Here is a 141,592-nt window from a genome sequence, read left to right on the forward strand (position 1 = left end):
TAACTTTGGGGCACCTGGCTGGCTCAGTCAGAAGAGTACGTGACCCTCGATCTTGGGGTAGTGAGTTCGAGCCCCCCATTGGATGTAGAGATTACTAAAAATAAATAAATAAACTTAAACAAGAAAGAATTGTTCCTTAAAAAAAAAAAACAAGCATTCCAATTTGGGAAGCTCTAGGCTATCCCAAGCTAAAACAGGTGTCATGGTGGGACATCTCAAAAGCTTTGACACTCTGAGGTCATAGCAGATTTTTAAGAAGGAACTACGGTTTGCTACCGTTGCTAAACTGATTTGGCATCACAACCCTTTCCCCACCTCCGCCTCTGCAGCGTTTCTTGACATACTGCGTTTGACAAAATAACTTTAGGGAGAAGTTGGCCTAACCTACTCACTTGAGTAGATAACCATCTTTTCCCAAGTGAAAGACATCTGTCAGTCTGCTCCGGTTGCCATAACAAAAGTACCACCCGCTGGGGCGGCTTACACGGCAGAAATTTATGTTCTCACAGTTCTGGAGGCTGGAGGTCTGAGATCCAGGTGTGGGCAGAGTTGGCTTCTCCTGAGGCCTCTCTCCTTAGCGTGTAGATGGCCGTCTTCTCTGTGTGTCTTGACATGGCCTTCCTTCTGTGTCCTAATCTCCTCTTCTTATAGGGACACCAGTCCTATTGAGAGAGGGTCTACCTTCGTAAGCTCATTTTAACCTAATTGCTTTCTTTAAAGATCCTATCTCCAAATGCAGTCACATTCGGAGGTATTGGGGTTAGGTCTCCGTCATATGAATTTTGAGGGGGGACACAATTCAACTCAGGATAGCCTCTTATTATTTTTTTTTAAGTGTTGGAGAAAATGTGTGCCTCAGTGCAGAATTATTCATTCTTTAGAGCAGAGCCAGAAAAGTATTGCTAGGGGCCAGATAGGGACTGCCCCGTGTGTCTGTACATAAAGTTTGATTGGCAGAAAGCTATGCCCATTCCTTCAGGGATGTCTATGGTTACTTTCACGTTCAAATACTGCGTGGCTTGCAAGCACCTAAAACATTTATTATCTGGCCCTTTATAGAAAACACTTGCCAAATTCCTGGTCTAGAGCACACCCCTCAAGGTTATCTAATTCTGATTCCAGAGGGGCTCTGCCGCTTTCAGTGCCTTTGAGCTATTTTACAACTCAGCAAGTTGTAGATAATAGATAGCCCGGCAAAATAATCCTTGCTCATGGACACAGACAAGCCAGTTCTGCCTCCGTGTGTTCATTCCTTTCAACATTCCTCACCTGTACATGTGATGGCTCTTTGGATCCTCTTTTGAACTGATGGTGACGTCTTCCAGGGCCCCCATTAACCAGGAGTTAAATAAAAATCTTTAACACGGGGTCATTTTATATATGGACGAGAGTCAAAATTTTACCTTTCTGAAAATTTCCCTTTGACATGTCAATGCTGTTATTCTTGGGTGTGATAATAGCGCTGGGATTATGAAGGCAGATGTTTTTGTTCTTAGAGGATGCGTGTTGAAGCGTCTAAGGAGGAGCGTCATGATGTCTACAATTTCCTTTCAAACGGTTTGGCATGTGTGTATATACACGTGTGTGTGTGTGTGTGTGTGTGCACTTACGCATATATCATGTGTATATAGGGGAATAGAGAGAGAAAGAGGAAGCATAGATGATAAACCATTAACAACAAGTATATCTGGATGAAAGCCACGCGACGAACCTGAATGGTATTACCCATTCCACTTTTCCACAGATTTGACAATTTGCAAACTAAAAAATTGGAGGCATAAGGTTATGTCATATTCCAAGCTCCGCATGTAGCCAGCTCCGTGTCCTATATCTGTGGGTGTTGCTGCGATACTTCTGAGAGCAGCCAATTATGGACATTTGTTAGCTTTCTGAGTCTTCGCAGCTGGGGCCACGAAGAATAAGTAAATGAAACACTGGTGTCTCTCTTGTCATGTGGCTCCATTTCTTTAGAGACCTTAATGGTACTAAGTGACCGAGATGTTAAGGTAAAATGTTTCATTAACCAGATTTCTCATCTTCCCGAAGAATTCTTTTAAAATAAATATTTTCAGGGGCGCCAGGCAGGGGCTCAGTCAGTTGAGTGTCCGACTTCGGCTCAGGTCATGATCTCTCGGTTCGTGAGTTCGAGCCCCGCGTCGGGCTCTGTGCTGACAGCTTCGGAGCCTGGAGCCTGCTTCAGATTCTGTGTCTCCCTCTCTCTCTGCCCTTCCCCTGCTGGTGCTCTGTCTCTGTCTCTCTCTCTCTCAAAAATAAATATTTAATAAAAATTAAAATAAATAAATATTTTCAAATGAGCCCAGGATCTGAGAACCCACTTGGAGGATTTCATGTTCAAGCTTAGGGTGCTACTTTTGGGGATGGGCGTTGAGGTTTGTATCTCTCAATTATGTACAGATACTGTATTAACCAGCTCCCCACCCCCACCCCAGAATGATATCACGATGTTGACACAGTTAGGGACCTCATTAATTGTCATTTGTCTGCTGCTTGAGTTGGGACTAGAAAACTCGGGGCGTTCAGCGTCCGTAGAGGTATGAATGGCAAGGTAACAATGAGGGAAGAAAGTCGGCTAAATTCTCAAACATCGTGTCACTTAGCGTGAAGGTTTGGGATTGAAATTTTCTGCCTGAGGGAAGCAGAAAAAATGAGTTTTTACAGAATGCTGCCTGTTTCTAAATCTAAAAGGCAAACTAAAAATAGCTAATGGGACCGAGCTGCCCAGAGGCTCCTTGAGTTGCCCAGTGGGAGTTCCTGCTCGGGGAATCTGTCCTTCAAAGCCGATGCTCCAAAGAGCTCCCAGTCGGTGTGAGCTGTGGGGGTTTTCCTGGGCTGTCTTTCATCTGGTCACAGGGAAGCAGGGGTTGGGGTGGGCAGAGATGCTCCTTAATTGAAGGAGGCCCTGGAGGAGGAGACAGAGGCTGATGGTCCTGAGGGGAGAGGCACAATGTGGGCTCAGACACTGACCATCCTGAAATCAACCAAGAGCAAATGGCCTTTGGCCATGACTTACACTAACTCAAGAAAACTGCTTTTCTCTCCATCCCCATTGATGCCACGATATATATATATATATATATTTAATGTTCATTTATTTTTGAGAGAGAGAGAGAGAGAGAGAGCGAGAATGAGTGGGGAAGGGGCAGAGATCAAGGGAGACACAGAATCTGAAGCAGGCTCCAGGCTCTGAGCTGTCAGCACAGAGCCCGAAGTGGGGCTCAAACTCAAGAACCGTGAGATTGTGACCTGAGCTGAAGTTGGACACTTAATCGACTGAGTCACCCAGGCACCCCGATGTCACGATATTTAAGATGCTGATTTTTCTTATCTGGGTTGTCACCGTAGCCTCTCATCTGGGTTCTCTGTCTCCAGTGGTGCCCACTGTGGTGCACCTTCCTTATGGACTCCCAAATCATTTATCGGTAGCCCAGTTCAGTGAAGATTGCTCTGTTTTTAAAGTTTCCTGTCTCCATTGGGATGGCAGAGACTGGGCGATACTCATTTGTCTAAACCTCCCTAGAGTTCGGTGTAGTGTCATTCCTGGAAAGGAAGTCCAAGAAATAGATTTTGAGAGTATATACTCAAAAGAATATTTGAGGGTATATAGTCCCTCAAAAGCAGGGACTTAAAGAAATATTTGCATTTTTGTGTTCATGGCCTCATTATTCACAATAGCCAAGGGGTGGAAGCAATCTAAGTGTCCATTGACAGATGAGTGGATACATAAATGGTCTATCCACACAGTGGAATATTATTCAGCCTTAAAAAGGAAGAAAAAAATTTTTTTAAGTTTATTTATTCTGTGACAGAGAGAGAGAATCCTAAGCAGGGTCTTCACTGTCAGCACAGAGCCGGATATGGGGTTCAAACTCATGAACCATGAGATCATGACCTGAACCAAAACCAGGAGTCGCATGCTTAACTGACTGAGCCACCCAGGCGCCCCATAAAAGGAAATTCTGGCACAGGCTACCACCTGGATAAACTTTGAGGATCTTACACTGAGAGAAATAAGCCAGTCACAGAGGGACAAATACTGTACGATTTCACTGACGTGAGGTTCCGCGAGGAGTCAAATTCATAGAGACAGAAAGGAAAATGGTGGCTTCCAGGGGCTGGGGAGGGGACAGGGAGTTATTGTTTCATGGGTACAGAGTTTCCATTTTGCAAGATGGAAAGAGTTCTTGGCAGTAATTGTTGGATAACAACAGAATATTGCCAATGCCAGTGAAATACACCCTGAAAAAATGGTGCATTTCATGTTTGTGTCTTTTGCCACAATTAAAACAAAAACAGGACACAGTCTTTGAATGTTAAATGCTGAATCAGGGAGCTGGTGAGTGATTTCTGCCGCAACTGTGCAGTCCTCAACACAAGCACACTTTTGAAACCTGCAAATCGCTTCATCCAACATTCCCCCCTTCCCCCAAAACCCCCACGGTCGCTTCCCACCTAGAGCTGAGTCTGAAATTCTCAGCTCATCTCACACACACACGCGTCCTTCATTTTTTTGTCTTTTCTTCTGCTCTCTCCTGTCTCAGGGTGTCCACGTAGTTTCCCCCAGGGGGGAAGCGTCCACCAGGACTTATCTGCCTAATTCCCTTCATTCTTTCCCTATCGGTTAACACACACCCTTTATCAGGGAAGCCAGTCCTACCACACAGACCAGTTGGGGCCTCTGGTTGTGGGCTCTCCGCACGCTCTTTGCCTGTCTTGCAGAGTATGTACTGAACCAGTTATTAATTATTCACAAAATCATTCAGACAAGACGCATCAGGAGGACAGAGACGCTGACTGCCCCCGACACGGTACCTGGCATGTTGCAGGCACTCGGACATTGGCCAGAGGAACAAGCCTGAAGTCACGTTGTCCCTTTGTGATGTGGACTCTTTCTGCCAGCCCCATCGTCAGGGCTATGACACATGCTAAGACCCCAGGCAAAGAAAATTCACTTCACGTGTAGCCATCGGTCATCCCCTAATGCAAACAAGGTCAAAGTGGCAGCCATAACGAGTTCTGCCATCATTCTTAACCAAGGGGAATCAATATTCGCAGAGAACTGTGGTCAGGCGCTCAACTCATGGTCCTGCTTATTCACACGGACGTTAATATTCTTCACGATGTCAGCTCTAGTTATAAAAGAAATCGCCCAAATACTAGCTTTGAGGCTAGGTTACCGATAGCTAGATTTTCAAATTGAATGCCAACAGGATGAAAAACTGTTTCTTTCACCTCCTGTACGGGCACCCCCAGCATCCAGCTCCTCTTTGCAAAAGGAATTGGATATTGGTGATGGGGTGGTACATCCGATGACAACTTACTTTTGTTTTTCTCTCGCTGTTTCTTTGTCCTTTTTAACACTTTTGCTTCCTCCTCTCCTCCCCCCCCCCCCCACTCCACCTGCTCCCAAAGTCTTCTTGCTCTGGGATCAGGCCTCCTAAAGTCAGGACATTCAGTCTTTTTCTGTTCTCACCATCTGCTGCTGGACAAGGGGTGGAATGCTGTGTGTGTGTGTGTGTGTGTGTGTGTGTGTGTAGGGTAGGTGGTCTTCAATTTTTTACTTATTTTGATTGATTTAAAAAAATGTTTCATGTTTATTTTTGAGAGAGAGAGTGTGTGTGAGTAGAGTTGGGGCAGAAAGAGGGAGACATAGAATCCTAAGCAGGCTCCAGGCTCTGAACTGCACAGAGCCCAGCGCAGGGCTCGAACCCACGAAACTGTGAAATCATGACCTGAGCCAAAACCGAGTCTGATGCTTAACTGACTGAGCCACCCAGGCACTCCCACGCACTGGCTTTTAGAAACCATTTAGGTAGTATATGGTGGATGGATGCTAAACGAATTTATCTCAATTGGTTGGTTGATTGAGAGAAGTTAAACAGTTAAATAGCACCTGTTTCTTACAAACTCAGAAACACTGTAGTATTTATTAGCCAATGAGAGCAATGCTGAACTTAACAATTAAAACTGCCTATCGTTAGAAACGTGAGAGATCATCGACTTAAAAGCACGATAGTCTGTAAAATGAACTTCTAACATTCAGCAAAAAAAAATTTTTTTTTTGTTGTTTTTACTTAGCATTGCATTTAGTAAGCAATGTTTTCAGAAGTAGTTAAGCATTTGGGAGCTCTTGTGTATTAGCCAGGGTTCTCCAGAGAAACAGAAGCCATAGGATATATGTATGATATAGGTGTATATATATATGTATATATATACATATATATATACATATATATATACACACACATATGGAGAAAGAGATTTATTGTAAGTTCATTCACATGATTATGGAAGCCGGCAACTCCCAGTTTACAGTGTAGGTCAGGAGGCTGGAGACCCAAGAGAGCCGGTAGTGCAGATGTATTCTGAAGGCCATCTGCTGCCATGTTTCCTCGTGCTCGGGGAGGCCGGTTTTTCTTGTTCTGTTCAGGCCGTCAACTCATTGGATGAGGCCCACCACAATCTGCTTTACTTCAAAGTTCATCCACGTAATATTGATCTCAAGCAAAAGCACTCTCCAAATGGACACGTGAAATTAGCCATCATAAGTTGTTTGTGCACGCTGACAAAGAAACACCCAGGAGAGGACATATTTCCGTGAGGAAAAACACAGGGGCCACACTGCACGAGACCTAGAACCGAGCCTTGCAGAGGGGAGTGTCACCCATGGCACCCGCTTCGTGGGGCGGAAACCACGTCTGCCCTCACTACGCAGGAAAAAGAATGAGCCACACGATACCTTTGTGTGAATTCTTGAAAACTGTCTCAAGAGCTCACCTTAAAAGCCTTGTCACACCCCCCAGCGAGGAATCAGCAATATCGACTTAATGCCCTCTGGCTCTGAGCTCAGACACAAAAATGTAAATCCGTACTTATCTATCAGGGGAAGGAAATTCCCAGTATTTCAGGAAAAGCTACTTGGGGAGCATCTATTATTGGCGAGAGTTTGATGGGCCTGGTATGTCCAAGTCTGGCTGGACGCAGCCTCGCGATGGCTTATCAGTGGGCTAGGAAAATAAAGACAGTTGGTAATGGATTTCACCTCCTTCTTTATTGCAAATGCCGCCATTAAAGGCTCCTCCAGAGCTCTCACCCTGGCCGTGGGCAAGAACTCCCTCGGCTTCAAATTCTCCCTGCAGTGACTCGCGGCCTTCCCTGGTATCACAATTCATCATTTAACAGTAATCCTTGTGTGACTGTGCACTGCCTTCCTCTCCCCGGGGCGGAAACAGCAGAGGGAGAGACACTGACAGTGACAGCAAAGCTCGAGAATTCGGATTTTGCTTCAGAAACAGGATGGTTTAGGGGCGCCTGGGTGGCGCAGTCGGTTAAGCGTCCGACTTCAGCCAGGTCACGATCTCGCGGTCCGGGAGTTCGAGCCCCGCGTCAGGCTCTGGGCTGATGGCTCGGAGCCTGGAGCCTGTTTCCGATTCTGTGTCTCCCTCTCTCTCTGCCCCTCCCCCGTTCATGCTCTGTCTCTCTCTGTCCCAAAAATAAAATAAAAATGTTAAAAAAAAAAAAAAAAAGAAACAGGATGGTTTGCTTCAGAAGCGGGATTGAGCCTGCTCTCTCTTGCTGCCAAACTCCTAGGGATCTGGGCCCAGGGATTAGAGCAGCCTCAGTGGGTCGTCCTGCCCTCACCAGAATGGAGAGGCACGGTGATGCAGAACCCCCGTCTGTCTGCAGAAAACCAGAAAAGGATAGGAAAGGACCTAGCGGTAGGAGCAAGGACAATTTTTTGTTTGTTTGTTTTAAAAGCTCTTAGATTGTGTTTGAGAGATGAACTGATCGAAAATTTCACAACCCCCACAGCATCGTTTCATTGCACTCTCAGGGGAGACAACACTGCGAACGGACGTGTCCCCCTGTGAGCATGGTCACACCTCCTTCCCTCCCCTTAGTTAGGCCAGTGACTCGCTGGGCTCTTCACGCCTTTCTTTCTAAGCATCTTCCGATGAGCAAGGCAGTCCCGGACAGAAGTGGGACAGTATCTGTCTCTAGTAGACTGATTGGCGGACTGTCGAAAGGATGGCTTGTTCCCAAATATTTCACTTTTCTTTTTCTCCCTTCCTCCCCCAATTTGCTGTGAATGTCTACCATGAGGGTGGAAAGTGCATGACAGAAGCCAACAGGTTTCACCCAGCTTGTGGAGCTCTCAAAAAAAAAAAAAAAATATATATATATATATATATGGATGCCTGTACCCCGTGCTCTGAGTTTCTGGTTTAATTGGTCCAGAGTGAGGCCAGGTGCTCTCTATGAGCAGAGCTGCTCCGGGGATGAAGGATCCCTGGTGATTCTGATCGGCACCCAGGTGAAAACCAACACGATTCTGGCTTCGGCCAACACAAGCGAAGATCTTACATACTAGAAAGGCAGAACTCGAAGGTACGTATTCATCGGAGGCCAATGACTGTCTCTCCCAAACTTCCCCTTGATCAGCTACTTGAGTACAAGTTGAGAAACAGAGACGGAAGGAATGGATGCCCAGCCAGGATCCATTGTGTTGCCTCCTTCTGTATTGGGCCACGAGTCGCAAGGCTTAGCAACGGTGAATGTGAGGTTCAAGGCAGGAATGATGGTGGCAACTGGTCAGAAAGAGGCCCCTCAGCCCAGAAAGAGGGAGATGTCAGAGCTAAGTGAGCCAATAATTCTAAATAATGTGAGGCTGGGCAGGAGTCCTGTATCCGGTAGGAATACTTGATGATAAGTATGAAATATTCAACAAGAGACGCTCCAGCAAACAAGGGGCTTATTTTTCTCATATAACATTAAGTCCCGAAATGGATACTTTCTAGCCCTGGCCGCGCAGCTCCAAGGAGGCCAGACTGTTCCCGCGGTTTCTTCCCTCTAATGCAGAGTTCTCTGACGGGCTTGTGATGGCTGCCGTTGGTCCGGGGAGGACACTGTGTTCAGAGAAGAAGGAGGAGAGGTGAGCTGGGGCAGTGTCGGTCCCATTCCTTCTATCAGAAAGCAAAAGCTTTCCCAGCCACATCCCTAGCAGAGTTCAGCTCAAGTCTCTTTGTCAAAGACGGGACACACAGCCAGCCCCTGTGCCCTAACTCTCAGGAAAGGAGAGTAGGGGACACGGTTGTCCCGCTGGCTGCCTAAGGGTGAGCCATTGCCCTGGGAAGAGGGGGAGGGTGTGTAACATAATCAGGGTTCTGTGAGCAATGGAGGAGGGAGGTAAGATACTGGGTTAACAACTAATGGTGTCTGCCCCAGTCACCCTTCACACGAACCTACGCCTCGTACCGATGCAGCAACTTTCTCCACGGAGATTCTCTCGGGGCATGGGAGACATCACAAGGCACAAGTCGCAGACGGAACCTCTCAGACAGCTCTCTCTCCTTCTTAGACCCTCAGAGGTAAACAGCCGAAGACTCCAGCTAAAATCTGGCTAGTAATTGCTATGCTTTTTTTCTCTACGTGACCTCCACTTTGCAACTGTGAACACAGAGGATGGAAAAGCACACTGCACTGACAACAGCACCGTCTCCTATCCCGGGAAGTGTCAGCTTCTAACCAGATCCGTCTTTTTTTCTTTTTTTTTAAGTTTATTTATTTTTGAGAAAGAGAAAGGGCGCTCGTGGGGGAGGGGCAGAGAGGGAGAAGGAGAGGGAGACCCAGAATCCGAAGCAGGCTCCAGGCTCTGAGCTGTCAGCACAGAGCCCGACGCACTCACCAGCCGTGAGATCATGATCTGAGCCAAAGTTGGACGCTTAACCCACCGAGCCACCCAGGTGCCCCTAACCAGATCCATTTTGGTGACATATCTGTGCATTCATTCCAGAGCCTGTGTGCATGCAAACAAGATTCAGGCATTTATTTTTTTTTTAATTTTTTTTTCAACGTTTATTTATTTTTGGGACAGAGAGTGACAGAGCATGAAGGGGGGAGGGGCAGAGAGAGAGGGAGACACAGAATCGGAAACAGGCTCCAGGCTCTGAGCCATCAGCCCAGAGCCCGACGCGGGGCTCGAACTCCCGGACCGTGAGATCGTGACCTGGCTGAAGTCGGACGCTTAACCGACTGCGCCACCCAGGCGCCCCAAGATTCAGGCATTTAAAGAGGACTTTTTCAGTGGGTTTTGAGCCCTGGATACCTGTCTCTGGATGGATGTTCATCATGCACTATTTTCTATGGATATCTATTAGCCACAGCATCATGAAAGATCCGGGTAAGTACCAGCAAGGTGCCTCAGCAGCAGCAAACAGGGAATTCACGCAAACAGTCCTATAAGACCCATCTGAGAAAACGTTTACCTGGATGGCTTTCCCTAACTTACCCTTCTTCTTCCCCATTCACTACTCTCCATTACCCTTGCTAAGAAGGAAGCAGTATTCATTTTAAGTTGGAAACATGAGAAGAGCTGGGATTAAAAGTCAGAGGCACTGCCCAACAGTCATATTTATTTTATTTTATTTTTCTAATTTGAAGACAAGTATATCGAATTTTTAAAAAGTGTTTATTTAGTTTTCAAAGAGAGACAGAGCATGAACAGGGGAGGAGCAGACAGAGGGGGAGACACAGAATCCGAAGCAGGCTCCAGGCTCCGGGCTGTCAGCACAGAGCCTGATGTGGGGCTCGACCTCACAAACTGTGAGATCATGACCCGAGCTGAAGTCGGACACCTAACTGACTGAGCCACTCAGGAGCCCCGAAGACAAGTATATTAGATTTTGTTTATTTTTCCTTTACATTTTGCAGCCACTTTCTTTTTATTTATTTTTTAGTTTATATCCACGTTGGTTAGCATATAGTACAATAATGATTTCAGTAGATTCCAGTGATTCATCCCCTACCTATAATGCCCAGTGCTCATCCCGACCAGTGTCCTCCTTAATGCCCCTTGCCCACTTAGCCCATCCCTCCTCCCCACAACCCCTCCGGTGACCCTCAGTTTGTTCTCTATATTTAAGAGTCTCTTATGTTTTGCCCCTCTCTCTGTTTTTATATTATTTTTGCTTCCCTTCCCTTATCAAACAATCACATTTCCAAGTGCACTATTTCAGCCTCGAAAGGAATCTGGGATACCCATCTTTAGAGGTCTCATGGGAAGATTTAGAATATACGGTGCAGGCAACGAATGCCCCAAAATTTGAATTATTTGCATGTTGCAACTTGCGTGGCGAGAGCCCTCGCACGGTGATCATTCAGCCGTGAGAGCCAGAGGTGGAGCGGAGGGGGTCACATCCTAGGGAGTAGCTCCTCAGGGGACCACTGCCAGATATTTGCACGCACCAGGCGGGCAGGGTTTCTTTCTCAGAAGCATGCACATTTGTTGTTGGAGGAAACAGCACGTGGCAGGCTTTGGGTGTAAGGGAAGCAAGAGAGAATGTTGAATACATGAATACTTGAGCTAAAGTCGCTAAACAGAAGGCAGGGGAGACCAACGCTCGTCTCTCCTGGCACCTGTTTTTGCCGTTAAAATAACCGCCATAAACTCTTACTCATTTGTGGGTGACGCAGGACAATTGCAGGGATCGGGGGCAGCAAACCTCTCTCCACACCACTCTATCACTGGCAGTTGCAAGGGTGAGGAGGGGTGGCTGGAGGGTCTGAGTCTCCTCTATCAAAGCAACACGCTTATTACATGCTGGTCCAGGCGACAAGGATTTCAGCTTTCAGATTCCTCGTGTTTCTAAATTTTTTTTTTTTCAACGTTTATTTATTTTTGGGACAGAGAGAGACAGAGCATGAACGGGGGAGGGGCAGAGAGAGAGGGAGACACAGAATCGGAAACAGGCTCCAGGCTCCGAGCCATCAGCCCAGAGCCCGACGCGGGGCTCGAACTCACGGACCGCGAGATCGTGACCTGGCTGAAGTCGGACGCTTAACCGACTGCGCCACCCAGGCGCCCCAAATTCCTCGTGTTTCAAGAGGAATTGTGTCCCTGCAAATTTTCTGGCTGAAGAACTTATCACACCTACCACTACAAAATACTGAATTCTTTTTTTTTTTAATGTCTATTAATTTTGAGACAGAGAGAAAGAGAGAGAGCGCGAGTGGAGGAGGGGCAGTGAGAGAGGGAGAGAGAGAAAGAATCCCAAGCAGGCTCCATGCTGACAGCGCAGAGCCTGATGCGGGGCTCAGTCTCACGAACCGTGAGATCATGACCGGAGCCAAGGTCAAGAGTTGGCCGCTTAACCGACTGAGCCACCCGGGGGCCCCTGAATTCTTGTTTATCCAGTTTCAAACATTTACTGGAGAGCTACCATATTTCTGGTACTGTGTTTGCTGTGTAGGATACAAAATGAACTGAAGCAAAATCCTAATTCTTAAGGGGCTCGTAAACCGTGGTGGAAACATACATATTCATCCATTCGTATGACAGTAAATTTACCGAGTGGCTACTCTCTGCTAGACACGGGGAGTGCAGAGATTATGAGGCAGTAAACCTCACATACTAATCGTAGACTTTCTTGATGTTTTAGAGGTAACGTAGCAGAGGGCACGGGTTCGAGTCCCCTCTGCTGCTTTTTTGTTGCGTGACATTGGGCAAGTCACGTAACCTCGCCCATTCTTGGTTACCTTTTCTGTAAAGTGAGAAAAATAATAGCGCTTCAGTTAGGAGCTGTTTTGAGAGTTAAATGCAACGACGCATATATAAAAATGTTACTGTGTGTTCTTCGTCGTAAGGATAATGGGCAAATTATTATTACTAAATGGAAGATTTGGATAGTACAGAACTGGGCATTGGGAACAGCTTTCCGGAGATGCCTTGGAATTCGGGTCCTCGTGGAGGAGTTGGAGATGGCTAGTCACTCAGTGAGCATTCCTGGAGCACGTTACAGCGAAAGATGCAAGAGGCCAGATTAATGTGATTAAAGACGTAACTCCATTCCTCCTCCCCACCAATTGCTCATGGTGGGGAAGTGGGCAGAAAAGTGAGCCTGCGATGATATCACTGCATGACAAATGCTGTGGATATGCCAGGGTGTTTTGGGAATTTGGAAGAGCGTCACCTACTTAGGTGGGGTGGGTGTTGTTGGTGGGAGTGAGGTATTAAGAAATGACTTTCTGGAGAGATGACGTTTGAACTGTATCTCAAAAGGGCTATAGGCACCCGATGGTTTGATTTTAGGAAGATCATCATGGTAGCAACATCGAGTATGTACCGGAGTGGAGGGTGATGCGGGTAGGAGGCTGTCGCTGTTATCTTAGTAAGAAATGACATCAGTCAAAAACTCAGGTATTAGTCGGGGACAGAGAGGCGGGGACACTAGAGATTTAGAAAGATCCACGGATAGATTTGAAGAGTGATCATGCGTGGCAGTCAAGGAAAGGAGTGAGAAGTCTGGGGCGCCTGGGTGGCGCAGTCGGTTAAGCGTCTGACTTCAGCCAGGTCACGATCTCACGGTCCGTGAGTTCGAGCCCCGCGTCGGGCTCTGGGCTGGTGGCTCAGAGCCTGGAGCCTGTTTCCGATTCTGTGTCTCCCTCTCTCTCTGCCCCTCCCCCGTTCTTGCTCTGTCTCTCTCTGTCCCAAAAATAAATAAACGTTGAAAAAAAAAATTAAAAAAAAAAAAAAAAAAAAAAAGAAGTCTACAGGGTCCCGGGATTTTTGACTTGGGCGGCTGACTGAAAATGGCCATTCCCCTAAATGGGAAATACCTGGTGAGAAGTAAGGATGCTGGGGAATGAGGATAATAGGCTGAAGTCTGAAAAAGTGGAAACTGAGACTGATGCCCTGGTGGTAAGCCGAAGGAGATGTCTGGTAGGCAGTGGATAGACAGGTTTGGAGCTCAGGAGCGAGATCTGGGTGGGAGATCTAGATGTTTTCCCCCCCGCATTGTTAGCATGTAAATAGCGTTTTAGTGACGCTATTCAGGGAAAATTTATAAAGTGAGAAGAACAGAGGCCTGAAGATGTAACCCTGGAAGCAGGCCAGGAAGAGAAAGAGGAGTCTTCCCCCAAAGAGGTGGAGAAGAAACAGCTGGAAAAGTCGAGAAAAGCCAAGAGGAGGAAGAAGTGAGGTCATGAGAACCGGAGAAAAACAGTGTTTCAGGAAAAGGAAGTCCTCAACCGTGAAGTACCACAAGGACAGAAGAAGAGGTGGCTTTTGTGATGAGGAGACCCCTGCCCTCCTTGGTGAGCCAGGGAAGCGGTGACTGGGGGAGATAATTTGGGCAGAGAGAATAAGTAGTACAAACATGTGGCAACAGAGGAGTTCCATGTGTCTGGAACCATGGGCAGAGTAGGGAAAATTAGGTTATGAGACTGGTTGGCTTTCACTGGATGCCCAAGAAGCCACCAGCGCGCTCTAAAGTTGGGCGTTATTCTGTAGGTAATAGGGAATGAATACATAGGCCAACTTATGAGTGTATTTTTTTTTATGAAATTTATTGACAAATTGGTTTCCATACAACACCCAGTGCTCATCCTAAAAGGTGCCCTCCTCAATACCCATCACCCACCCTCTCCTCCCTCCCACCCCCCATCAACCCTCAGTTTGTTCTCAGTTTTTAACAGTCTCTTATGCTTTGGCTCTCTCCCATTCTAACCGCTTTTTTTTTTTTTCCTTCCCCTCCCCCATGGGTTCCTGTTAAGTTTCTCAGGATCCACATAAGAGTGAAACCATATGGTATCTGTCTTTCTCTGTATGGCTTATTTCACTTAGCATCACACTCTCCAGTTCCATCCACGTTGCTACAAAAGGCCATATTTCATTTTTTCTCATTGCCACGTAATATTCCATTGTGTATATAAACCACAATTTCTTTATCCATTCATCAGTTGATGGACATTTAGGCTCTTTCCATAATTTGGCTATTGTTGAGAGTGCTGCTGTGAACATTGGGGTACAAGTGCCCCTATGCATCAGTACTCCTGTATCCCTTGGATAAATTCCTAGCAGTGCTATTGCTGGGTCATAGGGTAGGTCTATTTTTAATTTTCTGAGGAACCTCCACACTGCTTTCCAGAGTGGCTGCACCAATTTGCATTCCCACCAACAGTGCAAGAGGGTTCCCGTTTCTCCACATCCTCTCCAGCATCTATAGTCTCCTGATTTGTTCATTTTGGCCACTCTGACTGGCGTGAGGTGATACCTGAGTGTGGTTTTCATTTGTATTTCCCTGATAAGGAGCGACGCTGAACATCTTTTCATGTGCCTGTTGGCCATCCGGATGTCTTCTTGAGAGAAGTGTCTATTCATGTTTTCTGCCCATTTCTTCACTGGGTTATTTGTTTTTCGGGTGTGGAGTTTGGTGAGCTCTTTATAGATTTTGGATACTAGCCCTTTGTCCGATGTGTCATTTGCGAATATCTTTTCCCATTCCGTTGGTTGCCTTTTAGTTTTGTTGGTTGTTTCCTTTGCTGTGCAGAAGCTTTTTATCTTCATGAGGTCCCAGTAATTCACTTTTGCTTTTAATTCCCTTGCCTTTGGGGATGTGTCGAGTAAGAGATTGCTACGGCTGAGGTCAGAGAGGTCTTTTCCTGCTTTCTCCTCTAAGGTTTTGATGGTTTCCTGTCTCACATTTAGGTCCTTTATCCATTTTGAGTTTATTTTTGTGAATGGTGTGAGAAAGTGGTCTAGTTTCAACCTTCTGCATGTTGCTGTCCAGTTCTCCCAGCACCATTTGTTAAAGAGGCTGTCTTTGTACCATTGGATGTTCTTTCCTGCTTTGTCAAAGATGAGTTGGCCATACGTTTGTGGGTCTAGTTCTGGGGTTTCTATTCTATTCCATTGGTCTATGTGTCTGTTTTTGTGCCATATGAGTGTATTTTTAATAAGTCATGTTTTTAAAGGTTGTTTTTAAAATTTATTTATTTTGAGAGAGAGAGAGAGCGCTCAAGTGGGAAAGGGCCAGAGAGAAAAGAGAGAGAGACAGAATCCCAAGCAAGCTCCATGCCGTCAGTGCTAAGCCGGAATGGGGGCTCGATCTCATGACCCACAGACTGTGAGATCGTGACCTGAGCCGAAACCAAGAGTCTGTTGCTTAACCGACTGAGGCACCCAGGCGCCCCAGTAAGTCATTTTTAAAAACAGAGGTAGGGGTACCTGGGTGGCTCAGTCGGTTAAGCGACGTCGACTCTTGATCTCGGCTCAGGTCATGATCTCACTAGTTTGTGGGTTCGAGCCCCTACACAGGGCTCTGACAGCACAGAGCCTGCTTGGAATTCTCTCTCATCCCCTCTCTCTCTCTCTCTCTGTCTCTCCCCTGCTCTTGCGTGTGCTCTCTCTCAAAATAACTAAATAAACTCTCAAAATAACTAAATAAACTTAAAAAAAAAAAACCCTGAGGTAAAACTTACATGCAGTGAAATGCATAGATCTTGGGGATTCAATTCAAGGAGCTTTGACAAGTGTGAAACCTGGTGTAACCAGCACCCTAATCAAGATAAAATACTTCCACCACCTTAGAAAGTTCCCTTGTGTCCTGTTTTAATCTCCCTCCCTACAGGTAACCACCATTCTCATTTCTACCCAAAAGATTACTTTTGTCTATTCTTGAATTTCATATACCTGGAATCAGACCGTATGTCAACTTTATTCTCTGGCTTCTTTTGTTCAGAATGAGGGTTTTGAGATTTATCCATGCTGTTGCACGGATTCGTAATTCATTCTGTATTGCTGAATAGCATTATTATATGAGTAGGTCACAGTTTGCTCATCTGTTCTTCCATCGATGGACATTTAGGTTGTAATAAACTTTTGGTAACGACTAAGGTTGGCAAAAACGTTCATGCACAAGCATTTTTGTTGGGGTATGTTTTCATTGACTTCAGGCAAATAGCTAGGGGTGCAATGGCCGAGTCATCAAGGAGGTACATTTTAACTTCATTAGAAACAGCTTTCCAAAGTGATTGTCCCATTTACACGCCCACCAGTAATGTATGGGAGTTCCAATTGTTCCACGTCCTTGGCTCTTTTCCGCCTTTAAAATTTAGCCATCCTGATGGGTATGAAGTGGTATCTCTTTGGTGGTCTAATTTGAATTTCTTTAGCAGCCAACATTGAACACCTTTTCAGAGGTCTACATTTGCGGTTAAGTGTCTGCTCAAGAGTTTTGCTCATTTTTGTTTGCTAGGTATATGAAAAATGTAGATTGAGGGAAATTGATATTTACTGGCATGTGATATGTTGAAGGCAATTGATATTTACTGACACATTCTTAGTGGGTTTACAACAGAACCATTTATGCATTCTATTAACGGAAAACTGAATGAGTCTGAAATACAGAAAAAAATCTTGCATATAGGATATCCGGTAACTTCAAATCAGAAATGTAAAAATAACTTAAAATTATATACAAAAAACCTAACTTCAAATAACTTGATACCTCATCAGTTATGTTGTTTTTTTTTTTAATTTTTTTTTTCAACGTTTATTTATTTTTGGGACAGAGAGAGACAGAGCGTGAACGGGGGAGGGGCAGAGAGAGAGGGAGACACAGAATCGGAAACAGGCTCCAGGCTCTGAGCCATCAGCCCAGAGCCCGACGCGGGGCTCGAACTGACGGACCGCGAGATCGTGACCTGGCTGAAGTCGGACGCTTAACCGACTGTGCCACCCAGGCGCCCCACATCAGTTATGTTTAATACACGTCAAGCTCTTTGAAGATGGGCTTGTGTCCTCCCCCATTGACTGCCAGAGAGATCTTTATGGTTAGAAGGCAAAGAAAATCCATGTGATAGATCGTTTGCCTAGGATTAAGCCAGGAACCAAACCAGGAAGGTACATGCTAAGGTGCGGTTTTCTGTTTTTGCGGGTAGCTCTAGATGCACAGAAAATACACAGATGGGCAATTTTTGAGATCGCTCGTTGGAGCGCAAGCACTATGTGGAAACATCTGCATGTTACATCAGCTTGGGCATTTACCGCAAAGGCTGGCGTTGGCATCGTTTTCTGCCCTGTCCCTAACACATAGCTGTAGTACTTTTCAGGGCCTCTGAATCATTCTGTTTTCATTGTATGGCTTTTTGGTTTGGTTTGTTTTTTTGCAGGTGTCCGGAACCCATTTCGGACCCACTGAGACCCAGTCTCTTTGTGAGCGGTGTCAACCTGCGCCTTTTTGCAAACAACCTTCTAGGAGACTGAAGTACACCGAGGTGTGCTTCTGGCCCATTGTCGCAGGCACGCCTGCTTGATTTAGGGCTCTGGGGCAGGCCCATCTCCAGTTAGGAATTGATGGAGTTGATGCCCTGATGACAGTAACGTTTAACGAGGACTTTCTTTCCACTACAAAATAGTAAGGGAGGGGCGAGAGGGATCGGGTTGCAGGCGGTGCTGCAGGGGGGAGCCCCAGAGCGCGCAGGGCCGGACCTGCGCGGGCTGAGGGCCCCCTCCGGGCAGGCGTGAGCCCGGGCCAGCCGCGCACGCGCACGCACTCGCGCACGCCGGCCCCTCATTTGGGCGCCGGGTGTCGGCGGCGCGCGCGGGGGCAAATGGAGTGGGTGCTCGCGGAAGCGTTGCTGTCGCAGAGCCGGGACCCCCGGGTCCTGCTCGGAGCGCTGTGCCGCGGGGAGGCGTCCGCGGAGCGCGTGGAGACGCTGTGCTTTCTGCTGCAGCGACTCGAAGACGAGGAGGCGCGCGGCGGCGGCAGGGGCGCGGGCGCGCTCCCGGAGGCGGCGCGCGAGGTCGCCGCGGGGTACCTGGTGCCGCTGCTGCGGGGCCTGCGCGGGCGCCCGGCGGGCGGCTCGGACCCCGGCCCGCCGACCCGCCACCGCCGGCGCGTGCTGAGGGCGGCGGGCGCCGCCTTGCGTTCGTGCGCCCGCCTCGCCGGGGGCTCGCAGCTGGCGGCCGCCCTGGCCGAGGAGGCGCTGCGCGACCTGCTCGCCGGGGGGCCCGCGCCCGGCGCCGAGGCGGCCGTGGAGGTGCTGGCGGCCGTCGGGCCTTGCCTGCGGCCCCGCGAGGACGGGCCGCTGCTGGAGCGGGTGGCGCAGGCGGCCCTCGCCCTGGCGCTGGCCGCCGACGGGGACGGGGGCGAGGCCGGGCCCGCGGAGGACGCGGCGGCGCTGGCGGCCGGGCGGCTGCTGCCGGCGCTGGGCCAGTGCGGCGGGGCGGCGCTGCGGGCCGTGTGGGACGGGCTGGGCGCGGCCGGGGCGCCCCCGGGGCCGGGCCGCGTCGGGCCGCAGCTGCTGGTGCTGAGCGCCCTGGCCGAGAGGCTGCTGCCGGAGCCCGGCGCCGACCGCGACCCGCGCACGCGCGAGGAGGGCCCGGACGCGCGGCGCTGCTGGCGCTTCTGGAGGACGGTGCAGGCGGGGCTGGCCCAGGCCCAGGACGCCCTGACGCGCAAGCGAGCGCGCTACCTGCTGCAGAGGGCGGTGGAGGTGTCGGCGGAGCTGGGGGCCCGCTGCGCCTGCGGCCCACAGGAAGGAAACGGTACTTGCCTCTTTGCCCCCGGCCCCACCCCGCTTGGCCTTCCGCTGGGGAGGCCCCCCGCTTCTGAAACCCAGCTCTCCACCCTCGGTGCCTGATGTGCCTTCCCTTGACCTTAAAGCCCGGACACCTTGGGAGCCTCACCTCGAGAGGATGTGCTCCAAGTGTCACCAATCACAAGCAGCTGAGAACAGTCAGCGTTTCTTAACCTTTCTGACCCAGAGCGGGGCGGAACCCTGCGTCCGTGGAATAATTAGGAACAGGACTGAGCCCATTCAGGATTTTACAGACCACATTTGCGCGATCTCGTGGTAGGTCCATCCTAACAGAAAGGAAGGGTTCGCTTCCATCAGACTGAAAGAAAAATTATTTCCCTGTCCTGACCAGTGCATTGAGGTTTGAGTGTTAGAATTCTGAACCCGAAATCGTCACACTCTTTGAAAGTTTCTCTTGGCAATTCTCTGGGAGTTACTGAAGTTTGTTAAATGTGTAGTCCTTAAGTCGACCTTTTGAGGGTATTTTTGCTGTTGATTTTAAGTAATTTTTTTTTTAAACCTTTTGAGCCTGGGCTTCCTACAAGAGTAGTTGAAATAACCAGGACTCGCTTCTATTTGGTACTTAACTGTTAATTGGTTTGTTCACTGAAATGTGTGGACATGCCCTTCGGTCATCTTTTTGAGCTCTCCAAGACCGAAAATAGGTTGATTCAACATTGTCTCAGTAGACAGAAAATTTCTACTTTGTCAGCCATAGCTGCCTATTACTGGTAAAGGATTTTTGTTTGGTTGAAGTTGTGAGTAGATTTTCCTGTTTGTCTAAAACATTAGATAGTAAATATTTTGACAGTCCACGAATTGGTGATCATCTAATTAGAGTTTTCACTGGAGAGGACTTTTTTAAAAAAATATTTTGTTTTTGAGAGAGAGCTCAAGGAGGGGCAGGGCAGAGAGAGAGGGAGACAGGAGCTGAAGCAGGATCCAAAGCAGGCTCTGCGCTGACAGCGAGCTCAATGTGGGGCTCAAAGTCACAAATGGTGAGATCGTAACCTGAGCTAAGTCAGATGCTCAACCAACTGAGCCACTCAGATGCCCCTGGAGAAGACTTTAAAAATACCAAAATTAAAGCCATTTATTTTAAAGAATCATTCTGCAGAGTTTTAAAGATAAGCAATAGTTTTTCTGTGCTCTCCCACTTCTAGTTTCCATTTCAGAAAACAACGTCTTGTACCCTTTTAATGGATTATTTTGGTACTTACCTCTGTGTCTTCCAATGATCTGGGTAAAGCAACATCCATTGTCATAGTTACCCTTTGGTTAAATGTGAATTCAACATTATAAAGGTATGACTGAAATTACTGTTCACAGGTGATCTATGTAGTAAGCTACGATTTTTTTTTTCCTTCTTGCAAGTTTTTCCTGGAATTACGTCATTTAAAAATCTGGTTCTCCCTGTATCACTAATTCAGCCTCAGATTTTTAGCTAGTTGTCTCAGTTTTTCTTGTACAAAATTTTCCTGGTTTTTCTCTTAGATTTCTTTGACACTTTTTTTTTTTTAAATGTTTATTCATTTTTGAGAGAGACAGAGACAGCGTGAGCAGGGCAGGGGTAGAGAGTGAGAGAGGGAGACAGCAACCAAAGCAGGCTCCAGGCTCTGAGCCATCAGCACAGAGCCCGATACTAGGCTTGAAGCCACGAACTGCAAGACCACGCTTAACCGACTGAGCCCCCCCCCCCCAGGCGCCCCTTGGATTTCTTGATCATTTCTTGATCATTTCTGTTAGATGCCTGTAGAAGTTCAGCCTGGTGCCCAGTTGCCATTCTTAATCTGCCTTCACCTGAGTCCTGTCTTGGAACTCTTGTTTCCTGGGGTTCTTACCTTCCCCTTTTTTGACTTACTTGTTTTGATGTACAGCATTTTCCAGAGATCGAAATTTTTAAGAGCATATCTGATGAATCCATCAAAGAACCCGTTGTGTCTGATATGTTTTTATTTCCAGCATTTCTATCTGACACTTCCGTTCACTGAGAATCCCCATCTGTTCATACATGCTCTCTGCCTTCTCCCCTAGGTCCTTTAACATCTTCAACATACTCATCCTAGTCATGTGTGTATGCATGGGCCATTTCTAAGTTTGGTTTGGGTTTTTGTTTTATTTCTTGGCGGTGGGGTCACTCTCTTCAGTAGAGACTGAAGCAAATATTTATGCATAGAGAAGGCCGCTCTTCTGTTAGGCCATTAGTGCTGGGGGTTGAGTCACACTAGTGTGTATTTGGATCTTGTTGCTGTGGTTGTGGATTATTGCTGGCTTATGTTCAGTGGGAAGTCGGGAGTACCCAGGGGTTCGGTCAGTGTACTTGTTTTTCTGAGGCCCTTGATGCTAACACCACAGCTGGGGTCCTTCCCTCAGGGGTAGACCGCTGATGTTTGTCCCTCGGTGCAAGGCTGGAGGTGGAGGGTGAAGGGGGGTGGGACTTTTCATATCTTCTGCACCAGCCTCTTCTTAGGCCCCATGTGCCTGAACCTCAGGGTTCCAGCTTTCTATGCCATCTCTGCCCCCACCCCCGTGGCCAATAACCTCTGTCTCCTACCCTTTTTAGTCTGTGTGCTGCCGAAGCTAGCACATCTCTGCCTCCCGCTTAGTGGAGAGTTTAGAGTTCCCTTACCCTGTCCTTTGGTGGCTTCGTTCTGCTTGTATCTGCGGGAGGTCTTGGCTGCTGGTTTCCTGCCCTCTCCCAGCAGCGGACCTGCTGCCAGTCCCAGTGCAGGACTCTGGGCATGAGACGGTCTCCTCCTGTCGGTGCAGGTTTCTGTCCATCCTTCAGGGCGGCCAGCTTTTGCCTGGTATCAGGACTGCGGCAGGCATGGGGACGTGCGAAGCTTTCCCCCAGGGGCGGACAGGTGTGGCCTCTGGTGTGAGGGGGGGTCCAGGGTGCAGACAGGCTTAAGCAGCTGACCACCATCTTGTACCCTTGGAGGGCTAGGATGGGCTTCTCCAGTTAGTCTTGCTGCCCCTTCGAACCTGGGTGGGGCCTGCATGCTTGTGCTGCAAAGTCTCTTGCCTTTCCCACAGTCTTTCTCAGAACAGCTGGAGGAGGCCTAAGGGAACTGAGCTGGTGAATGGTTGTGGATTCCCTTTGCGGTTCTCCAGGTGCTAGGCTGTTAAACTAGCCCACACCTGGCCTTGAGAAACTCCCCAAACGTTCGTTGTTTCTTTGCCTCTCTATTTTTCAAGTTTCTTTATTTATTTTGAGAGAGAGAGAGAGAGAGAGAGAGAGAGAGAGAGAGAGAGAATCCCAAGCAGGCTCCGTGATGTCAGCGCAGAGTGGACGTGGGGCTTGATCCCACGAGCAGCGAGATCATGACCTGACCCGAACTCAAGAGTTGGATCCTTAACTGACTGAGCCACTCAGGTGCCCCTCGTTTTTTTTAAACTACTTTTTGGTGACCACCTCTTCCTGCACTTGGCCAGAGGTAGGTCAGTTTGCGTGTCCTGTCTGTTCTTGGAGAGACTTTCTGCCCTTTAGAGTCCAGATCACCGGGTTGCTCGACAGCCTTAGGTTTCAGGAGTTCAAGATTTTGTGTGTTGTCCCGCTTTTCCCTTTGTCAGTGTGGCAGGAATGTTCTTCTGTGGCTTTCTATATCCTAAGTGAAAGCTAAGACCAAGCGTGTCTAAATGCCTTTGTTTTCCCATCACATTTGATTTATGGTTTGACCGGGGGCAGGATTCTAGCCTGGAAAACGTTTCCATTCAAAATTTTGAAGGCATTGATCTATTGTCTTCGAAGCTGGAGCTTTCGTTGTTGCTCTTGTGCAGTCTGAAACCATCCTGAATCATGTTTATTTATATGTGCTGTGTTTCTTCTCCGTGGAAGTAGGGACTGTGCCCCCATCATTCTGAAATTTCACAGTTTTGGCTTGGGTCAGTTTTCATCCCTGTGCTGGCCACTGGTGGACCTAGTCAATCTGGAAATCATGTTCTTCAGTTCTGAGAACTTCTCCTGAATTACTTTATTTCCTTCCTTCCTTCCTTCCTTCCTTCCTTCCTTATTTCTGTTCTCATGTTGGATATTGAAGCTCCTGGACTGGTTAGCAAAGCGTCTTCTCTCCTGTTTCCTATGATTTTGTCTCTTTGTTCTATTTCTTGGGTGACTCTCTCAGCATTATTTCCGGTCCTTTCTCTGCAGCTTCTTGTTTGTTGCTATCGAATTTTTATTCTCACGCGATCTTTCTTGTTCTTACAATGCGCCCTTATTAATCGTATCCTTTTCTTACGGCAGCCTGAGGTTTATCTTGTTCCCCCTAGTTGTGTTTTCTCCAAATCTCCTCTGTTTGTTTGGTCTTGATCTTTAATGTGCACGTTCCCTCAGACATCTGGTGATCCTTAGATACCTGTTTCTATTTAAGAATGAGGAGCCAAAAACCAAGTTTAAGTCTCTAAGCACATGAGCAGAGCCTGCATGAACTTCACTGCAAGGTGAGCTCCCATGACAGGTCTTTCCTCTTGGGCTGGCCAGATTCCACGGAGACCTTCTAGTCTGCTGCTGCATAGTGAAGTCCTGGTCAGCATTCTGGGACCTGAGGGGCTCATGTGGTAGAAGGGGCAGGTAGAGGGGGATCTCAGCACCCGGCTGCTTCCATGGTCACTTAATTCCAGGCTTCATACGGCACTCATTCCTGACCTCAGCAGAGTCCAATGCCTCTCCCTCCAGAGACCCACAGTTTTACCTTCTCCAGAGAATCACTTCCAGGCTTTTTCTGGCTCAGAGCACAGGAAGGGGCACCAAGGCTCTGTTACTTAAACACACCGAACACATCCTCTTTTAGTTTATCCTCGGTTTTTGCTTCTACTTACAGAGTTCGCTTTTGCCGGCAATTCCTTAGGTCTGGGGAAATTTTTAAAGTAGAAATCAATTTTTTTCTTGGCTTTCCCCGTGGGTACTTAATACTCACTTTTCTTGAGTCTGTTTAGTTTTTCTCTAATTTTTCAAGCTAAACTTCACTGCTGTTGTCTGCTTCCCTGTTTTCTCCATGCTTCTGGGCTTTTGCCTCTGAAAAATCTTTGGCTGTTACAGCGAGGTTCTTAGGGAGAGAAAGCAGGGTTTATGACTCTTACCCAGAACTCCAAAACAGTAATCTTATTTAAAAGCAAAGGAAAGAAAAAAAAAACAACAAAAAACACAACTCCTTTTGAGATTCTTGTTAGCCCGAGCTTCCTCTCTGGGCTTTGATACAGTGGTACCTTGCATTATTAGAGGATACGGTATCTGGTAACAGTGGCCTGATTTTAAAAATGACTGTCATTAAGAAACCTAAGAAATACGCAAAAGGAGGAACTAATTTTCCTTTTTAAACCACATCAGGCCCGAGTCTGTTTTGGTGGTCTGAGAAGAAAAAGGATGAACTTCTCAAGTTTTGGGAAAACTATATTTTAATTATGGAAACTCTAGAAGGAAATCAGGTGGGTGTTTTCATATATTAACAAATCCTATGTAGATGCAGTTTTAATTTTTTTTTCAAATGTTTTGTAAAAGCAGTGCAAAAAAGACGAATTTGGATAAAGCATAATGGGATACAAGTGCCCTTTGTTCTCTGGCATAAATGCAATTTAAAACTGTTAACTCAGGAAATTAAAGCGTATTTTTAATCGACTTAAATTGTGACTCAGAGACTTTTAGCCTTGTTTATTCTTCCCTTGACATTTCCTTCTAAAGTGTTAGTTTTTACTTTCTCAGTGTTCTGAATAATCTCCAAAGAAATACACACTTAGGAAAATGTTACTTAAGGTGATTCTGAGATGAATTGTTGTTAAATAAATAATTGCCCTTTAATTTTGTAGGCCGGTCTCCCTTCCTTTCTTCCTTCCTTCCTTCTTTCTTGTTTTAGTTCTTATATCTGTGTGTACCTAGTCATGCAAGTGGAAACTTGAAAAGTCATTTTCAGTTAACTTTGAGTTAGTTTTTGTAGAATCATGAAATTTTTAAGGTGAGAGGAATCTCTCAGAGAGGGAGAGATTGTGCATGTGTGTGGGAGGGGCAGAGAGAGAGAGAGAAAATCCCAAACTGGCTCCGGGCTATCGGCATGGAGCCCCATGGGCCAGTCCTGAACTGTGAGATCATGACCTGAGCCAAGATCAAGAGTTGGATACTTAACTGACTAAGCCACCCAGGCACCACTAAATTTCTAAATTCGGGGCATCTGGGTGGATCAGTTGTTCGAGCATCCAGTTTCGGCTCAGGTCATCATCTCCTGGTTTGTGAGTTCGAGCCCCGCCTCAGGCTCGCTGCTCTTCATGTGGAGCCTGCTTTGATTCAGATCCTCTGTCTCCCCCTCTCTCTGCTCGTCTCGCATTTGCTCGCACTTTCTCCCTCTCAAAAAAGAAATAAACGTTAAAAAAAAACATTTCCAAATTCAAATAAACTTTTATGGTTTTCCTTAATCAGTATATACATAAGATCCCTATAGTTTGTTTAGAAACTCTGATTTACCTACCGTAGTCTAAGTAGTTGAACACTGAACTCTGAACTGGCCCTACTTCTAAATAAATGTATGGCCTTGAACAACTTGAGCGACTAGAGAGAATATTTTTTCCCTGTTTTGTGATCTGTTGGTATTACCAGCTCTGCCTGTTTCCCAGCACAGCTGAGGATTACATGACGTGGTTTATGATTCTCACTGTACAAATGTGACGGTCCTGTTCCTCTATCCTAGGCTGTCTGTGGTCATTAGCTTTGCCGCACTCGGTCTCCTACACCAGAATTCATATGATTTAACAACTGGAAGAATCTGGCACCTTCTGCATAGTTTTTCTATGGGGAAAAAAACCAGAAGGGCTACTGTTCTATAAACGGATGAAAAGCAGATTCATTTTCTTTTTTCAAGTTCACCTCGAAGTTTTCGAAGGTGAATTTTTATTTCATATGCTGTTTTGTTTTTGTTTTCAGATCCATGTTATAAAGCCAGTTTTACCAAAGCTCAACAGTCTGTTTGAATATGCGGTGTCCGAGGAAAATGGTAATGATTACGTTTATTTTGATTCTTGTGACATTTAGAGTTTCTTTTTTCCTCCTCGTTTGTATACCTGCCTCTTACTCATTACAGAGAGTTGGGGAAAACTTTAAAAGTGTAAGGAGGATGATGTGAATCTGCTGCCACCAAGAGAACGGCTGTTAACGTTCCAGACCCACGCCTCTGGACTGATGGATCATAACGTTTGTCTCACTTAGGCTTGTGTCCAGATGCATTTACCTATATTCGTAAATAGTTTTTGAGAACATAATTTTAAATGACTGCAGAGTTTTCTGTGAGCCGGAGGTATGGTTAACTCTGTAAACTTTTGGTGACGGCACACTTCAACCCTCACAGAAGGAGGAGAATAGCGTGTAAAATGAACCCCCTCGCCCAGCTTCGGACAGTGATCAACACGTGGCCAACGGGTGCCTCGTATCCTCTCTCAACCTGTCCTGCTGCTTCCCCACCAGGGACTGCGAAGCCACCCCAAGACAGCGTATCATGTTGTCTATAATTACTTCAGCGTATATCCTTAAAAGATAAGGGCTCTTCAGTAATGTTTTGATGTCGGTGTGGTCTACGTTTTTAATAATAGCTCCTTGGTATTCTGCATTTTAACTGCTCTCCGTTCTTATTCTCCAGATCCGTTTCATTGTTTGTTGGTTCCTTTTTGGGGGGTTCAATTACTACTCTGTCACTTGGACTTCTTAGGAAGATTCCAAGACAGAATTTGGAAAACGGTTTTTTAAGCCCTTCCCTAGTACTGTATTTTGAGAGCCTTTTAGGAGACATAGAAGGAAGCGGAGCTTCCTGAAATTATTTTATGAAATGAAGTTTGAGTCAACAAAACTGCTAAATGCAGGCTGACAGTGGTTAGTATGCATATGAATGATAAACTGTTACATTATCATGTTTACTCGTGAGAATTAACCTAGGTAAATGGGTTTTAGTGCCTTCTCTAGATAATTACAACTTTAATAGTTTGACCCCTTAGGAGTTGAGCTTTTATTCAGCCAAGCGCTGTAGTTGTTTTTGGATACACTGGGATTTTTCACAGAGCGAAAGAATCTGTAGTCACCTGGGGCTAGAATTTAATTGAATCCTGTTGTGACTTCCCTTATGCATTTACTATTAAAATGATTCTCTTATTACCATGTTTTGCCCACAGCTCTTGGCAAGCCAAATCAAATAGCAGTGACAGATTTTGAAAAATTACCATTGCCAAAGCATTGAACAAGCATCTTGGCGTAAATTACAAATAATGGACCAATTTATTTCTAGAATGCCATGAGTTAAAAATGCTGAATAATTTTTTTCCTAGAAGAATTAAAGAATATTTCAAAAGAGTTTAAAAAAAAATCTCTAAGGTACATATTTATTCCATGTTTTGTGTGTTTTTGCCCTCACTCATTTATATATTTAACAGAAATTCCTTAGTGTCCAGTGTATGCTAAGTGCTAGGAAAAAAGCGGTGAGACAGATGTACTATTTTTGATTCAACTTTTGTCTCGTTTCCTTGAAAAAAAAGTCGCATGATAAGTTCTGTAAAGGTACCAAACAAAGGACTGAAATGGAGTATATAGTGAGCGGGGCAGGGAAGGCCTACCTGAGAAAGGACGTCCAACTTCAGAGTTGAGGCGACACTGTGTACAGAGGTCCTGAGATGGGAACAGGAGAGAGCAGCAGAGAGAGAGAGAGAGAGAGAGAGAGAGAGAGAGAGAGAGAGACCTAAGCAGGCTGCACACTCAGCACAGAGCCCGACACGGGCCTCGATCTCACCAACCGAGAGATAATGACCTGAGCCAAAATCAAGAGTCGACTGAGTCACCCAGGTGCCCCGTTAAGATTTTATTCCACGTATGAGAAGCCACTCAAGGGTTTTAAGTGGAGGAGGGACAGTTTCAGGTTTCTGTGTGAAAAATGGACTGAAGTAGGGTGACAGGGATTGTCTGAAATGGCCCCAAATCTAAAGTCCCAACCCTGTGCGCCGTAGAGGTGGTAAAGTTGCCTGTGGTCTCTCTAAGTGAAACTGTCTGATCATGGAACACTGAAGACTGAAGTCCTTTTGGTCACTCGGTGAGCACCCTTGGATATGATTTAAAAACTCAGTGCTGTAGTGTCCTAATGAAGTTAACGTATCTGTGTGTAAATGTGTTTATTTATGAATCTATAGTCTGTGTGGCACGACACAGTGTGAGAATCAGCTGTCAACAACATCAGGTGTTTATTTCCACAGGAAATTGGCTCTTTCACCCATCCTGGCATATGTGTATTTATAAAAGAATGTTTGAAAGCGAAAATAAAATCCTGACCAAAGAAGGTGTTCTCCATTTTTTGGAGCTATATGAGACAAAGGTTCTTCCGTTTTCGCCAGAATTTTCTGAGGTACTGACAGCTTCTCCCCACCACCCCGCCACCCCCCCCCCCCCCGCCCCCGTTCCCTTTGTCAAGAGATGAGCGGAAAAGGCATTTGTTGCATCGTAAGTGATCTTCAAAAAATCTGTATATTGGGGCTCTCACATAGCAAGTAACACTTTATAGATTTGCATAACGATGCTGCTTCCACAGTTCTGAATCCCTGAATTAGTGTTAGCTGTTGTATTAAGCAGAGATCGCCTTTTGAGCTGTATTTATTAGTGTCTATACGTCCATTGATCAGAAATCACACAAAGCGGAGACTGAGAATTATAGCCGTGATTTAAGTCTTACGGTGCCGGTGAGTCACGTGATCACTGGGTGCACAGTGATTTACCCCTTATTTAGAGACACCCTAGTAAACTTTCCTAACTGAGGACCTGCTGTCATGTTTTGAGATGTCTCATTTTCCACATTCTCCTGTCCTCCCTGCGCTTCCTGGACTCTTGCTTTTTTGGCCCTATGTCGGGTAATATTTTTGAAAATATAATTTTCCCCCCATTTTATTTTCCAGGCATAGGAGCCTACATTTTCTCTTGAGTATCTTTTTTGTTTTTTTCCTCTGTAACTGTGCTTATTTTCCATCGTGTATTTCTTCTTGGGGTTTGTTTCTTCCTTCCTGGCCCCATATGAACGCTCTTCCTAAGTTTTTATCGGGTGGGAAAATTCTGTATTTGTTGTGGCAGTGGACTTAAGGGACCCTCCAAGGTCAGCATGGAATTAGCCTGCAGGGTAAGAGATGAGCTTTGCATAGACCAGCTCGTCTGCATCGCTACTGGGATATGCAGTTAGGGCAAAGCTGACTTTTCAAAGTTGCAGCTGTAGCTTAACATTAATTACTTTTTTTCTTTTTTTTTAGTTTATTATTGGACCATTAATGGATGCACTTTCAGAGAGCTCTCTATACAGCAGGTAAACAGGCAGTATGTAACCCAGCAGCAATGTAGGAATATGTACTTGATGTATAAATTTAACATGTTTGTGAAATAGGACCAGGCAGTTTAATGCATTTGGTACATCTTACGTGTTGCTGAAGAGACATGAAACTTTTTCTTGTTACAACGTCCCTCTGTGTTTGTGGTTCTTCTTGCTCTCTTTCTATTAGCGTATCAAGTGTTCCTTCTTTTTCTCTTATTTCTTACCTTGAACCCTTCCACTCTTGGGCTTCTGGAAAGTATAGGTCACAGAGTTTATTTACTTTCTTCCCCTTGCTCTGTTTTCTGCCCTTTTGCAAATTATAGTGACTTTGGCTAACCAGCAGCTCTGTCTGCTGGGCAGACTTACCCATCTGTGTTCTTTTCAGGGTCGGTCTGTCAGTCTGTCTGTCCATTTGCCTCTCCATCCACGTGAAAAGCCAGGAGTTCACAGCAGCACCTCCGATGCCAATCTGATACCACAGGGCTCACTAACCTTGCTGTTTCCAAATCTGACAGTGGCTGCCATTGTCTAGAATATATCACTTCCTGCCCCCTCTCCACTTTGAAAAGTCAGACAGCGAAAAGTTTGTCATTGTGCGATGGCCTCAGTTTTTCAGCGTTATCTGTACTCTTGAATGATACCTTCAGAATTTCCCCTTGCTTTTGAACTTACGTTGTCTTTCCAACATCGATGAAGTAAATTTATACTTGCAGGTCTTCTGTTCGGTGTACCTCTAAACAGAAAAACAAACACACACCCACTGCCAGTCTCTTTGAGATGTTTAAGTTAGTTTGTGCTGCTGTTAATATTTAATCCTATTTAATAAATATTGAAAGAACATAGCAATGCTTGATCTGCCAATTAAGTTTTCAGATAACTCATTACTATTGAATAGTTCTGTGAAGCAATTAGACAGCTGGAGAGCAGTAAAACCTACTTGGTGCCTCTAAAGGAGCCGGCAGACACATTTATTATGAAATGCCTTCAGTTTTCGCCCACTCTAATGTGTTCAGTTAACAGATAATGTCCCTGGCGGAAGCATATGGCAGAAAAAAACCACGACTTTAGTAGACAGACGCGAATAGTTAAATGCTCTTGCAGAAGTAATTAATTACCCATATATGTTTTTCTGGGAATGTTATTTCTTTTATTTAATACTTAAAGATTTGAAATCATTGGATTATACGTTGGAAACAATGAAGTATAATTGAAAATGATCATTTTTAGATTTTTTAAAAACTGACGCTGTTTAGCAAGAGTCCTATATGCGTGTCAGGGAAATTACCGCAAAAAGGAAATTCGCGGCTACTTAGTATGTTACGTTATTAACCCATGTCCGTTTTCCTAGAAGACCCTGATGTTTCTGTAATCAGAAGGAGCTTCAAAATTTCACTGAAAAATAAAATGCAGGTTCAGAAAAAGATGTTTGTTGTTGAAAGACTTTTGAGCCATAGTTCATCTAGTTTCAGTATCCTTATTTGTAAATTTTAAATATTTGTTTCTTTCCCTCATTTGTCTATAGGTCCCCAGGCCAGCTGATAGGAAGTGGTTCTCCATTGGGACTGAAATTACAGAAGTTTTTAGTCACTTATATTTCTCTTCTTCCAGAAGAAATAAAGAGTATGTGTTGGCAAAGAGTTTTTTAATTTATTAGCTTTAAGGCTTAAAAAATTTTTTTAGTATATTGGTGATAAGCACTATCCTATAACTATTATAATCAATATTATCAAAGTAATTTCCTTGTTTTGGAATTTACCTATTTTGTCAGAATTATACAGGTGTTTATTGTAATTGAGTGCACACTTTTGCCTTTATATATAATACGTAATTACTAGTATTGGCACGAGTAAAGTGGAAGTAATTAAAACAATTTTTTTTTGTTTATATTTGAGAGAGGGAGAGAGAGCAAGCACGAGTGGGGGAGGGGCAGACAGAGGGGGAAACAATCCGAAGCAGGCTCCAGGCTGTCAGCACAGAACTCAACACAGGTCCCACACCTATGAACCTGTGAGATCATGACCTGAGCCAAAGCTGGACGCTTAACCGACTGAGCCACCCCAGGCGCCCCAACATAGAAGTAATTTTAGAATGGGTGCTGCAGTTGGCTGTCTTTTCTAGTTTTCTCTATTCGTTTTCTAAAAATCAGTAAAATTGTTTGAAGAAAGTGAAGCCTGGGTTTAGGAAAAAGTTGTAAACAGAATATCCGTTGTGGCAAAACTGCCCGTCTATAGATATGAACTTAAAAGGTCACAGAAATGTACAGTTGTTTCATGTAAGACCTTCTATCTTAGAAATACCCGTTCACATTGGGGGTTTATTTTCCTTTCTGAGGAGTTAAGTTGATAAGCAAAGAACAAAACCAGTGTTCTTTTGTTTGCTGAGCAGAAAGACTTAACTCTACTTCCTGGGTCCTTTTCACTCGTGGCTTTGTGGCTTGTAAAGTGAACCTGGGTATGAAATATATGCATGTTTCCTTTTGTATTTCATCTGCAAGTATAGCGAAACAAGTGACCGATGGTAATATCTACTTAAAAGTCAGGAGAAAAGGGAAAAGATGATCTGTATATCTCAACTTCAGATTTATGGAAAATTGATTACTTTGATTGCTTTTGTAAAAAATCCGCTCCTGGAGAAGGTAACTCTCAGACGCTCTGTAGTTTGCCCGAAGTCAGCCATACGGAGATTACTGTGCCGACCACATTGGCACATCCCAGATCAGCGCCAAGCGAGGGAGCGGGTGGGGGTCAGCGCCCCTGGGGTTTCAGTGCCTGCTGTCTGTGGCCATAGACAGCATGCAGAGGATACCTGTAAGCATGTCGAATGAATGTGAAATGGAAGCGTGGCCATCGCCATCTTCTGTGCTGTGAGTGAGGTGTTAGGCAAAAGGGGGAACTTAATTAGTCCCACAAGAGGGCAAGTAAAGTGTTTGTTTACTCAGGTTTTACTTGGTAGTTTTTTAGTCAACAATTTCCAGTGAGTATCTTAAATGTATCTAGTTTTGTGCTAGATACTTTGGAAGATACAAAATGCATGATATTTTATAAATAAGTAGTATAAAGTATTATTTTAGAAGTAAAACATGAAACACAAGTTCCTTTCAGCAGCTTCCAAGGATTTCTTAAGTCATTCTATAGGGATGATCAGAGGAAGCAGACATTTACGCTAATTGCATGACGTAAGGGTCCTTTAAGAAATCACATATTAGCAGAGAAGGCAGGACAGAGCACCTGAGGTTTGTATCTCAAAATAGAAAAATAAACAGTGATTAGATCCATTCTTTTTTGTTTTGAAAGCTATGAAATGTCTTTTTTTTTTAATTTTTTTCTAATGTTTATTTATTTTTAAGAGGCAGACTGTGAGCAGAGGAGGGGCAGAGAGAGAGGGAGACACAGAATCCAAAGCAGGCTCCAGACCCTGAGCTGTCAGCACAGAGCCTGATGTGGGGCTCGAACCCACAAACTGGGATGATGACCTGAGCCGAAGTCAGATGCTTAACCGACTGAGCCACCCAGGCGCCCTGATTAGACCCATTCTTACCCTGTTTTTCTTTAATATCTCCAACAGAAGAATGGCTTTTACCAGTAAAAAGTTGATCTTTTACCTTAAGCTTTTTTTTTTTTTTTTTTTTTTTTTTACTATAGCTGCATGGTTATCAGAATCTTTACAATAGAGTAGAATACTTATAGGAATGCAATTTGAAATAACATTGATTTTTTCCAACAGGTTTGTTGAGCTAAAATTCACATACCATAAAACCCTTTTAAAGTGTTCAATTCATTTATTTTTTAGTACATTCACAAAGTTGTACAACCATTACTTCTAATTCCAGAATATTTTCATCACCCCCCGAAAGAAACTCTATGCCCATCATCAATCAGTTTCCACTAACCTCCTTTCAGTTCCTGTCAGCCACTAATCTTTCTCTACAGGTTTGCCGACTCTAGACATTTCATGTACATGGAATCATACAGTATGTGGCCTTTTATTTTATGTCTGGCTTCTTTCATTTAGCATAATGTTTTTAGATTAACCCATGATGGGTCATCCAATAATGACCCATGTATCAATATTTCATTCTTTTTTGTGACTGAATAATACTGTACTGTATAGATATCTCACATTTTATTTATCCTTTTATCAGTTGGTAGACATCTGGATTGGTCCCACTTTTGTTTTTTAAGTTTACTTATTTATTTTTGAGAAGGCGAGTGAGCACAAGCAGGGCAGGGGCACAGAGGGAGGGAGAAAGAGAATCCCAGGCAGGCTCCACGCTGTCAGCACAGAGGCCCCACTCAGTATCGAACTCATGAACCCTGAGATCATGAGCTGAGCCGAGATCGAGAGTCAGATGCTTAACGAACTAAGTCACCCGGGTGCCCTGGTTCCACTTTTGAATATTATGAATAACTCTCCTGTGCATATTCACATACACATTCTTGTATGAACATATGCCTTCAGTTCTTTTGAGTATATGCCCAGGAGAGGAATTGTTGGCTCCTCTGGTAATTCTCCGTTTAACTCATGGAAGAGCTACCTAACTTTTCCATACTGGCTGCACCGTTGTGCACTCCCACCAGCAGTGTGGGAGGGTTCCAATTTCTCTGTGTCTGTGTCAGCACTTGTTACTGTTTATGATTGTAGCCCTCCTCGTGGGTGTGAAGTTCTGTCTCATGGTTTTTGATGTGCATTTTCATACCTAATGACTGCTGACGTTGAGAAGCTTTCCAGGTGCTTATTGGCAACGGTGATATTTTACAACTTTTTCTTTCAGGCAGTTTCCTATTAAAGTGTATTCAGAAGATGTCAAGTAGACATTGGTGTGCCATTCCCATTTTGTTTCTGTCAAAGGCTTTGGCAAATGTCCCACGATGTAAGGCCCTGGGTATCGAAGCTCTTCTTGCTCTCAGGTAATTTACTTCCTGCTCACATACGTTTGTGTGTTCACATATGGTTATCTGCCATAACTTTCCGTCAGTAAATTTTGTTTTCCCCTCTGCTTTCATCTATCGTGAGCGGTTTTGGTTAATACTGGCCTTGGGACTTCTGAGCCCTTAATTTTTATATTAAGTAGTAAAAAAAAAATCTGTGTATGTGGTTGAGCTTACTTTGTTTTTATGAATTACTGATGTAAGTTTGTGCCATGATACATGCTATTGGATTTTGATGATTTTGAAACAAGGCCAGTAAGGTTCTCTTAAATTACATTGATAATGTAGGAAACTAGAACTAAAATACCAGACGGTAATATTGATTGTAAAGTATTTCAAAAACCATAAACTTCTTATTTTAAAAGTGTCATTTATAGTCTTTGAAAGAGGTATGTTTCATAGTAAATTGAGTTCTAGTAGAGACCTCATGGAAAATAATAGCCTTGAAGTTGCACTGACAGTGACTTTCTGCAATGGGAATCGTAGATACTAGAAATCAGCTTGTCAGTATTTACGAGTTATCAGAATTGTCTTTGAGAACATGGAAATGCATTGTTTTTGTTTTTTGACGTCAGGGATGTTCTTCAGTGTACTATGATCACCCATCAGATTCTATTGAGAGGGGCGGCTCAGTGCTACCTTCTTCAGACAGCCATGAATTTGGTAGACGTGGTAAGTTTGTCTTCTTTACTCATGATACTTCAATTTACAAGTCTTTCTCCATGAGCAGGTGTGCAGAAAAGTGTCAACATAGCAGGCCTGTGGTGCTGTCATTAGAAAGCCCTGCTCATAAGGTCAGCCCAGCCCTTGCTCGTGGCTGGGAACTTGGATTTCAGGTTTCCCCCTATCCTCACTGGTAAGAGCGATGTACTGTGCCTCAGGTGTTTACACACACAGTCGTCTATACTGAACACCTCCTCCTTCTCGGAGTCTGGGACTTTGGTAGGTGCTCTGGCGAGATGGCTGTGTGATCAGCTCCCAGTAAAAACCCAGGGCCATAAGTCTCTTCCTTGGTAGACAACATTTCGCATGTTGTTACAGCTTGTTGCTGGAGGGATTAAACCTGTTTCGGGTGATTTCACTGGGGGGAGAGGGGTTTCCTCTTCACATCTTCCTGTAAATCCACCTTCAAGGAATTTAGGGTATCTTTGTTTTTTACAGAGCCACACCACTACGATTGCTAAAAATAGGGGTTAGCAAACTTTTCCCGTGAAGGGCCAGAAAAAGTCCCATTTTTTAAGGTTCTGTGTGTATCTGTTACAACTTAAAAGCAGCCATAGACAGTTTATAAATAAAGGGACTCTGTACCACTAAAACTTTATTTACAAAACAGCTGCGAGTGGTTTTGCTGACTCCTGGCCTAGAGCAAGGTATTTTAATTCAAGATGTACAGTCTTAAGAGAATGAAAAGACTTAGGTGGTTTTCATGAGGCAGGGTGTCGTTTCATAAAGCAGGGCTTAGAAAAGGAAGCATCACTTTTCGACTTAAGTAATTTCTTATAGAATGTTTTTGTTTTGCTTTTAGACTGTGACCATCTTGTCTTTAAGGTAGTAGCCTTGACTGTAAGGAAAATAGGTGTATAAAATAATCATTGACTTTATATAATGATGTAACGTTTGTAGTCAGTATCTTCATTTCTAAGGTTGAGTATTTTCTTTTTAAAAAAATAGCTTTCTTTTGATTTAGCTAGTAATATTCTACTTTAAATAGTATGCTTTGCTTTTACAGTGATTTCATTTTATTTGCTTAAAAATTTTTAAATGAGTGATTTTTTTTTAACTGCCCTGACACCTTCTCCCCGACCCCCCCGCCATCTTATAGGAGAAGGTGTCACTCTCTGATATTTCAACTTTTCTCATGTGTCTGAGACAAGAGGAGTCCTTAGGACGAGGAACCTCATTGTGGACAGAGGTGAGATTGAAAATAATTTAATGATAAGGTCTTTGAAATGTTATAAAAATTTTATTCTAATTCACTAGTCTCTTATGTAACATACAGTGATGGCTTTGTTATCTACCAATAGAGGTTTTCTTTTTCTTTTTTTTAACGTTTTTTTTGAGAGAGAGAGAGTCTGAGTGGGGCAGGGTAGAGAGAGAGGGAGACACAGAATCTGAAGCAGGTTCCAGGCTCTGAGCTATCAGCACAGAGCCTGACGCGGGGCCCGAACCCACAGACTGTGAGATCATGACCTGAGCTGAAGTCGGTTGCTTAATTGACTGAGCCACCCAGGCGCCCCTACCAACAGAGCTTTTAAAATATTGGATATTTGCTTTGAATGGACCTAACAGTGCAGCTAGGATTCTTATGGGGAGATAGGAGAATGTTGGGGATAGAGACAGACTTACTTAGAAGAGAAGGTAGGGCTCGTGGGCAGATCTTGAGTCCGGATGAGATGTATTAGGAGTCACGATAACTCAAAAACAGGAACACAGACCTCCTCTTTTGCTTTTTGTTCTGTTCGTTAATGGCAGTTCCATCTACCCATTTGCCCAAGTCTCACATTTTGGTAATTCCTGATTCTTCCTGACTTTATGCATCGAACCCACCATGAAATCCTCAGTGCCTTTCCTTTTCTGCCACCCTTGCTCTTAAGGAGCTCTTAAGGAGTTAAGGGTCTTAAGGAGACCCTTAACTAGTACTGCCTCACCTGCGACAGCCTTGGCAGCCTCGGGGTGCCACTGTGGCCTCACGGTGCTCCTTTTGTCCGTGCGGTCTTCATTGGTCTGCTTCCTCCTCTTTGTTTTGTCTGAAACCATGGGACTCCATCCACACTACTCACATCAGCTCATATGATGGGTCTAGCTGGTTGAATTCTAATCTTATACAGTTCTACAGTTTTTGAGGACAGGGAGCTTTTTAAAAAAAGATTTATATTTCTCCCAGTTACTGGTTACTGAGATTACCGAGGGCAGGGATGTGATTAATTTATTTTAGAAAGCAAGTTTGTCTATGTATGCTCAGAAACAAGAGAAATCAACTTGAGCCATGCTAAAATAATTTAGGTGTGAAATCATGAGGGCATAGAGTAGGGTAATGGAATGAAGAAGGAGGAGAAAATCGGGGCCTTTAAAAATTAGAATTTCATCGTATTTTCTTGATAACACTGCATCTCATTAGGTGGAATCTGAAAAATACAGAAGCATATAAAGAAAATAAAAATAACCTGTAATGCCTGCAACCAAATTAAATCCATAATTTTTGCCTTAATTATTAATGTTTTCAGTATATGTATTCTCAGTCTTGCTTTCTCACCTCATATACATATAATAACATAGTAGGGGCGCCTGGGTGGTTCAGTCGGTTAAGCGTCCGTCTTGATCCCAGTGTTGTGAGTTCAAGCCCTCGCGCTGGGTCCCATGCTGGGCATGGAGCCTACTTAAAAATAAAATAAGATAAAATAAATATTAATATGTGTGATTTTCTAAACAAAGTTACAATTATGCTGTTCCGAATTTTATTTTTCATCTTCACGTACATTTGAGCATTTTAACATGTTGCTAAATAATCTTCCACCAAGTGATATTTAAAATTTCAGGTGATTAAATCTTTTAGAATTTATTGAATCAGTTCTTTTTGTTGGACTTCTGTGTCAGATCTTATCATTTCATCTAGAAGTATGTGCTGCTAAAAGACAAAGACTTTAAAAGGGGCTAAATAGGGGCACCTCGATGGCTCAGTCGGTTAAGCGTCCGACTGTGGCTCAGGTCATGATGTCGTGGTTCATGGGTTCGAGCCCCGTGTCAGGCTCTGTGCTGACAGCTCAGAACCTGGATCCTGCTTTGGATTCTGTGTTTCCCTCTCTCTCTGTCCCTACTTGACTCACACCCTGTTTCTCTCTCTCTCTCTCTCTCTCAAAAAATCAATAAATCATTAAAAAAATTTTTTTAAAAAGGGCTGAAATAGGCTCTTATCATACCTAAAAATGTTCATGATAATTTCTTGATTTCAAATATTCAGTGTTTAAATTTCTCCAGATGCTCAGTAAGTGTGTTCGTACTTTGCTTTTTGTTTGTTCAAATATTCAGCTTTGTTCAAGTATTCAAATGAGGTCACTTCATGGCATTGATGTGTACAGTTTGTAAATTGTGGTGGATCCATCTGAAATTTATCTTGGGACACGGTATGAATGGTAAGGTTTCAGTGAGAAAAGGCGTGTGAAAATGCTTCAGACTATGCTTGATCCACACTAAGTTTGACACACTCTACCATTTTTGTCCTTTCCCCTCTGACCAGCCGGATGCTTGTTTTATTTGTCAGCAAGGAGCCCCCCTTAGATTTCTTAATTAGTTCCGCTTATTTTCTCCATTCGCTGAGTCATTCCTATGTCTTCATCTTTTTCCTTCTTTTTAACTTTCTTTTGGTCTGTTTGCTTATCCCTTAATATCTTGGTTTACTGAAGACTGTCGTGTGCACACTTTGCACACAGTGGACTCCTTGATAAGTTTTGGAAATTCGTGGTCAGCAAGATACACATGGCCGCTGTCCTCACAAAGCTTACAGGCTGGTGGTTTATCTGAACCCAAACTTTAATTCTTTCTGTTTAAAAATAGAAGCAAATATGTATATATGTACCTTAGCTTAGTTCTGGCTATAGTGCATATGGAGTAGTGTCCTCATTGCAGTAACAATCTCTATTATGTTGAATCATGTAAAATCATTGATATTCGGTCAGTTTTAACCTGTGGAAATGGCATTTTCCTATAGCTCAACCTAAGTAATTTTTAAAATTCAAGGGCAGTATTAGGTTCACAGAGAAACTGAACAGAAGGTGTAGAGAGGTCCCTACACCTCCTCACCAGTCCCCTCCTCCTCCCTCTCTATTATTAACATCTTGCGTTAATGGGATATATTTGTTATGATTGATGAGCCAGTATTGATACATGACTATTAACTAATGTCCATAGTTTACATTGGGGTTCACTCTTTGTTTTTGTATATTTCATGGACTTTGGTAAGTGTGTAATGACACAAATACCATTACCCTATCACACCGATGAGTCTCACTGCCCTAAAAATCCCCTGTGCTCCACCTACTTGTCCCTTTCTTCTCTCCCCCCAGCCCCAAACCCTGGGCAACCACTGATACTTTCTCTGCATCCATCGTTCTGCCTTTTCCGGAGTGTCCTCTAACTGGAATCCTATGCTGTGAAGCCTTTTCCGATTAGCATCTTTCACTAAGAAATATGCATGTCTTTTCATGGCTTGATAGCTCACATCTTCCTATCACTGAGTAACATTCCATTGTCTGATATACCACTGCTCATTCATTCATTCACCTCCCGAAAGACACCTCGGTTGTTTTTAAATTCTGGCAATTATGAATAAAGCTGCTCTAAACATTAACATACAGGTTTTTACATGGACATAACGTTTTAACTCATTTGAGTGCATACCAAAAGGCACAGTTGCTGTGGATTATGTTAAGAGAATGTTCAGTTTTTTAAGGCGAGCCCAAATTGTCTTCCAAAGTGGCTGTACCATTTTGCATTCCCACGAGCGGCGAAGGAGACTTCTGTTGCCCCACATCCTTATCGGTGTTTGGTGTTGTCAGTGGTTTGAACGTTAGCCATTCTGTGAGGCGTCTGGTGGTATCTTGTTTTTTAATTTGCAGTTCTCTAATGATGTGATGCTGAACGTCTTTTCATATGCTGTTTGCTCTTTGTGTATCTTCTTTGATGAGGCGTTTGTTCAGATCTCTGCCTATTTGTAAAAATCGGGTTATTTGTTTTCGTAACGGTAAGTTCTTTGTATATTTTGAATACCAATCCTTTACCAGAAATGTGTCTCTTGCAAATAGTTTCCTCCCAGTCTGTGGCATCTTCTCGTTTCCTTGACAGTATCCAAATCAACGTTTGAGACTTGTATTTTAATGGGAAATCAAGGGAACCTGTCTCCCAGAGACTGCTAGGTAGATGCCATTTTAAATCATAATTCTGACATGAAAACTCTTTGAAGAAGACAACATTCTGAGTCTTGTGACAGATTTGATGGAAGGAAGAAGCAGATATGAATTTGAGTTTACTTGTCTGTCGGTTATTTTGTCATAGTAGGATGCCACTTGTGGGAAATGCAAGATTTGGAAAACCTCACACGTTTTACAGCAGTAATTAAGAAATGTAGCCTGACCAGTGTGAGAGGAATATAAAGAAAAAGTATATTCTGTTGAGAGATCAGTATCTTCGCTGGCCTCCCTGTGAGATTTTACAGTTCTCTGACTTGATAATAAAGACCTACACATTGGTGTTTCTGAACTGCTCATTCATTGGCACCTATGGGATGTTGGTTTTAGTCTTGACTGATTCATTCATTCATGAAGTTTGTCTTTGGTCAGGTGATGCATCACAGTCTCCTTGCATGTAATTTTGGATGACCTTAATACCGAGAAAATTCTTATTTTTTAGAAAGACTTATTTCATAATGATTGACGTCGTATTTCAATTCGTATGTTGTGGGGCACCTGGTTGGCTCAGTCGGTTAAGCGTCCGACTTCGGCTCAGGTCACGATCTCACGGTCCCTGAGTTTGAGTCCCGCATCGGGCTCTGTGCTGACAGCTCAGAGCCTGGAGCCCGTTTCAGATTCTGTGTCTCCGTCTCTCTCTGCCCCTCCCCTGTTCATGCTCTGTCTCTCTCTGTCTCAAAAATAAATAAACGTTAAAAAAAAAATTAAAAAAAAATTCGTATGTTGAATGTGTACAGTAAGAGATGTGCTGTAAAAGGAAAACCTAGAACATAATTAGATTTCAAAACAGAATTCACAATTATGCGTGATCAAAGTTGAATTCTGTGACTTGTAGTTTTGTACATCTTCCAAAAGATGTAATGGGAAAGGACTAGTATTTCTCTTTTTAATTCATACATTTCAAAAGGTACGTATGATAGAAAGTAGCCTTGTCAGGAAGGTGGGAACTTTAATTACAACTTAATACATTCTGCATTCTCTCAAACATATCTTTATTTTTGTACGTGAAGTTGGAATGAATTTTAAGTTGTAATTTGTTTTACGTAATGTGTCACTTTTCACAGAGATGTTCTTTAGAAGACCCTATCAAAATGTGTACTATATATTAGGTACTTAAAAAAAATTTTTTTTAAGTTTGTTTGTTTTGGGAGAGAGTGTGGGCGTGCCTGTTGGCCTGTGAGCGTGGGAGGGGCAGAGGGAGGGAGAGAGAGAGAGAGAGAGAGAGAGAGAGAGAAAATGAGAATGAATCCCAAGTAAGCTCCATGGTGTCAGTGTAGAGCCCTATGCGAGGCTCGATCTTACAAGCCGTGAGATCATGACCCGAGCCAAGATCAAGAGTTGCACGCTTAATGCACCGAGCCACCCAGGTGCTGCCGTTCTTTAAAAATTCTTGCCTGTTAATGAAGTTTACGCACTCTCTGAGGGAGGTTGGAACACCCACATGTGTATATACACAGATACCTACATATATATACATATACACATTTTTTTTCTATCTGCACTATTATCTGTAGAACTCCATCATGACTAAATATTTTATTACTTTGTTGTGTTCAGTTATTTAAATTCAGTTTATTGTGGAAGAAAGAAAATTGGCTTAGGGCAATTAGAAACCCTTTGTTCAGGTAGGTTTTTAAAATAAAATAATAACTATTTCTTCTTCCTAGCTCTGTGATTGGTTGCGTGTTAATGAAAACTGTTTTAGGAGAGCCTCAGATTGTAGTTGCGTTGGACTTCCTGAGCCGTCCTCTCTAAATGCTTACGTGAAGAACCTAGTTCAAGAGTATATGAAGTCACCTGCTTTGGAAAGTAAGTCTGAAATCATTTATATGGATTGGTATCACCAAATTGTCTTCAAAGGACTTTTAACTAGTTTTTCAGATCAAGATACACGCTTAACAAAGAAATGCGTGATTTACTGGTATCTAACTCCTATTTTCAGCCAGATGTGAATAATGGAATGTAAAAATACATTTCCTATTTTATCTGTTCTAGGACTTGAGGTTTTCAAACTATTTTTGTATATTTTAAGAAACTAGTAGGTTGCCAAAGTAGGAATTGGGCACAAGTTCATTCTATAATTACTGAATCTTCACAGGCTCCATACCGCCTATGTGTTTTTAGAGCCTCTGTAAGTGGAAATATTTGTAGATAAATATGGGTAGCTTTTATGTGTTTGTTTTCAAAACATCACATGTAATATGAACTGATTCTGAAAAGTAGTTTTAGAGAAAAGTTATGTTTGAAAGGGTGGTTTTGTTAGTTTTTTTCTTTTTACCAGATACTTAGCCGATATCAATTTTCCAACTTCTTTGGGGAAATGTGTAAGACTACATAAGGGAAGAACTATTAGCAGATTCATTAATTAGGATTCTTCTTACATTTCTAATGCTTCTTCATTAAAGTCGTTAGGGATAATTTGGGTAAATTACATCTTTGAATTTAACGTGTCTTAAATTTCCTAGCGTTGTCTCAGACTAAGTTGTGTTCATGTACTGATTTCTCTGATCATGGAATAGGTTTTAAACGATCAGATAATTATCCTTCCAAAATATGTGAGTTCATCTCTTCTTCCTTCATAGAATATTTCCCTTTTGTATTTTATTCTATGTCTAATAATTCTGTGCTGTTACTTGGAGGATTCTTTTGTTAGGCCTACAAAAGTAAATAAATTTTAGTTCCTACTAGAGTAAACACATGTTAAGCTCCCTGAAATATCTATAGAACTTGTTTTATAATTTAGAGTATATAACAGTGTCAGATCTGATTAGATACTCAAAATCGGATGAAACGATATTTTTAGAATTTCTTTAATATTTCTAGAACTTAAAATATACTATTTAATATATAACATGCTATTTTAAGTTTTTAAAAAAACTAAAACTTGATTTCAAGTACAAAGGAAGCATTTGTGTTTGTTTTAATATTTTTGTTTGCTTGATTTTTAATGCCCTTGGCTAAGTGCCTTTATGAAGTTTAATTGACAGCTACTGGGCAATTCTGAGACCAAATGAATAAATTCCAAAGCAAACGATATTTATCTTGAGTTTCTGAACGTAAGATACATATAATATTCACATTCATTTTTATATAAAAACTCATTGGCCAAAACACTATTTTCAGTCAGGTTCTACATCTAAAGTAGCTTTTTCTTTGGCTTTTGGTATACAGTTAGTACAGGTAGCTTTCATACTATTGATTCAGCAAGCACATATCACGTGTTTTCTAAGTGCCAGGCATCGGAATTACAGAGACAAAAGCTGTATCCCTTGCCCTCAGAAGGAGCATCATCTAGCAAGGAAGTTGATAAGTAGGCAGATAATCCTAGCACAGTGCCTTGAAAGCCATAAGCACTGGGATGGGGAGCCTGTACGAGCAGTTGTCTGTTTAGAGGTAGCGGGACGTCACCAGGTGGGTGACGTCTGACGTGTGAATAGAAATTAAGGTGAAAAGAGGGAAGGAGCATCCCACAAGGCTTGGATGAACTTGCATCCGGGGAGCAGAAAGTAGGCAGGCAGCTATCCATCTGTGTATTTGTATATCTGTGTATCTTTCATCAGTGTATTTATGACACGGAGCTCAAGAAAGAATGGTAAGAGGTAAGGATGGATATGAGGTACACACACACACACACACACACACACACACACGCTGTGTTGTTCACACGATACCTAAGACAATAGGACAGAGCAACAACAAAAACCACACAGAACCAGCATCACCTACAAACAAACAGAAATGTTAAAGATCAGAAATTACAGAAAGTGCAACAGTTTGGAAATAGCACCAAAGGCTTGTCAGAACTTGGATGTGCTAAGATTAACCAGAATGTGAAATACATTTGAAGAAATTTATACTGAAATCAAGCGGTCCTCAGAAAGGATATTTGATAGGTGAAGATTTTGAGGTTAATGTGCCTACTTGAAATGTAACTAAGAAATGTAGGGCTATGGAATAACCCCAAAGTAGTATATTGCAGTTGTACAACAAATGATAAAAACAGCTTTGAGGTATAGTTGATGTATGTTAAACTGCTCATACGTAAGCTGTATGGTGTGATGGGTTTTGACCTATGTATATATGAAACCACGAGCATAGCAAGGTGTGACGAACATAACTGTCAGGCTCAAAAGTGTTTTCGCACCCCTTTATAATTCTTACCTCCTGCTTCTACCTCTTTCTCCTCCAAGCACAGACGAGCCCTGATGTGCTCTCAGGACATTGGATTAGTTTGCATTTTCTAGAATTGCACTCCGTTTTTAAAATTCACGGTGGCAAGGTTTGACCGGCGATTCAGGGCTAAGTTGCATTAAGGTGATTAATAATAGCCAGTGATTCTTTTGTTTCCTTAAAACCACTGTTGCCTCCACTTTTCTACCTCCAGGGAGAGAAAACGGAGCATAAATAGGAATTCTCTGCTAGTTGTTTGCAGAGTACGGTTTCCAGATCAGCCATGCCAACATCACCTGGAAACTGTTTCGAAATACAAATTCTCCAGCTCTATCCCAAACCTGTTGAATCAACCTCTGGGTAGGAGCTCACCCTCTGTATTAATAAAGTCTCCAGTTATTTTGAAGTTTGAGACCCACTGCACTGAAGCATGGATTTGCTTAGTATGGTGACAAAGTACTCAGGAAGCAACCTGCCGCAAAATTCCCTGCAAAGGTGTGCCTTCCTCTGGAGGAGTAAGGCGCCCAGTTATTACTGGCCTCGTACTGTGGCGTTCCTTGACAGCGGAAGGCATTAAATATCCACTAAACTTCTCATTTACAACCTTCCCTTTCGGTATCCAAGGTGAAAAATTGCTCAAGATTTCAGACAGGATCTGTGCTTCTAGAACTGTGCTCTTGGTATTTTGCCGGAGGAAGTGAGAACTGTCAGGGTAGCCACTTTGAGGACCCAGCATGTGCTGTTCATACCAAAACGTGTAGTATTTGCATCCAAAGGCTTCCTGCTCACATGCTATGTAAGTGGAGAAGATGCTTAAGGGCCACTGCGATTTGGAAAGGTTTCCTTCTTAAATAGCACCCCCACCCCTTCCACCTCCTGTGAGGTCAAGGGTATCTGATTATATAAATGCTCTTCAAAATAGAGGGAACTAAAAAAAAAAAAAAAAAAAAAAGCATAGAGGGAACTGAAGAGCATATTGGCATTTGATTTCATTTTAGTCTGTGTTTATAAATGAATTTTCAGTGTAAATGTGGGATGTAAAGCATTAATGAGAAAAAATGTTGCAGAGAATAAGTTTGAATAACTCATCTTTACACTGATAAATGTGGCTTACTTAATTTTTCTAGATAGCACCAACGTTGGGATTTTTTTTAATAAAAATGACCAGATTTTTTATTGACGGCAACTAAGTGCCATTTATAAGATTTTTTAAAATGTCTAACAAAGTTTTTCCTTTTGTTGTGTTTTTTAACTGAGTTCTCCTACATGCAAGCATGTTTTTACCGTTGTCCATCTTCTGTACCATTCCAATAAATTTGTATCAAAATAAATTATCCCCAAAATATATTAGAGTGTTTAAGAAAATGGTTTAAGTATTTAAACTCCTGGGCTGGAAAACTAGACCTCTTGCCGAAAATTTTCTTGGGAATTGAGGTGAAAAGTGTGACCTCACTATAGTAATACACCACGAATAAAGAAGAAATCTTCTCTTCATGCCTTATTTTAATTTAACTGGCTTTCAGAGATGGGAAATACTCATTTTATCTGTTAACCATGTTCTCTCTTCCAAAACTTATTCTAGAAACTTTGCATGTATTTTTATAATAAACCCAAGGAAAGTCTTATTTGTTAGCTTGATTTCATAGAAAGTGATCTAAACTTTTTTTTTTTTTAAGTGTAGTTGACACACAGTGTTAGGTTAGTTTCAGCATAGACCTAAGTTTTCTGAGAGGATAAGCAGTTAGTTATTCCGGGTCCCACAGCTAACGAGCACAGGACTCGGGTTCAGACGCACGTCTGAAGCTCCGGAACCTTTGTGTCCATACCTATTCCATCCTCCTCCTGGTTGCATTTTAGGGAATTTTCTTCTCTCAACTGAAATACTAGAATTGTCTCTTAACCCATCCGCTTGAATCTCCTCTTGCTTCCCCTACAGTCTGTCTCCCACATTGTGCCTGGAGAATTCTGTTCAAACTACTAATTTGGATCTACAGATGTTTCCTCCCTTTGTTTTATATGCCTTCACTTTAACCTCCAGTGGCTTCCCTTGCCTTTAGGGTCAAGACAGGAATTCTTTGCATGGCCTGCTCAGTCTTCTGGTCTCTTCCCCGGCTGTTTCTGCAACCTCATCTTTGGCACTCCTCGCACTTGTGAGTCCCTGCTACATGGGCGCCCCTCTATCTCCTGGAGCACGGCTTGCTTCAGAGGACCCTTGATGTGCTCTTCCTAACTTGGGAAGGCCTTGCATCCCTTCAACTACTGTACTCTTTCGCAGCCTTTGTGCTCAGCCTACTCCTTCTTCAGGGCACTTTCTCTTTACTGCCCAGAAAGAGGAGAGCATAGCCTCCTAGTGTGCACTTCCCTCGTGACATTTTATACCAGTCACTACAGTTGTCATTGTACATTTCATTGTTCTTTGACGAATGTTTTTCTCCTCTACTGCAACGTAAATTCCGTTAGCACAGGAGCCATTGTGTCTTCAGCACCTAGGTCAGCTCCTTTATCTGTGTCCTGCAGAAGGCATTGGTTTTGTTTTATTTATTTTTTAATGTTTATTTTTGAGAGAGAGAGAGAGAGCATGAGCAGGAGAGGGGCAGAGAGAGAGAGAGGGAGACACAGAATCTGAAGCAGGCTCCAGGCTCTAAGCTGTCAGCACAGAGCCCGATGCAGGGCTCGAACACACGAACTGTGAGATCGTGACCTGAGCTGAAGTGGGATGCTTAGCTCACTGAGCCACTCAGGTGCCCCGTTTGTTTGTATTTAAACACGTATAACGATGAGCTATACTGTAAGGTGTTGTCCTGCATTTCATCTCAGCTCTTATAATCTGATATTGATAAGACATAATCATTTGGCTGTTTTGTTTTGAAACCTCATCTTTGAAGGATTTTGTTAACACTTTGCAAACCTTGACTATTATTATTCAAGCAGGAGAAAACTGCTTTATGCCTGACTGGTTTGAAGCCAAGCTTGTTGCAATGATGGTCTTGTTGGCTGTAGATGTGGAAGGAATGAAGTCTCAATACAGGTAAGTGTTTCCAAGCTAAAAAAAAAAAAAAAAGGCTAATCAAATTTATGGTACTTGTTCTGACTTTTCCATGATTATTTGTATGGAGTTGATCACAGGGTATTAAAAGAAGAAACTAGAGCATTGTCAGTACACTAAAGAAATGCCTAAAATTAACAATAAATTAATATGAATAGGGCCTTACTAGCTTTTAGGTTAGTAAGTTCAGCTGTTCGAGAAGGTCAGAAACACTACATACAGTAATCACTGGTTTTATATAAGAATATTAGAACAGATTTTAAGATTCTCGCATACGATTGGGTAAAGAAATTTACTGGGTTGGTCAAACCCAACACATTTGTAAAATGTGTACTTTTTAGTAACGTAATAAAGATAAAGCGATCTCATTTATATTTTGAAAATGTGCACAGATCAGTTCTCACCAGATTATGATTGTTGCAGAAAGCAACTTCCACTTGCTAGTGTATTTGCATGATATGCAGTTAATTCGATTAACATCAAATCTCTTTTCTAGACAAAGCTTTAGTACTAAAGTTGGTTATGATGTTTTTTTTTATAAATCCTTAATTCTTTGTATTTTTTGTTAACATCTCATTTCCTTGGCTAGCATATGTTTGTTTTGTTTTGTTTTTAAATTATTGTAGCAGGGTCTCAGCGTGTTAATTTCCGAATGAATTGGGTATAGGATTCCCTTTATACTTGTGCTTAACGTTGAGTGTGGAACGTTCTTCCCTGTGCTTTCTTTGTGAGTGCAATGCTGTACTCCCTGAGAAAGCACAGACTGGAGAGGTCAGCGAAGAGGCCGGAGGGAGAGATCAGCCCAACAGGTGCTACGTGTCTGCATCATCTAGAAGACTAATTCTGTCTAACTGAATCCATTAGTTATGTAACCAGTTCCACAAGTTATAGATGGAAACGAATTTCTTCATGGTTTTGAAATGCTTGATTTGGGCATGTCTTTTAATATCTAGTGAAAAGCGGAGAACACAGAATGTATTAAGGATATTCTTAGATCCTCTTCTGGAATCCCTTATGAAGTTGGGCACAAATGCCTACATGCCCTTGCTGAAAACTGACAGATGCCTGCAGTTGCTGGTGAAGTTATTGCACACTTGCATGTTGAAAGGTTCCAGTACCCAAGATGGTGAGGACAAATGGTTTCTGTTGGTGTCTTGCTTGGTATATTGTTGGTGTTTGGAATGAGAGGACATTCCTGACTCTTTGAAATAAGAGGATTCCTTTATGCATTCAGCAGATATCGACTATTTCCCGGTGGTACTGGGGATCCAGCAGTGAAGGTACAAGCCCCCTGCCCTCATGGAGCTGACAACAAAGCCTTTACAGATGTGCCAGTTACTGTTGATTTTACAACTTGATCTTCTTTGCTTGTCTTTTTTTTTTCCATTTATGCTCAGTCATTGATTTCCAGACCATGAAAATGATCCCTATTTCATATATGTTACAACAAGATCCCCTTCTCATGGCCACTATGATAGATGTTGCAGAAATTAAGCTAAAGCGTGAGAATGGTAGTCATTTTATAAAGAGTTGTTTGCAAATACATTGGTCTCTAAGTACCTTTTTTTTTTTTTAATCTTTATTTTTCAGAGAGAGAGAGAGAGCACGAGCAGGGACAGGGGGCAGAGAGAGAGGGAGACACAGAATCTGAAGCAGGCTCCAGGCTCTGAGCTGTCAGCACAGAGCCAAATGCAGGGCTTGAACCCATGAACCATGAAATCATGACCTGAGCCGAAGTCAGATGCTGAACTGACTGAGCCACCCAGGTGCCCCTCTAAGTACCTTTTTTTTTTTAATTTTTTTTTTTTTTTTAACATTTATTTTTGAGACAGAGAGAGACAGAGCATGAATGGGGGAGGGTCAGAGAGAGGGAGACACAGAATCCGAAGAGGCTCCAGGCTCTGAGCTGTCAGCACAGAGCCCGATGCGGGGCTTGAACTCACGGATGGCGAGATCATGACCTGAGCTGAAGTCGGCCGCTTAACCGACTGAGCCACCCAGGCGCCCCTCTAAGTACCTTTTAAGTAGAAAATAATTCATACAGAAAGTGTAGTGGTAATGGAAACGTTGAGTTCGTCTCTCCTTAAACAAAGATACATGCAGAACAGTAGCTGGAAACCACAGACACTAGAGACAAGAATATTCATGGATGAGCCTTGATTCCCAATCCGTTCTCACCAGTTTCACTTGGCATTTTAGAAATTTGCTGTGTGAAAATCCTAGAGAAGCGCTGCTGTGAGGCTAAGCCTGAGGAAAACACTGATGGGATTATATTTTAACGTGTGGCCTGTGAACTTTTAAAGCCAGTTTCCAAATTCTGATATTTTTGATACTGGCAGCAGAATCAGGTGCTGGACGCATGTAATGGTAACTTTTTATAAGCTTTTCAACTCGCTAAGGCCGTAAATTTGGGTTCCTTTGGCATGTGTTGACTGTTTGTACTAAGCTCAGTGCTTTCAAGTGCAGGACTGGGTCATAGGCACCATTTGGAAAACTGTGGTATTTGACACACACACGAGTGTGTGATGTTATATGTAAGTTACGATGCCCGATAATCAAACACCTGTGAACTTACTACCCAAGCTAAGAACGATGTTACCTGTTACCCCCCAGTCCCCTCTGTTTGCCTCCTAATTTTGACTTTTGTCTTTATCACTTCCGTGCACTTTAAAAAATGGGTTTATTTCATCTGTAGGTATTCCTCAACAACGTACTGTCCAGTTTTCCTGCTTTTGAGCTTTACAGAAATGTCGCTTCACCGTAGCAAGTCTTCTGTAACTTCTCCCACTTCACGTGTTTCTAAGCTTCCTCCACATGCTTTGTTAGACGTCGTTACTTTCCCCGTTGTGTAATCTTTCGTATGATGGCACCGCTATTTATGCGCTTTCCTAGTGCTGGATGTTGGAGTGTGGCTATGACTGTCACATGTGTGCTGCCACCAACACGTGTCTCCATGTCTTGTGGGCCTGTGTGTGTCTCTCTCCAGCGTTGTGTACTGGTTCCTAGGGTACGTGCACATTCAGCTTTATAAGGTCGTGAAAAGTGTCTTTCTTTCCAGCTTCGCGTCCCTAAATGTGTACACGCTTTATATTCTTTCCCGCAGAATGTCAGTGTTCCTGTTGTACCTCAGGCATATCTCTCTTTACGTCACCAAGGAAGAGCCAGGGAAATACTGTCTGATTTTGATAGCCGTTGGCTTCCATTTGACTGGTAAACCATATCAAGCTTCGCTAACTGTAACTAGACCTTAATCCTGAAAGATTTCTTTTATGAAGGAAGAGGAAAATAGAAAAGAGCTATTTCCATTTTATAAATGAGGAAACAGTCTTGGAATTAATTACCAGTACCAGGGGCAGTGAAGAAATAAGGGTAAAGTCAGAAATACCCAGGTAGACTTACTGTGAGCTGCTGGGATTGAGGCTTGGCAGTATGCTCTTTGGGGCAACTTTGACTGAATTGTGTTTTAAATCATTTATTTAAAGTTTGTTTATTTGTTTTGGAGAGAGAGAGCGAGCGCAAGTGGGGGAAGGGCAGAGAGAGAGGGAGAGAGAATCCCAAGCAGGCTCCTCAATGTCAGTGTAGAGCCCAATGCGGGGCTCAATCTCATGACCCTGGGATCATGACCTGAGCTGAAATCAAGAATTGGATACCCAACTGACTGAGCACTGAGGTGCCCTGTGTTTAAAATTTTTTAAATTTGGGGCCCATGGGTGGCTCAGTCAGTTAAGCATCAAGTGGAAGCAAGTGGGAGAGGGGCAGAGAGAGAAGGAGACAGAATCCCACGCAGGCTCCACGCTATCAGCACAGAGCCCGACGTGGGGCTCCAACTCAAAAACTGTGAGATCATGACCTGAGCCAAAATCCAAGAGTTGGACGCTTAACTAGCTGAGCCACCCAGACGCCCCTGTTGATTTTTTTTTTTCCAATTTCCTTCCTGTTTTTTGTTTGCTTCTGTCTGCTTGCTTTTAGTTTATTTTGCCTATTTAAAAAAAAATTAAGGTGGAAGTTTAGGTTGTAGATTTTAGATCTTTTTGAAAATGACCTCTCATGCTGTAATTTTTTTTTTTTTTAAGTTTTGTTTTAACTGCATCCCAAAACTTTTGGTGTGTTGTATTTCAGTGCAAAGTATTTTCTAACTTTTCTTGAGAATCTCTCTTTTACTCGTGAATCACTTAGAAATGTGTTTGGAGATTTTCTTATTATCTTTCTGTTATTTTTACTCTATTCTAGGCAGAGAGCATACTTTGTACACTTTTCAGTTTTTACAACTTCATTAAGGTTTGTTTTATGATCTAGGGTATGGTCTGTCTTAGCTACTGTTCCATGCGCACCTGGAAAAAAGGTGTATTCTGCCGTTGGTGGGTGGAGTGTCCTATAAATGTCAGATCCAAGACTTATGTGGTGCATCTCAATTTTATATACTTGATGTGTCTGTTTCCTCTGTTACTGAGAGGGGAGTGCTGGAGTCCCCAGGTCTGAGTTTGAGTTTGCCTCTTTTCCTTTCTAGTTCTGTGGGTTTGGCGTCCTGTATTTTGCACTTCTGTTGTTAGATGCTATGTGTTCATGTTTAGAAGAGTGTGTTTTCTTGGTGAGTTGACTCTTTCCTCAATATGTAATATCCCTTTTTATCCCTGGTTATTTCCTCTACTCTGAAGTCTAGTTTGCCTGGTAGTGATATAACCACTCCTACTTCCTTCGGATTAGAATTTGCATTGTATTATTCCCTGGCTTTTTAACTTTTATTCTATTCACATCCTTAGATTTGAAGTGAATTTCTTACAGACAGCATATGTCATGATTTTTTGGCCATTCTGACACTGTCTTTTAGTTGGTGTAGACTATTTGCATTTAATGTAATTACATATATGTTTGGGGTTAGGTCTGTCATTTTATTTTTTGTGTTCTGTTTATTCCCATTTTTCATTTCCGTCTTTCCCTCTTTTGGCTTGTTTTGGGCAGTTTGAACATTACTTCATATTCCATTTTAATTTACCCATTGTGTTTTTTACTAAACATCTAAAGTTTTGTGTGTGTGTTTGTGTGTGATTGCTGTAGGGATTACAGTGTGCATACCTAACAGTCTGTTTAGAATTAATGTTTTAGTGCTTGAAATGAATGTAGAAACTTGACCACCTTCTGGACTCCCTTTGCCCCTTTCTCCCCCACGTATTATAGTTGTCTTCTATCTGCATTTACTGAAAACTACCAGACAATGTTAGAATTTTTGCTTTTAACCATCAAAGAGATTTTAAAGATTTCAAGAGAGTAGCCTATTGTATTTACCTAGATGTTTGTGGTTTCTTTTGCTTTTCTTTCATCCCTGATGCCCCGTGTTTTCCTGGGGCATCATATACTTTGTGTTTGAAAAACAGCTTTTAGCATTTCTTTTGGAACAGGTTTGCTGCCAGTGAATTCTTAGTTTTTTTTCATCTGAGAGTGTCTTTATTTCACCTTTTGAGGAATATTTTGCTGGATATAAAATTCTGGTTTGATGGGTCTTTTCTTTCAGCAATTTAAAAATACTGCATTTGCTTCTGGATGCCATTAGAATTCTCTGGTAATTCCAAGTGTTCTTTGTGTAGGTAATAACACTGTTTTTCTCTGCTTTCAAGGTTGTTTCTTTGTCTTTAGTTTTCAGCAGTTTGGTTATACTCTATCATATTGCATATGATTTATTTTGTTTTGTTGGTCTGTTTTCAAGTTCACAAACTCTTTTTTCCTGCATCTCCTTTCTGTTATTGTTCCCATCCAGTGAGTTTTTAAAATTACAGTAATTGTACTTTTCAACTACAAAATTCCTATTTGGTTTTTGTGTATATCTTATATTTCTTTGCTGAGACTTGCTATTTTCCCATGTTTCCAGAGGGTGTATTGATTGATTGTTGAAGCGTTTTATCATTAGCTGCTTGGGAGTCTTTGTCAGATTATTCTAGAGTCTGCATCATCTTGTTGGCTTTTGTAGGTTGTCTTTTCCCTCGTGGGGTAGGAACTTCCTGATGCTTCATGTGCCCTCTTGTTTTGGATCGTATCCTAGAGATTTTGAATATCGTGTTATGAGACTCTGGGTCTTGTTTACATCCTGTGGAGAACGTTGATATTCTTGTGTCAATGACAATCAGCTTCAGGTTCAGCCCCAATTCTGATGTCCCATCTTCTGTGCACGTTCGTTCTGCTGTCACTTTTGTTTTCCGATCCTTTGTGGTGTGGTCTTGACCTTGACATGTGATCCTCCCAGTGGCCAGTCTGGGACGTGGGCAGCTATCTCTCTGTTAGTTGAGTTCCAAAAGTCTTTGGGATGCTGCTTAGTAGCCAGTCCATGCAGGGCAGCTCGGGGGGAGCCCAGCAGTTCACAGACCACTTTCTGGGGCCATTTTCCTGAGTACCTCTCTCTCAGGAATCTCCTAAGGACTCATTGTCTGCTCCTCTGGGGTTCCCCCCTTTTCATTCTCTGATGAGAAAGTTGGGGCCCATCAGGCTGCCTGCTTTCTTGACTGCTCCTGCACGTGGTTCCAGTCTGCAGGAAGACCAAGGTCACTGTGTTTGGTGTTACTGCTTTCTGAATCCTCCCACTACTTTCTACCTTGTAGAGTCTCCACATAGCTGCTTGGTTATTCGGTCTGGGTTTTATAGTGAGAGAGGCTGGTGTGTCCCTGTTCCATCTTATCCAGAACTAAAACTCCTAAATGAGTTTTAAGGTGAATTATAGATTTCCCCATAATACTAATGACTGTTGTTTTATTGGAATTCAGTTTTGGTTAGTGATTCACTCACGTGCTTAACATAGATGTACTTTTACTAGAAAATCTGGCGGTTTTTTTGTACCGAGGAACTTACATCTGTCATTCAGTTGCACGCTTTTTTTCCTGTACAGATGAGGTGTTTACTCTTCTTCAGAACTTTGTCATGTCTACTACAGAGAGCATTTCTGAATTTATTCTCCGACGGCTTACCATGAATGAACTGAGCAGTGTAAGTATTCCTAGGAGTCACTTTTCATTCTTTTCGTCAATATTTGAGTGATTACTTACTGGCAGGCACTGTATTAAATTGAGAAAATTAATGTGATAGTTTCTGGAGAAGACACCTTAGGAAGCAGAAAAAAACACAAGCTTCGGAGTCTCCTCCTTACTTTCATTCCATCTGAGTCATAACCAAGTCCTTGGGAAAGTTATGTAGCTTTTCTGAGCCTTAGTTTCCTCATCTGCAAGATGGAGATAATACATCTACTTCCCAGGGGCTAGGGAGTTTTGCATGGTGTAATGTATCTGGAATATTTAGCATATTCGATGTGTATTTGGTCGTAGGATCCAGAGATTCTGATTTGGGATGTTTGGGGTGGGACCAGGTAATAGTACATGTATGTTTCCAAAGCTCTGCAAGTGATTCTGAAACACAGGGTAGAAAGCAGTCAGTTCTGAGGTAAGTGTCCTCCTTACCTGCTCTGTCTCTATTCTCCACAGACTGTTCCTTCTAGGACAGCTGAGAAAAATAACACCTGAAACTAATATAACACTGTATGTTAACTATGCTGGAATTTAAAAAAAAGAAAGTAATTTCCCTTTTTCTTCAAGAATATTTTGAAAATGCCAATTCATGTAGGAATGCTTATTCTTAATTTTTTTTTTTTTTGGTTGAAATCTCTAGGGACAAATGTCAAAGGTTTAGAATCAATAGATTGTGAACAAAGTGTGAAAATATGCTTATTTCACTTTTTTTAGAACACTCACTTAAGTACATTTGAAAGCCTCATGAGCAAGTGTGAAAATACAAAAAAGGCAAGTTTTATGCTGCAAGACCTGAACTGTTACGACAGGAAGGCAAAAATATATGGAGAAAAAGCCCGTTGGAGTGGGGTGGGGGGGGGGGTGTTTAGCTTTCTTCTTATTAAGCAGTTGCTCATAGTGGCATTGCTACACATATGTTCCCAAGAAGGTGGTTCATAAAGAAGTAACTCTTTGGGTTTGTTTTGCGTCAATATCACTTTATTACCACCAGTATTACATTATCTTTCCATTAGGGAAATTTTCAGACATACAGAAAAGAAGTATAATGAGCCTCCATGTACCTGTTACAGAACATAACTGTTTTGGTTTGTTTGGAATTTAAAGCTAAAAATAGCTTTAAAAGGGGAAGGACTAGGGGCGCCCGGGTGGCTCAGTTGGTTAAGCATCAGACTCTTGATTTCCACTCAGGTCATGATCTTGTGGTTTCATGAGTTCAAGCCCTAAGTCGGGCTCTGGGCTGTCAGCACAAAGCCCACTTGGGATTCTCAGTCTCTCTCTCTCTCTCTCGCTCTCGCTCTCGCGGTCTCTCTTGCTCTCTCTGCCCCTCCCCCCTTGCATTGTCTCTGTCTCTCAGAATAAACAAACTTTTTTTTTTTTCAACGTTTATTTATTTTTTGGGACAGAGAGAGACAGAGCATGAACGGGAGAGGGGCAGAGAGAGAGGGAGACACAGAATCGGAAACAGGCTCCAGGCTCCGAGCCATCAGCCCAGAGCCCAACGCGGGGCTCGAACTCCCGGACCACGAGATCGTGACCTGGCTGAAGTCGGACGCTTAACCAACTGCGCCACCCAGGCGCCCCAGAATAAACAAACTTTTAAAAGAAAAAGGGGGAAGGATTAATGTGATTTTATTTAACAACCAGCTTTCAGGGAAAAAAAAAGACAGGTTCGTAGTATCATATCAGTTTCCATGGCTGATTTCAAGTTGCCTACGTGAGGCTGTGGAATCAGAGCGAGGGAGGACCCTCGCTCGGCTGCAGGCTGCTCCGGCACACTGCCCCCCCCTTAGGCACACTGCACCCCCCCGGGGAACACTGCATCCCCCCAACATGGGACCAGCAGCTGCCACACCTGAACCCATCTCCCGCCTTCCCGGGTTCCTGTAGAGCACAGCAGTCTGCACCGTTCCATCCGTTCAAGAACCTTACGGTTGTCCATCCCCTCTCTCCCTCCCTCTCCCCCCTCCCTCCCTCCCTCTCCCCCCCCTCCCTCCCTCCCTCCCCCCCCTCCCCCCCTCCCCCCCTCTCCCCCCCCTCCCTCTCTCTCCCTCTCTCTCTCCCTCTCTCTCCCTCTCTCTCCCTCTCTCTCTCTCTCTCTCTCTCTCTCTCTCTCTCTCTCGTGTTTTCAGCCTCTCCTTGTCTCTTGGATTTTTTTTTCATGAGCATTGAAACAACTTAAGAGCCCCTCATCTTAAAGACCCTCTCAATTCCATGGTCCCTTCAGTTTTCCTCTCTTCGTCAGCTTGTTTATAAACACGCCCTGCCACTCTGTTCTCTGGTTTCTGCCTCTTCTGTCACGTGGAAACAGCTGTCTCTAAAGTTGTCATAAACCAAATGGGTGCTTTTCAAGTCCTAGTTTCCTTGACTCCTCAGCCCCGCTGGACACATCAACCACTCCCCCCTGGAAACACCAGTCGTCCTCAGCGTCTGTGACACCTTCCTGTCCTGGTTGTGGCCCCTTCGCTCTGCCGTCACCCCCACTTCTGTTTGAACGTCCGTTCTCTGCTACATAGACTTGAACGTCAGCACTTTTAGTGTTTTTTGTTTTGTTCTGTTTTGAGAGAGAGAGAGAGAGAGAGAGAGAGAGAGAGAGAGCACGAGTGGGGGAGGGGCAGAGAGAGAGAGAGACATACACACACAGAATCCGAAGCAGGTTCCAGGCTCTGAGCTGTCAGCACAGAGCCCGACACAGGGCTTGAACCTGTGAACCATGAGATCATGACCTGAGCTGAAGTCGGACGCTCAACCCACTGAGCCACCCCGGGACCCCAAACGTCGGTGCTTTTGTAAGGGTGGCCCTGGCCCTTATTTTCTCACGCTCCTCTGTTGAGGGAGGTGCTCTAGGCTGCACCCCCAGCTTTGGTGGTGCCAGGGACCCTACCTCTCCGTCTTCACCGCCGGCTGCTTTCCCCAGCCTACCGCCCCGTCAGCCTAGCGCTCTTTGATGGCCCAGTTGCATCTGTCACACTTCAGCCATTCAGAACTGAAGCCCTCACCATTCCCTCCTCAGTGAATGTACCACCATCCGGCCAGTTTCTGTAGCCTCTCACTTAAGAATCCTCCCTGGCACTCTGTCAGTCTCACCCCAGTGTCCGGTCTCCACCAGCTCCTGCAGCTGCTCCTTCCTTTCTGCCCGGGGGCCCGGCCCTTGGAGTGCCTCACATGTGGTGGCTGCTCAGTAAAAACTGATTAAATGGATGAATTCTGTGCTTCCTGGTGTGGTGGAAGGCCTCTGAGGATATCATCCGTAATGAGCACGGTAGTAATCATCAGGGCCACCATTCGGGGCTCGTCCACTTAGCATACTTTCAGTTCTTTCAGAACCCCTGTGACGGGTGGACGTTACCCTCCGCATTGTGTGGATGAGGGATCAGGCCTGCGGAGGTTAGGTCACGGGGCCGGTGGGTGGTAGAGCTGGACTGAAGCACGTGTCCACAAGTCTCAGGTACAAGGCGTTCAGTTCCGCCTCTCCTACACACCAGCCCTGAGATGCTGGGGGAGCCGTGTGTCCTCTCTGAAACTCAGTCATCGTCTTAGGGAGGTGGGACCGCAGCCTTCCTAGTAAGAACAGAGTGTCGCAATCTGCCTGAAACAAAGGCAGTTTCCTTGTTCTGATTGTTATTATTTATGACGTGTTGGCCCTGGGACGCAAGAGTTGGCAGGACATAGTCTCTGCCTTCCAGGGTCTCGTGATCAGAGCGCCAGCAAGAGGAGTAAATGGTGGCGTGTGCTGCAGTTGCGTGAAGTGTGGTCGCTGTGTCAGCACAGGGAAGGAAGTCTTCAGCTCTGCACGGGGAGATTATGGAGGGCCTCTTGGAGGAGATGGCTTGTTTTCTCTTATTAGTATCTTGTTTTACTGCGTTTAAATAAGGTAATTTATTTTCTGTCTGAACTCTCACAGGTTGATGAAAACCACGAGCCCTGCGTGTTAACGTGTTTTGTTGTCTGTCTTAGGTTTCCGATCTGGATCGTTGCCATTTATACCTGATGGTATTAACTGAGCTTATAAATCTCCATTTGAAGGTTGGGTGGAAACGAGGCAACCCCATTTGGAGAGTTATTTCTCCTTTGAAAAATGCATCCATTCGGCATCTTCAAGAGATGGACCATGGACAGGTAATCCTTGATTCAGGGTGTATAGTTCGGTTGAATGAGGCGTACGTAGAATACGTATTTGATTATCATACAATATTCTGACATGAAAAGTGTCCGCTGAAATTTAACTTTAACATAGTATCCTTTGTTCATAATATTTGATGAAGACTGGGACTCCTATCCTAATATTAGGTATATAACAAAGGCGTGGTGACTTCAGTCTTAAGACCATTTAGATACAGATTGTGGATTTGCACTGAGTCTTTGCCTCCATACCAGCCAGTAAGGGACACGTTAATGTGTCTAAATGTATACGATGGATGGTATGTGACATATAACATACATAATATCTGATATATGACATATAACATGTACTAACACATCAGCATCCCCCATCCTTGCCTCTCGACCTCATTGTCTGCCCTGGTCTTACACTGTTTCCTCTCTACTCCTCCCCCAACCAGTACCATTTTGCTGTAGTCACGCTAGGCCACCTCGTAGAGCTTCACGGACGACAAGCACATGCCACATCCTTCCCCATCTAGGCTTTCTGTCTGCTCCTTCCACTGACAATGCTTGTCAGTAATCTGCTCGGTCCTTACAGGGCCCAACTTGGGTCAGTGACTCATTTATTTACCTATTCTTTATGCCTCCATTGTAGTATTTGTCTTTCTTGTTTTGGGAATAACTTATGTGTATGTGTATTTTCCTCTAGATTTTAGTACCTATAAGCTTTTCTTAAACATGGCATAAAACTGATTCAATTTCTTCACTGGTTATGGGTCTGTTCAAGCTTTCTATTTCTTCCTGTTTGAGTTTTGGAAGTGTGTGGGTGTTTAGGAATTTGGCCATTTCTTCCAGGTTGTCCAGTTTGTTGGCATATAATTTTTCATAGTATCCCCTGATAATTGCTTGTGTTTCTGAGGGATTGGTTGTAATAATCCCATTTTCGTTCATGATTTTATCTATTTGGGTCATCTCCCTTTTTGAGAAGCCTGGCTAGAGGCTTATCAATTTTGTTTATTTTTTCAAAAAACCAACGCTTGGTTTCATTGATCTGCTGTACAGTTTTTTAGATTCTATATTGTTTATTTCTGCTCTGATCTTTATTATTTCTCTTCTGCTGCTGGGTTTGGGGTGTCTTTGCTGTCCTGCTTCTGTTTCCTTTAGGTGTGCTGTTAGATTTTGTATTTGGGATTTTTCTTGTATCTTGAGATAAGCCTGGATTGCAATGTATTTTCCTCTCAGGACTGCCTTCGCTGCATCCCAAAGCATTTGGATTGTTGTATTTTCATTTTCATTTGTTTCCATATATTTTTTAATTTCTTCTCTAATTGCCTGGTTGACCCATTCATTCTTCAGTAGGGTGTTCTTTAACCTCCATGCTTTTGGAGGTTTTCCAGACTTTTTCTTGTGGTTGATTTCAAGCTTCATCGCATTGTGGTCTGAAAGTATGCATGGTATGATCTCAATTCTTGTATACTTATGAAGGGCTGTTTTGTGACCCAGTATGTGATCTATCTTGGAGAAGGTTCCATGTGCACTCGAGAAGAAAGTATATTCTGTTGCTTTAGGATGCAGAGTTCTGAATATATCAAGTCCATCTGATCCAGTGTATCATTCAGGGCCCTTGTTTCTTTATTGATCCTGTGTCTAGATGACCTATCCAATGTTGTAAGTGGAGTATTAAAGTCCCCTGCAATTACCATATTCTTATCAGTCCAGGACCAGATGGCTTCCCAGGGGAATTCTACCAGACATTTAAAGCAGAGATAATACCTATCCTTCTCAAGCTATTCCAAAAAATAGAAAGGGAAGGAAAACTTCCAGACTTATTCTATGAAGCCAAAATTACTTTGATTCCTAAACCAGAGACCCAGTAAAAAAAAAGAGAATATCCCTGGCCAATATCCCTGATGAGTATGGATGCAAAAATTCTCAATAAGATACCAGCAAGTCGAATTCAAAAGCGTATAAAAAGAATCATTCACCATGATCAAGTGGGATTCATTCCTGGGCTGCAGGGCTGGTTCAACATTCGCAAATCAATCAATGTGATACATCACATTAATAAAAGAAAAGATAAGAACCATATGATCCTGTCAATCGATGCAGAAAAAGCATTTGACAAAATTCAGCATCCTTTCTTAATAAAAACCCTCGAGAAAGTCGGGATAGAAGGAACATACTTAAACATCATAAGTAGGCATTATGAAAATCCCACAGCTAACATCATCCTCAACGGGGAAAAACTGAGAGCTTGCTCCCTGCGATCAGAACACGACAGGGATGTCCACTCTCACCGCTGTTGTTTAACATAGTTTTGAAGGTTCTAGCATCAGCAATCAGACAACAAAAGGAAATCAAAGGCATCAAAATTGGCCAAGATGAAGTTAAGCTTTCACTTTTTGCAGATGACATGATATTATACATGGAAAACCCGATAGACTCCACCAAAAGTCTGCTAGAACTGATACATGAGTTCAGCAAAGTCGCACGATACAAAATCAATGTACAGAAATCAGTTGCATTCTTATACACTAATAATGAAGCAATAGAAAGACAAAGAAACTGATCCCATTCACAATTGCACCAAGAATCATAAGATACGTAGGAATAAACCTGACCAAAGATGTAAAAGATCTGTATGCTGAAAACTATAGAAAGCTTATGAGGGAAATTGAAGAAGATACAAAGAAATGCAAAAACATTCCATGCTCATGGATTGGAAGAATAAATATTGTTAAAATGTCAATACTACCCAAAGCTATCTACACATTCAGTGCAATCCCAATCAAAATTCCACCAGCATTCTTCTCGAAGCTAGAACAAGCAATCCTAAAATTCATATGGAACCACAAAAGGCCCCGAATAGCCAAAGTAATTTTGAAGAAGAAGACCAAAGCAGGAGGCATCACAATCCCAGACTTTAGCCTCTACTACAAAGCTGTAACCATCAAGACAGCATGGTATTGGCACAAAAACAGACACATAGACCAATGGAATAGAATAGAAACCCCAGAACTAGACCCACAAAAGTATGGCCAACTAATCTTTGACAAAGCAGGAAAGAATATCCAATGGAAAAAAGACAATCTCTTTAACAAATGGTGCTGGGAGAACTGGACAGCAACATGCAGAAGGATGAAACTAGACCACTTTCTTACATCATTCACAAAAATAAACTCAAAATGGATAAAGGACCTAAATGTGAGACAGGAAACCATTAAAACCCTAGAGGAGAAAGCAGAGAAAAACCTCTCTGACCTCAGCCGCAGCAATTTCTTACTTGACACATCCCCAGAGGCAAGGGAATTAAAAGCCAAAATGAACTATTGGGACCTCATGAAGATAAAAAGCTTCTGCACAGCAAAGGAAACAATCAACAAAACTAAAAGGCAACCGATGGAATGGGAAACGATATTTGCAAATGACATATTGGACAAAGGGCTAGTATCCAAAATCTATAAAGAGCTCACCAAACTCCACACCTGAAAAACAAATAATCCAGTGAAGAAATGGGCAGAAAACATGAATAGACACTTCTCTAAAGAGGACATCCGGATGGCCAACAGGCACATGAGAAGATGATGCTCAATGTCACTCCTCATCAGGGAAATGCAAATCGAAACCACACTCAGATATCCCCTCACGCCAGTCAGAGTGGCTAAAATGAACAAAACAGGAGACTATAGATGCTGGAGAGGCTGTGGAGAAACGGGAACCCTCTTGCACTGTTGGTGGGAATGCAAACTGGTACAGCCGCTCTGGAAAACAGTGTGGAGATTCCTCAAAAAATTAAAAATAGACCTACCCTATGACCCAGCAGTAGCACTGCTAGGAATTTACCCAAGGGATATGGGAGTGCTGATGCATAGGGGCACTTGTACCCCAATGTTTATAGCAGCATTTTCAACAACAGCCAAATGATGGAAAGAGCCTAAATGTCCATCAACGGATGAATACAGAAATTGTGGTTTATATACACAATGGAGTACTACGTGGCAATGAGAAAGAATGAAATATGGCCCTTTGTAGCAACGTGGATGGAACTGGAGAGTGTGATGCTAAGTGAAATAAGCCATACAGAGAAAGACAGATACCATATGGTTTCATTCCTATGTGGATCCTGAGAAACTTAACAGAAGACCATGGGGGAGGGGAAGAAAAAAAAATGGTTAGAGAGGGAGGGAGCCAAACCATAAGAGACTCCTAAAAACTGAGAACAAACTGAGGGTTGATGGGAGATGGGAGGGAGGGGTGGGTGGGTGATGGGTTTGAGGGCACCTGTTGGGATGAGCACTGGGTGTTGTATGGAAACCATTTTGACAATAAATTTCATAAAAACAAACAAACAAACAAACAAAAAACATGGCATAAAAAGGCCTAGTGGTTATGAGCACAGGCTTTGGGGTTAGACTTCCTAGGTGTGGATCCTGTGTTTAACCTTGCTAGCTGTGTGACCTTGAGGAAGTTACTTAACATCTCTGTGCCTCATTTACCACCACTGCAAAATGAGGGTTACAGAGTTGATCATGAGAGTTAAAGTGAGCTCATACATGCTAAGACTTTTGAACAGCGTCTGGCACACGGAAAGTCCAGGCTGCTAATTAAAACAGAGAATGTACATGATTGCTTTAATAATGTAGCTTTTTTTTTAAATTTTTTTTTCAACGTTTATTTATTTTTGGGACAGAGAGAGACAGAGCATGAACGGGGGAGGGGCAGAGAGAGAGGGAGACACAGAATCGGAAACAGGCTCCGGGCTCTCAGCCATCCAGAGCCTGACGAGGGGCTCGAACTCAATGGAGATCGTGACCTGGCTGAAGCCGGACGCTTAACCGACTGCACCACCCAGGCGCCCAATAATGTAGTTTTTAAAGTTGTTTTTAGGAACTGTCCCGAAAGAAAATGAAAAGGAAGCCTGATTAGTACTTCAGCATCCTGTCCAGTATGTATTAATGCATTCGCGCCATGAGAGGACTTTGTGAGCTTTGAATGTAGACCAAAATCATGAACCCTATCACAGTGATTCTTAAAAGATGGCTTGTTTTAGTAATTCACTGAATTATGTTAAGGTTAACAGGGACCATACAGACTACAAGTAACACTGAATTTTACTTCTTGTGGTGACAGTGTCGCTACGCACAATTTATCCGTAGAGATAGTGGATTTATTTTACGGGGGGTTGGGGGGGAGGAACGGAATGAGTAGCAGAGAGGTCCTCTCGGGCTGGTAGTATTGGGGAGCCCTCTTTCAGACTCTGAATGCAGCTGTTTTCCGTGTGTTGGATTCTGGCCTGCGCTCCTGGCTTCGGTGGTGGTGGTAGTGGGTTTCCCGTCTCAGTGCGACGCCAGGCTGTGTTGGTTTCCTTCCTTTGCGCTCCTGCCCGTAGAGCATCAAGCGCTACCCGTGAAATCCTCGCATCTGTTTAACCGTCACAGTAACACTGAAGGGTGGATTCTATTATTTCCCCATTTTACAGGTGAGAAAGCTAAGGTGCGCCGTGTCCACAGGCAAACCGGTATCGAGTTCAGAGCCGGGATTCAGACCTCTTCCCGGTGGTTCATGAGTAGCTCCTGGTCGCAGTGCTGTGTCCCCTCTCCCGAGGCAGCTAACAGCTGAGCGGAGGAATTATTTGCATGTACGCCTGGAGCCTTGTCTCCCTTCACACACTCCAGCCAGACAGTGAAAGCGAGACTCCCCCGTAGAAATGTGTCCGAATGCGTGCGTGGGTAGGAAAAAGATGGAGAAGTGCTGCTTCACGTATACTCGCGGGCTCTGTGTGCGGCTCATCCGTCACGGGACTGCTTCCAGGGACCCACCCCCCAAATCGAAGCGATCCAGTTGTCTTCTTAGTCGGAACTGCTGAATTTTTATTGCCACCTTACATTTGTTCACCGCCCATCTGTACGGAAGTGGCGAAGCGAACGAACCTGACGTGCGGTGTCGGGTTCCCTCTTGTTCTCGCTGATGGGCGGTCGCTGGGAGGGGGACGGGAGGGTGTGAGGCGTCCGTAGGCTGGGCTCTCGGGTCCTGCCTGGGTGGGAGTGGCCCACGTGAAATAAGATTGTTCCGTTTCCCCCTCAGGAGCCCACGCTGGGCGCGCAGGTCCAGAGGGTCATTAGCATGGCTGCCTTGGCCACGGTGTGTGAGGCCACCGACCGGACGCCGGAACTGCAGCTCGGCTCTCTGGAGGCTGGGCCCACGGAGAGGTTCCTCTCCGCTCTCCCGCTCAATCACACGCTGCAGAAGCCCCACGCAGAGGAGGAGAGCAGGTAGGCGTGTGCACCCTGGAGGACAGCTTCTACACGAAGGGCGTCTTTCTGCTCACGTTTACAGTTTCAGTTTTGCTTTTAGTCATTGAGATAATGAGCGATGGCCCAACCTTGTTTATCGGGGATGGGAATTTGGAGATGAGGCTGCGTTCAGGATGAGCCCATGTTCTCGCGTTACTCGTCTCTGTTACCGGAAACCCACTGACCCGACTGCACGCGGTTCTCGGTGAATCCCCTTAAAGTGAATGAAAACACCTACCTTCAGAGTTAGAAAACTGAGGTTTCTGTGGTTCCCTTGCTTTTCGGTAGACGGGCTATTTAATAATGACTGTTGAATTTCTCCCCCCGTGAGGATAGTGCACTACATGCAGAAGAAGCCGACACAGACTGGCGGAGGCCTGGGGCAGTGACTTCATCTTTTGTTTCAGTCTTTGCGAAGAATCCTCGTCTTCCCAAGGATGGGGGAAAATAGTTGCACAATATATCCATGATCAGTGGGTCTGCCTCTCTTTCTTGCTGAAGAAATATCACACCCTGATACCAACCTCAGAGGGTGAAATTCTGGAACCCATCCTACCTGCCGTCCAAATGCCAGTAAGGACCCTGCAGGCCGCTCTCGAAGCCCTCACAGTCCTGCCCTCGGATCAGGTCCTGCCTGTGTTCCACTGCATGAAAATTTTGGTTCCCAAGGTGAGAGAAAGTGAGACCTGAAGTGAAGAATAACTACAGAACAGAGATCAGTTTCTGAAATTAAGAGATAATTATGTATTTCTTTTTTTTATTTCTTTCTTTTTTTTTTTTTTTTCCTACCAGCTTTTGACCTCCTCTGAATCACTCTGTGTGGAGTCCTTTGACATGGCTTGGAAAATTATATCTGCTTTAAGCAACACTCAGCTGGTATTCTGGTCTAATTTAAAAGCTTTCGTTCAATTTGTTTTTGATACCAAAGTTCTTAGCACTGCTGCAAAAATCAAGGGCCAGGCATACTTCAAAATAAAAGAGGTAACTTTTTTTACATTGGGGTAAAAATGCATAATGTAAAATGTACCATCTTAAATTTTTCAAGTTCAGTAGAGTTAAGTATGGTCATGTTGTAACAGGTCTCCAGAACTTTTTGAACTTGAACTGGAACTCTGTACTCATGAAACAGCTCCCCTTCTCTCCCTCCCCCGGCAACCACCGTTCCACTTTCTGTTTTTATGAATTTGACTACTTTAGGTTAAAAGGAGGTAACTTTTTGTTTTTTTAATTTGTGTGACCTGTAGCACGTGAGGAAGAAGAGAGTTCTATTTGTGATTACGTATTAGATTTGCTGTTATGTATTCAGTCAGTCAGTATGTATTTTGAACCTTCTTCAGTGTCATGAGTAAGAACAGAACCTGTTAAATGGAAGAGCTGTGCAAAAGGGTAGCCTGTGAACCACACGTGCCACAGAAACTTACTTTGATTCATATAATGCTTAAGAAGTTTTTTTAATTAGTTGCCAACTTTTAAGAATTAGGCAATTTGCATGAAAGTCTGTGTTTCCCTTCTCTTGGAATGCTGGAGAATTGGATGACCTGGCCACTCCTAGGAGCTGCCCTAGGAGCTACTCCAGATAGGGCACGCCCCTTGCATTTCTCCACAACCAGTCCTTGACCATCCTGGAGATCAATGGCAGACGGCAGGTGCCCTCTGTCACCACATTTATGCTGTTGCTTTTCTTTAAAAATTTTTTTTTTTCAACGTTTATTTTATTTTTGGGACAGAGAGAGACAAAGCATGAACGGGGGAGGGACAGAGAGAGAGGGAGACACAGAATCGGAAACAGGCTCCAGGCTCTGAGCCATCAGCCCAGAGCCTGACGCGGGTGCTGTTGCTTTTCTTGTATAAAGGAACAATTCTCTGAATATAACCGTAATCAAAAGGTCTTCCTGGTTCCTGAAGGCATTGGCGTTTGCAACCACTGATACACGGTAGGGGACGTATCGTGGTGGAAGGACGTCATGTCTAGGAACTCGTGTAGACCTTGTTATCCAGAGGGGGAAATGGAAAATGAAGTCCTTTTATGATGCTGCGGTCCCTGCACTGCCTCTCTGTCCTTGCCTGTCCCACAGTACACACCTAGAGACCAGGGTATTTGCTGCCTCAGAGAAGGGAGGGAGGCGGTGACAAAATGCAAAGGAAACTGAAAATATAAAGGGTGAGAGATTTTTCTCCCTTCCATTCTATTACTTTGGACAGTTTTTTCTGTTGGAGAGTCTGGGGAGAATATCACTGTCAGTGAAATTGCATTTAGTTTTATTACCGAGGAATGAAAAATAAGCATTCTGTGATTATCAGTCATCTTGGAAAACTTTTAACGATAAAGAATTTTTAACTTTTTATCCTCTATGGTTAGGTTGAAACTGTCATTGGAAGGCATCAAACAAGTTGTTTTAGCAACACTTTTTTTTTTTTAACCTAAATGGATCAAAGAATAAAATGACCATTGTATTTCATTCCAGATTATGTACAAGATAATTGAAATGTCTGCTATAAAAACTGGAGTCTTCAATACACTGATAAGTTATTGCTGCAAATCTTGGATAGTTTCTGCTTCAAATGTGTCCCAAGTGTCTTTATCAACTGCTAAAAATTACAGCGAACTTGTCCTTGAGGCCTGTATATTTGGAACTGTGTTCAGGCGTGATCAAAGGTAAAAGATACCATTTTCAACCTGTCTTCATTTCTATTAAGTACCTACTTGAGTAGGATTATGTCTTTATTTTGAGGCTTTCAAATTTTTATTTTATTTATTTTTTAAGTTTATTTTCAGAGAGTGAGAGAGTGGGGGAGGGGCAGAGAGAGAGAGAGAGAGAGAGAGAGAGAGAGAGAGAGAGAGAATCTCAAGCAGGCTCCACACTGTCAACATGGAGCCTGATGTGGGACTCGAACTCATGAACCGTGAGATCATGACCTGAGCTAAAGTCAAGAGTCAGACGCTCAACTGACGGAGCCACCCAGGTGCCCCTACTTTGAGGCTTTCAATTAGACAGATATAAAGTATTAGTTAACTTTAAATTTGGGGTTTTAATATTTTCCTGTCTAAAACCTGTTCTTTGTCAAATATTTTTTATGGGAAGACTTATTCAGGATGTGCAGACCTACATAGAAAATCTTGGCCATGATTGTGCAGCCAACACTGTTATAGAAAAGTAAGTATGGTGGATTTTCCGTGTCTTGATATAAATGGAATATTCAAAATTTAACATCAGATGAGAGACATCCTGTGTTTGTTACATTTAATAAGTGTTTCCCAGTGATATCTATAAGATAGTGAAAGAGCCTTCAAAAGCATGTTAGAAATTACATTCCCTGGCTAATATATTTTCTCTAGATGTAAAACTTTTTACTAAAATTTGATAAGCTCAAAAAATGTTTTGAAGATGAAGAAAAAGTGAGAAGAAATCATAGCAAATGACATTGGAAGACATCTTTTTACAATGTTATCACATTCTTTTTTTTTAATTTTTTTTTTTTTTTTTAATGTTTATTTTTGAGAGAGACAGCATGAGCGGGGGTGGGACAAACAGAAGGAGACACAGAATCTGAAGCAGGCTCCAGGCTCTGAGTTGCCAGCACAGAGCCCGATGCGGGGCTTGAACCCACAAACCATGAGATCATGACCTGAGCCGAAGTCGGATGCTTAACTGACTGAACCACCCACGTGCCCCAATATCACATTCTTGATGGGAATAAATGAGAATTTTCTTGGAGAAAAACACATTTTACTGCAAAATCCAGTATAAATAAGAAAGTGACTACGGGGATCTCAAAACCCCAATCCCTTTTCTTTTTTAGGTGGAGGGGTGGTCATCAACATACACATAGTATTCTCTTAGTTTTGGTCACAACTTACCATTTAACAAGTCAACATACTACACATAAAAATAAAATTACTTCTGGAATAGGCCCTAAAGTTTTGATTTCTGGGGTAAGACCGTTCTTATCTAACCTCTGAATTAATTTTTTTAAAGCTTGTCAAGTAGCCTTTTAAAAATTTTTTTTTCACATAATTTTCAAAAATGTGTGTTTAGATGTTCATAAAAAATGCACAAATGATAATTGCATATAGGTATCACAGTGTTAATTATTCCAAAAGTTATAGCTGTTTTTTAAATCACTTGCCACTCTTATATTTAATACATTTTTCATTGTTAATTGTTTAACTGATTTTTTGTTTTCTTGGCTGGTTGAAAGTAGCAATAAAAGTGAAATTTTTTATTTGATGGTTTCAAAATACTTTGGTCTCTACTAGACGAATGTTTTGTTGTTAAAGTGACATTTGCCGACGTTATAACAGCTCTAATGAGCTTTGGAAACATGTATTAACAATGTCACTTAACTGATCTTCCCACATGTGGATACTGAACATACAGGTTGCTCAGAGCGTGCACTGCTCCTGAGTTTGCCCAGCACTCGGAGAACGTGCATACACTGTGTGCACAGTAAAGACGAGTGATCGGGTGTTTGATGTGCGTTCATGCCCCCCAGCAAACAGGTGTCCGTGGTCGTCTTTAAGGAACCATTTCATGAGCTGTGTGATCTGTTCTGTCCACAGAGATCTTACTGACCCAGGATGGGTGGTGTGTGTGCACTGTTTTACCAGAAGTCTGGGTGAATTTGTGCTCATTCGGACCTTCAGTACAGGCTCTCTTTTTGATATATCCATTTGTCATCTTGCGTTATCCTAAACTATGAAAAAGCATAGTCATCAAGTACGGAGCTCCTTAATTTTAGAAATCTTTGGAAGGTTTTGATATTTTGAAACGAATACGTGACCTATTTTTCTGTTTTGAAAATGTATTAACATAGTTTGTCATTTTACGTTTTTTTAGTACTAAAAGAGAAGACCATTATGTGAGAATTTGTGCTGTCAAATTCCTGTGTTTATTAGATGGCTCAAATATGTCTCATAAGTTGTTTGTGGAAGATCTTGCAATCAAGCTATTAGATAAAGTAAATATGCCTTATTTTATACTTTAAATCTTTGTTCTTGATAGCTAACTATGTCAACACGGTAGTATTCTGAATATTTTTTATCAAGAAACAAACACGTTTTTAGTTAAACATTAGCGATTGTCCAATTGTTTGGTTTTAGAGAAGAAGAATATTTTCCCTGTACTTTCTAAACTTTGCTCAGTGTATTTCCTAGTACCAGTCAAAAGCGGTTATGTTTAGAGTCATATATCCATACATTGCTTTATATAAGAAATGGAATAAAAAGGTAAAAAATTTAGGAAGTGGCGTGATTTGAAGAACTGATTTTGGGGCGCCTGGGTAGCGCAGTCGGTTAAAGCGTCCGACTTCAGCCAGGTCACGATCTCGCGGTCCGTGAGTTCGAGCCCCGCGTCAGGCTCTGGGCTGATGGCTCGGAGCCTAGAGCCTGTTTCCGATTCTGTGTCTCCCTCTCTCTCTGCCCCTCCCCCGTTCATGCTCTGTCTCTCTCTGTCCCAAAAATAAATAAACGTTGAAAAAAAAAATTAAAAAAAAAAAAAAACTGATTTTTTTTTTTTGTTTGCAAAACCATTTATAAATCTAGGAGGAAGGTAAAAGGAGCAAAGTTAAATCTAATGCTCTCTTCTGAATTTGAGGCTGAGATAGATGGAGTCCCGGTCTGTTTTGTCACCTCTGGGCCAAGCTGGGTTATAACTGATGGCCATAGCACCCACTTAAGCCACTTGTACTGAAATAACAGTGTTCATCATGCATTTATGTTCTGCAGATAGCAGATCAGCGTCAGGTACAATCTAGGAAGTGGGTTTTTTTTAATGTAAAAATTCCCTTCTTTGCAGTGTTGGAGTCGGTGGGCAGGTCTCTGAAGAAATAGTGTTTTACTGGTTTCCTGAAGGATGAGTAGACTTTAGAGTTGCAGGATACTCCATCAGATAGAACACACAGATGTATCCTAGTGAACACTGATACGTGATATGAGATATAAGAGTGTTTCAAAGAAAAGCAGAATAAGGACAAGGGACAGCTATTTGGAGCGTCAGAGAGGGCCTCTCTGATAGGTGACATTGGACAGAACTCTGGGTGCATTGTCAGTGAGGCTGGAGGACGCCGGGAGAGGCTGGTGTCCCCAGGCCACATGAGGGAAGTGCTGGCTGGAGGTGTGGAGGGACACGAGGATGCCCATCGTCCGTGGGATTCGGCAAGAAGGCTGTCGTTGGCCACCTCTACAAAGACCTTTGACTGGGATGGTGAGAATAAGCCTCGATGGAAGGGCTGAGAAGAAAATGGTTGTGGAGCCAGTGGAGATGAGCAGAGGCACTCTTGAGTTCGCTCTGATGAGAGGGGGTAACGGGATGGTGTCTGGAGGAGGGCGTGGGTCAGGGGCTTGTTTGTATGTTGAAGGAAATGATCGGGGTGGGGGGCGGATGACAGTAGTGGAGAGGCCAGGGTGGTCACACAGGCGAAATCCTCTAGTAGCCGCTTCGCATCCACCAGGCTGGCTCTTAGAACAGACAGACTGAAAGTAGCCACGTTGGTGAACCTTGAAGTCGTTGCCCTAGGTGAAAAGAAGCCCATCATAAAGGGCCACATACTGTGCGATTCCATTTATATGAAGTGTCCAGGATAGGGAAAACTGTAGGGACAGAATAGATTAGTGGCTGCAGGGTCAGGGTGAGAGATCGGGAAGCAAATGCTAATGGGCACAGGACTTCTCTTCAGAGTGATGAGAATGTTCTGGAATAAACAGTGGTGATGGTTGCACAGCTTTGTGAATACACACAAACCCACTGAATTGGACACTTTAAAATGGTGATTTTTATGGCACACGAACTATATTTTTTAAGAAAATCCTTGAATAGTCTAGATTGGCCCTAACGTCCAACAGAAGGATTAGCTTTATTTAAGAGCTGGAAAAGCAAAGACCAAAAAGTTATGTTAGCCACTTGCTCAGGCCCGGGAGTTGTTTTTCGAAGATGAAGAAAACTGAGCAGAGCACATAATACATGAAAAAGGTAATTTGAAAATAAAAAATGAAAGAATAATCCTAGAGAAAGTGAAAAAGGATCGTACTCAGACCGGGGTGGGCTGGGTAGCTGTAGTCCGGAGGGACACCGCGTCCTCCGAGCTGGGGAACAGAGCAGGGGGGCGGCACTGAGTCTGTGTGAAAGGAGGGAACGCCTGACGCCCTTGTGTTCTGGGCCAGGAGGCAGGATCATTTCTAGAGGGAAGACGCAGAAACACGGTTGGCGTTTGAAAACCGAGGTGAAGGTTGAAGTTGTAGCAAAGATCTCGGTTAGAATTAATACACGGTCGTGGTTAAAGTGCCGGAGCCACAGAGGGTGGAATTCCACACCACCGTGTCACTGCTTAGACAACCGTGTGTCTAACGTGTCATCGTAGGTGACACGCACGTGTGTAGACACGCACATCGTTTCGAGTGCATGGACGGATAGAGGGAACCGGAGCAAGAGGATGTGGTGGCCGCCTGGGCAGATCTTCAAGGGCCGCCTGGTGCCACGGAAGACCTGCTTTGGAAAGAGGCGCCGTGAGTGCATCGGGCCCCCACTGCCTGGCTCCAGGCTCACGGTGGCCTGGCCACCCCGTGGGAAAGCAGCTACTGAGCACCTGGCCTTTGCAGCCCGCTCGCTCTTCTTCTAGTTCTTTAGGCTTTACTGAGGCCTGTGTAGGTAGCTCTCTGCTTACCTTTTACTGGGAACTTGCAAAGATTTAGTCGAAGTAGCTTCCAAAGTGAGCCGTTCCTGGCCCAGTTATCAGCGATGGACAGTCTTGTCGGGTCTGACATTCCCCCCAGCACACATCATTTTGAAGCCAATCCCAGACATGAGTTTTATTTCTAAACGTTTCAGTATGTATCTCAAAAAGATGAGAATTCTTTTTTTAGCCACACCCACAATACCATTTTCACACCTGAATTCATAATGCCTTAGTATTATCAAATAATCCAGTCAGTGTTTAAATCTACCTGATTGCTTTACATTTTTGTCAGTTTGTTTGAAACATGGCCCCATATAAGGTCCATTCCTTCAGTTGGTTGAGATGTCTCTAATGTCCTTTAATCTACAGATACCCCTCCTCATTCTTTTTAAACTTGAATGTATTTTTTGCAGAAAGCGGATTGTTTTCATTGTAGAGACTTCCACAAACTGGATTTTGCTGTTTGAATTTCTGTGGTGCCATTTACAATGTTTTTCTGACCCCTTCATACAAGATGGTATTGAGATCTAGAGCCTTGATCAGATTTAGGTTTGATTTTCCTTTTGGGGGTAGAGGTGGAGCAAGAGTGTACATCCATCAGGAAGCTTAGAGTATTTGGCTGTCTCTTCTTTTGGGATGTTAGTCATTGATGAATTGTCTCATTCCATTAATTCTTTCAAAATGGTGATACTCTAATTGTTTTATTCCTTTTTCATCTATTGGCTGAAGTTCCTGTGTACCCAAAATGAGGTATTTAGATACCCTGAGATATGTTTCCTATAGGAAAGGCAGGATAAATGCTTGCTTTTTTCCTGTTACTTACCAGTTTTCAAAATAATGAACTAAATTAGCTTCCTAGTGTATTCTAGTTTCTTCTAATGGTGATCAGTGATGTATTTTATTTTATTTTATTTTATTTTTTAACTTAAACATATTGGTGTGTTTCAGTCCCTTATCCCAATTTCGGTCAGGTAAAAGAGAAAATCTGAGAATATAACTTAGTGTTGGGTATATTACATTTGAGTTGCGTTGGGGCCTCCATGTGAAATTACCCAGTAACAGACAGGAGTATGATATTTGGGAAAGAAATGGAAGCCATCCTACCTGGTGATAGCTGAAACTTTGAAGACAAGAACGTCTAGGAGGAGGCTAAAAATGGGAATTTAGAAAACACTGACATTTGAAGTATGTTGATAGGAAAAAGAACCAGAGAAAGATCATGAAAAAGAGGTCTGAGAAAGGAGAATAGAAGCAGAATTAGATGGTGCTGGCCTGGTGTTGCTAGTGTTCTTGACTGATCTCATTTAAAACTCTTGTCTACAGGGGGCGTCTGGGTGGGTCAGTTGGTTAAACATTGACTTCAGCTCAGGTCATGATCTCATGGTTCGTGAGTTTAAGCCCTGCACCATGCTCACTGCTGTCAGCTCAGAGCCCGCTTCAGATCCTTGTCCCCCTCTCTCGGTACCCCTCCCCCTCATGCTTTGTCTCTCTCTCTCTCTCTCTCAAAAATAAACATTAAAAAAAGAAAAAAGAAAAACCTCATCTGTAGAAAATTTGGCATAGAAACCTCTGAATTTGTCCATGATTATAACCTTTAATCTCAGAGCACAAGTTCAAACTCAGAGCCTCTTCTTTTCCACCACAAGCTGTGTCTAGGGGCTGTTACCAGTGGCATCCACTGTAGCTGAGAGCAGGTGGGGCGCCGAGGAGAGAAGCTGGGAGGCATTTCTGAGATTTTGGAAGCCCACTGGGTAGGGCCGGATTGCAGTGGAGTGAAGGGGTAGCGGACACGCACGAAACGCAAGAATAGTACTTTAAAAAAACTGATTTGATGAATCTCTGAAGGAAACCCAAGGACCTTTCTTCCTCGGATACGAGAAGATGAAGGCCGGAGACAGAAAGCGGAGTGAGGAAGGTTGAAGGATTGTTGAAGTGGGAAAGATCACATGGTCAGAGTGAAAAAACTGGACCGGGTTAAAGGCTTTGGGAAAGTAGGAAAGATTTTAACTTGTTTTTGTGGAAATAGGAATGGGACGAGACTTGAGAAAAGCAAAATGATGGTCGAACACAGTAATTCTTTCTTAATTGGGTGTAGTTGGCACGATGTTAGATTAGCGTCAGGTGTACAACTTAGCGATTGGATAGGTTTCTACGTTATGCTGTGTTCACCACAAGTGTAGCTGTGACCTGTCCTGCTCCATCACTCTTACCATGTCATTGGCTGTTCTTATGCTCTGCTTCTTATTCCCACAACTTACTCATGCCATAACTGGAAGCCTGTATTTCCCTCTCCCCTTCACCCGTTTCACCGAGCCCCCCACCCCCGTCCCCTCTGGGAGCCATCAGTTCTCTGTATTTGGAGTTCCCATTCTGCTGTTTGTTTGTTTGTTTTGGTGTGGTTTTTTTAGATTCCATTTATGAGTGGAATCATTCTGAAAGTGTGTTCTCTGGACTGGCAGCTTTAATCACCAGGGAACATGTTAGAAATGCAGATTCCAGGGCCCCATCTGCCTTCTGCCGAATCAGAAGCTCTGGGGGTGGGCCAGCAGTCTGTTTGAAGGAGCCCTCAAGGTGATCCTGAAACTCTATAGACTTGGAGACCACCGGTCTAGTGGCGGTCAGGGCCCAGAATACATGCTTTCGATGAAGTCGGTTGGAGCAGATGATTTTTCTTTTCTTCAGCAGTGCCTGGCAACTTGAAAGTAGGATCAGATTACATAAGACCACTGGGTTGTTTCAAAAGTAGGGAATTTGCAAATGGGTTGGAGGGTATAGTGAAAGAAATTGAATGTGCTCTTGAAGATAGCGTAGAGATTGTTCTTGGGCCCAGGGTGGGTCAGGAGGTGCAAGAAACTAGAGAGATTGATGGACTGGCAGAGAAAAGAAAAATGTTTCTGAATAAAAGAGTTCATTGAGTGGAACAAGTGAAAGGACAGGAAATTTTGAGCCGAAGAGGGAATGTTAGCATTTCCAAGTGAGGACGGTGACTCCAGTGAGGCCCGTGGCAAGTGTACTGGGCCAGTGATGCTCCAGCGTGCTGTGTGATCGCCCTAGTGATGGTTCCATGCTTAGCTGCATCCAGGCTGAGTAGGACATGAAACCTGAATCACCTCTTTCAGAAGAAAATGTCCCCAAAGAAATCATGGCAAGAGAGGAGGCTGTGAGATCTTAATCGTCGTCAGGAGGCATTAAAATCTACATTAACTTAGCTATTGTCATGAAATTGTATACATATTGACATGCATAGGATGGGATCAGTGAAGAAAGATCACAGAATTTATCAAGTAGATGAGGATTGTCTACATTCGGTGACTGGGTTTGGAGATAGCGGATGACCTACTTTTTCATTGCTAGGACATTTGAAAATGTTATCACACTTTTTTTTTTAAATTTTTTAATGTTTATTCTTGAGAGAGAGTGTGAGCAGGAAAGGGGCAGAGAGAGAGGGGGCTCTGAGCCGGCAGCACAGAGCCCTACACGGGGCTCAAACCCACAGACTGTGAGATTATGACCTGAGCTGAAGTCAGACGCTTAACTGACTGAGCCACCCAGGTGCCCCATGAAAATGTTAGCACGCTCTTTATTGCAACCATAACTCAGCAGCTAAGCACTAGTAGTTATAGAACAAAAGTCAGCCTGGCAGTTGGCTGAATTTAGACAGCACGGACCATCACAAGCAAGAAATGGAAGAGTCCCCCTGCTGCCATTCTCTGGTGTCTCCCTTAATGGTGTTCACACCAAACTGCAGATACCATTACCGCCAACTTCCACAGGACACAGAGGCAGCAGCTGAGAAGCGCGTATATTGGTGCATCGTAAACCGTGTCAACTGTCTCCGTCTCTCCTCACTCCCGTGACCCCGTATCTCCACATTAAAGTGGCCACAAAGGCACAGACAGATATTTCCAAATACTTTTTGTGCCCACTACAGTTTTATGATCCCTTTTCTAACTTGAAAGGCAGATAAATGAACACAAGCAACTAAATTCATGGTGTTTAAGGGAAATCAAGTGTTCATAAGAAAGCGTCTTTACTTACCTTCCTCTCTGCCTTCGGGGAGGGGTCGTGAGTGCCTCTGCACTGTTGACACCTTTTAAATTTGAAGTTGTCATTGGTTTTGTTCTCACCGATCACAAATTCAGTGGGTAATGTGATCCTTGTCCTCTCCCCACCCCAGGATGAGTTGGTGTCCAAGTCCAGAACCCGATACTATGTGAATTCTCAACAGCACAGAGTGAAGAACCGAATATGGCAGGCGCTACTGGTGATTTTCCCCAGGTTTGATCAGGTATAATTTGTATTCCATCGGTACCTTTAAGCATGATGTTTTGATACGGAACAAAAAATAGTAAAAACTGTCATGTGCTGTTTTAATAGTGAGAAAGTAATCTTAAAACTTATTCTTCAGTTCTTAAAATTGAAGTTACTCATTTGTTTTGTTATTCTGTTTTTGTTTAGTGGAAAGAATCCTAAGGCAATTAGCATCGTAGAAATAAATTGGAAACTAGTTTACGTGGCACTACTTAATATTTTTTCTCCTTTTTTTCTTACCTAATGTAAATAACATCATAACTGTTTAATGTCTGGTGTGCCATTTGATTAGAAAATATAGGTCCGTTCACTTCTCATTTCCCACAGCTAAGTTACTTTGGAGTGCTGCTGTTTTGGATGAGATAGTCATTTCCCATGGCTGATTCCCCCCCCCCCCCTTAATTTCATGAATTCTGTGATCATATAAACCAGCTAAGCCAAGGCCAAGATCTTAATCTATTACAACAGTCTTTGTCCAGTTACTTTTCTCTTCCCTGAGGAAGAGTGAATGGAATCTGTCTGATTTCTCTGATCATCTTTGCTTAGGATTCCTGTTAAGAAAATAGATCATTGGGGCGCCTGGGTGGCTCAGTCGGTTAAGCGGCCGACTTCGGCTCAGGTCATGATCTCGCGGCCCGTGAGTTCAAGCCCCGCGTCAGGCTCTGTGGTGACCGCTCAGAGCCTGAAGCCTGTTTCGGATTCTGTGTCTCCCTCTCTCTCTGACCCTCCCCCGTTCATGCTTGCTCTCTCTCTGTCTCAAAAATAAATAAACGTTAAAAAAAATTTTTTTTTAATTAAAAAAAAGAAAATAGATCATTATTGGAAAGTTAGGTATATCTCACACAATTTTAAAAAGCATTTTTGAATGCAAAATGTTCAGAGTTTCCTGTTCTTCCCTCCTAAGGTCTTTTTTTTTTTTTTATGTTTATTTATTTTTGAGTGAGTGAGAGAGAGACAGAATGCAAGCAGGGGAGGGGCAGAGAGAGAGGGAGACACAGAATCCGAAGCAGGTTCCAGGCTCTGAGCTGTCAACACAGAGCCCGATAATGGGGCTCAAACCCACGGACCACGAGATCATGACCTGAGCCGAAGTTGGATGCTTAACCCACTGAGCCACCCAGATACCCTGTCTTCCCTCCTAAAGTCTTTTAAATGTTTCGGAGAGTTTTAAAAACATAGCAAACTTATGAAGCCTTCTATCTGTGAGAGATAAACACTTAAGTAACTATAAGTACAGAAGTATGTCCAAGTAAATTGTTTGGATAAATGTAAGAGGAAATGGCTAAAAGTGTCCTTTCTGGGGAGGAATCTTAGCAGATGTGTGGGGGCTGCTGATTTTCATCATAGGCCTCTTCATGTTACTTGATTTTTAAAATACCGTACGTATTATAGTTAAACACTAAAATGCATTTAAAAAGAAACACTAGAAATGTTTGACTAGGTTAACTGAGAATATTTTTTTTGTCTTGGCACAGAAGGGCCCCGAGGACGAGGGGAGTGTTGGGGAGGGGTGGGGGGCACGACAGAGCAGGTGGGCTTGTCAGGAAGAACTCCAGCATGTCTGTTAGGGAGCAGCCAGTGCTGAGAATTTTAAATTCTTGTACCTTGTGGTTGCACTTAACTTTCACACCCATCGTGCAAGGCAGGCCATGCGTGTGCCCCTGTTGCCTAGCTGGGCCCTGGAGTTCAGGGAGGCGGGTGACCTGCCTGCACGATAACGCGGCAGCTGAATGATGGGGGTGGAATTTCACAGCCGGCTCTATCCGACTCCAAGCCGGATTTTACAGAGCTGTCTCAGGGCCCACAAATGAGCTTGTCTGCTCCTCTTCTGCCAATTAGAAATGTTTTGAAGATAGATTCTTCTTTAAAATAAAGAAATATACATCATAAATGTGTTTATATGTTACAGAAGTATATATGTGTACATATTTTTACCTGCTACTTAGATATGTTCCCTTACCCAGATGGAAGTACAATTTTGAAAAGAAGGCTGGGGCGAGGGAGGATGATGTGGGAGCTTAAGGTCTTGGCCAGAAGAACTGGGGAGGCTGTAAGGGCAGGTGATGTGCAGTCCAAAGGGAGAAAGGAGCCCCGGACCTACTTCTCCTGGGTCTCGTTTGCCTCCTGCGGACTCTGGCATCCGTCCTTCCTGTTCCAAGTTTAAGCCCATGACATCTTGATGGATGCTGGTTTGAATCTGAATTCTGCCACCTGCCAGGTTTTGAAAAAATATTTAACTTTTCTGAATCTTTTCTTTTCCCTATGAAAATACAGAGCAATAACCTTCCTCATAGACTTTATGTCCAAGCAAATTATAAAGTACCCAGGAAAGTACCTTATCATTATGATTCAGTGAACAGTTTTTAGGTTTGCTGTTGAGAGAGTTGTAGATCTGATAATTACTTAAAATTTTAAGCTATTTCAGGGTTCCAGTCGGTAAAGCATGCAGCCCTTTTTATTTTTATTTTTTATTTTTTTTTAAGTTTATTTATTCATTTTGAGAGAGAACATGCATGCAGAGGCAGGGGAGGGTCAGAGAGAAGAAGAGACAGAATCCCAAGCAGGCTCTGTGACATCACCACAGAGCCCAACGTGGGGCTCAAACTCACACCCGCCTCCCTGAACTCCAGTTCCCCGCTGGGCAACAGGGGAATACGTGTGGCCTGCCTTGCACGATGGGTGTGAAAGTTAAGTGCAACCACAAGGTACAAGAATTTAAAATTCTCAGCAGTGGCTGCTCCCTAACAGACATGCTGAAGTTCTTCCTGACAAGCCCACCTGCTCTGTCGTGCCCCCCACCCCTCCCCAACACTCCCCTCGTCCTCGGGGCCCTTCTGTGCCAAGACAAAAAAAATACTCTCAGTTAACCTAGTCAAACGTTTCTAGTATTTCTTTTTAAATGCATTTTAGTGTTGAGCTGTAATATGTACAGTATTTTAAACAGGCTCAGACTCCTGTTCCTGTGAGATCCTGACCTGAGCCGAGATCAAGAGTCAGATGTTCAACTGACTGAGCCATCCAGGTGCCCCAACATGCGACTCCTTTTAAATGTTTAGTCATTCATTTTTGAGAGAAAGAAAGCACAAGCTGTGGAGGGGCAGAGAGAGAGGGACACAGAATCCAAAGCAGGCTCCAGGCTCTGAGCTGTCAGCAGAAGCCTGACGTGGGGCTTGAACCCACGAACTATGAGATGGCCTGAGCCGAAGTCAGACGCTTAACTGACTGAGCCACTCAGGTGCCCCAATAGCCATTTTGGAAGTTGCTACAAGACTATATCTTAGGGGCGCCTGGGTGGCGCAGTCGGTTAAGCGTCCGACTTCAGCCAGGTCACGATCTCGCGGTCCGTGAGTTCGAGCCCCGCATCAGGCTCTGGGCTGATGGCTCGGAGCCTGTTTCCAATTCTGTGTCTCCCTCTCTCTCTGCCCCTCCCCCGTTCATGCTCTGTCTCTCTCTGTCCCAAAAATAAATAAAAACGTTGAAAAAAAAAATTAAAAAAAAAAAAAAGACTATATCTTAATTGTTCCCGCCTTGGTCATGCCATGGTGGCAATCATATTGCAGCTCATGAGTGTATCAAATCAACATGATGTACACTTTAAAGTTGAGTGTTGTGTATCAATTATATCTCAATAAAATAAAACAGTTAATCACCATAACATAACCATTTAATTTATGAACTTTATTTTTCTCAGAATTTCCTGAATAGAATTATTGACAAGATTTTCCGTGCTGGTTTCATCAATAATCAAGCGTCCATAAAATATTTTATAGAATGGATTATTATATTGATTCTTCATAAATTTCCTCAGTTTCTTCCGAAGTTCTGGGATTGTTTTTCTTATGTAAGTAAAAGAGATTTTTCATAATTTTTGAAATTCAAATATTTTGGCTATGCTGGGAGATTTGTTTCATTTTAAAGTTGTGTTTTTGCCTGTCAGTTGTCCTGTTCCTGATGTATTGACTTCCTGTGTTCTGTTTTGCAAAATCTGAATTAAATGAAGAGACAGAGATCCCTGGCATTCCTCCTGAGTTATCAGTCTTCTGTTCCCACAAAGTAAGGATGGAAAAGGCTTATGTTACTGGGAAGTCAAGAGAAATGGGTGCCTTCTCCATCCTTACTCACCAAGCAATGTCTGTGTTTGTTTTCAGAAATAAGAACAGTGAGGGGTGCCTGGGTGGCTCAGTCAGTTGAGCGTCTGACTTAGGTTCAGGTCACGATCTCACAGTTCCTGAGTCTGAGGCCCATGTTGAGCTCTGTGCTGACAGCTTGGAGCCTGGAGCCTGTTTTGGACTCTGTGTCTCCCTCTCTGTCTCTGCCCCTCCCCCACTCATGCTCTGTCTCTCTCTCTCAAAAATAAATAAACATAAAAAAAATAAGAACATAGAGGAATTAAATGCAGTCTTTACATTTTAAAAGAGTTTTTTAATAGGGAAATTCCACACAAGCCAAGTGGAGAGACTGGGAGGGAGCCCCCTCACCAGCTTAGAACAAATATCCACTGATTTCCATTCTTACTTCACCTCTACCCTCATCCCCCACCCCCACCCCATTCCTCTCTGCCTGACATTTCTTGTATCTTGCAAATCATTTTTAAGGCATGGATAAGTGATAGGGTTTACAATTGCAGTCTCCTGGCAAATAATGAACTCTTTCTAAACATCAGTTCGAAATACTTGCCCTGAATGTTTTTCCTTGGTTCCCCAAAGCAACTTCCTTTTCTTAATACAAATGACCTTGCCTTCTGCTTTGTGTGAAAATGGAGATGCCTTCCTTCCTCAACGTATCTTTCTGTCTCTTCCTTTATGTTTCTTTTTTTTGTGTGTGTGGGGGGAGAGACCACATTCATATAACTTTTATTACAGTCCAGTTATAATTGTTCTATTTTATTTTATTTATTTAATATGAAATTTATTGTCAAATTGGTTTCTATACAACACCCAGTGCTCATCCCAACAGGTGCCCTTCTCAATGCCCATCACCCACCCTCCCCTCCCTTCCACCTCCCATAAACCCTCAGTTTGTTCTCAGTTCTTAAGAGTCTCTTATGTTTTGGCTCCCTCTGTCTCTAACCTTTTTTCTTTTTTCCTTCCCCTCCCCCATGGTCTTCTGTTAAGTTTCTCAGGATCCACATAAGAGTGAAACCATATGGTATCTGTCTTTCTCTGTATGGCTTATTTCACTTAGCATAACACTCTCCAGTTCCATCCATGTTGCTACAAAAGGCCATATTTCATTCCTTCTCATTGCCACGTAGTACTCCATTGTGTATATAAACCACAACTTCTTTATCCATTCATCAGTTGACAGACATTTAGGCTCTTTCCATAATTTGGCCATTGTTGAAAATGCTGCTATAAACATTGGGGTACAAGTGCCCCTATGCATCAGCACTCCTGGATCCCTTGGGTAAGTTCTTAGCAGTGCTATTGCTGGGTCATAGGGTAGATCTATTTTTAATTTTTTCAGTGTGGAGGTTCCTCAAAAAATTAAAAATAGATCTACCCTATGACTCTTCCTTTCTGTTTCAGGGGAAGAAATTGTCTTTGTCACATCTGTCCCCATGCTTATTTGTACTTTAGGGGGACTTCATTCTTCATTCTTCTTCTGTTGACTTTTCTTCTGTCCAGCCATTGTCTTAGTGCCATCTTTCCCTTACCGCAGCCACCCCTCATTTTGTTGTGATTTGCTTTGTTACGTTGCACAGACACCGTGATCCAGACAAATGCAAGGTTTGTGGTATCCCTGCATCCAGCACGTCTCCTGGTGCCATTTTTCCAACAGCACTTAGTCACAGTGGGGCTCTGTGTTTGCATTTTGGTAACCCTCACCATATTTTAGACTTTTTCATTATCACATTTATTATGGTGATCTATGGTGATTTTTGGCTTTCGCCGAAAGCCCAGGTGATGGTTAGCATTTTTCAGCAGTGAAGTATTTTTTTTAATTTTTTTTTTTAACGTTTATTTATTTTTGAGACAGAGAGAGACAGAGCATGAACGGGGGAGGGGCAGAGAGAGAGGGAGACACAGAATCTGAAGCAGGCTCTAGGCTCTGAGCTGTCAGCCCAGAGCCCGACACGGGGCTCGAACTCATGGACCGCGAGGTTGTGACCTGAGTTGAAGTCGGACGCTTAACTGACTGAGCCACCCAGGCGCCCCAGCAGCGAAGTTTGTTTTTTTTTTTAATTTTTTTTTTCAACGTTTATTTATTTTTGGGACAGAGAGAGACAGAGCATGAACGGGCGAGGGGCAGAGAGAGAGGGAGACACAGAATCGGAAACAGGCTCCAGGCTCTGAGCCATCAGCCCAGAGCCCGACGCGGGGCTCGAACTCACGGACTGCAAGATCGTGACCTGGCTGAAGTCGGATGCTTAACCGACTGCGCCACCCAGGCGCCCCGGTATTTTTTAATTAAAGTATGCATATTGCATTTTTAGGCATAATGGCTACCAAACACTTCATAGTCTACTATAGTCTGGTGTACATGGAGTCTAGTAAATGTCACCTTTATATGCACTGGGGAACCAGAAAAGTTGCTTGACTCCTGTTATTGTGATACTTGCTTTGTTGGGATGGTCCAGAACCAAGCCTGAAGCCTGAGGTGTTTCCCAGGCATGCCTGAATTATCCTTTCGGATGCGTGAACTTTGCCTTCCTCTCTTCCTTTACGTAAACGACTGTGGTCAACTACGTTTTCAGAAATCCTATACTGAGGATTTCATACACAGCTCCAGACCGCCTTTTTCTGTCTCCGTCTTCCTTACGTTTTATGCTGGCACCTGCTTTCTCTACAGCTGACGTCCGCTGCAGTGAACCATGTGGCCCCTTCTCTGTCAGGTTGATGGACGGCTTCCCTCTTTCTTTGATGTGTTCTCTTTCCTTCCCTCAACCCTTACGCTTGGTTTTATCTTAAGAATCCTACGCTCCTGGTGAGCAAAGCATAATGTATAATCACGTGGAGTCACTAGGAACTGTAATCCCTGAAACCAATGTACTAATGTAATGTGTCAGCTGTACTCAAATACAAACATTTGTTAATAAAGAAGAGATCTATACAAGAACGCCCCGTCCACATTGTTTGGAATAAACTGAAATCTCTCTCAGTGTGAGAACAAGAAGAATCCTTATTCAGCCCCTGGTGCTTCTCTTTCTGTGCTCTGCTCTCTAAACCCATGTGCGTGGCTCCCTGCCCCTCCAGCCACCGGCCGGGCTTTCTCACAGGGTCACTTCCGATCTGCATGTAAACCTGGCCTGATGATAGCACCTTTCCCTGATATCGATCTCCTTTCTCTCGTTCTTTTCTCCCAGTCTCCTCGCTTGAAACCCACGTGTCCCTAAAGCCCGGGGCTCCTTCATCCTGCTCCTTCAGCCTGAAAGATCTGTCGGGCTTTTCTTTTCTTTTTTTCTTTTTCTTATAATTTACTTAGGAAGACACTGAAATTCAGAGAGATTGACTTGTCACACCAGTAAGAAATGACATAGCTTTAGGGGCACCTGGGGGGCTTGGTCAGTTAAGGGTCCGACTTCGGCTCAGGTCATGATCTCACGGTCCGTGAGTTTGAGCCCCGCGTTGGGCTCTGTGCTGACAGCTCAGAGCCTGGAGCCTGCTTCAGATTCTGTGTCTCCCTCTCTCTCTGCCCCTCCCCTGTTCATGCTCTGTCTCTGTCTCAAAAATAAATAAACGTTAAAAAAAAATTTTTTTTAAAAAGAAATGACATAGCTTTAATTCAAACTCCATTTAATTTCCGAAGCTGCGTTCTTTTTCGCTGTTGTGAGATTCCCCGTCTGGCTCCTCCTTCCCCTTTTCGTGTACGTGGAACTAAGAAAAACACTCCATCATTTTCCCTTGAATTGCTTCCCCTGTCTGCTGCTTTATTAACGTCGTCTACTTTGTCTGCTCTCCGGTGGGGAGGCTCTGCCTCAGGAAGTCTCAGGAAAGGCAGGTTGGCTCTGGTGTCCTTCTGAGACATCCTGTCTCTCCTGTAGCCCCAGCAATGCCAGCAGTTCTGTGACGTTTTTCCACTTAGTTCAGTCTCTCTCTTCATAAAGAGCTTTCAGACTTTGTATCTTGTCGTCAGGTCTCTTTCTCTGGATGTCAGTCAGGGGTATTCCTTGTAAGCAAATAAAACAACTTTTGATTGAATCAGGAAGGGACTTTGGGCACCTGGGAGGTTCAGTTGGTTAAGCATCTGACTCTTGATTTTGGTTGAGGTCATCATCTCACGGTTCGTGAGATTGAGCCCTGCATTGGGATCTGTGCTGGGCTTGGAGCCTACTTGGGATTCTCTCTCTCCCTCTCTCCATGCCCCACCCCCACTGTCTTGTGCACACACGTGCTCGCTCGCTCTCAAAAAAGAAGGGGGGGGGGAACTTAAGCAGAGGAGGAGTAGGGAATCAGGAGGTATGCAGAATGCCCAGAAAGCTGGAAAATAAGAATAAAGGAGGTTGAACGGCCCACAGCTGCACCATAGCCATGCCATGGAGCTGGTCCATTGGCGGACGTTGGTTTACCCCACCGGAGATGACGTGCCGTCTAACGTGTTGTACGCCTATTGCCTCTGTGGTCTTTGCCCCTATAAGTTAAGAGTTCTCGATTCAGAGTTCAGGGTGATCGCTTCTCGGCCTTTTGGCTAAGATCAAGTGCAGAGTTCAGGGTGGATGCTTCTGGATCCAAGTCTCAGGTACCTTCTCTTTAGCTGCCAAGAGGCTGGGAAGAGGAATGCATGAGGCATTTTTCGCTTCCCACGAGACCTATAAGGTGGGAGAATTTCCTAAACTTGGAAGGGGATTCAGGATAGATACCCAAATGAAGGCAAATATCCACTACACCCTTTTCTTCCTTTATTGGAAGCCGAGGACCTCAACGTTTATTTTTTAGAGAAAACAGAAGTCTTCACAGAGGGATACCTTTACCTTCTCCACAGCGGTACACATTTGCCTGTGTCCGTATCCATCTGAGACTTCTTCCCTCCTTGTATCATAAAGGACCTGAATCTTTGTTGAAGATCATTCTTCTGCTTTTTCTCTGGCTCCTCTTCCCCTGCCTTCTCAGGAACCTTCTGTTTTCAGTCTGTCTTCTGTACTCAGTCTCTCCTTCTTAACCAAATGGTTTCCATTGCTTTCCATGTTCTCACGTCTCCTCCATCGTTTATGGATGTCTGCACTGCACCACCCGCCCCTCCCCTGTGGTCCCCCTGTCTCACTCCTGTGTTGTAGTCAGACCTCCTGCAGGGGGCATCCGTATTCCACAGCTGGGTTTCCCACTTCCTCCCACCGACCCTGCAGTCCAGTGCTGTCGCTTTGCAGAGGACACTGTCCAGAGTCCGTCGTCACCCTGCTCTTTCTTCTTTTGGCCCCATCCACACTCTTGATGACTTCCTTGGTTTCGGTTCATTGACACGCTCTCCAGGTTCCTCTCGTCCCTCTGTTTCCTCTTTCCTGTGTCCTTTCCAGCCTTTCCCTTCCCATGCAACCATAAAATGTCTGTGCTTCTCAAGGCTGGGCCTTTTTTTTTTTTTTTTTTTAACCCCCCTTCATTTTTCCTTGTTTTCTAGTTTCAGGTGTATCTAAGGTACAGTTTCACTTATCTGATGTAATGGCTAATTTGTATTGATTCCAGACACCTTCCCCTAGGTGCTAAATCAGGGGTTGGCAAACTACAGCCAAGTTCGGCCTCATGGTTTTACTGGAACACAGCCTTGCCCATTTATTTACATACTGTCTGTGGCCACATTTGTGCCAAATGACAGAGTTCAGCGGTTGTAACAGAGTCTGTGCGACCCGCAGAGCCACGTTTTTAGGACTACTGTTTGGTCCTTTACAGAAGAAGTCAGCCCACTCTGCTCCAGACATTCTCCTCGAATGTTTGTAGATCATCTGGAACTTGGATGTCTGACACCATGTGCCTCAAATTTTCCCCACACTTGATCTTCCAACTACGTGAACAGCACTACCCTCCATAGAGTTGCACAGAACAGAAACCTTGATCCATGACCAGCTCCTATGGCCCTTCCGTCCCAGGGGTTTCTCCTTTGCCTCCCTTCTGTCTCTAGCATTCTGTCTCGGTCCAGGCCGCCGTGACCCAGTGCAGTGCTTCTTTCGCTGGGCCACCTGCGTCCATTCTTGCCTCCCTTTGAATCCATTCTCCATGCTGAAGCCAGAGCAGGCTTTTCAGAATGAAAATTTGGTCAGGTTACCCACTTGCTTCAAACATTGCTCTTGGGGGGCGCCTGGGTGGCGCAGTCGGTTAAGCGTCCAACTTCAGCCAGGTCACGATCTCGCGGTCCGTGGGTTCGAGCCCCGCGTCAGGCTCTGGTCTGATGGCTCAGAGCCTGGAGCCTGTTTCCGATTCTGTGTCTCCCTCTCTCTCTGCCCCTCCCCCATTCATGCTCTGTCTCTCTCTGTCCCAAAAATAAATAAACGTTGAAAAAAAAAATTTAAAAAACATTGCTCTTGGAATAAAGACCAAGAGTCTTCAGAATGGCCTGCGGCCCTCAGGTGCTCTTACACTTCTACTGACAGTCTCCCGTTTTCTGTTGCTAGAACAGTCCAGAACACATGAGTGTAGGCAACAGTGTTTTATTTTTCACGATTCTGGGTCACATGGGCCTGGCTGGGCACTTCTGCTCCATGTGGTGCCTGCTGGGGCTAGAACTTCCAACGGGCTGCTTCTGATCGGCAAGGGTGGCTGGACCTCTTTCTGTGGTGGCTCGGGGCTCCCGGAACGAGCAACCCAGGAGGTCGTGGCGTGGCGTGCATGTGCTTCCCCAGGTTCTGCTTGCATCCTGCTCACTGATGACGCACAGGCCAAAGCAGATGGTGCGACCGAGCCTCAGACGGTGGGTGGGGCCTGCATTAGGGCATAGGCACAGGGGAGCCAGGGTCACTGGCAGCTACAGATGGATCCAAGTGTCACTCTGATCTTTTCTGTCACATGTCCTTTGGCTCTCAGGCTATTTGCATGAGCTGTGCCCTCTACCTGAACTGCCCTTTCTCGTCTTCATCTACAGAACTGTTTCTCTTCCTTTAGATCTCCACCTACATGTCCTTGGTGTCATTTCTTAAAGGAAGAGTGGTTTGGAGATCCCCTGATTAGAGGTCTTTGTAGCACATAAATAGTGCTTGTTATAATGGGGATTTTACTTTATTGGGTGATTTTGTCCTCCTTCCCCACTAGACGAAGGTCCCTGAAGGCAGGAACCTTATCTAATTTTGCTTCCCCTGATTTCTGGCATCATCCCTGGCACACGGAAGACCAGTAACTGCCAGGTGCATAAAGAGGTTAATCGTCTTGTTTGCCTTTGAAGCAATTTCTGGACTGTAGGGTCTGTAGTCTCTTTCCATTCCAGTCTGTCTGGGGTTCATCAGCTTACTATCACTGGAATGGTGTGTTCTTCCAAATCCCTGTTATCGGGAAGGTTTCTGAACCCCAGTTGAACACTCTTATGTAGCTTTTTGTCCTGGCTCTAAAGTCATCTACAAGGTCCTGTCTAACTTTTGAGCCTGTTGCTACCATCCACCCCCCTCCTCCCTCTGCCTCCCCACCTCTGCCTCCCCATCACCTCAGACTTAGTGCATCACGTTTACTTCTCACAAGTTCTTTTTCCTTCCTGCCCTCCCATGCTGCCCACGTCTCTTCTGAGGTGAGTGTGTCCTTGGCCGTACCGCTTACTTCACAGTTAAATTCATTTGTAACCTTGTGGTGTCTGCGGAGTGTTGTGTTGGCATTCGGCTCTAGGAAGCTATTTCCTTTCATCCTAGATCCCCACCCAGGCCCGGCCGCCTCACGTCCCGCCTCTGTTCTGGGCCCCACAGCACCCTGGTGAGCCTTGAATGACTATTTTATTTATCTGACTTTTTTCCAGGGTGAAGAAAATCTTAAAACAAGCATTTGTACATTTTTATCAGTTTTGTCACATTTGGACATCATTACGCAAAATGTTCCAGAAAAGGTGAGTTTAAATGTGTCTGTAAGAGGAGTTTGAGCAGTCTATCAAAATAGAATTGTATAGATTTGGACTAATTTTTAAAAATATTTTTAATGTTTATTTATTTTTGAGAGAGAGCAAGCGAGCAGGGGAGGGGTAGAGAAGGGGACAGAGGATCCAAAGGTGGCTCTGTGCTGACAGCAGTGAGCCCAGTGCAGGGCTCGAACTCACGAACCGTGAGATCATGACCTGAGCCCAAACCGGACGCTTAACTGACTGAGCCACCCAGGCACCCCGTACTATTTTTTTTTAATGTAAGTATTTCTTGTGATTTTTGCTACTTCTCTCCCCTTGTACTACTCCGTTAGCGTGCACATGTACGACACAGATACGCAGGCAGGTGTTACCCACCTGCACACATACACACCGAGGGATGCCTGAGCCTGTATTAGATCTGCAGACAAATAATGGGCAGTTTCTAGTGATAGGTCATGAATTTTATGCAGGTATTTACATACGATTATTTAGGTAGGAATTCTCTTATTGCATCTTCAACTGTTCCTTGACTGACATAGTTATCGAGCATGTGCTCATGCAGAGGAGCTTGCATGAAGGCTGATGAGCTGTGGTCATCATCGTTGGGAGCGTGAGGCCAGTCTTTCGTCTTTCTCAGGCTTTGAGCCGTCTCCGTAGCGCTGTACCCCACAGACCGGTAGAGATCGTCGCTAATTCTGGTTAATCAATTTGGCAAAGCCGGTAAGAATTCAGGAAAACCTGCCAGTAAGATTTAGAGCAAGATTCTGCATTATTGAACCCACAGGAAAGAGCACACTGAGATGTGAACTCGAGGAGAAAACGGGGGGAAAAGGGTTTCCTAGAATTTCTCAGAGTGTTCTTGTGTTCTTGTCTTTACACAGTGGTAGCAATCAAATTCAGTTGTTAACCTGTTTCATCAGTTCGAAGACTGACATCCTTTTCCCCAACCACATTTTAACTCCTCAGATCATGATGATCTTAAAATTGCTCGTGTCTTACAGTGTCTGTCAGCCAGATGGCAGTGTGTGAGTTACAGTTACGTAAAAACTCGTGTTAACACCTTCTGGAGAGATCAGGCAAGCTCGAGCATCGAATAACATCACATGTTATCTTTCTATTTTAAATATGTGCAGGAAAGAGATGTGCTTGCAATCTACCACGAGAGGTAAGACAGACAAGGGACTGTCCTGTGGCAGGGTGGCTGGAATAGCTCAAGAATCGTTCAGGCGAGTTCTGAAAATGAATTCATCTTAGAAGATCTCCTGCTAGGTCTGTTATGAATAACAGGCTATTTTCCCACCCAGCCCTGTTTGCACCTGGTGTATATTACATATTTTAGGTTTATTTTTTACTTTTAAGCATCCAAAAGAAGGAATGCTGATTAGCAGACTAGAGTAATCATTTCGGGGCGCCTGGGTGGCTCAGTTGGTTGACCATTCAACTTTTGATTTTTGGCCCGGGTCACAATCCCAGGGTCATGGGATCAAGCTCCATGTCGGGCTCTGTGCTGGGTGTGGAGCCTGCTTGGATTCTTTCTCTCCCTCTGCCCCTCTCCCCTGCTTGTGCTCTCTCTGTATTTAAAAAAAAAAAAATCTAAATTGAGACATCTAAGTAAAGACCAGACTAGTTTACTTTTGTTAGTCTGTTTCCACACCCCTCACAGTGTCTGTTTTAAAGTCCATTTTTAATTGACAGATGTGTTTTTGTTTAAAAACTTCTCGGAAACAGTCTCAAAACTTCCCATTTTCTGCAAGGTATGGAAATATGTGCACTTAACCTTATGGGTCTGTGCTAAGTAGTCCGAGAAGAGTCAGAACTACCATCAAACAGGACAGAGGTCAGAACCCTAAATGTTCTATGGAAATTAAAAGCAGAGGGGGGAGAAATCAAAAACCCCTTTCTCCAGTACACACATCGTTGTGTCGTCCTGTCGTCTTGTGCAGTGTGTCCAAACCTCGTCAGCTAATACGAGGTGGCGTTGCTGGTGTTCCAGCGTGAACGGTGTGTAGCTGAGTCTTGGCCAAGGCAAATGGTCACAGGCAATACCAGTGTATCTTGAGCAGTGTTCATAAAAGCATTCTTTTCCCTGTTGAGAATTACACTGGATTTTTGTTTCGCACTCACGAGTAATCTATACCTCACTCCCAGACCTTGGTTTCTAGTATCATTCTCTCACACAAGGAACCAGGGCTTCTTGGAGAAACAGCTGATTCTAGAACTAGGGCAGACAATACACAAGGTAAATCTGGAGCATCTTGTAGTACCAGAAAAGAAGTGCTTTCCACACACACTGACACGGGGTGGGTCTGCAGAGGGGCACAGGAGCTCCCAGTTGCTAACACTGAGATCAGCAACACAGTAGAGTCATACTGGATTACAACCAAAACATAAAATAAGTATCTATGAGTTCATACTGATACAAATAAATGACTGACTAAATAAACAAATGGGAAAGACAGATGTGTAGAGTCCAAATAACTTACATGGACACTGACCGCAAGGAGGGGGCGCATAACCCGCCCAGTCCTTAAGCGCGGGCTGCCCTGGTGATGCCCTTCCGAAGACTAGAGTGTGGAAGGGAAAGTGACCTTGCAGCGGGGGCACCCACGACAGCGGTCAGTCGTACGACAGTCTGCGCCCTTGATAGGATGGGATGAAAATGGCCTCTGTGGTTTTCCTCCCAAAACACCATGACCCTGGTCTCATCATGAGGTTTTAAGAACATCCCCCAAAGCCCAGCCGAGCAACATTCCACAAAACCCCTGCCCACTGCTCCTCAGAACTGACAAGATCGTCAAAAACCAGCAAAGTTTGAGAAGCTGTCACAGCCCAGAGGAGGGAGGAGGGTAAGGGGACACGACCACTAGATGTACCGTGGTGTCCGGGGTGCAGTCGGGATCAGGACAGGCACATCAGTGAAGACTAAGGGAATCTGAACAAAGCCTGGAGTGAGGATTAAGGTTATAGAGGAGCCGTAAGAAACTGGGAAGGGAAGGCAGGCGTTTGGACTCGATCCCTTCGGGTTTCCTATTAGGTAAAGTGGACACAGTACTATCTACTTGGCGGGATGTTTGTGAGGATTAAATAACACAGAAGGTACTTTCTCTCCTGTCACGGTTGTCCTTAGTCCTTCCTGATACCTGTCAGAGTTTGGGATCAAGGCTTCCGTTTTTCTCATTCATTCATTCAGAATATGTTTTAGTGCTTCTTGTAATGAAGCACGACACTAGACCGTGGAGGTTTGGGGAGGCAAGACGCAGATCTGTGCAGACCAGCGCGGCGTGCACGAGACTGCGGGGTGCAGGCGAGACCTCCCAAGTCTCGTAGCTGAGCGCAGAGGTCTGCACGGCAGGGAGGGGAACAGGCTAGTGCAGGGAAGCCTGGTGCAGTCGGGATCCGGAAGACACTGGCTGGGTTGGAGGTGGAGGTGGGGCTGCAGGGGGGGGCAGGGCCCAGCACAGAAGGGCCCTTGTCAGGCAGGTGGAGGAGGTGAGCTCAGTGCTTGAGTGAATGGGCCCTGTGATTGGATCTTGGCTCCACCTCCTATGTGGTGTGTGAACTCGGTCAAGTAACTCAACGGTGGTGTAGACGTACAGTAAATACTCCGTATGGGAGGAATTTGGACTTTATCCAGAGGGCACTGGGGAGATGCTGAACTTCCAGCAGAAACGTGACATGAGCAGACTTGGTGTTGTGAGTGCGGTGTGTAGGATTGGTTCGGTCACGGGGTTAAAACCGGAAACCTCTGGGAAGCTACCTTCATGCTTCGAGCGGTGCTGGGATGTGGCATGGAGGTCGCGGGTGGATAGACGTGACGGGTACGTGCTAGCGAGAAATGCCAGAGTTTGGAGGATGGCTTTGGTGGAGGGAAGCAGGGAAGTGACCTGGGCTGGCAGGGGTGGTGGTGACTTTCACTGGAACAGGGCAGTAGTAGGAGAGTAGACCAGGATGGGGGGAGGGTGGCAATGAGTGGATGGGATTATGAGTGTGTCACCCACAGGGTGTCCCATAGGCATGGCAGGCAGCAGCCACGTGTAGGTCTCTGAATAGGAACTACAGCTCAGAAGCTGTCATTGGCTTTGGGACCACAGCTGCGAGACCAGGAGGGGCGGTGTGTCGGATAGATGGGTGCTGTTGCCAGTGTATCTCGGAGGGCGTTGAGGGGCTGCAGGTGAACCGGGGTGAACCCTGCTGAAGATACGAGTGTTACAAACGCCGGGGTTACGTAACACCAGCAGTAGTGTTCATGGTTAGGTGCTCACACGTGTATGCTTCGTAAAATTGTAAAGGACTGTAATATATTAGTAATTAATAATCAACATTCTCTTTCCCCTCTTTTAATTTTTAAATTCACTCCTCATGGTGTTTCGGTTGTCTTGGATAACCTGCCTTGGTTTTCAACTTGTAAAATACAACTAAATACCCAATCATGTATCATTTGGAAGTTGCCTCTTTCCTTTGGCGCCCAGATACTTCTCTTCATCTTCCTCCTAGCCAAGTAAATATATTTTCTCTACACCGCATGTCCTGGTTTTCTCGGCTGCACATGTGGTGTGCCCCTCAGCTCCCTTGCTCCTCTTCTTAAAATTCGTTCTTCCTTGGGGCGCCTGGGTGGCTCAGTCGGTTAAGCATCCAACTCTTGATCTCAGCTCAGGTCTTGATCTCAGGGTCGTGAGTTCAAGCGCCATGTTGGGGAACCTACATGATGCCTTTTTGCTGGACCCCATCTGACTAGTTACCGCACTTTGCTCTACGTAAACATGGTCTTTGTTGGTTGCTCATCACACATAGAGGGTCATTTACGTATTACGGTTTCGTGTGTGTGTACTTTCACATATCCCAACAGTGTCCATGTGATGCTGGCAGTACAGTGACCTTTGATAGCTGTTGACCATATTTTGAATAAAGGAATGAAATAAGAGGATCATATATATCTGTATTTTGTCCTTCTCTGAGGAGCTTTGGGAAATTGAAGTGAGCTGTTAACCATGCCTGCGTATTGGTAAAAGTCTTCTGTGAGCACAGCTGTTTCAGTAGAAACCTCAGGACTCTTGGCTAGGTGCAGCCTTGCAAACATTTACAGATGACCCACATGGTAGAAGCAGCGAGGTAGCTCCTGATATTTTATTAAAAGTTTCAGTCCATCTGGTTTCCACGTTAATCTACGTCGCTTCTGTGGCCTTTTGATATCTGTGGAACTGTGTGGTTTTGGAAATCAGGGACTGGCATTGCATGAAGTCTGCAGGCTGTGAAGATAGAACAGTCTGTGATTTCACAGGAAAAGACTACAGGGAAGTTTAAACTGCTTTGTTATATTTCTCCCCACCTTTTAATTTTCCTGCCACCACTCAGTGCCACATGAGTCCAACAGCACCATTGGGAAAACAGTCGTTCACATCAAAGACGAGGAGGAAAAAGAACGTTGTGTGAGATGCCTTGCTCCAGAAGCACTTTGGAGTGCACCAGAAGTGGGGCTCTTAGAGAACATTCTGACTTTTCCAGCCCAGGGAAAGGTCATACGTGATGGGGTCTGTCGTTCACACATTGTGGGAAAGCAAGGGTTGGCGTGGGGGTGCTGTCCATGGTACCGCAGGTGCTGATGTGCGGGGAGGATGTATTGTGGGAAAGTAAGGGTTGGCGTGAAGGTGCTGTCCATGGTACCGCAGGTGCTGGAGTGCGGGGAGGATGTACTGCAGCCGCGTTGTTAAGTGGAACCTGGAGCTGTGAGGAAATTCTCCCTCGAGGAGACCCGAACCCCAGCACTCTGGGTGTGTCTGAGGAGCCCCGCTAATGCAGAACCGGCAAAATCAGATCATCTTCTGTCTGCTTTGTGGTTCTACAGTCAAGGGCCCGGGTTTACTTTTTTTTTTTCAACGTTTATTTATTTTTGGGACAGAGAGAGACACAGCATGAACGGGGGAGGGGCAGAGAGAGAGGGAGACACAGAATCAGAAACAGGCTCCAGGCTCTGAGCCATCAGCCCAGAGCCTGACGCGGGGCTCGAACTCACGGACTGCGAGATCGTGACCTGGCTGAAGTCGGACGCCCAACCGACTGCGCCACCCAGGCGCCCCGCCGGGTTTACATTTGAAGAATCTTTGCCCTTTCTTTTCAGAAGCCAATTCTGAAGCAAGCCTTTATCATCGTCCTGCAGTGGTGCTTCAGTCACAATTTTAGTATCCGCCTGTACGCGTTAGTGGCCCTTAAGAAAATCTGGAGCATGTGTAAGACATGGCACGTTGAAGAATTTGACGCTTTGACTTCTGTTATTGAGTCCAGTCTTAGTCAAGTGGAAAACATGCCTGGAGCAGGGTAAGCAGACCCCCTCCCCTTCACTTTACTTCCACTAGAGCAGAGGGGACGAGGAGGTGCCTCTGTCCCGTTAGCCTGTCATCACTCCATGCGTGGATATCGGAGCTCGGATAAGGTGGGGCGTGGGCAAAGCACCGTGGGATGCCTCGTTCCGTCACACTTCTCATTGTGGTCAGCTCCATCTCAACCTTTTTCGTCGTTGTTGTTTTCTTATCCTTGATCCTTTATTTTACAGTAATGTTTTACATACCTTTAGATATTCCTTTTCAGTAGAGCTGAATGTCCCCCTCCTCTGTTGTCAAAGAAGCGCTGGGAAGCAGAACGATCTGGCTTTAAAGACCTGCTCCCAACTGCCCAGGTGTACTAATTAAAGATGGAAGCTTTTCTCTTTTCCTTTTTTTAAGCGAGTGTCTCTATTTCCCAAACAAAATCCTGCACAGAGGCTCAGTATCGAACAGATAAAATGCCACTGGTACAGGATGGGGGAGGGGGGCCACCCGGCTCAGTATTCTATACAGGCCGCCTCTCCCACACCCAGTCCTGTTCAATTCAGCGCACAAAGGCAGGCTCGAGTATCCTTTCTCCTGGTATCTGAACTTGTTTCCCCGGCTCTAAGGGAGTGTTGTTGTTTTATTGTTTCCTCATTATCATTGATTATCATTGATTATCACTATCCAAGAACGCCAGGATTTTTATAACTTCCAGAGACCCAGGCAATATCAGTCAATACATAAAAAGTTTCTTTCAGAAGCCCAAAAATAGTTACAGATTCTTATAAACAGACAGATAAAGGTTTGAGGCAGCATGTTAAGCACATGAAACAGTGTTTGGAAAACCAGTAACATATGGGGGGGTCTTTGACCATCGAGCTAACAGATGGTGTAAATAAGACTGAGTCCTTACGGGGGCGCCTGGGTGGCGCAGTCGGTTAAGCGTCCGACTTCAGCCAGGTCACGATCTCGCGGTCCGTGAGTTCAAGCCCCGCGTCGGGCTCTGGGCTGATGGCTCAGAGCCTGGAGCCTGTTTCCGATTCTGTGTCTCCCTCTCTCTCTGCCCCTCCCCCGTTCATGCTCTGTCTCTCTCTGTCCCAAAAATAAATAAACGTTGAAAAAAAAAATTTAAAAAAAAAAAAAAAAAAAAAAAAAAAAGACTGAGTCCTTACGAAGCTTCGTGTGGGGCCAGGACTGAGGTACTCCCGCGGCCACAAAGTACCCGATAGCCCTTCTGCCTGCTTTTACTTCCCATACATTGGTTGAAAAGAGGCATTCAGGTGGTCGAGTGGGTGAGGGAGCTTTTGGCGTCTCAGGAGGAAGACACTCAATTCAGCAAATACAGATACTAAAATATAATTGCGTGAGACACAACAGGGAAAAACCAGAAGAGAGAATTAGGTTGGGGACCCAGGGCAGGTTCACAGGTGAGGGACAAAAGTGCAAAGGAAGGCGCCGGTCACCTCTGACACATTGTACGCAGTTCGTTATGTAGAAATTCCGGTCACGACAAAGACTGATCATTAAAATTAGTAGCTGACCAAGCAGTGCTTAGAGTTCCTACCTTTCCAGGTATGTTGTGGCAGCTGGAATCCCTCCTCTTTCTCGGGCAGTCCTGCAGGTCTCCTTTCCCCTCGGTGGGTGGGTGGGTGGGAGCACACCGCCTTCCCCTAGTGGAAGGAAGTTTGAGGGAAATGAATACATTTTACATGCGGATAGGCATTTGTCCGTTTACGGTTTTCTCTATGATGAAACCAGGGCTTTATCATTTGCTGTTGGGATGTTTGGGTTGGTGGTTGATCTTGGTCAGAGTTCCTGGGCGGCTGTGTTTTGATTTCTAAAAACAGTTGGGTCGGCTCCTTTCTTTTTTTTTTTTTTTTTTTTTTTCGGCTCCTTTCTTAAGCAGTAAAACACTCTTCTACAAAGTAACTTAATTCTGGGGCGCCTGGGTGGCTCAGTCGGTTAAGCAGCCGACTTCGGCTCAGGTCATGATCTCACGGTCCGTGAGTTCAAGCCCTGCGTCGGTCTCTGTGCTGACAGCTCAGAGCCTGGAGCCTGTTTCAGATTCTGTGTCTCCCTCTCTCTGACCCTCCCCTGTTCATGCTCTGTCTCTCCCTGTCTCAAAAATAAATAAAATGTTAAAAAAAAAATTTAAAAAAAACAAAGTAACTTAATTCTTTTTAAAATCCTCGTACCAGGTAGGAGATTTAACCAATTAGAATAAGGAACCCTGGGCATCGGACCATCTCTGTTCTTCTGATACATGTGAGAATCGGTTCTGTGACCGATGCAGGCTGAGTTGTGGGGCATCAGCGGCAGGCCAGGTGGACACAGTTCTCATCTCCGTGTGGCTCCCAGTCAGGTGGATGGGACATCAAGTAAACACTCATACAAATAATAAATTAAATCATGGCAGGTACTCCAGTGGAAAAGGAAGGATCGCAATGAGAAAATGCGGCCTCTCCAGGCTGGGTGGGTGAGGGGAGGCCTTTCTAAGTCACATGATGTTTCCATTACCATCTGATGGGATGGGCAGGGACTGGGCAGATGAGGAATGGAGGACGGTGAGGTCTGGGCGGCCCTGAAGCTGGTGTGCCGGTGTGCACGGTGCACTCAGAACCCTGAACAGGGCTGGTCTGCCCAAGGGCAGTGCGTGCAGGAAGCGAGGGGCAGAGGTCAGGCCGGTTGGGCTTCTGTTGAGTGAATTATTTAAACTCAGGAATGACATCACTGGGTTTGCTTTTGCATTTTTTAAAGTGTGAAGAACAGATCAGGGGACCGCAGGAGAGAATGGGAGGAGAGGCGCCTGGGTGGCTCCGTCAGTTAAGTGTCTGACTCTTGATTCAGGCCCAGGTCAAGATCCCAGGGCCGTGGGATTGAGCCTCATGTCGGGCTCTGCGCTGACAGCGCGGAGCCTGCTTGGGATTCTCTCTCTCCCTCTCTTTGCCCCTTTCCTGCTCATGTTCTCTTTCTCCCACAATAAATAAACTAGAAGAAAAAAAAAAAAAAGAATGGGAGGAAGTCATGTGTTAGGTTACTGGGGGGTAGAGAAATGGACAGGTTTGAGGTAAGTTAAATGAGAGCCTAAAAGCACCCGCTGGATTTAGGGGGAGCCATTTCAGCAGCCTCATTGGTGGGGCAGAAACCAAATTAAAGTGGATTAGGAGTGGTTGGGACAATACATTATGTTAAATCCGGTGATGGGCTCATTGCTGCCTATTAGCTTAGTTTCTTCACTCGCATATTTGAAATACATCATGTGTTTAAAAGACAATGAAGAAGGTAAAAACACAGCCATGTTGAGGCGATAATTCTCTCCCAAAACTCTTCTGTGAACTGTCATAGAACAGCTGTAGAGGATGTGGTGTCAAGGAGGGCTTGTATTTTATCTTTGGTAACATCAGTTTTTTTTATTAAAAAAAAATTTAATGTTTATTTTTGAGAGAGACAGAGAGTGCAAGCAGGGGAGGGGCAGAGAGAGAGGGAGACACAGAATCGGAAGCAAGCAGGCTCTGGCTCTAAGCTGTCAGCACAGAGCCAGATGAAGGGCTCGAACTCACCAGCTGTGAGATCATGACCCGAGCCGAAATTGGACGCTTAACCGACTGACCCACCCAGGTGCCCCACATTAGTTTTTAAATAAGGATTTGTGGTTAGGAAGCTGAACAGTGCAGAAAGGTGTCAGATAAAGGCACCCCCCGTCCCGGCCCCCTGCCCCCCAAAGGAATCCCCTTGTGCGTGGGTGTCCCCTTATGTGGTGGGCCTCAGGCTAGCTCTCCAGCCCCACCTGATGGCGCTTCAGTACGGTTCTTTTTTCAACGTTTATTTTATTTTATTTTATTTTTTGGGACAGAGAGAGACAGAGCATGAACGGGGGAGGGGCAGAGAGAGAGGGAGACACAGAATCGGAAACAGGCTCCAGGCTCTGAGCCATCAGCCCAGAGCCTGACGCGGGGCTCGAACTCACGGACCGCGAGATCGTGACCTGGCTGAAGTCGGACGCCCAACCAACTGCGCCACCCAGGCGCCCCAGTACGGTTCTTTTTTTAAGATAAGACACGGAGCCCTTTGATCAGGCTAGAGGAGTCGGAAGGGGACAGTTCAGGGGCCTGGGTCTAGGAGACTCCTGGGGTGGGGAGCCAAGCGGGCAGGTGGTAGGAGGTGCGGGAGGTGAGAACTCTCTCCTCTTCCCGCAGTGCCCAGAGGCTCGGCTGTCAGAGCGGGTGGCGGGGTGGGGGGTCTGAGGGGTAAGGAAGGCACACCGGCCAGGCCAGCGTGGGAGCCTCGAAACTACTTGGCTTATGGGCTGTTGATCACGAATTCACACTGCAACCTGCCACCAGCTGGGTTATGAGTTCTATCCCTACCCCTTTGCCTTTGAAAACGTGGCAGATGTGTTAAGACTTTAAAACCTTCCCTATTCTGTCTGTGTGGTTTAGGAGCTCCGGTGGTTTGGCATGCGTTGTGAATCTTCGCGGTAGAAAAAGCGCTTACTGCCAGGTGGGGACTTGAGGACTGTCCTCTTTAAGGACAGGTTTCTCACACGGTTCCCTTTTACAGCTCTTTTGCCCCGAGCACATAAGTGCTACATGTCACAGGCTGCTCCTGTGAGGGCTCCCCATCGCTGCCAGCGGACAGCCATTTCCGCATCCCATCAGCGTTGATGGAGCGCAGGCCTCTGCACCATCTATGGGAGTGATCCCTGTATTTTTAAGCGCAGAGACCTGGCTTCGGGTCCTGTTGAGTCATTGTTGTGGGACTGTGAAACAGTCATTTCTTTGACTTTCATTTCAAAATGTCAAATTCAGTGTCAGTTTGTGTGAAGTACGTTGATCTGGGAGGTAGGCAGGGGGGTGTATAAATCTTAGGATAAAATTCCCAAGATTTTCCGTGCATTCTAACCTCTGCACTCCCTAGGATTATCTGATTGATTCCCCCTCCCCGCCCCCCACCAGAGTTCTCTCACTTGTCTGGACCTCACACCGTATCTTTACTCCTTAGGAACGCCAAGAAGAACTGGCAACGCATCCAAGAGCATTTCTTTTTTGAAACATTTCACCCGCTTAAGGATTATTGTCTAGAGGTGAGTGGAGAGTGTCGTTCGTAAATTCCCTACCGTGTCTTTAATCCTGGCGCTCCCTTTCTGCCACAGTTCTTGGAGGGTTATGACGAGGTGAACTTTTCCCCCTTACAGCATCACCCTCACAGCGTAAAGTCCTAAGTTTAACTTTGCCACTTCGTGCAGATGACTCTTGCTCGCGTTTCGCTCATAGGCAGTGAAAATTGGCGAGTCACCGTCACTTTCTATTTCTCAGGCTTGTAAACACTGGAAGGGGGAATATTTAACTCTAAACAGAAATCTGTTCTGACATTAAAAGGAGATGGGTGAGAACGTGTGTGCAGGTGAGATTTTGCTGTGATGAAGCTGTTTGTGAAAGCAAAAAGATCTGTCCCTTTGTCACTCGCATTTTCCCGATGCTGGGTGACTGGAATTATACAGCACACACACACCCCTGCGTTCATTGTATCCAAAGGTGTTCACTTAATTTTAAGAATCATAAAACACGTTTATTACAATTAGCATGTGAGTGAACTTAATATACAGATTATTAAAATGTGTGTAAATCGTGTCACTTCCTCCAGTGTTCTGCCTTTGAATTTAAAACAGGTGACCTGGGGTTTTTCCACAGTAACTTGAGCTGCTGCTGTGCAGATGCAGTTGGGGGGATCGGTTACTAATAAGCTGGCCTTTAAAAAAATATTAATCTTTATATGGTGAGATATTCGCTCCGGAATATTAATGTGTGCTTCTGTTGCTTCGTCGCAAAAAATGTAGGATTTTTCAATTATTTTAACATGCTCTGTTCTGTGTTCTTTAGTGCCCAGAATGCTTTGTTTGACATCTTTCTGAAGGACTCTTACTAGCTCTCTAGTGTTAAGTCAGCACTCTCTATTCAGTTCTGCAGCAGGAGTAAGTCCCTCTTCCCTCTTTCCTTCCTCCCTGTCCGACTCCTCACCGCCTCCTTTCCGTGTATTGTTTCCCGTGAACGATAGGAGCTGTACTTGTATGTGTAAATAACACAGTGGCTCACAAATTCTGCCCCTTTCTGCATTTGGACTGTACTTGGTTTCTACTCCGTGGACACCATGGGGCGGTCCTCACACCAGTTTAAATTCGTACAAGCAGGGCCGGCATGAAGGCTTCGCGTTGTCAGGTGTTCGTCATTTCATTTTTGCATTGCCTGTTACTTGTGCTTCTGTTTTGTATGTGCCTTTTCTCCTTTGATGATTCTCTGGTTCTGTTTCTTTTCGTAGGTAAAGAAAGGAAAGGGGGATAGTTTATGTAACGACTGACTAACTACCATGTTCAGTGGTGTCATAACGTGCAGTTTACAGACACCTCGATGTGCCATTTGAACCTGATCTTATCCTCATTTTACAAACGAGGAAGTTGAAGCCAAGAAAGCCTAAGTGGTTTGCCCAATCTACATCACAGCCAATCTACGGCCAATGCAAAGTTTAGATTCCAAATTTGTCTCATGGTAACAAGCTCAAAAGAGCTTGACTTTGGCCGCTTATGGAGGTGTCCGGTTATCAACAAATAGCGCTTATCTAAATGTTGCCACCATGAATATTGCTCAATCCTACTGAACCCTTTTTGCTTTTATTAAGCACAGAGTGGTTTATTACACAGAAGTACCAGGGTGGAAGATGGGCCTGCCCTCAAGGCTTTCCTAAATGAATCCCCTGATTCTTTAGAGTAGATGAGAAATATGTCGAGAGAGTTGCTACAAGATAAAATGTACATAAAAGTACATAATATGATCATTGTGGTAGTTTGGGAGAATAGATCAGTAAGAGTAAGTAAAAGTTGTATTTTAGACATGTTACCAGGTGTTTCTGTGTTATTTTTGAAGGAAAAAAATTTGAGATTTTACAATTCTCTTTTCAGACCATATTTTACATCCTTCCACGCCTCTCAGGCCTTGTTGAAGACGAATGGATTGCCATTGGTAAATTTACCAGATTCACGGACATTCCTTTAGACTCAGGATTTCAGTGGTATCTTTCTCCGACTCAACTTTGTGAACGGAAACCAGGTGACTGGGCTCAGCAGGACATAGGTAAAAAAAAAATTTTATTTTTCCCTCCCCTTGTTGACTTGGTTCAGCTTACTCAGTTCAGTTACTGAGAACACACAGTTGATAAGACCGCTTTTCACTGAAGTGAACTCTGCTTGATGGCTTAGAGAAAAGACTGAAAAAACGTGGTATAACTAACTAGCAATGTTAATTTGTTAGCTTTGCTCTAAAAAGCCAAGAGAGCCTGATTGCGTTATTATATCAAGCTAGTAGCTTTTCTTTTTTTTGAAATATTATTACTGTTTATCACTCTCCCATTATATATATTCCTGTAAAAGTATAGATTTTAGAAAGGGCCAAATTATGAAATCTCACTTCTTGGCCCATTTAGGAGTAAAGCAGAGCCCTTGATTCTAGTCCCTTGTGGGGACTGGCTGGACCTCACCCGTTTGTTCGGCCTTCTTCCTCCTGTGTCCCCACCTTTCTGTTACACTTACTGCTTCCCTGGGGCCTTTTTCTCATTTTCTTCATTGCTCATCTCCTCCCCTTCCTCCCATCCAAGGACCAATGCCACCTCTTCTTACACCGCAGCTGATCTGAGTGACCGTAGCCATGGTCCACAGTCCCCACGCTTGTCGCAGTGCCGCTGCTTGCTCTGGCCCTCCCCGACCCACGACCGCTGAAGTTTCTTTCAGAAAATCAGAAGTGGTCGTTTCGCCTCCTTCACAAAGTCTAAGGACTGCCCTTTATGGGGCATGTATTTGCTAGCGTCTTGCTATGATTTTCCTCCTCAGTCTGACCCTTCTGAGCCCCTTCAGGAGCTCCCCTCTTTGTCCCTTAGATCTGTACTTCTCTAAAATGCTAATGTTTTCAAGAATCCCTTGGATAGCCTGTTAAAGTACAGATACTGGGGGGCCACCCTTAGATTTTAAGTCACTATGTCTGGAGAATCTTTTTTATCAAAATTTTATTTTATCAAAATTGTGAATACATTTTTCGACCTACCACCTTCAGTTTATTCATTCCTTCAACAGAGATTTAGCGATTGCCTCCTGTGTGCTAGACATAGACCAAGTCCCTGCCCTCGAGGAGCTTACGTTCCTATGAAAACAGTACCATGAGAGCAGAGCAGATAGAGATAGTGACGGAGGATCAAGGAGACGTTTCTCAGGAGTTGACAATGAGCAGAGACCCATGTGAAGGGAGAGCAGGTCGAGCAGAGATCTGGAGGAAGGGCTTTCCCAAAGCAGGACATCAGTCAGGGAGATTTGGGGGCAAAAGATGGCAACAAAAGCTAGTTCATCAGTGTAGTGGGGACGGCCCCGCCAGGGCAGGCTGAGCAGAGACAGAGGAGAGACAAGGACGACGTGTGTGGGCAGCTGGTTTGAGCTGGGCCACAGAGCGGAGCTGAGAAATCAGGTGTTGTTTGGTTGGAAAAAGGCTGAGGAGGTCTGCGTCTGTTTTGTTTGGTGTGTGGTAAGGAGAAGGGTATCACAGTGCGGTATTTATGGCAGGACTAGGTGTTCGTATCCCCTGAATGTTTTCATGGGCCTGGTCTCCTTATTCTGCATGCTCTCCCTGAACATTTGTATTAATTTCCACAATGCAGAACCACTGCCAGTTAGCATAACTTCTAATCTGTATCTCTCTGTGGCCTCTTTCCTGAGCCTGCTGGACATTTACACCCAGATACACCATAAACTCTTTAAAGTCACCATACACAAATTGGATTTCCCTCTTTGCCCAAACTTGCCTCCTCTATAAACGCTTTCTATTACGGGTGTCACTGGATCATCACAGAGGTCATTCTTTTCCCTCGTGCCAGCCACATTGATCTGTTACTGAATCGTGGTAATTCTGCCTCCCAGATCTGGCTGCTTCTGCTCTTGCCTTAATTTAGACTGTCTCTGTCTTTGCCTGGACTGGTACAAAGGCTCCAGCTGATCTTCCACCTCACTTTTATGAGGGGTTTTTCCTAAAACACAAAACCAGTACTGTTCTCCCCCTTCTTAACAGCCTCTAATGGCTCCTACCTGTAAATTCTTTATCATTGTCTACATGCTTTTCATGCTCTTCGCATGGTCTGAGCCACCTCGTTCCATCCGGGCAGGCTGTGAGCTTATACCAAAGTCCTGCCACTGCCCGTCGTCTTCGTTCCACGTCCTGTGCCCATGCACACGCCGTCCCCACAGTCAGTGCTGCCCTTCCCCCTCTCTGTTTGCAAACTCTTACTTCCCTTGAGTCTTCCTGGGTCTCTGCGCCTCCCTTCCTCCCCCAGCAGACATTACCTACCCTCACCGTCGTACCGTGTTCTAGTATTTGTGTGTCTCTTCCATCCCCGTGAGCTAAGTGCTCCTTGATGGTTCAGTGAACACTTTTGAGTGGAGCAGTTGAGGAAGAGCCTGGAAGGACAGTCTCAGTGAGCTGCACTACAGCTCACAACACTGCATGAGAGAGGTCCACAACATTCTGCGTACTCGGTGCATCGCTTCGGCGAACATCCTTTGTTTTAGAAAAGTACTTGTCCAATAATTGTACAAGCCCAAGTACTTGTCCAATAATTTAAGATAAAGACTGTCTATTTGTTTTCAGGAGTACACTATTTCTACAGAAAACTCCATACTAATACTCTGTTGTTTTTAAGATACACCATTATTTTATGGACCTCTAAGAAAAAATGTGAAAATCTTACCAAACTATGAGACCCTGTGGATACTAATATGCTTCCTAAGTTTGGATATGCTAAAACGTAAACAACAGTGCATCTTAAATTTTCATGAAATGTAGTATTGGTTGTTAGAGTTGAATTGGAACATTTGAAATTACTATTGAAAATGGCAGTTGTGTCCCAATCCAAGTAAAGTTCTTTAGTTAATGAATCTCATCCTAAACTATCATTTTAAACTCTTAAAAAAAAAAAAAACGTGTGTGTTTAAATAAATAGATTTTTAGATACGGGATTATTTTCTTTTTCCCTCCCAGGTTCTAACTCAGGTGAAGCAGATGACCAGTCAGAGTGGACTGATGTTCAGAAGAAGATTATCCCATGGAAAAACAACGTTCCAGATTTAGATCTGGAGCTCGTGTTTCAGGATCGTGTTGCCAAACTTGGAAAGTCGATTAGCAGACTGATTGTAGTGGCCTCACTCATCGATAAGCCAACTAATTTAGGAGGTAAAATTAGTTTTCCAGGGGGGTTGCTTAAAATCTCTGGATCCTGAAAACCTACAGTCAGTCCCATGCCACTTTGCCTGTCTTTTCCACATTTAACTGTCCTTGGGAGCTTTGGAGGGATACGTGGGCCACAGTGAGCGCGGCACCGTGCGAAACAGTAATGCGGCCCATTCTGCAGGACTGTGCCGCACCTGCGAGGTGTTCGGGGCCTCGGCGCTCACAGTAGGCAGCCTGCAGTGCACCCGAGACAAGCAGTTTCAGTGCCTGAGTGTTTCCGCTGAGCAGTGGCTTCCTTTAGTGGAGGTGGGTATAAAGTAACTTATTATTAAAATGTTTCTTCACTAAAATCTTTCATAGCCCTCTGTCTTCAGGTGTCCATCCTTTTGGAGTATTTTACAGTTGTCCAGCCTTCAACAGCCTAAAATAAACTTAATACAGCCCCCTCTGTTCTAGTCCAAATTATCTTTCACATTGTGGTATTTTTAGAGATCCTCAATAACATAGAATTCTTTTCAGTAACATATGTCCTGTGAGTTGCAACTCACTCTTAGGAATACTTTTATAAATATATATGATGCTGGGGAGAATTCTTTTTTATGGCGTATAATTCCTTTTCCTTGTAAAAAGACTTAAGAGTTTCAAAATAACTTTTATGAAATTGATTTTACTCCAGACAAGGCTATAAATGAATAATTTACTATTCTGTTTTAAAACTCACTTTAAGGTAAGACCACCTCAGCTAATCGATTTTCTGCAACAGAAGAAAGCGGAAGGTTACACCGTCATCGGTGTGGAACAAACCGCCAGAAGTATAGACCTAACCCAGTACAGCTTTCCTGAGCGGTCTCTGCTCTTGTTGGGGTAAGAAGATGCGTTGCAGTCGGTCTGGAAAATGCTTCGGAAATCTTAGGATTCACCGAGACTCCTGATGTTACACCCACATCAGGACTTCTCACGTGTCCCGCTTATGGAAAGACCCCTGGTTTTTGTTTTCTGTCACCTGTTTGGGATGGTCAGGTGAACAGAGATCAACCCTTAAATCTCCATGTTGTTTCCCGGGGCCACAGACTTCGTTTTGTTAATCTGGCTCTGCGCTGACGTTCATGACAGCTAAGAAAAAATTAGTGTCTTACACAAAAACTAACCTTTCTTCTCTCATTTTTCTTCATCAGAAACGAGCGTGAAGGAATTCCAGCAAACCTGATCCAGCAGCTGGATGTTTGCGTGGAAATCCCTCAGCAGGGTATTATCCGCTCACTCAATGTCCACGTGAGTGGGGCGCTGCTGATTTGGGAGTATACCAGACAGCAGCTGCTCAAGCATGGGGACACCAAGTCATGAAGCTTGTGCCTTATCGGGGATGGATTACTGGTGCTCTTGAAACGTTTTTGAAAAACTATGTGTGCTAATGTAATAGTCTGAAATTTACTGAGATAATTTGTATTCCTTTTCTTGCAACTTAATGCCAAAACTTCTTCATGTGCCTTAAATACATTACTATATATCGTCCCCTTTAATAAATATTTTTAGCTAAATTGCATTGTCTTTAATAAAATATTTTAAGCAATTGTGGAAATAAAACAACGTGTCTTAAGATTTCTTTCTTTCCTAGGGGCTAGCATTGTCAGAAATGTGGACAGTGATGGGACTAAGGCAGAATGACAGCGGCTCTTATCTGTGAACACCACCCCCGAACGTCCTCGGGAAACACGGTGGGGTGGAGGCCAAGGTCCTGCACGGGAGAGGTCCTGTTTGCTGCTTTTTTGTCGCCTTATTCCCAGGGAGGGAACCTGCTCGGCAGGATGTTGAGCCAGCTCCCCTCCTGAATGCGTAATACGCAGATAATAGGCCATTATCATTCATAGGAAGTTTTGGGAAATTTTTCATATACTACTTCTGGTCACAGAGTTCACAGAAATAGACTATATTCTGGGGCGCCTGGGTGGCTCAGTTGGTTAAGCATGTGACTCTTGATTTCTGCTGAGGTCATGATCTCACGGTTCTTGAGTTTGAGGCCCCGCATTGGGCTCTGCACTGGCAGCACGGAGCCTGCTTAGGATTCTCTTTCTCCGCCCCGCCCTCCTTCCTCTCTGCCCCTCCCCACTCTCTCCACCCAAAGACCGTAAATTTTTCTTGCACATCATCACCAAGAGTGAGAATGGAGCCCAAGAAGGCTGATTTTCTCTCTCTCTTGTTCTGGGGGGGCTTTTGTTTGATACTGCAATTACCTCAGTATTTAATGGTGACCATTTATCACCATCCAGCAATGAACTTCAGTCATGTCTGGGTCCTTTTTAATAAGATCTAAATTTCAGAATCTGTTACCAGTATATATGTTTCCTTCTGTAGGTTTATTAAAACAATTTTTGTTTTGCAGAAAAGTTGCAAAGAAAGTACACAGTTTCCATATGCCCTTCGCCCAGATGCCTGTAGTAGAATCTTCTCCAACTGTGGACATTTATCCAAACTAGGAAATTAACTTTGGTAACGGTGCCGTTCACTAACTGCAGACTACAAATCTGACCTATATTCAGATTTCTTATTTGCCCACTGACGTCTCTTTTCTGTCCCAGGAGCCACTCCAGGACGCTACATCGCTTTAGGGTTTCAAGTCTCCTTAGTGTCTTGTGATCTGTGATGGGGTCTCCATCTTTCCTTGTCTTTCCTGACCTTGACACTTTTGAGGCGTACTGGTCAGGTATTTTGTAAATGTCTCATAATTTGGGTTTGTCTAGCATCTTCTCATGGTCGGACTGAGGCATCTGGGGTTTCAGGAAGGACACTGCAGGGATGATGTGCCCTTGTCCTCACATCGCAGCACGACCGTCACCCTGGTCATTTGTTGAAGGCAACGTTTGCCGTGTTCTCCTCAGTGAAGTTGCTGTTTTTTGTTTCCCGTGGTCTCTTTGTTAGAAGTGGGGTCACTAAGCCTAGCCTGCGCTCAAGGGTAGAAGATAAGCTTCAACCTCTGCTGGGGGCACCTATTAAAACGACCATGGTAATTAATACTGTGGGAGAGATACTTGGGAGGCTCTGCTGATAGGTGGCTCCTGAGTGTGTTGCCCACTCATTTTAATACTTGTCAGTGGGTACTGCCTGCCGTGTTCTCACAGTGAGAGTCCGTCTCCCTCATTTCTTCTACATCCATGACCTGGGATTCTGCTAGAAGGAAGACTAGTCCCTTCTTATTCAGTCACTTGTTTAGATCAGCATGGATGGCTGGCTCCTGTCCTTTTGACCTGTTCCCATTCTTCCATTCTTTTTTCTTAAACCTTCCTTACTCTCTGGCAGTACACAGTGCTCCAGGCTCCTTTATTTTCTCCACCCTGGTTCTAGAATCAGACATTTCTCCAAGGACCACTGGTTCCAGATGTGCCCGTGGCTGCCCGAGTATCCCTGCAGGCCCTGTCGGTGGCTGGAGCTAAGGAATCTAGGCGTCTGCCACGCATGTGCACAGAAATACAACGTCTACGTCTGAATGTAAGCATGAATTCTTAGAGCTCTTGGACACCAGTCCAGCTCTACAAGGTTAATTCTGACACAGCTTATTTTTAACTGCTTTTTCTGACTTACACATGCTTCTCGTTATTGTACTTTGAGAGTCGCTAACCCGGAACCTGTGAAATTTCGCAATTTCTGTAAGTTGTCTTGAGCCTTACGGGATCCAGTCAGGTCACCATTTTTCAAAGTCACATGGGTCAGCTCCTCTCTTAGCCATCCCTTCCAGTGAGTATATGGCACATGTTTCTAATACGAGTAGACTCATTTGTCATCATCTACCTTCCAAACCGGAATCCCTCCAAAATCCTGGCTGATTTTATTTTAATGTGCATACAGAGTCACTTTTTAGCGTGCACAGTTCTTTGGGCTTTGATGAGTGCATACTCACGAATCCCCCACCACAGAGCCAGAGAAGACCCTTTTCCCCATTCCCAACCACTCATCTGTTTTCTGTGCTAATTTTAACCTTTCCCAGAATCCTGTAAATGGAAGCATATAACACGTAGCCTTTGGGGTCTGGCTTTTTACCCATAGAAAAATGCATGGAAGGTTCGTGCCTGTTGCTGTGAGACTCAGAAGTTCAGTCCTTCTTATGGCTGAGTGGTATACCTGTTTTTCTGCTCCTCTGTTGTAGGAATCTGGGTTGTTTCCAGTTTGGGGCAATTGTAAGTGAAGCTGCTATAAACACAGGTTTTGTTTTCAGTTCATTTGGTGAACTACCTAGGAGTGTGATTGGTGGCTCATAAGGTAAGCAGATGCTTAACTTTATAAGAAATTCCAAACTTTTCCAGAGGGGTTTTATTGTTTTGCATTCCCCTCAGCAGTGACTACGAGTTTCTGTTCGTGTCATCTGCACTTGGTACCATCAGCTTTTTAATTTTAAGCCATTCTAATAGGTGTGAGATCATCCTCATTTTAATTTGCATTACTAACATGGAGCTTCTTTTCCTAATGTTATATTCAACACTATGAGTAGATATACAACAATATTCACATAATCTGCCCATTTTTTAAAGCTTGGGTGGGTGATTTATTTTTGTCAAGAGTTGGAAAACTTCTTTATTCTGTGTACAAATTTTTTGTGTGATTTGTAGATTTTTTTTTCCCCAGTCTGTAATTTTATCTTTTCGTTTTCTTTTTTTATTTTTTTTTTAATTTTTTTTTTCAACGGTTTTTATTTATTTTTGGGACAGAGAGAAACAGAGCATGAACAGGGGAGGGGCAGAGAGAGAGGGAGACACAGCATCGAAAACAGGCTCCAGGCTCCGAGCCATCAGCCCAGAGCCCGACGCGGGGCTCAAACTCACGGACCGCGAGATCGTGACCTGGCTGAAGTCAGACGCTCAACCGACTGCGCCACCCAGGCGCCCCTCTTTTCGTTTTCTTAATAGTATCTTTCACGCAGCATTTTTAGTTTTCATAGTTTCAGCTTTTACAAAACTTTTGTCCTTTTCCAGATTGTGCTTGTGATGTCATTACATAAAAATTAAAATGCAGAATTCCTCTGTATTTTCTTCTAGGAATTCTGCAGCTTTGTATCTTACATTTAGGTCTATGATCCATTTTGAGTTTGTTTTTAGTAAGATGTGTGGTGTCAAGGTTCGCTTTGTTGTGTGTGGGAGGACACTTTCTCCAGCACCACATGTTGAAATTCTTCTTTCTCCACTGAACTGCCTTGCACCTTTGCTCAAATTCAGTTCACTTTATTTGTGTGAGTGTATTTCTTGACTCTTCTGTTCCACTGAGCTCAGTGGGAGTCCTTTGCCAATACCAGTTTTGATAACCGTACCTTTATAATAAGCCTTGAAATCACGTAACACGAATCATCCAACTTTTTGTTCTTCTCAAAATTACTTTGGCTATCTTAGGTCCTTTGCCTTTCCATGCGAATTTTAGTATCAGCTTTTGTCAATAATTACATAAAAAAGCTTGGGATTTTGATTAGGGTTGTGTTGAACAAATTGGGAGGATTTAAGAGTATTGAGAAAATTAAGACAAGTTTTCTAAATCTTGACTACAGTATATCTAATTAGATCTTCTCTGACTTCAAATATTTTGGGCTTTGTAGTTCTCAGATACAGTCCTATATGCAGATTTATGTCAAGTATTTTAATTTTTTTAGTGCTACTATAAATGGTATGCTTTTTATTTTAACTTCCAATTATTCATTGTTGGTCTACAGGAATAGGATTTTCTTGCGTATACTGACCTTGTTTCTTGCCGTCTAAGATCCGCTCGGTTCTAGGAGCTTTTTGGTCAGTTCTTTGAGACTTTCTACAGAGACACTATCATTGCCACAAACTGAAGTTTGTGTTCAGCAAGACTTTAGGCATCGTATTTCCAATGCACTGGTTCACTTTGTGTCTGTCACGTTTTTGTAATTCTTGTAATATTTCAGACTTTCTCATTAGAATATTTATTACGGTGATCTGCAATCCGTGATCTTCGACATCACTACTGAAATTGTCTTGGGGAGCAGTTAAGCATGCCCACATAAGACAGTGAACTTACCACAGTTGTCTGTGTCTTACGTTCGTAGAGCCGGTTTCATTTCTTCCTTCCCAATTTGTATGCTTTCTCTTTCTTTTTTGTCTTTGAAGCAGCTAGGAATCCAGCACAATGTTGAACAGACATGAGAAGGGACATCCTTACCCTATGGCTGATTTTAGGGAAGAAGCGTGTATTATCTTCCTACATTAAGTATGATATTAGCTGTAGGGTTTTTTTTATAGATGGTCTTTGTTATTTTACCTCTATGTTTTAAGTTAGACTTTTTTCTTCCAGTCTTCATTTTTTTTGTGCCTATATTAAAATGCTAATTCCCAGGACACACACCAGCCGACTTTCTTCACTATCTGAAGTATAGAGGTATATTTCGTTCTATTGCACTTTTCAGGTACTGCATTTTTTTTTTAGACATCGGAGGTTTATGGCAACTCTGTTGAGCAAGTCTATTGATGTCCCGTTGCCAACACCATTGATTCCATGTCTCTGTGTCACATTTTAGTAATTCTCATAGTATTTCAAACGTTTCCATTATTATATTTGTTACAGTGATCCGTGATCTTTGGCGTTACTATTGTAATTGTTCTGGGGCACCATGAGGGTGTCCATAGAAGGTGGCAAACTTAAAGCTGTGTGTGTTCTGACTGTTCCACTGACTGGCAATTAAGAACGAACGAACAACACTGAAATTAGGCCAGTTAATAACCCTACAGTGTCTCCCAGCGAAAGGAAGAATCCTACATCTCACCTTAAATCAGAAATGATTGGGCCTGGTGAGGAAGACATGTCCAAAGCCAAGACAGGCCAAAAGCTGGGTCTCTTTTGCCAAACAGCCAAGTTGTGAATGCAAAGAGGAACGCTTGAAGGAAGTTAAAAAGTGCTGCTCCAGTGAACACATGGATAATAAAAAAGCGAAACAGCCTTACCGCTGATACGGAGGAAATCTGAGTGGTGTGCAGAGAAGATCAAACCAGCTACGACGTTCCCTAAAACTGAAGCCTAATGCAGAACAAGGTCCTAATTCTTCAGTATTATGAAGGCCAAGAGAGGTGAGGAAGCTGCAAAGGAGAAGTTTGAAGCGCACAGAGGCTGGTTCATGCGGTTGAAGGAGAGAAGCCGTCTCTATAACCTCAAAGTATAAAGTGAGGTAGCAAGTTATCCGGACCTACCAAGATCATCAGTGAAGGCGGCTACACTCAACGACAGATTGTCAGTGTAGGCAGAACTGCCTAACTTCTATTGGAAGAAGAGGCCATCTACGATTTCTCTAGCTAGGGAGCAGAAATCAGTGCCTGGCTTCAAAGCACAGGCTGCTTGTCTTGTTAGGGGCTAACGCAGCTTTAACTAAACGCAGTGCCTTTAACTAAAAGCCTGTGCTGGGGCGCCTGGGTGGCTCAGTCGATTGAGCGTCTGACTTTTGATTTCAGCGCAGGTCATGATCCCAGGGTTATGGGATCAGCCTCTGTGCTGAGCATGGAGCCTGCTTGGGATTCTCTCTCTCCCTCTCCCCCACTCTCTAAAATCAAAGTAAAATAATAATAATAATAATAATAATAATAAAGGCCTGTGCTGTATAAATGGAACAGAGCCTAGATGACAAGACATCTGTCTACAACATAGTTTTACTGCAGGTTTTAAACCTACTCAAAAAGTTTCCTTTCACAATATTACTAATTGGCAATACACCGGGTCACCTATGAGCTCTGGAGATGCACCCAGATTGTGGTTTTCATGCCTGCTAACCCAGCATCCATTCTGCAGCCCGTGGATCACGAAATGTCAGCTCCCAAATCTTAAGAAATACACTAGAGCTGCCGGAAATAGTGAACCCCTCTGACAGATTTGGGCAAAGCACACCTGGAAGAGGACTCACCACTCTAGATGCCATGAAGAATATTCATGACTCGTGGGAAGAGGTGAACATCATTAACGGAGTTTAGAAGAAGTTGACTCCAGCCCTCCCGGATGACTGTGAGGGGTTCAGGGCTTCAGGGGAGGGCGTTGCTGCAGATGTGGTGGAAACAGCAAGAGAACGGAAATCAGAAGCGGAGCCCGAAGACGGGACTGAACGAACGGCTGCAATCTCATGTTAAAACTTGACCAGATGAGCAGGTGCTTCTTACGGACGAGCAAAGTGGTTTCGCGAGGCGGAATCCACCCGTGGTGAAGATGCTGTCAAGTTTCTTGAAATGCTAACAAACAGCAATAGAATATTACAGAAACTTAGTTGACAAAGCAGCAGCAGGGTTTGAGAGGATGGACACCCAACGTGGAAGAAGCGGTACTGTGTGTAAGAGGCTATCAAACAGCATTAAGATATTACGGGAAATCGCTTGTAAAAGGAAGAGTCAACCCGGGGCAAACTTCGTTACTTTTAAGAGAATGCCACCACCCTGGTCAGCCGTCCACATTAAGACCAGCCCCTCCACCAGCAGGGAAAAAAAAAGTACAGCCCACTGAAAGCTCAAATGATGGTTATCATCTTTTTTAAAGTACGTGCATTGTTTTTTTAGACATAATGCTCTTGTACACTTAAGAATTCAGTATAGTGTAAACATAACTTTTATGTACCCTGAGCAATCATTCATCTGACTTGCTTTGTTGTGCTCTTTGCCTTATCGAGTGGTCTGGAACCGAACGTGCGCCATCTCCAAGGTCTGCCTGTATTTGCCTACTACTGACGCTCCAACCAGGACAAACAAGAGTACATGGGTTTTTATAATAGGCTTTAATTTTTCTTAAAATATAGATTTCTGACTACATTAAAACTAAGCATACTTCATACCATTTCGACTCTTCATAGTGTGAATGATGGAATCTGTTACTTGACCATTTGCATGGTGAGTCCCATCATTGCCACGGTCAGTGGAGCATTGCTGCAGGTGCAGAGAGAATCGTTTCAACCCTTCTGACAAGTTCAGGAATAGCCTAGGACTTCACAGTTGGTTTTGAAGGCTGGAATTGTCCTGCTTCAAATTTTTCTTTGAACTTTAAGTAGTCTCTTCTTTTATCAAAATATTTTATCTGTTGAGAAAAAAAGTGAAGTTAAGGGAAACTTTTGCAGTTTAGAAGAAACAAAAGCACAGATTTAGTTGAGTAAGTGGTATAAGTGATTTGCATTCTAGAATCATTTTGAATCCGTGCATATATGAGTCTCCAAAGAGGATGTAAACCAGTGAGCCCTGACCCCTTTTGAGTTATAGATCCTGTTGAGACTTCAAAGAACCCACGAACCTTCTCGAAAAATGCCCCTGTGCCTGGATGTATGAATCTTGCCATGCAGGCTGAGAGTTCATAGGTCATAACACTCATGATTTAAAGACATTGTACAAGTTTTTCTTATCAACTGTAGTTTCAATAAATTTTGTAGTTCACCAACCATATTTTTAGCAAGGTGATCTCATCCAGAAACACGTAGTTAAAAATTATACTTATAAATTTTACGTATAAACTAATTTATTGAAATTTTACCATCCAAAGACATCCTCTTATTTACATCCTCCTCTTGCCTAGGGAATTCGAAGTATCTTAAAGCCCCATATCCTGAAACAGTAAAATTCCAGCAGAAAATCAAGGTCAACCACAAAACTCTCCGTGTCTATATCTGAGCTGCTCTGCAGACCAGGCAAAGGCAGAATACTACACGTCTTCACTGTCAGAATAAACAACACCAGTTCTTTTGATAAAAGCTTTCCTTAGGCTCCACTAAATAATTTAAGAATTAAATCCTAAGTGAAAATCAGACTGAGAATGTAAACCTATCTCACGCTGGAATGAGAGACACAGACCATTTCTCCCCAGGACACCGCAGCCACAGAACGTCCTGACAGACCCCGCTAAGGGATTACTGCTTTCTGCCTCACCAAGAAACCTTGTCCTCTGCAACCAGAGACTATCAGAAATTTGCTCTTAGTGGTTTTATCAATAAAAGTGAAACCTCTTACCTTTGCCTAGAGGAGCTAAGGCAATCTAACACAAAGCAGCAGCCTTCATTTCCAACCCAGGGGCAGGATCTCAAGGGATTTCTGAACACGATGTTCATCTTTAAGAAAACAGGACCCTTGGTCCCCTTCTCAGTCCGGAGCTGACAATGACCTGTTTAGATGCAGCCCCGTTTCATTTCAATTTTGCCTGTATCCCATCCTGCCCCTATGCCTGGGGAGGACTCCTTTCCTCCGGTTGGTGAGATGCCCACAGTTCCTCTGATATGTGGCCTCCCTCCCCGGTTATGTGTTAATACATCTGTCGGACTACAGATTCACCCCTGGTGGCTGGGACGGGTGTTCTTCATTAAAGATCCCACAGGAAGAAGTGGACAGGGTCTGGACATCTGTGGCAAGTTAACAGATCTTTGTCACATCTGTCACATCGCCAACCGCTTAACCGACAATTCCACGTAGACATCCTACTAACACCTCAGTCCCAGCCTGTCGCGAACTTCCTGCCCCTTCAAACACGTCTGTCCTCCAACACTTCGGTGGATGCGCCCGTACGCACCCCCACACTTCAATCCCGCCCCCTCCTCGTCGCTACAGCACAGGCCCTCCCTTCTAGCTCGGATTGTCCCAACAGCTCCCAAACTGGGTTCTTGACCCTCCTTGATCCGTCTGTCGTGCTGCTGCCAGGCATGGTCTCTCCCCAGCCCACAGCTGGTCCCATCCCTTGCTGGAAGGTCTTTCCGGGTATCCCTGCGCTTTAAGGTCCACATCCAAACTCCTCAGCAAGACAGACAAGGCCATTCGTGGCTTGGTCTCTGTCCTCCCTGAATGTGCCACCAGTCCCTGAAATGCCAGCCCAACAGAGCCCCTCCAGCTCCTAGATGTGTTTCTTGCGCACTGTACTTGCAGGCCTCTGTGTGCTCCACCCTCTGCCCGAACCGTTCTCTTCCCAGGCCTTCCCCTCCTCGGTTCACAGTCCAGGATCCTCGACACAGCGCACGCGCTCTCTCTCTCTCCAAGCTAGTAAGCCAACGAGCAGTTACGGAGAAGGACCGTGTACGCGAAATGCTAGCATCCTCTAAGCCGCTACATGAGATACGGGACAGCAGTGCGAACAGCAACGCTCTGGAATTTCTACAACGTATCAAAGGTTTATACGAAAAAGATAGTATCTGAAATTGATAATGGGATCAGGTCTCTCGGATGATGCCGGAATGATGGATCTCATCCCTGCTCCTTCCTCTGCTGAACCGACAGGAGACTTTACACAGGCCTGTTACACAAGTTAGGCTGACGAGCGCCATTAAAAGCCACAAAGCAAGAGCGAAGAGTAATTCGTTGTGGTGACAGCTAGCATTTCAGCTGTTTGCCACGCTTCTTAGGTAACAAAGGTCCTTTTCCTACTTGACCTCAGCTGATCTTGGACAAGTCACTTCACCTTTCTAAGCCTTAGGTCCTACCGTGTAAAACACACAAGTACTCACAAGACTGAATGAAAAATAAAGCTCATAAAAAAAATGTCTCACCCAGGATGGACCCAAACAATACTTGCATTTCTGACCCCTCCCTGCCCATATACCCCCCCCCCCCCCCCCCGCCTTCTCACACACCGCTCCGGAAAACATCTTTCCGTTTCTAGACTCTGGCTACTGGGGTAAGGCTGCAACAGCTGATACCTGCGCAGAGCGCTCGGTGAGGCGGGAGGTGGCTGAGAAAGAGCACCGCACTGCAGAATCAGACCGTTTTAACCAGGAAAGTGGCCACCACGGTCAAAGGCTGCAGAAGTCAATTCCCGTATTTTGCTGCACTACCCACCGCCCTCCTGCATTGGGGTTGGCTTTGCAGGCTACGCTCGTTCTCTCCACCAACACTCCCGTCCTAATGCTCCGGGGGGGGGGGGGGGGGGGTAGGGGGGGATAGGGGATCAGTGATCTGCGGGATCAGTGCTTCCGTGGCCCAGGCCTCCCGGCTCCTTGACCTCATCCGTGACCTTGTCCCCCAACCTTCCTCCCAGGACCAAAGTGTAGGCCTCGGCCTTCCCAATAAATCCAGCTTGTCCGCAGTCCCAATCCTGAGTATCCTGCTCTCCAACCACCAGCTCTTCCCTTTCTCTGTGAGACCCAGACGCCAATAACCCACCCGCCACCTTGTCGCTGGCTCCCTCTCCTTTCCTCTTGCCGCCTCACTGCCACACTCCAAGCTTTCCAATGGCTTCTTGCAGCACTCAGAGTAAATGCCACGGCCCCTGGCCTCCGGTCGCCTCTCCGACCCTGATTTCCGCTACTCCCTCCTTGCTGTTCCTTAAACAGCAGGGCCGTTGTGTTGTCCCGCTGCCCTCCTGAGGATGCTCCTTCAGTACGCCCCGCAGTGAAGGCTGACGCCCTGCTCTCCGGGCCTGTGTCGATGCAGGTGGCCATCACCGAGGTGAGGGGCACGGGAGGAGAGGCCTGCTGGGCACAGGATGGGGAGGAGTTCAGTCCTGTGTACGCAGAGGGCAAGGTTGGTGCCTGTGAACATCTAACTAGACCGCTCGACAGGTGCCTCCGGAGCTGGAGCTGCAGATCGGGCACCAACTAAGACCAGCCTGCCCCGGGAGAGCGGGCACAGCCCTTAACACGCGTAGGCAGGCGTTCCAAAAGGCGTGGCTGCTACACACGCAGAGGGAACTAGGGCAGTGAACCCTAAAGGCGCCCAGGGAGAAGGGGCTCTTGTGTTTCAACGGACTGGAAACTTAGGACTGAGGTTCAAGAACAGCAGGAGGCTCGTGCAGGCTACTTTCAGGCATCTCGGTGTCGTGGGGCAAGCACAAGCGGCAGCGTGTGGAGAAGGGGAAAGCGTGGGGTCCGGACTCAGACTCCTGGGCTCAAATCCAGGCTCCGCACTTACAGGTGATTTCCTTTCAATGTGCCCGGGGTCCCTGTCTGCAAAACTAGGTGACAGCTGCTAGGAGGAACACATCTGAGATGCTCAGAGCCCTTCCTCAGTAAGTAAGAGGCGTGACAGGGACACAGGAACCTGGGGAGAGGGCTGGCCCTCGGGCTGCAACATTCAGCCAGTGTCAGAATGGAAGGGACACAGAATGAAGAAGCCACTGGCTGGCAGTAAAAACAAACAAAACCCTTTATGATGCAGAGAACAGAAGGTGCCCTGAAGGTAGGGGAGGGAGAGGGTCTGCCAAACCCTGGGTTGAAGAGAAAGCAGTGGGTTTCCATGGAGAAAGGACAAAAATAGGACTGAAGTGCGACTTTGCCAGGGGCTAAGACCGTGATTCCCAAGGGTGGTTACTGTCAGAATCACCTGTAGAACCACAGCCAGTTTGAAAAGCTCGGGTTCTATTTCCAGACATTCATCAAATCGGAGGTGAGGTCTGGGACATGGCTGTTCAGCAAACGTCCACATGATTAAGACGTAATCTGAGTGGAAAATCAGGGCAACACTTGTCAAAAGACCGGTCTAGTGACAAAATTCTCCTGAGAAAATGCGGGGGTGGGGCGAGAACGGAACCAACACCCCAGCTGTGACCCGCCTGGGTGGGGGGAGGGCTAGTCCTGCCCTGTTCTCAGCAACCCCTTGTGACCACGGGGCAGAGGGCCCAGTGGGAAGGGGGCAGCACAGGCAGGAAAGGGATCAGGGCCTTCCAGGAATCGGGTTTGATCAGCCCAAATTCCACCTGCTAGTTAAACCAGGGAGTTCACAGTGCATCCGGCTAGTGGGCAAACTAGGGAGGTATAACATTTTTTTTTTTTTTTTTTTTTGCCTAAATCATGATGCAATCTGATCACAAAGCCCCACATTTATCAGGTTTCTGTTTCTGTGTCAAGTTAGACATCGACTCTCCATGGGAATCCCATGAGGTACATGGCATGATGCTGATCTGACGAGGAGCTCATCTAAAGCAGGTTCTCGGACTGTCTCACTCCCTGCCCAGCCCTCCGGTAGGACCCCCCCCACCCCGCCCCCGCCCCTCCACCTGGTCTCCCACACGCCTCCCGCTCCTCATCTAAAAATGTGGCAAAAACCCTAAAAGCACGTCTCACCTCTAGGATGATCTGTTCGCACACTACCTAGCACACTCTGCAGCAGCACGATGGGAGTGAAAAAGCACAGACAAATTCAGGTTCAAATCTGCCATGGGCCAGCGGGGCCTGACTTCGAACTGCAGTTCTGCCACTGACAGACCAATAGAGTAAGTTATTTCAATACCCCAAGCTTCAGATGCCTCCTCCGGACAAAGAGCAAACCGCCCATCTGAAAGGATGCGGATACAGGAGTGTCCACCACTTAGGACCATTTGCTGAGCTCAATGTTAGTTCCCCTCTCCACCCACTCCCAGAAGGGCAGGCAGTACAGAGCAGGGAAAGGCCTGTCGGGGAGGCATCTGGGGCGGAGGGTGGCAGAAGCCATCATAAGGGCATCCTCTTCTATTTTCTAAACCATTCTCAGAGCATTTGGGGTTTATGGCCCTATGATTTGGGGTGGGCGACAGGGAATGCTTTATTTCCGACAGTAGCTCTAGGCCCATGAATTTGCCGACCCTTGCCCAAGATTCAAGACTCTTCTTAAGATCCTGGAGAAACCTACCCATGTAGTGGGTCACAATTTTTGGTTACTGTCTATATGTTTGTTTTCAGTGATCTTTAAAGTGTCAGGTAACATCTCCCAAATGCCTCCCTGATGTAAGTGCACAAAACACGCCGGGATTACCAGAGGTCTCTCTGCTGCTCACAGAAACTAGATGTGACACGCCTCGGACAGGGCTTCATTTCGTCATCGACCACTCAGCCTGTAAGCTCTATGCATTTTAACAGCGGAGAGAAACGCATCCGAGTGTGCCTTACCCACTGTTGGGGACAACTCGATTCAAAAGAGCTTCTTAACTTCTTGCACCGAGAAGCGTCCTCTGTGTTCTCATCTAAACACTTCCAGTACTCATCCCGGGCTCCCCAGCAAGCCTGCCTTTCTTTCATAGAAGGGGCCGCCATTCCCAGTGGGCTCCAGCTGTCGGCCGAAACAACATGTGACATTAACGAGGAACTGGTCAATTCACAGATAATGCCGCAGTTCCCTCCCACTTCCTCTTTTTAATGATGCAACTGACATCAATCAGTTCTAAATTAACGATCCCATGAGAACACCTGCTTTTGAAGCTTAGCTCCTACTCTATGGAACCGCGTCCACTGCTGGGTGCCAGCCTGGTCTCGGGAAGCCCGAGTTAGAAGTACGGCTCTGGCACGGGGCTGTCACTTCGGGGAGCTCATTTATCCTCTAGGACCTGCTGCCCATCTGTGAAACGGGGTAGCAGTGCCTAGTTTACAAGGTTGCCGATGGAACCAAACTTCTGCACAAACAAGTGCACGGGGGCGAAATCACCCCGCAAGGGCCAGGAGTGCTACCCAGGCCTGCAGAAGAGGAGCGCAGAGTCGGTGACCGCCGCGTCCTCGTTCCACGCTCGCTCGCCCGCCCGGACCCAACCGCGCGCTGACCTCTCACCCGCCCAGAACCAGGTTTCCTTCGGCACCGACGGGGGTGTGGGGGGAGGCAGGGGTCATGGAGCCCAACAAACTGGGAGAAGAAGGCACGGTGCCGAGTCCTGGGGCCGGAGGGTTGCCTCGCCCGCTGGGGCTCGAGCGGCGTTAGAACACCCCAACCTGAGAAAGCAACTCACGCGGTGAATCCGCCCTCCAGCTTGGAATGACCCTTACGGGATCCCGTTCACGGTTCGAGGAAGGCGGGACTTCCGGCTCCGCTCTCTCGTATTGCAGCTACTTCCTTCCGGGTCTCCGGTGTTGTGGGTGGCGGCGCCTGGGGGTGTGGAGGTGGAGGCTGGGTGTGACTCTGTCACCGCTTAGAGAGACCTGAACCTTATTGGTGTGTAAAGTCTCTCCCCCCCACAGCTTTGAAAAGTTGTGAGGAACTGTGCTCCTTTCGTAAATATCAATGGCTATGTATATTTCCTCCAGCGCCGCCTGGAAGGCTTGACTCGCCAGCCCTGCGGGAGAAGGCAGTTTGGGGTGGAAATTTGCCCCTGAGGGATAAGAGCTAGACAAAGCGTTACAGATGAAAAGCCTGACTCATCGCTTCCTAGAGAGAGATATGTAGAGAGACCGAGATGGAGATGATAGAGAGAGAGAGAGAAAGATGGGGAGGGGAGGTGGGGGAGAGGAAAGAGGGGAAGAGAGATGGGTAGAGAGGGAAAGGGACACGACCCAGAAGACTTGGCAAAAAAGTGCATCAAGCTGCGAACCCTAGGCTTTGAGCTCCTAGCCCCCTGGTTGAGATTTCATCCTGGTACATTTCTCAACATCACCAGCTTGCCTTGAACCCTTGAGGCTTGCTTCTGTGCAAAGAAAATGTCTTTTTAGTTGGTATTTGGAGACATCTAGTGAAAGAGAATGTGAAAGCAAAGTGCCGTTCGGCTGAGATGTGATAGTTAAAATGTGAGCCTGATTATAGTTTACAGATAGGATCTGTGGACTTGGATATAAAATTTGTGGAAAGGTAGCACAAATTGGTCAGGAGAATGAAGAAAATCAGTATCTGTAATATTGATTTAGTCTTGTGACTTTTTACTCCCCAAATGCCAAGGTATTTTAAAACAGAATGAAAAGAGCTGCTCCAGATATTTCAAAAGTATGCTTTTTCTAATAGATAAACAAGTTAATATCTCTGAGCAGAATCTTTAAAAGCGCGTTTATGGATAAAGATCAGTCAGTCGTCTGCTGTCTGGTTCTCTTAACATATTCCACCTGCATCATCTAATCCTGTTCTGAAGTGCTTATAAAACTCATCAACAATGTACAGTTCTGCATTCGATGCAGGTGTTTGATATTTTCCAAATTAAATATATGCAGATTTTCAGGGCAGCTATGTGAAGCTAAGTACTACCAAACATATGTTCTACAATATGGGAAGTATTTCTGTAATAGTTAATGGACTCAGATGATAGTGGAATGCTTTATCTTTACCGCAGCCACTCATTTCTTTTACACTATGTCTATCGAAGATAGTTTATATAAAGATAATATCTTCTAAGTATGACTGATGAAATATAAAAAGGATGAAAAGAAAAAAAGAACGGGTCTTGGATGACGTGTGAGTTGAAAAAAATACATTTAAATTTTTTAAAAATTTAAGGTTATTTGTACTTAATAATAAATATATAAAAGTGAAACTTGACTGAATTACAAAGAAAAAATATATAGTCCTATTAGGTTATTTTAATAAGCCTTTCTCAGTGATTTTTAAGACAAGTAAAAGAAAAGTCAGTAAGGATTTAGAAAATTTGAATAACATGATTAATAAACTTGACTTAATGAATATACACTGAACACAACCAAAATCAGAATGTACATTTTTTCCAAAGTATACATGGCATGATTCCCAAATCAACCACATACTTAGCTGTAAAGCTGTAAACTCTCATCAAATTTTAAAGATTGAAATCATTTGGTACATGTTTCTTGACCATGACACAATTAGGCTAGAAATCAATAAAGAGCTATAACAAGTCCAGGGGCACCTGGGTGGCTCAATTGGTTAAGCATCCGACTTCGGCTCAGGTCATGACCTCACGGTTTGTGAGTTCCAGCCCTGCATTGGACTCTATGCTGACAGCTCAGAGCCTGGACCCTTCTTCAGATTCTGTGTCTCCCTCTCTCTCTGCCCGTCCCCTACTTGCACTCTGTCTCTCTCTCCCTCAAAAATAAATAAATATGAAAAAAAATTTTTAAAGAACTGTAACAAGTCCATATAAAACCTAGTTAAATAGGGGCACCTGGGTGGCGCAGTCGGTTAAGCGTCCAACTTCAGCCAGGTCACGATCTCGCGGTCCGTGAGTTCGAGCCCCGCGTCAGGCTCTGGGCTGATGGCTCGGAGCCTGGAGCCTGTTTCCGATTCTGTGTCTCCCTCTCTCTCTCTCTGCCCCTCCCCCGTTCATGCTTTGTCTCTCTCTGTCCCAAAAATAAACTAAAAACGTTGAAAAAAAAATTAAAAAAAAAAAACCTAGTTAAATAAAGAGTCACAATGGTAATTAGAAAATATTTTGAGCTGAATAATAAAATACAACAGCAATGCCTGTGGAGTGAGGCTAAAACAGAACTTAGAGGAAAATTTGTAGCCTTAAGTATATTAGGAAAAAGGCTAAAAGGTTTTTAGCGAAACACCCCTTTTCAAGAAGTTAGAAAAAGGAGAGAAAATTTAAAGAAAGTAAAAGGACAAAAAATTAAAGGACAAATAATTTTAAGAGCAGGAATAAATGAAATGGGAAACAAAAGTAGTGTGCTAGAGACAGTTGGTACTGACCCAGGAGAGCAAATTGTGCACACCTCTCCCCAGCTCCATGGTCACTAACATCAAGTTAGTGGTTTGAAATTGCCCATGATGGTAGTATTCACACAATAAAAGACTAATAAAATTGACAAATATCTGAGAGTATTGAACAATAAAAGAAGGGATGTTAACTGGTATCAGTAATGAAAACTATAGACATCCAAAAAGTTAGGACATCTTATAAACAATTTAATGCAAATAAAATTTAGATAAATGCACAAATTCAAGCAAAACACAGCTGGCTGACTCAAGAGTGGAAAATATGAATCTGCCTAAACCATAATTTGAATCCGTAGTAAAAAATTTTCACACACAAATTCCAGGTCCACAGCTCCACCAGTAAGTTCTTCTAAACTCTGAAATAATTACATTCTTCCTGTATGAGGCTACCATAACTTTTGTGCTAATTACAAAATCCCCCACTTCTGAAACACCAAAGTATTTGGAACTCATTAGGTGAAAATGTGACTTAGTGACATGAGGCTCTTTATAGTCCTATATAGGCTCTTTATGTACTTAGGTGATTACATGTTTTGCTGCAGAAATAGTAATGTTTGAATATTGGTTATTGACTAGAGGTGCTCTCCCAGTTCCTGCTGAGAGTGTTACATAAATAATATATATTGTATTTTCCACAGTACCTTTCCAATGTCCAAAAAGTCTGTATTCCAAAACACATCCAGCTCCAAGAATTTCAGATAAAATGCAGAGGCCTGTATGGAAGAATGTTTTTATGACTTAGGGGTCAAGAAGTATTTTTAGCCATAAAGGAAAAGATCAATAAATTTGTATTAAAATGAAGAATTTTTGTTTACCAAACAATACCAAAAGCAAGTGGAACAGACAAAACCACGGTGTGGGAGAAGTTTGTAAAACAAAGAATTGGTGTCCAGCATATATAAAGAACACTTAGAAATCAATAAGAAAGAGACAATGTAGTTTTTAAAATAGGCCAAAGCTTACATAAGCACAGAACGCAAGAGGAAATACACATGACCGATAAAATAAAATACCCATATCCTTGTTAGTAACCATGGACTTGAACTTTCAAATCACAATGCAATGCTGTTAGACACCAACCAGACCAAAGAGCGATTAATTAGAGAATCTGACAGTAACAAGTTTAAGAAGAATGAAGCAAGAAGGATCCTCATACACAGACGGTTATATAAATCGATGCCATCACTTTGGACAACAGTGTGGCATCATCTAGTGAAGTTCAAGATACACATTCACTATGGCTCAGCACTTCTACAGACTGACTTCTACACGCACATGTCTGTTCTAGCTAGAGACCATATACAACCTAAACTTATATCAACAATGGAATGGATAAAGCATGGTATAGTCATACTATGAAACATGATGCAGCAATGAGAGGAGCATTTATAGTCCACTTACGATAACAGGATGTATCTCGTATTGAGAAGCAAGTCAACCAAAGAATAGATACCATGTACTTCCACTTACCTAAGGTTCAAAAACTGGCAAAACTGAGCTATGTTTGGGACACATAGACGAGTAGTAAAACTATTAGCAAAAGGAAGAGGTGAACAGGGGCCTTCTGAAGGGCCGACAAAGTTTTATTTCTGGACTTGGGTGCTTGCTTTCTAATTATTCTTTAAATAAATGGTACAAGCATGTTTTATTCACTCTTCTGTATGAATGATCTATGCCACAATTTTTAGTTTTTATTTCTTAATTTTTAAAAATGTGTATTTAGTTTTGAGAGATAGAGACAGTGTGAGCAGGCGAGGTATAGAGAAAGAGGGAGACACAGAATCTGAAGCAGGCTCCAGGTTCTGAGCTGTCAACAGAGTCCGACGCAGGGCTCGATCCCACAACTGTGAGTTCGTGACCTGAGCCGATATCGAGTCAGACACTGAAGTGACTGAGCACCACCCTCCCCCAGGCGCCCCCAGTCAGGAAAGTATTACTAAAGAGGTTCAATGAACTAAAGTAATGGTCCCCACCCTTACCTCCAAGGAGGTCCGTGGTTCACCAACGGAGAAAGCCCGATTTATCCAACAGAGCACAAAACAACTAGGAAAGAGACATTTTGAGAGGCTGACAAGACAAGCCAAAAATGACACAGGGTAAGAACTGCAAAAGCCAGACTCGCCTTATAAAATCTGGAAGGCTGTGGGCAAGGAAGAGAACGGGGCTGCCAAAAGATGATTTCACGTGTGTTGTCCTGCCACGAAGGGAGTGTCGTCTCCCAGCGTGTATGGAGGAGAGAGGGGGCGAAGAGAGGTCCACGTGAACAGGTGGAAGAGAGCTGTGCTGGCTGTTGCCATCCAGAGGAAACTTTGTGTGGGTGTATCTCTAGTCTGAGCTAAGTCGATCCCCAAAGCACGGCTGGGCAGGGCCAGACAGACCCTGGAGCAGGGAAAGCGTATGTGTTGTTTCTCTGTTGCTGCCCACAGACTTTTATTTATAATCTGCACTGTTGTACCAACCAGTGTCACGGACACCTACGCAGGCACACAAACAGGAGAAAGCCTCCCTTGACTGGAGTGTTGCTGCAGAGATCCTTGTGAATTTCCCGGAGATCTCTGCGCCAGCCCCTGGTCTCTCTCCTCCCGTGAACTACAGATCTGCTCTCCAAGGTGCTGGCCTTCTTCCTTCTTCATTTTTTCCTGTGCTTGCATTTTCTTTGCTCTGTTTTCCTTGGTGAGCTGATTCACTCTTATCAGAAAGACCTGTTGAGCCTACAGTTTCGTCCTAAGGGAACCTCTGTGCCACTTTTCTCTTTCCAAGTCCCTCCTGGACATCCCCACTTGTATGTCCTTCCATTAGTCCAGTAAGCTCAAAACTGGACCCATGGTGTCTTCTCTCCAGAACAGCTTTTCCCTTTTCATTGGTTCCACAAGTCTTTTGTCTGCCAGTCAGGGACCTATGAATCCTCTGTCATGCTTCCTGCTCTGTACTCACGCAGCCAGTTTATTTCATAGACATTAGGCACCTGCTCAGTGCCAGGCACAGTGCCAGGCTGTGGGGGGAAAAGATGAACGAGGACAGGTCTCAGCCCTCGAGAAGCTCAGTCTAGTGGGGGACGGGGGGCACGTTGTCCTCTAACACACGGGAGTGAGAGCTATGGTAGAGGCATGCCTGTGCCCAGGACAGTGGGAGCTCACATAGGAGTTCTCCCAAAGCGATCCAGAAGGGAATATAGGCTGTAGTAGAGGCAGCAAAGTGTAGATTCTGGAGCCAAGATGGCTTGAATCCTGCCTCCCCCGAAGACAAGCTGTGTGACCTTGGGCAGGTTACTGGAACTTTGCCTATGTTGGTTTCCTCAACGGAGAATGTGAACGGTAGTCATACTTACCTTAGGTTTCTTGTAAATGTTAAATGAAATTATCCCGGCAAAGCACTCAGAACAGTGCCCGACACACAAAAGGATTTCACTCGTCTGCTTATTCTGTGTGTGCCAGGCGCTGGTCTAGGGGCTTGCGAGACATCAGGGAACGATACAGATGAGCACTCCTGCCCTCGTGGAATGTGCATTCTAACAGGGAGACAACGAACAACAAACATAAAAAAGAAATTTTGTAGGTAGTATTATAGAGAAGTATTGCAGGACAAAGAAAAAGGTAAGTGTAAGTTACTAATGTTGTATTTGAGAGGTCACTTGACCTTGGACTTCAAGGAAGAGAAGTCCTTTGAAGAGAATACCATGTTTCACCAAATCAAAGATGCATTCATTATAAATAATTTGCACCGTTATTTTATGTTCCACTAAGAAAAGAAAAAGCATTCCCAATTAAAACGTAATGCAATTCCTTTTTCTTAACTAGGGTTCTAATCTTAAATTTAGTAAACTTATTTAGGCATATTTATGTATGAATTTTTAAAAATCATATCATTACATACACACATAAGAAGGAAAACAAAAGCAGAAATTGACTAAGGTATTGTATTCCTAAAGCTTCTTTATATTTAGAGCTCTAGTCCCTGGAGTCCCTCTCTGACCTAGTCACCAATGTGTTTTTCCACCAATCTCACCACCTATGCTTTTAAGCACTTTGAGCAAGTCCTCATCTTCTCCCCTTCCCTTCTCTTGGCTCTTAAAGTTTTTTTTTGTGTTTGTTTGCTGTTTTTTTAGAGAGAGAGAAAGAGAGAGAGAATGGGGGAGGGACAGAAAGAAAGGAGAGAGAGAGAATCTGATTCTCTCTGGGGAAGCCTCCCAACAGGGGGCTCAAGCTCACGACTGTGAGATCAAGACCTGAGCAGAAGTCAAGACTCAGACACTTAACCCACTGAGCCACCCAGGCGCCCCGCCTCCCTTGGCTGTGAAAACGTTTCAGAGCCACAAAAGGGTGATGAACAATGCTGCCCGCTTTGTAAGTAGGTATAAGGCGCCCAGTTTTCATTCCTATTTTGGGGATGTTGCTCAACAATTTGGAGTTGCCCTCTGCCCACCCCCTTCCCTTAACATTTTGATTGGTAGAGGTTAAGAGCGCCCCCTTCAGATCTCCTAGATTTTCGTCTAAGCCACTGACGCCGCAAGTTTGGATGGCTAAGGGTAGGCAGTCGGTGACAACTATGTTTTATAACTGGGATCTGGGGACTCTACTGTCAACTGTAGGACACATCCAAGTGTCCAAGAGGCAGAAATGCGGGAACAAAAATGGGGGTATTAGAGTCCATGAAATACTGCAGTAATAACGTGGTGATCTCTTTTCTGAGCATTTGCTCAGGCAAACATTTGTCAGGCACTGGGCTAAACATTTCATAATTATGATCCCATTTAATCTCTCTATAAGCACCCCCTGAAGTAGGAGCTCCATTATCCCCCTTTTATAGGGCTGCAATTTTACAGTTTCTAGTAGCCACATTAACACAGTACAATAGGAAGAGACGAAACTAATTGCAGTAATATATTTCCTTTAACCCAATATATTTAAAATATTATCATTTTATCCTGTAATTAATCAGGTAGTTTAATTTTCTTTCATACTAAGTCTTCTTCTTTTTTTTTATTTGAGAGAGAGAGAGAGAGAGAGCACAAGCAGGGGAGGGGCAGAGGGAGGGAGAATCTCAAGCAGGCTCCACGCTCAGCACAGAGCCTGACATGGGGCTTGAACCCACAACCCTGGGATCATGACCTGAGCCGAAATCAAGAGTCAGATGCTCGACGGAGCCACCCAGGCACTCTTCACACTAAGTCTTCTAAATCTAGCATGTATTTTAGCTTAAACACATCTTTAAAAAATTTTTTTTTCGATGTTTATTTATTTTTGAGAGAGAGACAGAGCACAGCTGAGGGAGGGGCAGAGAGAGAGAGAGGGAGACACAGAATCCCAAGCAGGCTCCAGGCTCCGAGTCGTCAGCACAGAGCCCTACGCGGGGCTCAAACTCACGGACTGTGAGATCACGACCTGAGCTGAAGTCGGACGCTTAACCGACTGAGCCACCCAGGGCGCCCATTAACTTAAACACATCTTAACTTGGACTAGTCACATTTCAAATGCCCGATAGCCACACACGGCCAGCAGCTGGACAGCAAAGTTACAGACAGCAGGTATAAATTGTAAGACTCACATTAAGTATGGGGCAGAGTACAAACTCCAACTCGGATCTTGACAAAAGGTTGTGCTTCTGGCCTGCCTCCTACAGGAGGGAAGAACCTTCTAGGCAGAGCAGGAGGGGATGCAAATGTTCAGAGTTGGGGCAAAGCAGGTCTCTTAAAATTGTAAATGGCTGGCTTTGGCTGGGACATCGGATATGAGGTCCCCTCCATCACTGGAGCCCATCTCAACTCTTTCTGGCCCAAATTCTGACCCTTTCGGTCACCCACTCACATATCAGCAGACATCTCTTCAACCGTGCCACCGGTCTGGGGTTGCTTCAGTGACGCAGACGTAGTCCTGGCCTCAGGTTGCCTCCCTGATGCCCTTCTCCTCCCCGCTCAGCAGCCTATCCCATACATTCTGCCAGACTTAGCTGACAGAGATCCTTCCAGAAGCCTGGGGGATAGGACACCACATTCATTTTGTGCTGTCAGTTAACCCTCGCCACTCCTTTCACGTCTGTCCTTTGATCCTCCCAGCTCTACCCAGAGCAGGGGTTGATTAGCTCCCAATTATTCCTCATGGCACAGAGACCTTGCCAGTGCCCGCAGAAGGCACTTAGGAGCACACTTTCCACTTGCACGCAAGACAGGAAACAAGTAGCCGAAAGAGGACTTACATTGCTTAGTACAGGACGTCCCTCGCTTGATCCACAAACACTTCCTGAAGGTCTCAGGTACCAAGCCTGACCTACGGGGAAGCAGAGCTGAGTCCTTACCTTTCCTTTGTTCCTAGTTTGGAGGTGGGAGTCAGGCATGAAATCCACAAGCCACAAGGTGATCAATGCAAATACCGAGCTACGGGCCAAGTGCTGGGAGCGCAAAGGACAGAGGGACACATCCTTCCCGGGAGAGCTGGGGACCTTCGCTGAGGACGTGAACTTTGAGCTCAGCTTAAAGTGTGTGGACATTTTCCAGATATGAATGGGAAAGAGGGCATTTGCAACAGAGAGACCCACACGTGAAAGGCCCAGAGCTGTTTGTCAAAGGGATTTACGGACCATCTTATGGTTCTTCAAAGTCACTAAGCACTTCCCTGCTTTAGAGCCCTTGTGCCGGCTGGTCCCTGGAGTCCCTCTGCCTGGAACATTTCCTCCCAACCACCTGTTTTCCTCCAAGTCTTTGCTCACCAGATCCTATCAGATCTCCCCAAATGGAAATCTGCGCCCACCTCTTTCATTCCATTGTCCCATACCAGTATGAACATTCCATTCTTGCTGCATTAAGATCTCAAATGAATCCATGGGTGTTTGTAATATTTATAGCCTCTGTGGGGTAAATCCATCACTCTATCTACTATATATGTATACATGTATCTATTTATATATCTATGAATCTATTATCTATTATCTAAGCTTACACTATGTTGTTCACTCAAACCCCATGCATTTCTGTTGTTATGAATTATTTGTTGATTCCTTGGAGAAGTATATTAAAGTATGTCACTATAATTATGTATTTATCTATTTCTCTTTTTTGTATTCCTAAACCGTTTTAGTAGCTCACAGTTGTCTTGTTAGGTGTATAGAATTCTATATTCCACCAATATGAAGTCCCTATTTAATTGTTTAATATTTCTGGCCTTGAATGATATTACATCATCTGATATTATCTCATCTTTCTTTTTTGTGGCATTTCCCTGGTACATATATTGTTCAATCCTTTATTTTTACCTTTTTTCCCTATGATTTTGTGTTCATTTTACCTACTATGCACAGCCTACAGTGACATTTTAAAATCTCATCTGAGAATCTGTTTTTAAATGGGCAATTGCAATATGTTTTCATTCACAAGGATTATGAATATGTTGCACATTATTGCAGCCTATCCTGACCTGTTTCTAGGAAATTGGAACAAATGGGAGCCCGTGTTCATATGGCTAGTAAAGATTATGAATCAAGCTGAAAACAAAATATGTTCTATCCTTTACCTTGATAAGTATGGCTTCATCATGGCAACATTACACAATACATTTAAAGGTATACTTTTTATATGACTAAAAGTTGCAAAAAGTCAAAGATGGATGAATTCAAATATTGCGTATCTGTGAGTCCTATTGGTGGGTATCTGTTCAGACTTCTCTAAGAAAACGCCACAGACTAGGTGGCTTATAGACTACAGAAATCATTTCTCACAGTTGTGGAGGCTGGAAGTCTGAGGTCAGGGTGCCTGCAGGGTCAGGTAAGGGGCCTCTTCCGGGTCAGACTTCTCCTGTATCCCCACATGGCAGAAGGAGCTAGGAGCTCTGTGGGATCTCTTTTATAAGGGCACGAATAGTATTCAGGAAGGCTCCTCCCTTGTGACCTAATCACCTCTCAGAGGCCCCACCTCCTGAGGGGTTAGGATTTCAACATGTGAATTGGGGAGGGGGGCGGGGAGAGGACAAAAATATTTAGACCATAGCAATGGGTTAGTGGTATTTAACTTATACAAAAGTATATATTTATTTTACAAAATGCATTTTCTTGCCTTCATTTCAGCAAAATGATGTTGCTAAATAAGTATTTTCACGAGAGATAAAGGAGGATGGCAGAGAAGAATCCTGAGCTCACCTCATCCCACAGACACACCGAGCTAACAGCCACATTTGTGCAACAAACTCTGGAAATGACCCAAAGACCCAACAGACTGGAAGGTGTGTTAAGACCTTCCACGGTGAACCGTGGAGATGAGGCCACATTGAAAAGGGTAGCAGGGGAGAAGCAGCTGGGAACCAAACCGCAGGTGAGAGACCACAAGCTGAGAGAGCAGAGGGTCAGACCCCACATCGGCACCCTAGGCACTGGCGATCTGCTCTGGGAAGGTGAGTCCCCATAACTTCTGGCTTTGAAAACCAGTGGGTCTTATCTCTGGGTACTTTAAAAATCAGCAGGCTTAACTGGAAAAGAGTCAGAGTGAGGTCGGAAATGGAATCTATGTCCTTAAAGAGCCAGCATATGTAACCACCTGGCCTGAAACACAGCACTGAAGCAGCAACTTGAAAAGCACCTGGGGTATACGTATACATGAAGACCTATTTACTAATCTCAAAGCACGTGCTGGAGGGGCAGGGGTTGTTAGGGGACTTCTCCAAGAACAAAAATGCTGGTAGGTGCCTTTTCTCTTCCCCTCCCCCAGCCTAGGTAGCGAGATGCTGGTGGGAACCAGCCCTAACACTCTCCACCTATATTCCCAGCAACAGGTGACCTATCCCTGGATTCCCCTGGGGACCCTTCCCAGCCAACCCACCCAATCATCCATCCAAAGCAGCCCCTGCAGGGACTAGTGCCACTCCAAAGTCTGAGGGAGAGGGGGAGATAACCCCACACCCCAGTGCATCTGCTGTTCCAGCAGCTAAGCCTTTTAGCAGGCCATGCAGGGAGAGAGCCCTGCTGTTGGTACAGCTGCAGCTGCAACAGAAAGGCCAATTGCAACCACTTAGCACAACTCTGACCCCACTGACTGAGGGGTTCACAGAGGCCTCAGATATGCCTCTCAATAGTGCCCGGACCAGACCCTGCCCAAGGGGCCCAAAGAAGGCAAAGCAAGTTATTCCAGAAGATTGGGCTGAAGGCAAGTGGAGGCCAGGCACAACAGTAGAATGCATGCAGAGCATATAGGAGGCCCCCTGGAGCATCTGGTTCTGGTGACTACGGGGCATTGTGCTCAGGGAACCACAGTACCTCTTTTATACAAGGCCACTACTTTCAAGACCAAGAGACAAAGCTGGCCTCCCTAATACAGAGAATCACACAGAGAGTTAGACAAAATGAGGATATGGAGGAATATGTCCCAAATGAAAGAGCAGGACAAAATCACAGCAAACAGCTAAGTGAAAGGAAGATAAGCAATATGTCTAATAAAGAATTCAAAGTGATGATCATAAAGACACTTACTGGACTTGAGAAGAGTGGAGTTCTTTGACTTCAACAAAGAGATAGAAAACATAAAACAGAACAAGTCAGAGATGAAGAATTCAATAACCAGGCAGTTGCCTCCCTCCTCTTTCCTTTCAACATGACAGATGCTGCTATATCCTTCATTGCCAAGGACTTCCTGGTGGGTGAATTGGCGGTGGCCATCTCTAAGACCACGACAGACAGTTCCTATCAAGCAGGTCAAGCTGCTGCTGCAAGTGCAGCATGCCAGTAGGCAAATCACCACAGATAAGCAATACAAGGGCACTATAGAGTGCATGGCTCATATCCCTAAGGAGCAGGCAGCCCTGTCCTGGTGTGGTAACTTGGCCAATGTCATCAGATACTTTCCTACCCAGGCTCTCAACTTTGCCTTCAAAGATAAACACAAGCAGACCTTCCTGGGTGGTGTGGACAAGAGAACCCAGTTTTGGTGCTACTTTGCAGGGAATCTGGCATCAGGTAGTGCTGCTGGGGTTATATATCCTTGTGTTTTGTGTATCCTCTTAATTTTGCCCATATGCGTTTAGCAGCTGATGTGGCAAAGCTGGAGCTAAAGGGGAATTCAGAGGCCTCAGTGGCTGCCTGGTTAAGATCTACAAATCTCATGGGATTAAGGGCCTGTGTCAAGCATTTAGTGTGTCTTTGTAGGGTATTATCACCTACCAAGTTGTCTACTTCGGTATCTATGACACTGCAAAGGGAATGCTTCCAGATCCCAACAATACTCACATCTTCATCAGCTGGATGATCACACATTCTGTCACAGTGGCTGCTGGGTTGACATTCTATCTGTTTGACGCTGTTCGCCGTCATATGATGATGTAGTCAGGGTGTAAATGAACTGACATCATGTATGCAGGCTCACTTGACTGCTGGAGGAAGATTGCTTCGGATGAAAGAGCCAAAGCTCTTGTCAACTGTGCACAGTCCAATGTTCTCAGAGACATAGGTGGTGCTTTTGTGCTGGTCTTGTATGATGAAATCAATAAGTTCACATAGGTTATTAACTAGCTTATCCCCTGTGTGAATAGGCATGCAATATTATATAACATATCTTGAGCATTCTTGACAGATTGTTGGCTATTTATCAATAGCAACTATTTACTAGTTGAAATGGGAGGGAATGATATTCATCTGACCAGTTTTCTCTTAAAGCCATTTCCATGATGATGGGACTCAATTACAGTTTTTATTTCAGTCACTCCTGATAAATAAACTTGAAGAAGTAAAAAAATATCTGAAATTTAAAAAAAAAAGAATTCAATAACAAAAATAAGAAAAAACACTGGAGGGAATCAATAGCAGATTAGAGGAGGCAGAAGAATGGATCAGTGATCTGGAAGACAGGTTAATGGAAAGCAACCAAGCTGAACAGCAAAAAGAAAAAAAAAGAATAATAATAAATGAGAAAGGGAAGTCAGCCACATCATCAGGCACAATAACATTCACATTAAAAGGATCCCAGAAAGAGAAGAGAAAGAGAAGGGGAGCAGAAAACTTATCTGAAGAAATAATATCTGAAAACTTCCCTAATCTAGGGAAGGAAACATATATTTAGATCCAGGAACCATAGAGAGCCCCTACCAATATTAATCCAGGGAGTTCTATACCAGCACACATGATAATTAAAATGGCAAAAAGTAATGATAAAGAGAGAATTCTTAAAGCAGCAAGAGAAAAGAAAATAGTTACATACAAAAGAAATCCCATAAGGATATCAGCTGATTTTTCAGCAGAAACTTTGCAGGCCAGAAGGAATGACATAATATATTCCAATGCTAAAAGGAAAAAAACCTACAACCAAGAATCTCTACCCAGGAAGGTTATCATTCAGAATAGAAGGAGAGATAAAGAGTTTCCCAGACAAACAAAAATTAAGGGAATTCATGACCACTAAGCCAGCCTTACAAGAAATGTTAGAAAACTGATTTGAAAGAAAAGACCATAACTAGAAGAACATTAATGAAAGTTTAAAAATTCATAGGTAAAAGCAAACAATAAATAAAGGTAGTAGATTAATCACATATAAAGCCAGTATGAAGGTTACAACACAAATGTAGTAAAATCAATTATATCTACAAAAATCAATCAAGGGATACATAAAATAAAAAGAGGTAAAACATGCCATCTTATACATAAATGTGAAGGTTGGTTAAATTTTAGTGCTTTTAGGATGTGTTCAAAATTAAGTAATCATCAACTTAATATAGACTGCTATACACATAAGATGTTATATATGAACCTAATCGTAACCACACATTAAAAATCTGTAATTGGTATGCAAAATATAAAGAGAAATGAATCCAAATATAACACTAAATAAAGCCATCAAATAAGAGAAGAAAGCAAGATAAAAAGGAACAGAGAACTACAAAAACAACTGGAAAACAACTAAAAAAATGTCTATATATATATATATATATATATATATATATATATCAACAATTACCTTAAATGCAAATGGACTAAATGTTCTAATAAAGAAACACAGGGTGACTCAGCTATGTGATGCTTAGAAGACACTCGCTTTACACCTAAAGACATGTGCAGACTGAAAATGAAGGGCTGGAAAAAGCATACTCTGCAAATGGAAGAAAAAAAGAAGCTGGGGTAATAATACTTACATTAGACAAAAGACTTTAAAACAAAGACTGCAGTAAGAGACAAAGGGCACTACATAGTGATAAAAGGAAAAATTCGACAAGATGATATAACAATTGTAAATATCTATACACCCAACATAGAAGCACCTTAACACGTAAAACAATTATTAACAGACAAAGGAGAAACTAACAATTATAGTAGAGGAGTTTAACACCTCACTTACATCAATGGATAGATTATCCAGCCAGAAAATCAACAAGGAAACAATGGCTTTTAATGATACATTAAATCAGATGGACCTAGCAGATACATACAAAACACTTTATCCAAAACAGAATACAGATTCTTTACATTTGCATACGAAACATTCTCCAAAATAGATCACATGTTAGGCCACAAAAAAGTCTCAATAAACTTGAGAAAACTGAAATCACATCAAGTTTCTTTTCTGACCACACCCACATGAAACTAGGAATCAATTATAAGAAAAAAAAATCTGGAAAGAATACAAATACATGGAAGATAAACAATATGCTAGTAAACAATGAATGGGTCAACTAAGAAATCAAAGAGGAAATTTTAAAATATGTGGCGACAAATAAAAATGGAAACACAATGGTCCAAAGTCTTTGGGATGCATCAAAAGCAGTTCTAAGAGGGAGGTATATAGCAACACAGGCCTACCTCAAGAAATAAGAAAAATCTCAAATAAATAAACTAATATTACAACTAAAAGAGCTAGCAAAAGGACAAGTCCAAAGCTAGCAAAAAGAAGAAAATAATAAAGATTAGAGCAGAAATAAGTGAAATAGAGGTTAAAAACCAACAGAAAGGATCTATGAAACCATGACTTGGTTCTTTGAAAAGAGTGACAAAAGTGATAAAATTTTAGCCAAACTTATCAAGAAAAAGAGATAGAGGACTCAAATAAGTAAATGTAAAAGAAATGAAAATAAAGTAAAATAAATGACAAAGGTGCAGTAACCAGCAATATCACAAAAATAAAAGGGATTATAAGGCAGTACCACAAACAGTTATATGCCAACAAATTGGACAACCTAGAAGAAATGGATAAACTCCTAGAAACACAATCTTCCAAGACTGAATCAAGAAGAAACAGCAAATCTGAACAGACTTATTACTAGTAATGGAATTGAATTGGCAAAAAAAAAAAAAAAATCCCAACAAATAGAAGTCTAGGACTAGATGGCTTCATAGGTGAATTCTACCAAATATTTAAAGAAGAGTTAATACCTATCCTTCTCGAACCATTCCAAAAAATAGAAGAGGAAGGAAAACTTCCAAATCCATTGTATGAGGTCAGCATTACCCTGATACCAAAACTATAAAGACACTTAAAAACAAAAAACAAAAAACAATTACAGGTTAAATATCCCTGATGAACATAGATGCAAAAATCCCCAACAAAATATTAGCAAGCTGAATTCAACAATACATTAAAAAGATTCACCATGATCAAGTGGGATTTATTCCAAGAATGCAAGAATAGTTAAATATCCTCAAATTAATCAACAGGCTACACCACATTAACAAAATGAAAGATAAAAACCATATGATCATCTCAATAGATGCAGAAAAAGCTTTTGACAAAATTCAACATCTGTTCATGATAAAAACTCTCAAGTAAGTGAATTTAGAGAAAGCATATCTCAACATCATATATGACAAAGCCACAGCTAGCATCATTCTCAACTGTGAAAAGCTGAATGTTTTTCCTCTAAGATCAGGACCAATACAAGAATATGACGCTCACCACTTTTATTCAACACAGTACTGAAGGCCTAGAGCAAAATAGAGAGCTCGGCAATAAACCCACAATTATATGGTCAATTAACCTATGACAAAGGAGGCAAGAATATACAATGAGGAAAAGGCAGCCTCTTCAATGAATGGTGTTGGGAAAACTGGATAGCCACACACAAAAGAATGAAACTGGACCACTTTCTTACACCATACACAAAAAATAAATTCATAATGAATTAAAGACCTAAATGTGAGACCTGAAACCATAAAAAAAATCCTAGAAGCAAATATTGGCAATAATCTTTTAGACATTAGCCTTAGCAACATTTTTCTGATATGTCTCCTCAGGCAAAGGAAACAAAAGCTAAAATAAAATATTGGAATTAAATCAAACTAAAAAGGATTTGCATAGCAAAGGAAACCATCAACAAAATGAAAAGGCAACCTACTGAGTGGCAGAAGATATTTTCATTTTTTTTTTAAAGAAGCACTTCTTTTAAAGTTTATTTACTTATTTTGAGAGAGAGAGAGAGAGAGAGAGAACCACAGACAGAATCCCAAGGAGGCCCTGCACTGGCAGCACAGAGCCTAATGCAGGGCTCAAATTCATGAACTGTGAGATCAAGACCTGAGCAGAGATCAAGAGTCAGATGCTTACTTAACTGACTGAGCCAACCAGGCGCCCCAAGAAGATATTTTAAGATCACATATATGATAAGGGGTTAATATCCAATATATAAACAACTCAGACAACTCAACACCAAAAGATCCTGAAATAATCCAGTTAAAAATGGGCCAAAGACCTGAATACTCATTTTTCCAAAGAAGACATACAGATGACCAACAGATATGTGAAAAGATGCCCAACATCACTAACCATCGGGGAAATGCAAAACAAAATCACAGAAAAATATCAGCTCATACCAGTCAGACTGGCTATTATCAAAAAGGCAAGAAATAACAAGTGTTGGCAAGGATGTGGGAAATGAACTCTCATGTGCTACGGGTGGGAGTGTAAATGGTGCAGCCACTATGGAAACCAGTATGGAGTTTCCTCAAAAAAAAATTAAAAAATAGAAATACCAAACAAAAAAATAGAAATACCGAAAGATCCACTGATTCCACTGCTGGATATTTACCAAAGAAACCAAAAACACTAATTTGAAAAGATATATGCACCCTCACCTTTATTGCAGCATTATTTACAATAGACAAGATAGGGAGCAAACTAGTCTACTGATAGATGAATGGATAAAGAAGATGTGCACACATGCACACACACACACACACACACACACACACACACACACACACTGGAATATTACTCAACCATAAAAAAGAATGAAATCTTGCCATGTGTGACAACATGGATGGGCCTACAGGGTTTTATGCTAAGTGAAAATAGTCAGGTTAGAGAAAGGCAAATCCCATATGATTTCACTCATGTGGGGAATTAAAAAAAAAATAAATGAATAATCAAACAAAACTGGAAATAGACTCAAATACAATGAACTAGTGATTGCCAGAGGAGAGGGGGAGGGGGGATGGGCAAAATAGGTGAAGGGATTAAGAGATACAAACCTCCAGTAATAAAACACGCAAGGCACAGGGGTGAAAAGTATGGCATAGGGAAGGCTGTCGCTAATATAGTAATCACTTTGTATGGCGACAGATGGTAAGGACATTATAAATGGTAAGTCTGTGTGGTGACAGGTGATGGGGATGGTGTAAATATAGAATTGTCCAATCACTATCTCAGACATCTGAAACAATTATACTTCAATGTTAAAAAGTAAACGTAATTTATTCAAAGTGTACAAAATTTAAATACACATTTGCAACAATGTAGATTGAAATCCATGTAAAGAACTGAAAATTAAAATTATTTTTAAGTACATTCATAGTAAAGTTATCCTAAAATACTCAAACTTATCTATTAAAGTTGAAAAGGCGAAGCAAATGATAATCAATGGCTATGAAACAAAAAACTGTCACGAGAAGAGTTACATTGTATTTAATTTCCCCAAAATTTAAATATTTATCAAAAAAAACTTTTTAGTGTTTATTTTTTTGAGAGAGAGAGAGAGAGACAGAGCACAAGCAGGGAAAAGGCAGAGAGAGAGAGAGAGGGAGACACAGAATCCAAAGCAGGCTCCAGGTTCTGAGCTGTCAGCACAGAGCGAACTCACGAGCGGTGAGATCATGACCTGAGCCAAAGTTGGATGCTTAACCAACTGAGCCACCCAGGTGCCGGTCAGATGTTTTTATAACACTATAGCTATTTGCAAGTTTAGCGTCCAAATTCCCCCCCCCCTCCCCCCCGCCCTGCGAATGTAACAAGTTGGTATCATGTTTCATTCATGTTAAATTTAGACCACTATGCATGTACATGTGAATATTATCAATTGCCTAACATTGAAAATGTTCTTTGGTCACCAAGCGCAACTGTTATGAATATTATGCTACATTGTGAGTGTCTTCAAAATCATGAATTGGGAATAAATGGGGGCTTGCCACTCCTGGGAAAAGACATTTCATAATACAAGACTTTATTGCATTTATGGTACCTCACAAGAAGGAGTTGACAATTTATTTTTTTCTCTAACCTAAGCGCTTCTGCCCTGCAGATCCTCCCCGCCCAGCCACGCATCTACATGCTGATATCAACAGTGTCACAACACAAAGCTTTCATAATATTCGCATACAGCTTCGGATCACATTTGGATCTGTTTCAAGGACGTGGACCCAGTCACAACAGATGATGTTTAGGGTTGCATCCCAAAGTCAAAGGCTGGATCCCGTGACTGACCAACCCATTGTTATTTTATGCGATCCTCTGAAAATAGTAGTCATGCTTTGTTTTAAAGACTTCCTATGTTCATTGATAGATTCTTTTTCTGCGAGTGTCCTTCTGACCTCTGGGTTTCATGACTTCAGTGTCGGGTTTGCTTAAATAAATGCTCGGTGAACCTTGTACTCTATCTGTTCGTGTTTGTCATTGCTAAATTATGGTTTAGCCCATGCCCTGGCTCTTTAGATTGGGGGGATTCTGCATGTGGGATCAGAACTTCTCCTGCAGGGAATAATCACTGTGTGTCTGAGACAGCTGCATCATTTCTATTTCTGCTTCAACTTGTCAGGGTTGAGGGGGCCCTGTTAGCTCACCTTAGCTCTGCTCCCGTCACCGTCTCAAACCAATATAGTTTTTCCCTGCTAGGTTAATCCCTCAGGTTAGCAAGCATTCTAGGACTTACCCCTAGGGGCACATGCCATGACTGCCTGCCCTCCTCTGGCCCAGCTGTTTGCCTTAGGAGGCATTGCCTAGTTTTCATCCTAGTGTGGCGTTTCTCTGGAGCTACGTAGGAGCGATGGCTTCTACTCTTGACTGTATTTTCTCTGGAATATGTTTTGAGTTGCAGTTTTATTTGCTTAGTTTTCTTTCCATAAGTAAAATCCCATCTCGTTTCTATTCTCAAGAATTCTTCCATACTCCTGACCCTCCATTTTCAGGACTTGGGATGGGAGAGGAAGTATGGTTCAGTCTAATCTCTTTCCTTGTTGGGGGGGGAGGGGGGGAGGCGAGAGGGGGGGAGGCGAGAGGGGGGGAGGCGAGAGGGGGGGAGGCGAGAGGGGGGGAGGCGAGAGGGGGGGAGGCGAGAGGGGGGGAGGCGAGAGGGGGGGAGGCGAGAGGGGGGGAGGCGAGAGGGGGGGAGGCGAGAGGGGGGGAGGCGAGAGGGGGGGAGGCGAGAGGGGGGGAGGCGAGAGGGGGGGAGGCGAGAGGGGGGGAGGCGAGA

The 141,592-nt window shown here is 44.0% G+C and overlaps 3 protein-coding genes and 1 pseudogene across 7 annotated transcripts; 3 read left to right on the top strand and 1 right to left on the bottom strand.

The window, feature by feature from the left end:
- The first annotated feature begins 10,170 nt into the window (after positions 1-10,170).
- TARBP1 (TAR (HIV-1) RNA binding protein 1) lies at positions 10,171-107,255 on the top strand. Of its 3 annotated transcripts, none has more exons than XM_047824995.1 (30): positions 10,171-10,198; positions 24,704-24,801; positions 26,285-26,354; positions 28,588-28,736; positions 29,626-29,678; positions 31,207-31,304; positions 34,456-34,591; positions 35,188-35,284; positions 36,435-36,524; positions 42,240-42,381; positions 47,671-47,770; positions 48,742-48,914; positions 54,660-54,757; positions 58,747-58,908; positions 64,978-65,165; positions 65,594-65,855; positions 65,979-66,167; positions 67,652-67,842; positions 68,270-68,341; positions 70,025-70,145; positions 77,035-77,145; positions 80,860-81,009; positions 89,031-89,117; positions 95,245-95,441; positions 100,433-100,514; positions 102,384-102,555; positions 105,496-105,687; positions 105,866-105,990; positions 106,412-106,548; positions 106,860-107,255. In XM_047824995.1, exons 1-30 carry the CDS (start codon positions 10,186-10,188, stop codon positions 107,026-107,028), a joined length of 3,924 nt encoding a protein of 1,307 aa, XP_047680951.1. In that variant the 5' UTR covers positions 10,171-10,185; the 3' UTR covers positions 107,029-107,255. The 3 variants fall into 3 exon arrangements, with proteins under 3 accessions (XP_047680951.1, XP_047680952.1, XP_047680950.1); XM_047824996.1 differs by having other exon boundaries at positions 47,674-47,770; XM_047824994.1 differs by lacking the exon at positions 10,171-10,198 and adding an exon at positions 18,174-19,345.
- A 7,151-nt stretch (positions 107,256-114,406) lies between these two features.
- Positions 114,407-121,372, bottom strand: LOC125148351 (cytochrome c oxidase assembly factor 6 homolog). Of its 3 annotated transcripts, none has more exons than XM_047826365.1 (3): positions 121,297-121,372; positions 120,470-120,629; positions 114,407-114,717 (listed from the first exon to the last, which is right to left on the bottom strand). In XM_047826365.1, exons 2-3 carry the CDS (start codon positions 120,611-120,613, stop codon positions 114,622-114,624), a joined length of 240 nt encoding a protein of 79 aa, XP_047682321.1. In that variant the 5' UTR covers positions 120,614-120,629; positions 121,297-121,372; the 3' UTR covers positions 114,407-114,621. The 3 variants fall into 3 exon arrangements, with proteins under 3 accessions (XP_047682321.1, XP_047682320.1, XP_047682322.1); XM_047826364.1 differs by lacking the exon at positions 121,297-121,372 and adding an exon at positions 121,122-121,289; XM_047826366.1 differs by lacking the exon at positions 121,297-121,372 and adding an exon at positions 121,115-121,253.
- On the top strand, positions 120,954-140,751 carry LOC125147560 (uncharacterized). The gene is made up of 3 exons (XM_047824655.1): positions 120,954-121,135; positions 132,012-132,334; positions 140,426-140,751. The coding sequence occupies exons 2-3, from the start codon at positions 132,058-132,060 to the stop codon at positions 140,749-140,751; spliced, it is 603 nt and encodes a 200-aa protein (XP_047680611.1). The 5' UTR covers positions 120,954-121,135; positions 132,012-132,057.
- LOC125148350 (ADP/ATP translocase 2-like) lies at positions 133,528-134,429 on the top strand (annotated as a pseudogene).
- Positions 140,752-141,592: the final 841 nt, after the last annotated feature.

The sequence above is a fragment of the Prionailurus viverrinus genome, chromosome D2 (genome assembly GCF_022837055.1).
Source record: "Prionailurus viverrinus isolate Anna chromosome D2, UM_Priviv_1.0, whole genome shotgun sequence".
Lineage (NCBI taxonomy): Eukaryota > Metazoa > Chordata > Mammalia > Carnivora > Felidae > Prionailurus > Prionailurus viverrinus.

Excerpts from the sequence above, each read along its gene's own strand:
- TARBP1 (XM_047824994.1), top strand. The coding sequence starts at position 18,409 with ATGGAGTGGGTGCTCGCGGAAGCGTTGCTGTCGCAGAGCCGGGACCCC. Across the intron at positions 26,355-28,587 it reads TGCGGTGTCCGAGGAAAATG|GAAATTGGCTCTTTCACCCA; the intron begins GTAATGATTACG and ends TTATTTCCACAG. Across the intron at positions 100,515-102,383 it reads TTAAGGATTATTGTCTAGAG|ACCATATTTTACATCCTTCC; the intron begins GTGAGTGGAGAG and ends TTCTCTTTTCAG.
- LOC125148351 (XM_047826364.1), bottom strand. The coding sequence starts at position 121,180 with ATGACCCCTGCCTCCCCCCACACCCCCGTCGGTGCCGAAGGAAACCTG. Across the intron at positions 120,630-121,121 it reads GGAAACCTGGTTCTGGGCGG|CTGGAGCCCACTGGGAATGG; the intron begins GTGAGAGGTCAG and ends TTCGGCCGACAG. Across the intron at positions 114,718-120,469 it reads CGAGTTGTCCCCAACAGTGG|ATAAAATATTTTGATAAAAG; the intron begins GTAAGGCACACT and ends TTTTCTCAACAG.
- LOC125147560 (XM_047824655.1), top strand. The coding sequence starts at position 132,058 with ATGGCAGAGAAGAATCCTGAGCTCACCTCATCCCACAGACACACCGAG. Across the intron at positions 132,335-140,425 it reads TGGCGATCTGCTCTGGGAAG|ATCCTCCCCGCCCAGCCACG; the intron begins GTGAGTCCCCAT and ends TCTGCCCTGCAG.